At 38.6% G+C, this 144,179-nt stretch overlaps 1 protein-coding gene across 8 annotated transcripts; it reads right to left on the bottom strand.

The window, feature by feature from the left end:
• Positions 1-55,010: 55,010 nt before the first annotated feature.
• NUBPL (nucleotide binding protein like) lies at positions 55,011-131,742 on the bottom strand. 8 transcript variants are annotated; one of them, XM_030948669.1, is made up of 11 exons: positions 131,600-131,742; positions 130,604-130,751; positions 128,299-128,333; positions 117,508-117,598; positions 105,886-105,925; positions 105,705-105,795; positions 84,463-84,556; positions 74,137-74,222; positions 68,565-68,685; positions 64,610-64,692; positions 55,011-55,924 (listed from the first exon to the last, which is right to left on the bottom strand). In XM_030948669.1, the coding sequence occupies exons 1-11, from the start codon at positions 131,732-131,734 to the stop codon at positions 55,862-55,864; spliced, it is 987 nt and encodes a 328-aa protein (XP_030804529.1). In that variant the 5' UTR covers positions 131,735-131,742; the 3' UTR covers positions 55,011-55,861. The 8 variants fall into 8 exon arrangements, with proteins under 8 accessions (XP_030804529.1, XP_030804537.1, XP_030804530.1 ...); XM_030948677.1 differs by lacking the exons at positions 130,604-130,751; positions 131,600-131,742 and adding an exon at positions 129,768-130,575; XM_030948670.1 differs by lacking the exons at positions 128,299-128,333; positions 131,600-131,742 and having other exon boundaries at positions 130,604-130,698.
• Between the last annotated feature and the right edge of the window lie 12,437 nt (positions 131,743-144,179).

Raw genomic sequence — 144,179 nt, 5'->3', positions numbered from 1 at the left:
GCAAATCAAGCAAAGGTTTTAAGCACTAAAATATTGGATACAGGCATCTGAATTCCACCTAAAGTACCTAGAAGTCCTTTCTTGGATCTGGCTCCAAATTTCTTTAATCATATGAACAGGAAGGAAGAAAATCAAAACTTCAGGTGCAAATGTGTCTGGAAATAGATTTAATCCATCACATTCACATTATGTCATGCTGAAACAATATAAGAAGCCTTCTCTTACTTTGAAGAAATCCCAGCTGCAATATTTTAGCTCTACTTTGCAGGCTTTTATCACAGCTTTAATGAAGTATAGTTGGTTTTGAAGTAAAAGTCTATTGGTTTTCATTAAAAGAATTAGATTCTTGTCTTGCACTGCCTGATCAGCTTTAAAATAGGACTTAGTTCTCATTATCCTCTGAACAATATATTTTAGGGAAATTAATTGTAGTGATACATTTTAACCTGATGTCATGACAGGCTCATTATCAAGAGCAGTATGCTAGCAGGCAAAGATGGATTATCTAAAAAACAGGCTCATGGGAAGGAAGTTTAGAAGATTAGGCTGTCTGCTGGGTAAAGGGTCTTTTCACCAAAGTCAAGAGCTTTGGAAATGCTCTGCATTCACTTTTTAATAGAAAATACACCTTTAAGTTCTACAGAAGAAGCTGTAAATACCACAAGTGTAACTTAGACCATTATTTATTAGTAGGAGGAAGCAAATATCTAAATAGAAGGCAACCCAGAAGGTAACTGTCTGCCTTCTGTGGCCCCAGTGCTCTAGTAAGCACTGTGCTCTCAGAGTGGGAAGAGGTCAGTATTTCCCTTGAAAATTTCCCATTTTGAGGAGATAGATGGAACACATTAGGAGAAATTAAAGAGAAAAGAATAGGTTTCTGCCCCTGCTTAGAGTTCTACCACCTCCAGATGTCAGCCTACTGAATTCCTAACCATTCAATTTCCACCAAATCCCATCCTTCTACATTTGGCAATTGTGTTGTTGGCTATTGCATCCTGCTTCTTGCCTTTGGCACTTTGTGGCAGGGCTCTTACCTGGAACTTCTCCTGCAATGGAGATGATCCCTGGGGATTCTGCCCCATCCCTCAGGCAGGAGAATGCCTGCCCACCCTGTGCCCATCTGCCAAAGTGGTAAAGAGTGCCCAAGAAAGACTTGAGAAGGTCGTTCCTTACAGAGAAAGGCTGCGCTCCCCACTGTCATCAGCGTCTGTGCACCAAGACACAAGTTTTGGACAGGTCCACCATCCTCAGCCAACCTTCATCTGACAACTCATAATCAGATTGAAGGCTGTGAATGGGGCTGCTCATGGCTGGTGAGGAAAAATTGATACCTCACAATACTGTGCAGCCAGCCCTGCAGCCACCATTAGCAGTGCTTCTCTAGAGGGAAATAGGGAGATATTTTAATAGGAAAATATGGTATTTGCTTTAAACAATCTTAACTGAGGAAGAATTATTGGTGCAGCCTAGTGGCTTGACTAAGTTGGAAAAGAAACAGGCTTGAGAAAAATCTGTCTCAGGCATTTTTTCAGAGAGAGAAAAGAGCATGTCAGGATTTTTGCAATCTCTCCAGCACTGTGAACCATTAGGAACCAGAAGATTGTTCTTACAAAGATGAAACTGCATGGAAATCTAATAATTAAACCTTAATAACACAGAGACTGTAAAATTAAAAAAAAAATAAAGCCTTGAAGGAGACAAAAAATAACCAAAGAAAGAATATTAAAAATATTTTAAAGTATTGTTGAATATGTATAGTTACCATAGGGGAAAAAAAATTAAAAAGCAGGCCCCAGGAGAAGAAAGGGACTTTTCAGGAAGAATCTGGAGAATCCAAAATGTCTTATGAGAGAGAGACATGAAATGTCTTCTCTACACAAGATTTATATAACAGGGGAAACTCCCAGCAGGAGACCACCTCTATGATTAAAACCAGAAAAAACAGTATCAACAAATTCCACTAGTTGCCAAATGTTTTTCATTACTTCCGCAGTGGAGGCTTCTGCCTTGAACTACAAAAAATGCTTTGACAAATAGCTTCCAAAAACTCAGCTTGAGGAAGCTACAAAGTTGTTTCATTTATAAGCAGAGACTACAAATTACTGGCAAAAAATGTGGCTTCCCAGCTGCAAGACAAAACACCCCAAAATAGCGCACTCAATTAGGTGGGATTTTTGAAGGAGTGGTTGCTGCCCGGCAAAAATGAGGGAGCTGATTAACATAATATATCAGGCAAAGCACACTGAAGAACCAGCTGCAGATTTTGTAACAGAAAGAGGCAACAAATTTGAAAGGATCTCACTCTTCGAGATTATAAACCATTGAAATATTTCATTGATGGTGGTGGTTAAACCTCTCTACAAGCTCAATGAACACTAGCGATTTCTGTAGAAAATATTTTATCAGCAATCAAAGCAGAGATTTCTCAACTTTCTGTCTCCCGTTTCTCCTTCTCTTTTCTTTTGCCTTTCCCTGTATACACATGAAGTGGAAAAAGGAATAAAAAAATCTCGATATGTAGGTAAATGCCCAAGCATGCGTGTGAATACCTTGTATTAACTTTGAAGAGCACTGCTCAAAAATAAACAGTTTTATGGAAATTGATTTTCTGAATGGATAATTTTCCATTGGAATTTGTAATCGAACCTTGATTTTAAATGAAAATGCATTAGGGTGAATCTTTAACTGTAACTTTTAGCTTCTTTCAGAAAGAGTAACAAAAAGAACTATAATTCTCACAGATATTGAAATAAAATTACAATGAACATAAATCCTTGTGTTGTACAGTTAATATACTCAGTTACCTTTTAATATGATGTTCATTTAAACAGAGTAAAACTTAACCATAAACTGTCTGTGAAATTAGGCAAAAAATATCTTGAATAGCGTGACAAAATGTGGAATATTTATTCTACATGAACGTGAAAGGAGAATTTCTATGTTTGTGCTTTGAATTTTCTTCAATTTTATTTCCAGGCACCAACTTTGCACCCTTTCAGTAGAAATTTTGAGAATACAAAATAAATAAAGAAATAACAAACCAAATTTCATAAATAAAGCATGAATTGCTTAAGATACTATTTTTAATCAGATTTTCATTAAGGGATGTCTGTAGAGAGTGCATAGGAACAAGAATGTGGTTTATTCTGCGACCTTGAGAGAATTCTCCCTGGCTTTCTGTCTTACATTTCAACTCTGAAATACTTAAGAGCACATCCCTGAAATGCCTCTTTACTACGACTCAGTAACAATTATTCCTCACTTGCCTGCAGATGCTGCTACAGCCAGTATCTCTGTCAGATACACAGAAAAAGGCTGCAAAGACTTGTTGCCAGTTAGGAGGATACAAAAGGATATTTACTCATTAGGGTCAGGGTTGATGCTGCACAAAGATAATGGTAGGACACCAAACTGCAGCAGAAAGTCCATCAAAGAAATTTCCATCTATTGTTTTCTTTTGGATCTGGAACAAGTGATGTAACCTCCACCACAGGAGAAATGACGATATATAAGAGCAAACATATCCAATTATTCAGACGGTAGAAAAAACAGCAGCCCAAACAGAGACTACTGCTAAGGAACAAGTGACGAAGTGAGATCTAGTCAAAACCACTTTTCCTCTGACCAAGAATTATTTGGAGGAAAATCTGTGTACATAAAGAGAAATTTGTGGCTTTGGAAGGAGACAGATTGTAAGTGACATTAGCTTTCCAAGCAAAAAAAGATTGAGGGAAATGCCACTCCACACGCACAATAATTCAGAGGCTTGCTATTCCCTGGTACAATAACCAATTGATATTTTTACCAAATCACTGTTAAAGCAACTGGACAGAATTCTATTTTAAGCTTGGTTTTGTTATTAGTGAAGACATTCATAAAATAATTTGGTCACAGGAACCATGAACTGAATGGTGTGAAGCTGATGCCATTTAAATGGAATGGAAGAACAAACAAGAAGCAAGGGCTGTAACTCAGTAAACTGGGGCATAAGCAGAGGTTTAAGTAATAAACTGGGGCGTTAGTGGAGGTTGAAATAAAGCACCCTAGAGCTCAGGGCAGGGTGCAAAATCTACCTAAGAAATTGAGTAAGTTAGTCTAAGCAAAACTAGCTGCTGCAGTTAGAGCAGTGCAAGAGTAACTTAAAAAAAGCTGCCACGGATGTTTACACTACACTATTGTTTCTGCAAGAGTTGCAATACTCATAAGAGTGAAAGCTCCAGGCTCAGAAGGACAAACTTTAAGGAAGTGAGGGGACTAGTGAAGTCAGCCAGGCAAAACAGCTCACCTCTGTCTTCAGGAAGGTGAGAGTGTCATTAAGTCAAAGGTGACAATCTTATCTGGAATTTATACACTAAGGCAGAGGTTTGTATGAAAAGTCTCAAAAACATTACTGAAGATAAGGAAATTACAAAAAAAAAAAAACAGCCAAGAAACAAATATTTTGCTGGTCAGGAGGTGTAAGAATAAAGTAAAGATATTCAATATTCAAAGGAAATTAAAACAATGCCCTCTAGTCATAAAACTGAAAAATGGTGAAAGAGAAAATTAAGCTGATTATACATGAAGGGACAGTTATTAAAGGACACATGCATACTAGGACATGCATGTGACACTAAAGGACACTAAAATTAAGCAAGTACAGGTCAGAAAAAGGATATGGAATTTGTCTTGGAAGTCGATGTCCACGTCTGAAGGGCTCAGTTATCTCTTTAACTGAATTTCAGAAGGAGGGACACAGAAAATTCCAGATCTGATACCAAACATTAGGAATAAATTTATTCAGTTGAATGCTACTGATTAACCAGAAAATCATTTATGTGATAGATGTATGTGAAGTAGCAGGGAAGGAGAAAAAGGAGTGGCTGGGACCATGACAGGCCCATTAGACTGATCCAAACAAAATGCAAATCTGTAGAAAGAGTTTTGAAGGGGAAAAGAGTAAGACCTGAAGGTGCAATGAAAATGGAATGGAATATAACATGAGCTTGATCAATAGTTAAATACTAACAAAATCTTATCTTCCTTTTCCAAGGCAGCCAACTCTAGCCAAAGGTAGTGCAGTACACCTATGCTGATTAGAGGTCAGTAAAACATTTGATTCCAAAAAATCAAATGAGAAATGGCTAGTGGTACTAGAGAAAATGCTTTGGTTTTGTTTTTTTAAATGAAACTAGTAATCTTGATAATAATGCATAGAAATGTCATGTATGCCATAGCTATTACCCTGGCAAGGACTAAGGAAAGACTGAGAGTTTATTTTCTCTGCACAATAATAATAAGAATTTCATTGATATTGTTTAATGTTTTCAATATGCTTACCAATCTTGGAGCAATGTTTTGTCCATTAGATGAGAAAGACACTGAGAAAATGGAAGATCAGCTCATAATTCATGGCAAAGTAGAAAATTCTTTTGAAAGCAATGCTCAGCCTGAATTTTCACCATCTTGCTACCTGAATTCCCAGACAGAGAGCAGTTGTCTTTAGTGAGGCAGTATTTGTTGCTGTTTGCATACTTGTATATGACCACATAAGACACAAGAGGAGAAATCAGACTATTGTGCCAATTATAACAGAGGTATTGTTTATTTGGCTTCTCCTTCCTCTTCCCATTGTTACCAGAATGCTATTGAGGAAATTCGAATTTACTGCCAGTTTCTCCAGCTGTTTCTTTTCTGTCAAACACTTCAGGGGAAATACTTAGCCTTTGTCAACACACTTGTTTGATGGTCTACCCAGATGTACACGATGGCCCAGCCTGGCAAAGGTGGTTAACACTGTCCAGGATTTCTCCAGCTGAGGAAGCTGGCTCTCTGCCCTGCCTTTAGCTCACCTGGGGCTACCAGGCAATGAGAGGAGCAAAGAGTAACTCGAGCTGTCATCCACACTTAGCAGAACACAGACCTGTCTCTCATTGAACTCCCTTTCTAAATGTCATTTTTTTACAGTTTTGTAGGACTAATGAAGTGAACTATGAGAAAACCCTTCTAGGGACCGGCAAAATATCTCACTCACCCTTGTATATGTCTCTGTTTGACTTAACTTCTGTGTGAGAGCCACACATAATGCCCAATCCACCAGTCTGGACACCTTAACAGATTACCAGGCAGAGGGCTTGATGTGCATCCAGCTGCCATGGAGTGGCATATCCCTTCCAGAGAGCTTTATGACATCACATGACTCACTGGCATTTTTAATATGGAAAATCAGGTAGGATTTTTTCCCTGAGAGAGAAGAAAATAGCCATTCTGCAAAGAAAATAATGTATAAATGCTTTGCTAGGTTTTGCTTACAGAGTTTAGCCTTTGTTGTACCGTGGCTCTTACCAAGTACATACTTTTGCAGTTACACAAAGTTACAATAGCATTCACAAGGGGGCCGTGCAAACTGACGTTGAGGTAATGCAGCCATTGCTGGCATGAACAAGCCAAGTAAGTAAAAGAAATTGCAGATACTAACAAAAATGTCTTCCCCCACCCCACCCCCCCCCCAAAGAAAATGAGAACATAAAATAATACTGGGATAACCTGGAAGCAGAACATCTCTAATAAAGGAAAATCCTCCTGAAAGCCAGCTTCCCATGCGAGCTAACCCTAAATTCAGAAATAAACCCCCAAAAGCGGGGGAATTTAAATTAAAGCCAGTGTAAGATAGAAAGCCTCTGGGATATATTGTCAAAGTGACTCATGAGATTTAAAGTCAATAGAAGTTGACGAGTGAGACCGAAATTCTGTGTAGTACTTTAAAAATATACCCTAAGGTACTAAGCAAAGAAATCAAGAGCTAATCCCTGCATACAAATACCATGCTGCAAACATTACTTCTGCTTTTTTTAAGAAAAGGTCACAAGGATTAGATTTTTCTGCCTGTCCTGGAGGGCAGAAAATATTTGGAAAGAAGCCTGCCCTGCAGAGAGAGGCAGCCCAAATCTAATGGTTTAAGTGAAGTTTTGGTGGTGTCCAGCTCTCCTTTTATTCCTCTTCAGTTGAGATTATGACAACCATTACCACCGATAAGGTTATCTGTAAAATACATGCACACCTGCTGTGTGAGCACTTTCAAACTCTCAATCCACATACAAATCTAAAATGCCTTTTCTTCTCACTTCTCCTTTCCCCTTTTATCTTAAAACAAGGACACGTAATAAAATGATCTGTGGCTGAAATCCTTCTGCAATCAGTACACTTGATTGTTAAACATATGCAAAAAATTATTTTGTTTACAACTGATTTTTTTAAGTACTTAGTTTTTGGATTGTGGTAAAATCAGAGAACCAAATGAAATTTCAAGTAATAAAAACCCCAGAATGCATGCAAGCATCTGACAAAACCTATTGAATTGTTTGCTCTTCTGAGTCATGCTGCAGTTGGGAATGAGGCAGAGACAGAAAGATGACCTTTCTATTTACTGAACTCAGTGCTGCTGGTGCTTAATGGAATTTGTATCCTTTTAGTAACCATTTCACTTTAGTATCATTTTCTATGCCTAATTTCTCACACCTTTTATTTAACATGGACAGCAAAAACGACACTTCCTTGTGGACACTTCACCTGCCTCAGCTGAAGTTTCTGATGTGGACTGGGAGGACGCTGATTTTGGCACAGGGATGGCTTTCTGGGCTGTGCTTAGCCCAGGCTGAGATCCCTGTGAGATAGCTGAGCCCAGCCCCGAACAATGGCTGGCTGCCTCTGCTGGGTGGGACACACAAGTGGGCTCCTCTTCCCTGCTGGGAGATCCTGACTGGTTTCTCTCCAAGAATGTACTGTGTGTTTATAGAGCAATTGTTGCAGTGGATAAATAAATAACCACATGCTGTAGAGACTTTTGGGCAGCAACAGCATGAATGGTCACTTCCTCAGTTACTTCCTATGAGCATGGCCATATTATCCTCATCATGAAGACTACAGGCACTAATAAACTATACTGCTCTTCCAAAAAGTAAGAAAACTTCATTCATCTTCCTAAAATTCATGTCTTTAAACTTTGCCTGGCTATTTTTGCCGCAAATTATTGCTTAAGAAATTATTCCAGCATGAGGAATCTCTAGTGACAGTCTGGTTTTGAAAAGCAACATTTGAAGGACAAAGCCAACCAAATTACAGCAGGACAGCATTCCTCTAATGGCAACATTTCCATCTCTCTACCTGCAAAAGCACTTCTTGAACTGGCCAGGCACTGAGAGGTTTTCCAAAGAAGTATTTCTAGACAGTATTTCTAGCAGTGCTTTAGGATAATGTTTTCTCATAAAGGAAAAGTTTCAGTTATTGCCTTTATCCAAATTCCGCTCAGATGAGCTGCAGATGAAGCTATTAAGACAATGTCCCTGATTTAAGCTTATAAGACTGTGGCATTAAAGTCACAAAGGAGCTTCTCTGACATCTACACTGGCATAAAAGCCCTTAGGAGTGGGAAATTAGTGAAAAGTAACAGTGTGTGCAGTTCTGCCCCAGCTCCTGTTGGATGTACTGGTGTATGGACACCCAGCCTCTCTGCCCTGTCATTCCCCAGGGGTCCCTGGCACAGGTGCTGCCTCCACAGAGGGAATGGCTCCTGCCTAACACCTTGAACACAGTCCATCCACTTGGTCCCTCTGGAGAGCCCCTAAGAGCTGCAGTGGGCACTCGTGCAGCATGGAGCACGTTCACTGGAGTTGTGAGGAGCAGCCATGGGAATAAGCACGTGCCAGTCAGGGCAGAACTGTGCAGCTCAGCTCCCAGGGGATGGGCTAATTGAGGACTAGCAGATGGCAAGTGACACCAAGCAGGAGTTGCCACAGTTAATGGAGTCCAAGCAGGCTTTAACAAACAAGTACTCTTAAGACTATTTTTATGCATGGCTCTCTTACTGGCATGAATTTGTTTTATCCATGAGCAACGCTAAGTGTTGCACAGGAAATTCTACATAATGCCTCCAAAAACAAGTAAGTTAAAACATTTTTCTACTACTAATCCAATTGACAAAATACCATTCCTTCCAGAAATGAAGGGTGTCTGTAAATGGATTTCACCACATATATTGCTCCTTCTTCAACCTCGCTGAAGCTGCTCTGCTCTCCCTGGCAAGCCCTGTGTCGAGTCTCACTGGAACTTGCGTAGCAAACACAGTAAGGGGAATCAGAGGTTGTTACCTGGACAGTAAAAGCTCTGCCCAGGCTGACAGACCAATGCCATGGAGTTCAGGCCTGGATGCGAGCCCTGCAAGGCTCTGGGGGAGCAGACTGACAGAGCCAGGGTCCCAGACTCTCTGCTAGACTGGAGTGCAGAGGCTGTTCCCTGTGTAAAGCAAAGCCAAGCCTTTAACATCTAGAAAGTCTTCTTGTTGCATCACTGATTAAATGGTGATTGCAGCAGACATGAACTTACAGGAAACCTGAACTGACACAGTGAATATTGTTGCCTGGAATTAATAGTGAGATTTCTGATTAAAAAAAAATCTTTTTTAATCCATTTTCTAATCCATTATTTCATTTCAAGTACTTTATCTTTCTACTTCATTGCCTATTATTAGTGACTCTTTTTCCTTATGCCCCATTCAAAATGAAAAAATGTTTACACTGATTAAATTCTGCCAGCAAAAATTTTGCATACAGGGAGTACTTGAGACCAGATTTTACTTATCACTTTAGCAGAGCTGTTTCTCCTACATCCAGGTAGATGTTCAGCCTTTCCATACCACCATTATGAACACTGTAATCAGAAATATATATGTCTACACACACATACATAACTTTTGTTTTACATGTAAAATGACTGAATGGAATTTTATTTTTAAACAGCAATGTTAGCTTTCATTTGCAGTAAGGCCTTCTGCCACACCAGATAACATCTGAAAGGGAAAGAAAAGGAGACTTATAGAACAATCTGCAAGACCTGAAAAGCTACAATAGATGACTCCATGTTAATGGATGTGCTGTGAATATAGAGCTATATATATTTATAGGCTCATATAATGTATGTGTATTAGAATATATAAATATATTAGAATAAATAAGTTTATGAATGCTAAATAGTCTCCCAGTTTTTACTTAGATATGCATGATTATTATTAGAATATTTAAATAACATTTATGACAATTAACAGCCTAATTATATAAATTAATGTCTCTCTTTTCTCATCTATAAGTGAATAGCAGCTTTGTTTTCAGCTATCTTACGCTTAAATTACACATTTCAAAAGTAGTTTTGTACACCTTTGTATTTATTTACCTAATGCATTTAAGAGTAGACTATAGTTGTTCCCCTGCATTTGAAATGCAAATACTTTAGTGGCAGTCAAATATTATTGTGATTTTGTGATTAAAAATTGACATCAATTTCCCCACAGACCATTCACCTCTAGGAAAAAAGTTCATAGTCGGTTTTTCCTTCCCTGCACAGTAATGCTCTTATTTTATCTGACATTCGCTAAAAATAAGCGTGAGTGAATGAAGGATTTAGGTCACCTAGTGACATTACCGGTGCTAGAAGAATATTCAAGAAAAAAAGTTAGTGCCGGTGCACAGTGAGCAGTGCAGTTTGACGCGGCACAATGTCAGGCTGGGCACAGCAATTGGCGGCCGGGCTGGGGCAGAGCAGCGTGCCCAGGCTCGGTCCCTGCTCCACAAGGCTCCCACGGCTGCTGGGGGATACACAGCCCCCCTTACAGCCTTGGGGCCTATCAGAGCTCGGAATCCCCTCCATGCTGCCCCAGGTGCTTTACCTGGCGAGAGGAACGAGCCAAACTGCGAGCAGGCACCGAGACAGCGGTAGCAGTGCGCTCGCTTCTGTTGCCTCACTTCACTCCCCAGGTTTTCAGCCAGCTCCATTCTCAGTTTTAGAGCTTCCTGCAGAGTCAGGAGCTGCACAAACCTGCACATCTTTTTTTAACAGACAAACCTGATATGGACAGTTTTATTTATTTGGGGAAGCAAAGACTTCATCATAAAGAACAAACTGTTAGCTACGACAGTGAGTCCAGATGGAGGAATACTGATGAGCCTTGACCTTTGTATCTGTGATGACTGAGCAGTGTGTAAAGAAGAGGAGGCTTGCTCCCTGAGTGTAATATATTCTTTTGAATAATCCTTGCCTCCTCACTCAACTGGTCTTTTATCATGACAACACACCCTGTGTTTGAGAAGAATTGTTGTTTAATGTTCCTTGTTTTGTTCCGACTCCAAAAGCGCAGTATTCTTGCTAAAAGACCAATGTGCTCTTGTGTAAAACTCACACAAGCTCTTCTGAATTAGGGAACAAGTTCAGGATCCAAATCTAGTTTCCTGTACCTACACCCCTGCCAGTGCCTCCCCAGTTGTAATGCTTGCAATGCTTTTATAGACATCTCAGGATTTACACCACCACATCATCAAATCTGCTGCACACTGAGTTTGTAGGTCTGGTGGTAAAACAGCATACGCTAATATCTCACATTGCTGGAGCTGTCACACCAGCCACAATCAGCCCAGCTCATATGAAGCATTATACTGCCACAAAACAATCAGAGTGACCCAGAAAAACTGCACGTACAGAAATCTTTATATAGCCATTTCACCAGATCTGAATTCAGCCCCGTGCCTGTTTGATAAATGATGAGCTTTATATTACAGTGTTTGATTCACTGGGATGAGAGTCATGTGCTGAAAAACGCTGAGGGTCAAGAATCTTCCAGCACAGTGAGGAAATGCATGAATAATGAGAGAGCAAGGACAGGTCACTTGTGGCAGCAATGTGGGACTTCACAAACTGCAGTCTGGATGCAGTGCCTTTGCCATGGTATAGAAGGGGCAGGGATCATATGTGTGCTGTTTCCTGCTGGTTCAGCAGTGGGAGAGCCCACATTTTCTTTAGGTATGGAACAAAACTGACTCGTGAAAAACTGGGAAAGACAGACATTCCGCAAGGAGTTTTCTGTTTTCTACCTTCACACTGTAGAAACCCAAGAAGGAATTAAATCCACTCACCAAGGTGAAGAAGCCTCCTCATATCAAGGCTTTCCAGGACCCTTCCTCTTGAAAGCAACAAATTTCACTGAATACACACCAACAGGTTTGGTCCTCCAACACCTTTCTCAGGAATTTTACCAATGGAATGCAAAAGCAACCCCAGAGAGTGCCTCAAGGACAACTTAAATCCACCTAAGTCTTTCCCCCTTGTTCCTGTTTGTGTGTTCCTAGCCTTGACCAGCTTGACCAGAAAGCTGATCTAACCATGAACTAATGACTTTTCCTGTAGGATAGGTTTTCATCACTTCTCTGTAACAATTTGATCTGCAGCCACATGAACACCAGGGCAAACACAGGGTCAGAAGTGAGGACAGGGCCTCAGCAGGTTCAGTCTGTGGCCTGAGATGTTCTGGATGGGCTTATTCTGTATCTTCAGTTTCCTAACACTTTCTAAGGCAAAGTCATAACCCATCTCAAAGACATTCTTCTCAGTTGTTGCAATACACAGATCACCAGATAACTGATCAGTGCTCATACACGTTAATTGTTCTGAGAGTATTCGCAAAAAGTGAGTCTATTTATGAGCTGGTTGTCTAATGAAGCTCGCATGAAATTAATAAAAATGCAAAACTCATTACGAAGTTGACTTCTTTTGCAGAAGAATCTAATCTCTTTGGCCATAGCAAACTTACCATGTCTCCTGGCCAGCTTTATTTTTGTCTGAGCTCTGTGCACAGTGATCTTTTCAAGCACAGCAGCTGCCCTGCTGACACGTGCAGTACCCTCATCACCAAAATGACCGTCTGTCTGTCCCGCTCTCACTGCCCCTGAACGCTTCATTGAGTTTTGATGACACAAGATTCTATTGTGATCCTGATGGACTGTGTTGATTGTTTGTTCTTCACAGAGGTGAAATCTAAAACAGAAATTCTATTCTGAACCTCAGAGAGATAATAGCAAAAGATCTGTATTAAGACGTTATATTTCACAAAACTGAAGGCTGTAAAAATGAGGCTTTAGAATCCTCCTCGCAGGCAATACAAATTCCTGCTTGCAGTTTTGTTTTCGTTTTAGTAATCCAAACAGTTTCCAAAATAAGGAAAGCTGAAAACAGAGTGCTTCTGTTTAATACTGTAGGACTTTTTTTTAGGCAGCTGCTAAAACAATGGCAAATATCATCTCTGTACATGAAGATAAAAGTTTTTAGACCGAACACTTCTTTAACTACCAATACTTTAACCATGAAAGTATTTGGTATGAGTGGAGAAAAGAGGAGAGACAGAGGGCATGAGGCCTTTCAGAGAAGAGGCATTACACATTTTAATGCAACCTGGCTAAGGAGAGGGAAAGCTTCCATGAGTGACAAAAATTTTTACGAAGTTCAACCTTTTGGAAATAAATTACTACAGTGCTTCACTTTAAATGACTGTATAAAGTTTACAAGGATGTTTAAAGGTACCTTGTTCTTTATTTCCTGTGGCTGTAAATGCCACTTCAAGAACCGGAAAGTTAAAAAAAGAAAACAAACTTGGTAATTTTGCCTAAGTAAACACTGTTTTTTATCTAGCACACCACTAGAGAAGAGCTTAGTCTTTTCTACTGAATTTTAATAGCACATAGGCAGGAATACATCCGTGAGGGTTTTTTTAAACCAGTTTATACATTTAGAACTAGATTTGCTAAAAGTCTTCAAATGCAGATATGTAAATTGAAACACCCAATGTCACATAGATATGCAGATCCTTGACTGGTCCAGCTAAAAGGACATACCCTTCTCACTGTTCAGCACTGCTCTGCAAAACAAAGCCAAAACCCAGGGCCTAACAAAGCACCTACCTTGTGCTAGGAATCCACAGCACCACGTCCCACAGCCCCTCAGTGTGTTGGTGTGTAGCACAAGCTGCTGATCACTTCCATAGTCAGTGCATTTCTGAAACTGCCCTGTTAAAATAGCACCCATTTCTCTGTCCAGGGTAAGAATTTGTGCTGCATGTAACCCATATAACTCTCTTCTTCTGTGTAAGTGTCTGAAGCAAGGCCAGGCAAGTGGAAAGAACATATATGCTTTTCCTTACTGACTCTATTTACAGCACTGAAAGAAGCAGAAAGCAGTTTAGCATCTAAGCTATTTTTAAGACCCTGAAAAAGGATTTCTGTGGTAGAGGCCCTGTTTGCTTTCCTCTGTTCTCAGACTGCCATAGCTGCAACAGCAGCATTAGTACAGCAGAGCAGATATCTCATGTACAACATAAACAGAGCACACACATAGAGCAACTAACTGCACTGAAAGGAGGCAGCCTGAGAGGTATCCATTAGGTCTAGATAGCTCCCAGAATTATTAATTATATTCAATAACAATATTCATAGAGTTCATCAAGGCCTGTGTAGGAAAGCATTCCTGGAAACTCAGAAACCTGAATGTCTAAAATCAGGTGTGTGTGGATATATTTATCTACAGGTTTCTTTGATTTCTTGCAAGTTTGGAGGGCCTGCAAGGACAAGGCTGCAGCCTTGCCCAAGTGTCTAAGCAGCCTGCAGAGCAGAGGAGGGCAGAACCTGCCCATGCAGACCACAAAGCCACAAGACAGCTCCTGCACCCTGCCCTGACCTGCCTTTCCTCCCCTCCTCAGCACGGGAGGAGCTCTGCAGCTGTGCACAGGGAAGGAGCTGCTTCCCAGAAGCAGAGGGTCTGGGCAGCGTGGCCAAGCCCTGCCACGAGGGGCCAGAGGGCACAAGGGGAGTTTGTGTCGCTGCTCGGGTGCAGGGTGCTGTGTCTGAGCTGCTCCCCCGCTCAGATACACATGCATGGCTTTCATCTGATTTGTCTTTTATGAGATGGGCTGAATACAGCTGAAAAATGTGTGGTTTGGGGTTTGCTAATATAGATTTCAGCTTCTGAGAAGTCAAGGTGAGGAGATTTAATCTGTACCCACACAATTCATACACAAGCACATACAGATATGATATAGCATGCTGACACCAAATGTCAACATTTAGCTATTCCATTCATAAAGAAAACCTCTTTCAAACACACAAAAGATCTTCTTTACAAGCTTTTATTTTTTTTATTTTTATGTTCAGTCAAAGAAATTATCAAATATATTTTCTTTCCTTGCTCTCTTCCTTCTCAAGTACTGTTCTTATTACCAGTGTTCCTCATTATCAGAGCAGATATGAAGGAAGCACTGTGAATAAACAGAAGGGAATTTGGACTTCAGGACACACTTTACTGCAGGCTTTTATCATCCAATATAGTTTGCTAGAACGCATCTTTTATGCCACTGTTCCTTCCCCAAAGACATTCCTCATTACTGAATGCTACATGTTGCCCTGTTGGTCTGGAAGAAACATTTCATTAGCTACAATATCACTATAGATTGCATCTAGTTGCCATAGAAACTTTACAGAAGAAGCTTGGGTTTAACCCTTGGAATAGACTGGATTTGTCATCCTTATAGCATTATAACTTTAAAAGATACCATGTCTTTTATTGACCTATATTTTTCAGTATAAAAGCTGACAGCTGCTGATAATTCATATAGGGTTGATGGCTCTGAAATATTTTTATTACAATATCTACTATTTAACTGGGACAATACATTGAGGGACAAAATTGCTGTTGACTTCTCTGCAGCTGTGATTTCAACTTCAACCACTCAAGGTTGAAGGCAGCTGTAAAAGTCACACAGAAAACTCCTTTTACTGCTGTGTTTTGGGGTCAGAGAGAGCCAGCCAGCACAAGTGGGTGCCAGGCATAGCTTTACCACTTATATTGGGTCACAATTTGTTTTTCAATTGGGTGTAAGAATATTGCCTATTTCTGAGGTGCTTAGAGATCCTCAGGTAGAAGGTGACTGTTTATGGATACTAGTTTGTTTTCTTCATAAGGATAGAGGATGCTTAAAGAGATTTTTTTTTCTTCTGCAAGTAGAAACAGCCCTTCAGCCCAAAGCTACAGATTAATCCATACATCAGGCTTTGCAGCTTGCTAAGCAGCAGCACTGCTACTAAAGTGGGGCTTTTTTTTAACCAAGACTCCGTCCCAGTGTGCATAGAGACACTAAACTTCATAGTATTTTCACACTGGAGCAATGCACTGCTGGGCTCCAGATCACACCACTTGATCTGATAGCTAAATAGCCTGCTCAGTGGAGAAACATCAGCTCTCTCTAAAGCTGGAGCCACAATCCCATATCGGTCTGCACTTCAGACCTGAGCAACAAAGCATTTTTTCTTTACTGATTTCACTCCTGTAAAATGAAAAGCCTGAATGAAGATTATGGCACTACCCCACTCACAGAAGTGTTCGGGTAAATTGTGCAGTGGATGCTATTATCACTCAATAAAGAGTTTCTTCTGCCCTACCAGGCTACATAAAAATGTGAAAAGCCTAGTCTCCAAAAGGTCTCAAGTTCTCCATCTCCCTTTTTCTTGTGTTCTTGTTTCCTCTCTTATTAGAAATACCAACATCAACAAATGATAGTTTAAGGTTACAGCAGTGGAAGGGCCTGGCTTCCTCTCCTGCCAACATTCTTTGCAGGGTGGCTTCTGCACACTAGCACTTTTGTTCTTTTTGCTACAAGCTCCTTTCAATTTGCAAAACTCAGACTCTAGTTACAGCTGGTTTTGTTCCGAAAGAAAAACTGGAGGGGGATGTGTGTGCCTGTGTGGGGATGGGGGAGCCCAGGCAGTTTTGTGACTGTTCTATGGCAGGGTTGTGGTGGGGGTTATATTTAGCTTGATAACAGAGGTTTTGTTATTAAGATCCTTTTAACTACATTGCACAGCCCTTACTCATGTTGGAGGACCAAGTAGTATCACTGAAGTCAATGGGCCTGTGGAGCTTTATTATTTCAAATCACATAAAGATCACTGAAATAGGAATGATCATAATGAAACACTTTCATCGTGAAGTCAATGGGTCTATTTGTACAAATGTTCACAAGCATGAATGAGAATTGCACAATTTAGGCCAATACATACTATTTTCTGACAAGTTCAGTATCTTTTCTTGATAAAAACTCCATGAATAGCACTGTCTCACATGTGCAAACTACACAATGAACCTGCTTCTGCTTGGAATATCTAATTTGTCTCAGTAGCATTTCTCCAGAGGAATGCATTTAACTCTTTGGAGACACTATTGGACTAGGACAAATCTGATGCTTTTAGCTGATTGACTAGGGATGGTTCAAAATAAAGGATCTTCTGTCCTTGGGAAACACTGGCTTTAAGTAGTACTATGTCATTTGCAATGTCTTGCAGCTGAAGTAGTGCCTTAAAATGGTGCACCTATGGAAATTCACATGGAGGAAACAAGATCCAGTATGAGAATTCCTATTAGAGGACAATTATATAGCTTGAAATAATGAGGTACCACAGTGAAAGCCAGCCAATGAATACAGAACCCATTTGCAAGTAGCTTTATATGTAATTAGCATTCAGTGCTTTGAGGCAGGAAGACAGCTTTCTACCCAGTTGTACATTCAAATTCAGTATTACAAACACCAGCAAACTTAGTAAGCACAGGAATTCTGTAAGAGCTATCCCACTGAAGGTAGTCCCAGCATCATGAATAGCTAATTTGGCTGTGACAGCAAAACTGTAAACAGAGAGCTGCTTATCAAACATCCTGCTCTGGATGAGGCAGATTCTTAGGTTGTGACAGACGTGCACCTTATTTTCCAACAGCATTTCCCATTACACACTGGATAATTCAATATACTTCCTTTCTCCTTTTCTACTGGCAGCTAGATTTCTTCCATCTTTTCTATTTTGTCCTAAAATGACACAGCTTGAACAGAAACTCGTAGTTGCAAAAGGGAAGGGCAAATGATTGCAACAGGCTTCATGTTTTGAGCAAATAACCATCTGAAAGGGACTGAGGCAGCCTCACACCTGGCCTAGCTGGAATGGGAGTGCATGACCAAAAGACTGAGACTACAGAGGAGCAAGGCCTTCCACAGTAGTCAAGGAGATTCCTTCTGCTGGAATGTGGGATACAGTGCCCTCGTTTGCTTTGGAAGGGTATCAGCATCAGTCCATGCAGAAAAACATGGCATTATTTCTCATCTCTGACTGCAGGAAGCTCATCTAAAGAGGTCCAAAAAGCATGAGGAAACCACATTGTTTCTTTCAAGAGTGAGCCACAGTCTATTTCTTTGCCTGGCTGCAGTATGTCTGAGTTACTCTGGACATGTTTGGATGTAAGAGGAGGACTTAGGCTATTTTTCTGGACATCTGGTATCCTGGTTGAAGCAGATAAGAACCAAACATGATCAGATTGACTCTAACATCTAAATGTATGCACAGTAAATCTGAGATATCCGAAAGTTGGATTTATGGCACATGAATAACATAGTGTACACACACAAATATTTTCCTTGTTGAAATCCTGGACAGAAACACAAAAGCTCCACATTTTGGAAAGAGTCATATTCTGTAGGATGAAACTTGTAATATCTGGAAAAGTGAAAATACTCCAATGGTCTGCAGATGCCAAAGATAAACAGATCAGTATTTGTGATACTCTAACTCAAACACAAAATCGTTCTCTGAACCAAAAGGAGTTCATCCCATTATCTCACTGTGTCATCCTAGTAGAACAGAGCCGTGAGGACAAGCACTTTCCCATGCTCATCCATCCCTACAAAATCACCAACAACCCTGGAGTGAGCAGTCATAGCCAGGCAATTGTAAATACCTCTAATACTGCTCCCTCTGGCTCAGGAGTTCTCCATTTTGTCTTTGACTTGAGTCTCCTAGAAAACGGTTCAGATTCTCAAGAACTAAATGTTATATAAATGATTGGGTTGATCTGTCCTTGTACTTTCAAGATGGAGCAGAAACACCTAAGAGAAAAATCTGACCTGAAAAATTCTTACATTCTCACACTCAGTAGGATGTACATTTAATGCCAGACAGGATTTGTGAGTTTATAAATCTGTTGTCTGCCACAACTCTAAAACTTAGTGTACCTAAATTATCTAGCAGATGCATTTCTACAGCAATTCTACCTGCAGACATCCTGCCACAGAGAGACCAGATGTCAGTTCAACATCAGAAGGAACATCTCTGTGCCCCAGAAGTGCAAATAGCTCTAATACAAAAAAGGAAGAACATCTGTCTAAACAATCTTATAAAAACACTACAGCATTCTAGAAAAAATAGCCCAAAAGCATGTAGCAATTACAGAATTCTGCTACAGAATACTATAGGCTATTATTTTCAAGTTACTACTGTTTGAGTTTTCTAAAACCTGCACCTTTTGAAATATACTGAAGCATCTTTTCACAGTCCATTAAAGCCTGGTATCCCAAACTGTTATCAACCAAAATCAAGCCATTTGTGAAAATCAATTGCTTCTGGAGTTTCTTTTTCTTCAGGATAAAATTATTTTTACGTACATGTGTATTTAAACTAATTTTAATAACAAATTGGTAGTTACCTCTAAGATACAACAGAAGAGCTTGTATATGGATGATGTTTGCATTGAATTTCAGTTAAGAACAATATATGCACCAGTAACACTGAGCAGTATAGTCCAGGATCAGTTAGATGGTGAGGTCCTGACTTTGTATAGATTTGCAGGTGTGCTGCTGTACAGCAGAAGGCACTCAGATCTGTGCTCGCAGGGTGAGGTTTAACTAGGCATGCCCACTAAGGTGCATGAATGAGTGTGTACAGCTGAAAACCTTCCATAGAAATGAAGTGCTTTAGAACTAGAATTGTATTACTGCTGCTAGATTGAAATAATGAAGTTTTTTCACTCAAGATATCCCCAGGTGTGGAACAGGTATTTTTGTCTCACCCCACCTTTAGACTTGGACTTCGACAGCTACACAGAGCAAGTACCTCAAAAAGGAAAATTAAGAACTTGGTGATAAAAATTCTAAGGTATGTAAATGCCACAAAAATGGGTATCTATGTGTATTTTCTTAGAAACTGAAAAACAAGTAGTTAAAATTGAATCCTCTTTCTTTGCCTTTTCTAAAGTTCTCCTCTTACTGACTAATCTGCACAGCATAGACACCCAACTGTTGTTTGTAAATAAATGGTTAAGGGATTAGAAACATACAGCAGTCACCCTGCCAGATTTATTGATGAGTCCTCAAACACGCAAGCCCTTGTAGAAGGATTTCAGTAAACAAAAAGCATTATGTATCTATAGAGACTGAGACAAGAGCTAATTGCACTTGCCAGATTGCAAACAGCACCGTACAGAGGAAATAAATACGTGTTTAATTTCTAAAGGTGAATTGGGTTCAACATCTTAACCATCCTGTTGCCTAGTGACTCCTTGTCCTAAGCCCACTGCTGCATGTTTCATAGAGAGAAACAGGAGCTAAAGAAAAGGGTTCGCAGACATCAGCTGACAGTCCAAGCAACAACCTCAGCTTTCCAGCAAAAAACTGCAACTTGCAAAGGCTGGAGCTTGAGTGCTCATGAGCTTTCTAAGCTGGCATAAAGACTCACATTTAGATCTTCCTCCAGACATCAGCATCCATGTCACATTACTGTCTTGCACATCATAAAAACACATCATGAAACTGGTCAGGCCTTCTGATATTTCAGTGTGGCTGAGCTCGGGTGAGCAGTCAGCAATCCAGAAGAGCAACCACAGCAAGGGCAAGGCTTTTCACTCTTCCCTCCACCACACACCATTCATATCAAGCTCTACCCAAACAATAGACTGAGAAGGGAACAAAGAGCAGATGGAAAAAAAACCAGAAAGTAGGAGTAGCTCCCACCTACTTTTTGCTACCACCTACACTAACTACCATCTTCCTTCTCAAAGCCTTCTCTGGCTGTTTAGCAAAACTGTTTCCTGCTGCTAGAAGAGATTGAATGAAATAGTCTGAATAAAGCACTTAAATGTTCAGTGGGACAGAGAGCTTAAAAAACCAGTCTAATAGCCTTAGTAAAGACACATCCTGGGAAAAAATAAGCTTCAGTTTCTCTTCTACTAGGGATATTTGTGTGTAGAAAAGCAATGCTCAGAGCAAAGTTCAACAGGTCTGTCTTGGACTACAGATGTACGGACAAGTTACATTCACTCCATGCCTCTTCACAAGCCAAAAGAAACCACAAAAATTAATGAACAGATTAAGCAACATCTTCAAGTTTTCTCCATGGTGAAAGATTGCACTGAAACACTGTCAGAGATGTACAATAGCCATTAACAATCCCTTTGGAGCTTTTCCCTGCAGTGAGAACAACTCACCCCGACCAAACCTGCAGGCTGTTGTGTCGTGACAGAGGTTCTTTTCCAAGGACATCCTTGTTGTCCCACAGTCCTTGCAGCACAGAGCCTTGCTCAAACAGCTAGCAGGGGACTGTCATACCCTGAGTGCTGGTGAGCAGCATCCTGCAGGAGAGTCAGTGAGAGCCCACAGTGCTCACCAGATAAGCAGCCATTTCTTGGGGGAGAGGACAAAAAAGGCTTCTTTGTTCCTCCTTCCTTATGACTGGGTTGAAATTATCCAGTAAAATACCTACAAAGGTGAATCTTATTCACCGGAGGGGCAAAGATTTATTCACAGTGTTAGATTTTGTTTCATGCTTCTTCCTTCGTTGTAGGGCAAAGAAGCACTACCACTCTTGCTAAATGATGGAATTTCCTGTTCTGGTTAGTGCCACAGCTAAGGCTTTAAATTAACCCTCAGCTGAATGTTTTCCTGGTTTAATTGCCAGGCTTTGGAAAGAGGCCTAGCACCCAGGCCCTGACAGGAGCACAGCTATGCAATATCCAGCTGGCTGCAGTTCCAAAGCAGTTAGAGCAGCCTCTGAGGAGAGAGATTTACACTCCTGTGGGATGGAATACTTGGAACTTCCCTCGCAGAGCTCCACCATCCCCTGCTACTGTAACCCACACTTTCCAAGTGACCGGGTTTTTTGTAAGCCTTGCCAAGCCTTGGGAGAGCTGGATGGGCAGCTGGCTGCTCTGTCAGTCTGCAAATGCTGCTGGAGGGCTGCAGGGTGCTGGGATCTGCCCTACATGCAGCCTTGCCTCATGCTGGCTGAAAAATCTTTGCAGCTGAGTTTCTCCATGAGGAAAGGCACTACCCCTTCCTCAACAGAAACAACAGTTTCTGATTTTCTGTGGTTTAGACAAAGTATTTCCACTACTACTAATGCCTAGAGTTCACTTGTTAATCTACATCCAGAAAAAAAAATTCACTTCTTATTAACATCAATGTGATGGCTAAGGTGCATTCATTCAACTTGATTATGATGATGGTATAAAGCCCCTGTTACTCTTTTCAGACTGTTGCTTTTTAGGCACAGTGCTTAATTCTGTCCCCAGCTCATTTGATTACTGTTATTTTACTCCTAAGCTGAGACTGAGGTAATAATTAGCTACCATCTTTTATTTTTGAAAAATGCTCAGTAATATTAGTCTCCTTTGGCCTTTTTTGCTTCTCCTGGGTTACAAGGGGTGACAAAGAGAATCAATTATTCACATGGAAAGGCTGTAGCAGACTCAGTTATTCCTCTGTAGTGCATCCAGGGCTGTTGTGCCAACATCACCCACGTCCTCTTGGCCATCACTGTACAGCCCCATTTCCTGAGCACTCTCCTGAGGAGTTTTCAGGGAGCTACTGGCAAAAATCTCCTGTGCAAACTGTGCTGAGTACAGACGCCAGGTATAAAACTCAGTTCCTAGTGATGTACACCCCCTCCCAACAACCCCATTGGTTTGTGAGCAGACCCATAGAAGGATGGCAGCAATCCATCAGGTACAGCAACAGCCACAGGTGTTCTGGGGCCAGTTCCATAATTTTTCTGGTGCTTGCACAGGCTGTGACTATTTCCCAGAGCTGGTTTTACCAAAGAAGCTGCTTGGATTTTATCACAGTGATAGGGAAAGAAGAGTCAACATCAATGACTTAAGCCAGAAGAAACTCTGGCCTGCACATCAGTATTTAGGACCTGGGACTGCGACCAGATCCTCAAAACACTACACCTGCTGTTCAGCCATGCAGCTGAGCCAGGATGCCTTTTCTCCAATTGGCAAAAAGGAAGTCTCTCAGCCCTCAGAGGACTAGAGGCCCTTCGAAGAGAATCTGACCTTCTCCTCAAAGGCAGTATGAATGGAAAAGTATAGGGGTGTCAGTGCCAAGCTCCTCAGTTTGCTTGGGAAACAGCTGTAGCAGTTCAAGAAGAAAATATGTCACAGCTGCTCCAGACAGTAAATTCCTAGTGTTTCAAAGTGATGAGAAGCAGAAGATGAATGCAGGAAAACACTTTCATACATTTCACTACAAAGTTTAACCATTACCAAAAGGACTTAACCTAATCTGTCTGACTTGGCATTGGAGGAGGCCAGGAGGACTAATCCAGTCAATCCCACATGCTCCTCAGTTGAAGGCCAGGAACCAGTAGCTGAGAGTTCAAGGACACAGCTATGAGGCAACTGCAGTCCATACAGTATGCCCTGAAGACTTTAAAACAGAAACACAGCCCTGCCTTGGATTGTTCTTTTAACCATATGTTGCTCAGACAATTTCAAAGGATGATGGAAATGGATGCAGGGCATTCAAAAGCTCACTTTTCCCCAGCCCTAATCCCAGACCTACAGACATTATAATGTCTTTAGGGGTTACAGATTTATCTCTTTTAAAGGCTCTTATCCAAGTGATTAATTAGCCTACAAGGTTAAAATATATTACAGCTGAAGGTTAGGCTTTTAAAATAAACATTTTGGGTTTCAGCATTTAAATTGCATTGAAGTTTACATCCTGGGCTTTATTAAACTGGTTATCTGACATCCAGGCAAAATATGGACATGACTGAAGTAGGCTTATGGCTATCTGCTGTTTGCTGCATTTGTCTTTTCTTATGAAAAGAGACAACCAGAGATTTCTTCAAAGAACATGGGGTGTGAATAAAATAGAGGAGATGTTGTTCACCTCAAGTTGCCTTAATTGCTGAAGACACTTCTGGTGAATGTTGCCAAAGAAAATGGCACAGAAGATTACATTGAGACACAAGATGTCCCAGAGAAAATACTGACAGATGGGAACTCAAAGTTTTAGATGCGGAGCAGAAGCAAGGCAGAGGAGCGTGACTTGCTATTTGTGCATTACTGATTTTGAAAAGCAACTTACTGACTTTTTTTTTGCAGGCCACATTGTTGCAGGCTGTTACCCTGACCCTTGGAAAGCCGAGTAACTCAATGAAACGCCACTGCAAATTATATTTTTGTCAGCTCTCAAGAACATTGCATTCTTAAAAGAGGAACTGGCAGAGTTCAAGATGCAGTTCATGTGGGGGAGGGCAGAAGCAGTGACCAGAAGGGAAGCATCTTGAGGCACTGGGTCCAGGGAAGAGTCTGAAAGCAAAGTGCACCAGAAGAGTAAAGCTCTAGGCAGTGCCTGCCAGGAGACAGACCTCTATTGCTGAAATACAGGCTCTTTGCACCACTGAAGGAAGATGCTCTTCATTTTATCCCCTGGCTGCTCTCTCAGAGAAATAGCAATATATAGAACAACATACATGCATAGGAAGGAAAAACTTGGATTCCACCTTGGAATTTTCCTCTTTCAGCTTTGAAGCAAACTCTTATATTTGGCAGCAACATAACTGTGGTGCAGTATTTGAATCCCTTGAGAAAAGGAAAACAAAGCACCAATATCAGAGAAATTTTACCCCTGTTGGCTGAGTTTACTGTTCCTCAACAACACATTAGAGGAACAAACAATGTTCTACATTTTGTTTAGGTGGATTTAGAACATGCATAGAGTAAATATACTCTGTATGTTCATTCCTGCTTCAGTATTACCACAGCGTGCAGCTGTGGGTCAAATAACTATTAGCTGAATTACTTAGGCTGCATCAGGAAAACAAGGGAAGAATAGAAGGTGAAGCTTGGAAAGAGAGAGGTCTGTGCCTGATGAAGTAGTGACCAAGACCCAACTGCATACAGAAAACACACTGAGGAAAATTTAAAGATCTACAGCTTTGGGAAAGGATGGGACGGGAGAAATGGGATGGTACAGGGAGTGGGGATCCTTTTCTGATAGTGTTTGGCTTTCATGGAAAACAATGACCAAAGATGTATAGTCATGGAATCCTGTGCCTCTCCAGCTAAACAAGGTGATTAAGTATAATTAATACAGCCATTAAGAACAAATACAGCTGGCTATACTGAGAAGTTATGAAAAGCAGGAGTGAATCAGGCAGCAACTAGAAGGCCATTAATCTCATGCTTGCACAAGCCAAAATACATGACAAATGAGCCTCCATGAAAGGGAAGCAGCTGAGCAGTGTGTAGTGCAGTATAGACTCTAATGTTTAGTGATAAGAAAGCACAAGCATGCAGCATATACACAACTCATGGGGAATGTCTGTGATATGATAATAAGTTTGGCAGCTCTGCACATCACTGAAAAAAGAAGTTTTTCTTGTTTCTGTTACAGTTTGTGCAGCTAACACATTCCAGGACTGACAGTGGGCAATCCATTAGGGAAATGGATATTATTTGCATGCAGCCTTTGTGCCTCATCACTTTTGTTATTTATTTAACTCTGATCACTTCTGAAGTAGATGGCCAAAATTCCCCGAAAGGCAGTGCCCAGTGACCCTACTGATTTGTGTGCTCACATACTCCTTCCCTTATACTGACAAATGTTTCTTACTGTGACTTTTTGCTCTCCTTGTTACATCCAATGCAAATGAGGCCCAGAAGCTTGTACTATTAATGCAGCTCATCAAATCAGATCAATCAAGCTAACATAACCTTGCTGTCACGTGTAGAGTCAATGCTTTGGCACCAAGACTGTTGCATCCCTCTTATAATTGAAATATGACCAGACACGGACCATGTGCACACATTTACCAGTCACAGGCTGTAATATTTCACCTTGTTCTTTCCCTTGCCTGCTATAAGCAGCACAAGCATGCAAAAAGAAAAAGGGGCATGTAAAGCATTGTTCCAGAGGTAATCTGGATTAGAGATATGGCTTTGACTTCTGCCCTTAACTTAAAGACAAGGTTTCATCTAGGAGATGGTTCTGAAGAAGATTAAGGAAAGTCTCTGTTAGGTCTGTGTCTACATTATTGTATACCAGTCTTTCATTGCATATTATTATAAAACATGAAGTTTAAACCAGAATGTAAATATTTGTTTACCTGCAAAAAAAAAATCATTTGAGTCTTTTCTATTCAGTAGCATCTACAATCACTGTCTGCAGGAAAACGATCTTGTGTTTATTTCACAAATCATTTCACATTTATACAAGTTACACCTGCTTCAAGTTAGAAAAACAATTATGAGAATATATATTGGGCAAATACATTGACCTTTAAAAAAGTATTTATACTACGTATTTCTAATCTTTAGTCAAAGTATATCTGTGTGAGTTTCTCCTGAATTAAAAGGTTTTAGTAGTTTTTTATTCAAAGTCTATGAAAAAAAATTTTGTTTATTACTTTTTATTGTGTATAACAACGGAGAACATCTCTGCTCAGCTTTCTCAGATATCAAATGGTTGACAATTATGTTCTTGCAATGAACATAAAGTCTGCCAGTTCTGATGCTGCCATCACTGTGGGCAGGATAACATGTCTGAGCCTGCTTCCATGAGACACCAGAGAATACTTCCCTGAATTTTCATGGCAAACAATGAAGACTTTTGAGGATGATCCACACTGCGTGGGTGTTAGATCTTTATTCAGAAGTCTCTGAGAGTTTGAAATGGGCTGATTTGGTTGGCTTGAATCAATTCATTAGCACATTTTCAAGTCAGAAGTACATACCCATAAGGTTTTTTAGGATAGGATATCCTTTAGGATAATGTGACATCTTGAAGAATGCCACCTTTTTCCAGTGACCATGTAATGGTTAACACTGCAAATATAATTCTTTAAAAAGCACATGATGCAAACATCTCATTAAGAGCACGCTTTCTCATTTAGATCTTCTAATAGCAGCACATTATGGGGTTGTTTCCTTTGGGGTTTGTGTTTGTTTTCTGATTGCTGATACAGGTACTAGGTCCTGCTATTGGGCCAGTGTTTGAAGAATTGATATGTTCAAGGGGAGACAAAATTGCAGATGAGAGAATAACAGATAAAGGGCACTTGGATCCATGCTGCATTATTTTAGAGAATTCCAGTATTAAAACACAGGTGACATCACCTAATGACTGAAGGTGGAAAGAAGATAGGGAGCTTAAGTGCAATTACTACAGGCAACATTTGTAAAAGTACAAACATTAATGTCACTTGTGGAATTTAACCCATGCTGTATTTATCTGTTATCAGCACTCATCCCTCTTGAGACGAGAAAGGAAAAATCTCTTATTAAAATAATGAAAGCAAAAGTGAAAACTTGACATTGCCCACAGTCTGTGGCTCAGAAGGGAATTTTTCTGCTTATTTGGCAAAGAAACAATCAAAATTATTTTTATTGATAAAAGCAAAGATGGTAGTAAAGTGGAAGTAGTGTAACTGTGCTAGAGAAACAACCCCTGTCACATACTAGCTCCTGCATTATGCAAAAAACAAGAATAAGTGAAATCCACTTATAGGCACCTTAAAACATCTGCTCATAGACAGCTAATTAAAAGCAGATAGTTTAAGTAATCACAGCAACCAGCCTAAAGAAATACAAGATACAAGGGAAGCTGTAAGAACATACAAGAGTTGTGAGCCTTGGCAAAGTTGGTAAAATCAGCTATTTACAGCAATTAATGATAAGGTAAAGAAAGCATCAATTCCCATGAGGAAGAAAAGCTCTGTATTCCCTACTGGCTCTCAGCTTGCTGGTTATGGGTTGGCAGATCCTTTCAGACAGGCCAGGAGAAGCAAGTACAGATGACAACTTTCAATGGAGTAGTTGTTTAGGCTATTGTATGTCTCTCTAAATGCAATCCAGTGGGTTTTTTCATCAAGTGAACTTCTCACTATCATCTCAACAGATTTATAACTTGTCTAGTATATAAAAAGTGCTGTCATAAAAATCACAGTAAAGCAATTTTAATCCATATTCATTCCTAGAATCTCAGCTTGTGCAAATTTTCACTGAATTTAATAGGACTTTCTTCTAGGTAAAGGTGAAGGCACAAAGAGATCATATATCTGCTTAATACCAAGCCATTTTTCTTCTGGCTTTAACTGAATGCCCATACACCTGCAGGAGCTGGATAAAGAAATGTGTTTGACACACCACAGACACAAAACTCCTGAATTGTTCCTTGGGGTTCAGGTGCCTGCAGCTAAAACCTCCCATCACACACCTCACAACACCTCAGGGCAGAGCTGGGCCCAGGGGCAGAGGCTGCAGGACTGCTGTGAAATTGGGCCATTGTCTTCTGCTGTTCTGTGGTACCTTCTGAGGTGCTCTGGCCGCAGCTGCACAAACAGATCCCCAGCAGTGACGTGGAGGACCATGCCCTGACTCTAGTGAAAAACCTTCTTCTCTTTGCAAACATTATTGTCTGCCCTCTCTACAGAGGGGAAACCAAGGAGATTTCCTGCACAGAACTACCATCTTCTTCAGGCAACAAGACTTTGAGTGGGAACGTGGAATTTCAGTGTAACTGCTAGCCAGGGTGGTAGCACTCCTATTCTGCCAGGAGGAAAAAAGAAGAAAGGTTTTTCCTGGCTCCTGCCAGAAGTCATGTTTGAATCAGTAATTATATCAGCACTGTACTTTTCTGTGCTGCTCCTCATTGACTTCCAAGGTGGTTCTTTTTTTCCCCCATTCCTGGTATTACTGAAATTTTGTAGTACTCAAATAGGGTTCACAAGGGTTTTTTTTTCCTTTGTGCACTCAATAATGTTCTGTTTGGGAGACTTGCTAACCTTTTCAGAAGTCCTAGAGGTTCTCCTGAGCTTTCGCATCTCAGATGTCAGCTCTCAGCCCTGTGTCCTGGGCTCTTCTGGCAGAACAAAATACGTTGATGGTTCTTTAGGAGGTGCAGAACTGAGCATCAGTCACTAGGAACAGCCACTCTTGAGCAGAGAAGGGCTCCATAGAAGAGCAACATTGAGTTTTCACAGTTGTTGCAAACTTCCCACGTTGGTGATACTGCCTAACATCATGCACTACGTTTCCATTTACTGATGGCCAGGTGCAGCTTTGGGTGAACCAAGGGGGGTTGCACCATTCCTGCTGCACTGGGAATGGCTGGAAATAGTCCCTTGCTCTCATCCTGGCTCCTTTATGTTTTCACCTTACATCAGAATGAAATCTACAGACATGACAGTGGAAACACAATAGTAGTGAAGAGAAACCTATCCAGTCAGGGGGTTTGCACATATTAGCTTTAATGCAGAAGCCTAGAGCTGTGAGAACACATTGCATTGCCTCCTTCCTCTCTCAGTTTGTTCTTGGTTTGTTATTTTTCCTGACTGTTGCTGCATCAAAGCACTCACAGTGAAAAGGGCCTGGCATGACATGTCAGGCACAAGATTATGCTTAGGCACAAGGCTTTGATCTTGATGATTCTTCAGCTGTGTACAGTGCACAAGGGTGCAGCCTTGGTACACACTAGCAGAGGGAAAAAATTCCAGGGGAGAGTTTTGTTTGGTGAGTGAAGAGTTAGTGCAGGTCAGTAGTAAAGGCTGTGTGTGCAGTTTTTTTGTTGCTGATGCAGTTTTAAAACACTGAGCATATGCAGAGGAAGTCCTCACACGGTGGTAAGTTGCTGCATGCAGACTTTTTTCTTTATCTTCCTATGTATTTTTAGATATGGACAAAAAATTAAATCTTCAACCAGTAGGATGTGTAAAAGAACTTTCATTGCAATATGTGTTTGTAAACCAAATATGTAGAGAAAAATAAATAGATAAGAGGTAAAGAAAAATGTTCATATTTTTTGCAGGCTCTTCCACATGTATTAATATCCAACTCACACTGAGGACATTTTCTCTGCTCACTGTTTCAGTATGCTGCACTTTCAGTACTTCTTTGATCTCTTGATTTACAGCCATGGGGATGAAAACCAAACAAATACTTTTCCTTTGTTTTCTAGAACTCCTTGTTTTGTTCCATTATAAAAACTAACCTGACAGACTTTTGTATCACAGAGATAAAAAAAGAGATAGAAAATGTACTGTGTGAACTGTGAACTTCTGTAAGGATAGGTGATACCTTTGTGAAGTAAACAGGCACGTGTCCCCCAGGGAGGTGCAGTATACTTAGGAAAGGCTGGAACCTCACAGAGAATTTTTCAGTAGCATGAGTGTGATGCTGTCTGTGAGCAAAATCTGGCATATATAATCCTTTTTTTCTTCTGCTTTTTATCTTGTGGTCAAGAATGGACAGAACCTCAACAGGTGTTTTTAGATCATCATCAAGAAACCAAACAAACAATAGCTACAAATGTCACTGTGCACATCACTTCAGTATTCTTGTCAAAAGCAGATGTGTACAAAGAACAACAGAAGTTAAGCTTACAGGATGAGAAATTTGGACCTGTACACTTAACTCCATAAAGGCAGCTACATGTATCTTAAGACTCAGAATTAGATTTTAAAAGGTAAGGCATCACTCTACTTTTGCATTAGACAACTTCCACCTTTACAGCTACAGCTATATGGTGACATTTTTTCTAGATTAGAAAACATTTTACAAGTTTGAAAAAAGAGCCTATAGCTGCTAGCAGTGACAGTGTGTTAATGTCAACATCTGATGAATACAAAATGCAGGGGGAATAGTTTGTTGCTGAAATACATTAGATCACAGCAGCAGCAAAATGTAGCAGTCAGACACCACCATCACCATTTCAAAGTCTGTTCCATTTAATTGCAGAGTGACTGCGAGCTAGCAGGGAAAGCTATCTGTCTTTGGGAGTCTTGTAAATGACATGCTATTTAAAACAAAACATCAAGACTCTGAAAAAAACATTCAGAGGCTCTTCAACATCTATTGAATTGTGTATAGTCTTCATGGAACATCATAAATGCAGTTCTCAGAGGAAGTAAATGGTTGTCTGAAGACACTTTGCTACCAATGCCATTAGCACAACTCATCAGCTAACAAGAGCATACACGTCTGTCTAGACACAAATGATATTAGAAGAGTAATCACTATAGATCATACTCATGTCCCAGTCCTGGAGGAGCTTTGTGTGGCTTCAGTCTGTCCCTGCCCTGGCCCACAGTCTGAACATCCTCACTCACAGGTAGTGTCAGCTACACGAGCTCTGCATAAGCAGCAGAGCCCCTGCTGTCCAGACCTGATGAGATATCTGTCTGGTGCAGATAGAGAGCTCATTGCAAACCAAGCTTATAAATGCTAAGGAAATAGCTCCTTGTCTCTCCTTCTCCCATGACACTACACACAATGTTTAAAAGATTAGCTTAGATTAAACACACAGCTTTTTGAGAGGCAAAGAAAAAGGACATGATTTTCATTCAAGCTGTTAAAAGTCCTGTCAAATACAGGAGCACAAATATTTGGTTTTATATATAATGTTCTGTTACCATAATGCTCCATCAGTCAACATCATCAAGCAATGCATTCTGCTTGAAATTCATGTATATTTTTAATCCCCTTCTTAAAATTTTCTGCCTTCTGCAAAACTTCCACATTTTCATGGAGAGTCCCAAAATTACATGCACCTTGGTGAAGAAGTATTTGATTTCATCTGTTATTTCGCCACTTTTTTCCCTTTCATCTGTGCTCTATTGTGAATGTGATCTCTATTTAGTGATCATGAATATAATTTTTGGCCAGTTTTCTTAATTTTGTCATGCAAGGGATATCATCCATACAGAGTACCCTTGTCCTGCCTTGCCATATAATGTAGCCGATTCAGAAGTGAAAGAGTCCAAATCTCCTCTTGAAATTGAACCTCTAATATGGGCAGTAGGGGACTACCTTTTTTTCTATCAAATACACATTATAGAAACACTAAAGACTCAGAAAAATTCAAATTTATTGAGGGCCAGATTCATTGCCAATTTTTTTATGACTGTGAGCTTAGGCTATGGACAGGACCCTTGGAGGATTTAAAAGCAAAAACCTAGAGATAGAAATTACGGTACTTAAGCAACTTTATGTAACCAGCAAGTGGAATGAAGACTTAAATTTCTTTTGCTCAAAAAAGAGAAACATTTGTCTCAGTATCTGAGACACTGTAATGGTTTTGGGATACTCAGTCTGTGAAATGTCTGTGACAAGGCTGGTAAGACACACGTTCATCCCACTACAGCTTAGAAAAATACATTATATCATGTCTGTACACCTTCAAACACTGTGCCAAATATGTTAAAATTTAATAATGGTTCTAGTGATTATTTGTTTGAGGATGTGACAGCAGAATGAGGTAATGCCATGTGAATATGAAACATGAATCGTGCACAAGTACTGCCTTTTCCATTGCCAAGTCTTAATGCTGTCCATGAATATCTATGGTCAGAGTACATTTCATTATAGTCTCCTGTCAGTTTTGGTTTGAAAAGAATAAATACCATCTTATATACATGGAATTCATTTAGCCTTTCCTTTTTTTTTTTTTTAGACCTCACCTTTTTTTCCCCCCAGAAGTTTTTTCAGTAGTATTTTGAGAAGTAAAATATTTACAGTTGAAAGACTTATTTACAAAGTTATATGATTTAAGTGAAAATAAGTATGACACAATTTAGTAACATTTCCATAACAGGGCTGGAGCACAAGCAGATGATTTTGATACCTATCTTTTTAACATCCACAGGGTGAATATTTTGAGTTACAATAGAGAACAGTAGAGGGTAATAGAAGTTTCTAAACAAATTATGCTTGTTTATTCCAACTGTGGAAAGATAACTGAACAGTTCAAACACACTACAGTGCTTGGGGTGATTTTGTGTCTACTGAGTCACTGCAACAGAAGAAAAATAAGAAAATGTTTGGAAAACAGACTGGTTCCTCAGAAAACTTCTTCATGCACAGCTGCTGATAGGTAACTGTATTTTGCTTTCAACTGAGACTCACAAAGATGGATGGAAAAAATTTGCTCTTACAATCTACATTTTATAAAAGAGAGGAAAACAAGGTTACTATAGGTGACTAAATAAAACCAAAATAAATTAAAATGTGTTAAATAACTTTTTTTTTTGCATAATTCAAGAACAATTTTCAAAACACACCATTGCTGTGTTATCCAGATCACAGCACCCCATTCAGAAGGGGATAAGCCAAGGTATCCAGTCCCATATGGAAGTCTGAGATCTGGGAGCAGAACTCATAAAAGCTGGAAGTACAGAGTCTACCCTCAGTGTATCTGCCATCACAGGAACCAGTCTGTGATGTTACATGGCCCTGGGACATTTGTCACATGGCCAAATGACTCTGCCTTTAGGTAGGGAAGGAGAACCAAGAGCCAGGAGCCCTTCAGCTCAGCAGCAGTGCAGGGTCAATAGGACACTGCACAGCTCTAGTTAAGAGCTCAGTAAAGTCCCAGTGCTATGACTCAGCCACGATGCTCTCTCCAGCTCCATTCAGAACAGGTAAAAGCAACAGAGCTCTTGTGAGGACAGGAAGTTTAAAGAAATCAAACCTTGACTGCCACCAATACATTTCATATACTCCTGAAAAGTGAACTCCACCTGTTCAAACTGTCAGCTGCTAAACTTCTGTCATTTTAGGATATTATTCTTTTAATATCCTCATTACTACCTCAGAAAGAGGCTGCACCTGTTCCCAGATCTGAACTTAACATATCCCACAGATTTCTCCCTCTCGTGCATTTAACAGTCTAGACAACTATGCATATACTCACCACCCAGAACAGTATCCTCTTAAATCACTAGGATCCATAACAGGAGAGAAATTAACAATAATTAAAAAAAAAAATGTTCCAGGCGGACAGACTTTGAATACTGCAGTAATCTTTTATTGGCAGACAGCACAAAACATCATGCACTAAACTTGAGAGTGAGCATTGAGTCTGCCCCCAATGGCACTGATCTCATTATCAAACACACAAAGCTGCTTCTGGATCAGAGCCAGCACAAGCTGCACAACATGTTCCCAAAGTTATTTAGTACATCACAGACCAGAGAGTAGACAAAGATGGACAATGCTGCATTCGCCTTCACATCAAATATCAGATTTCAGGCACCCCAGGTGAAAACAGCTTCATTACAGATCATTTATTTCTAAGCAGCATAAGTATATCCAGAGGAAAGAAACGGATTCTTTTTGCAGTGTTGGTAAAGAGCTCACGGGTTTGTCACCTTCGGAAATTTCAAGTAAACAGAAGCAACTGAGCTGCCAAAGATCCTCTCCTCATTTGCGTCCCTAAAATTAGTGCAGGCATACAAAATTCTGGTGCTACATAATAGTCCTGCTGTGCTCCTGATATCACACAAAATGCCAAGGAGGACTTCACAGCAGACACCACTAGTGCAGCTTCCAGCCCTCTAGTAACTAGAATCCCAGCTCCACAAACAACTCCAGTGCCACCACAATAACCTCAAAGGCAGTGGCTCACTCTCAGCCTACTAAAAGACACCACAGCTGAGGACACCTGCTGACATCCTGACACTTTCTACCTTTGCCTGGACATGCTGGGCTTTCCCTGTTTCCACGTGGATTTTCAGTTTTCTGACATCCCAAGATAGAAAAGAAAAGGGAAATGGGAGAATGATGACAGAAAACTGAGGACTGATACAAACAATCTGGAAGATAAAAGATGCCTCCAGGTTTATCCTGCAGCTTTCCTGCACAGTGAGAGAGTCTTCTGTTCCATACTGTTGCTGCCTAATCTCATTTCCTAGGAATCTCCTTTGAAATGATAAATCACATCATCAGTCCCAAGTTACAACGTGCAGCAAAGCTGGACCTTAACCACTGCACACAAAAGACCGCTCCACTACAGAGATCACACATAGCTCAGTAACTCTGAGTTCTGGTTCAGAACTGTAACTCTGGTTCTGCCAAACCCATGTCTGCTTGTGCATTTGAATTCCTGTGAATATTGTATATTTACACATCTCACACACCTGTCATCTCATGTATCTATTCAGAATACTTCAATAAAAAGTGGTGCTGATCTCCTCATCTCTCTGTATCATAAGCTCTTCACTTGTTCCTTCTTGTTCTCAAGACAAGAAGGAAACATACTGAAAAGTGTAAAGTTAGGGCAGAGAAGAATGATCTAAAATAAAGGTGGAGCAAAATCAGAAAAGGGCTGGGTGAGACACAATTAGGAAGAAACATCTCATGCAAGAAGAGTGTATTTCTATAAAGAGGTTATTAGTAAAAAGAAGACCAAGATAAGAGTTGGTTTGCTGGTCACAGGGGAGAAAGCTGCCAGTAGATATGTAAGAGGCCAAAGAATTGAATTCATGTCATGAGTTTGCTACCACTAGTAGTACCAACAACAGATGGGTAAATAGAGCTGCCTGGAAGAGTAAAAAAGACAGCAGAGAGTGGCTGGATGTTTTCAGTTCAGCTGGTCAGGCTAATTTCATCATGGGATACTCAAAGGAATAGGTGATACAGTGTCATGAGCATTAGCAGTTCTCTCTCAGAGCTCATGAATATCAAATGAGGTCTAGGACAAGGGAAAAACAGTGATATCATCAAAGAGGTGAAGGGAGGGGCTAGAGAATTTCAGACCAATCAGTGGAAGTACTGTAGCAGCAGCAGGGTTTTGTATCTCAGACACTGTAGAGATACACACCAGAAAGGGTTGATGGGGAGACACAATGAATTTTATAAAGATAAAGGATGCAATATATAAAAAAAATCTCAGAGATGGTTTCAGGAAGAAAACCTTTTTAAAGCAGTCAGGAAAAGCAGCAAATAAACAAACTACTTCAAAGATGTTAGAAGAGGAAGCAGGAGAGAGAGGGAGATGAGTAAAAGCCAATAATGGATTTGTGAAGAACAAGTCATGCCAAGGTATTGCAATTTCCTTCTTTGTCAAAGAAGCAGGCATGGCAATAGAAAAGAATAAGAGCACATCATCTTGACTTGTTAAGGCTTTTGACACTGTCTCTTGTGATATTCCCTAGCACAAATAGGCTAGGGAAATACAGCCTAGATTATACTATTGGAAGGTGGGTACAGAACTAGTTGGGAAAAACCCTATACATTGAAACCTAGCAGAATGTCACTGTCAGAGTGAAGGACGCAAAGATTGGCTAGTGAGATCTGCAACAATCTGGTTCACCTCAGGTCTCCTCCTGCTGAATAATTTTCTGGGCAGCCTGAACATGGGAATGTGAGTTTATTGCACCCACAGGTAACAGAACTCTAACAGGGCACAGACTGTTAGGGGAACAGAATGAATCAGGCCCAAACCATACCCAGCCCACCTGGCTAGTTTGTTTTAGCCATCACTGCAAACACCAGTGTCTTCCAGGTCCTCCTTGAAGGGCTTAGCAAGGCCCTCTGTGCAAAAAGTGGGGAGAAATAGGGGGGACAACAGAGCCGATATATGTGTATGAGGTTACTCTACATTCAAGGAAACCTGTAAAACATATGGAATGCATTTCAGAAAGGTAGACATTGAGGAAAAAAAGATAGGAAAAGAAAATTAAAATGGAAAAATCAACCAAACTATTGAAATGACCACTACTTATAGTGGTCATTTTTCCTGTCCTATCCCAGCCAAGAGGTATGATGGAGCTCTTCATTAGAAACTGAAAAGCAAAGAATAGACTGCAGAAAAACACAGTTTATTTATTCTTATCTATGCAAAATCATAGAGATACTATTTTAAAAATATTTTTATTTGTCTGATAAAAGATAAAACCTAGCCTCTGTTTATTAAGCAAGCAAGCTTTGCTCACCAGTAGTTCAGCTAAATTTTAAAAGTGAAACAACACAGAAGGAATTTACTTCCACTTAAACTTGGGCAGGGATGCTTCTCTTTAAAGTACACATTATTTTATCATGATTATTGAACTGGTGCTTTACCTGCAGCATTCGCTGCCCAGAAGCCACTGCCTCCCACAAATGAACAGTAAACATCAGTAATACAGACATGCACATTTTGCACTGGATTTGGTGAAGCAAATGAAGGAAACTAATCAAGTCTCCTGCCTCAAGGTTGCTTTTACTGTTCACATCCAGCTGAGTTCACAGCACAGCAGCAAGCAAAGGGTGTAACAAAAGACTTGTACACAGGCAATTTGAAAATGTAATTGGTTGAAGTCATTGTCAGTGCCAACAGGGGCACAAGTTTATGGGACAATTGGTAACAGAACACAAATACTACTTGTGTGAAAACTACTGAGCATTTAACTACATGGAAATTAGCGTGTAGTGGCAGGCTGACAACACAGTGAGCACCATATCATTACAAGATTATAGCCTTCTGAACCACAAGGCAAGAATATAGGTTATATGCTAATTAGTTTTGGATCCTCTAAAGGTAATTACATGGTAATCTCCACGTAGTTACATGGTGTTTAATAGGAACCCCTATTAACTAATCGTATAATTAAAGAGTAATTGCAAGACACTCCTTCCTTGTGACATCCATGGTGGCCAGATAAATTAAAAGTAATAGAACTTCACAGCATAACCTGTTCCTGTTACCAGACTTCAGGGCCTCTCAAGACACTGAAACACATGGGAAAATGTTCCAAAAGTCAGGGTGTTTATCATTCACTCAATACACAGAAACTAGCACCCAGAACCACTGTTTGTTTGTTCCACAAAATTACTAGGAAGGGAACCTCACCATGTTCTTGGTTTTTTCCTCACATGATTTTCTTCTTTCCTTTTTCTCCCTATTTTTGTCAATAATTTCAGTTTCTGTAGCTTCTCAGCTTCTGTAGCTTCTCACCCTGTCTTTTCTCTCAGCATGTTTAAGACACATGGAGTCAACTCTTTGCTCCATTACCTTCACTTTTTTTTCCCTCCTCTTCCTCTAACAAAATTTTCAATGCTTTTGCTACATTTTTTTAATGTGAAAACTCCATCAACTTTTTACTTCTTTTTTCTTTCCCCTCTTCTGCTTTCTTTTCCTAGGACTCCCATTGTTTCCACTCCTTTTTGCAGAGGACACTGCCATGCAAATGATAAATAAAGTTATTGAAACTCTCTCCTCAGACTTTCTGAAGCCAGGACTGCAGCCAGCCAGGCTCCTCCATCTTTGCTCCATTATCCAGGCACCTTTTCTGCCTGGCTTCAGCAGAAGGTGCTCACTGCTGCCGCAGTCTTTTCCCCAGACTGATACTTAGACAACCTTTGTAGTGCTTCCTGACAGGTCTCACCACTGACCACAGCCAAAGCTGCACAGCACAGCCAGCTGGAAAGGGATGGACAAGCAGTGCAGAGCAGCACACAGGGCTGCCCAATTCCAAAATGCCCCTAATGCGAACTACTTCAGTTGCAAAAAGGGCTTCATTCCAGAGTGGATTGAAAACTTGGAATTTCCCACAAAAGAGCATTAAAAATCCAGTAAATCAAAACATTTCATTCTTGTTTTCACTTTTTCTTGTTATTCTGCCTTTTATCTTGTACCAACTAAAATTAGAATTATATCATACCATAATCTAAAATTAGAGTTATATCATACCATAATCTAAAGCAGTGGATGCTGTTCCATGCTCAGAGCAGGGAACTAAGTAAAGATGGGTATGAATTCCAAAGGGAAGGGAAGGTAAGCTCCTGCAAGCTTCACAATGGTAGAATGCCCCACTAAGGTAAGAAAGCTACGGGCGAGTACAATGTTACAGGAACACTGAGAGACAGGATTAAATCCTATCCACAAAATCAGATAAGGCAAAAGAGAGCAAAATTGATCATGGGTGGTGTGAGCCAATACAACAAATGCTCTACTTTCACCTTTCATTTTTTAATGCCACTTTTGTTCACTGCTTTTTATTCAGGTCTAAAGCTGGATTTATGCAACAATAACCAAGGATCCCAGGGTGTCTGCCGCTAGCCTAGAACTGCCCACTGCAGCCATAAGAGTGAGCTGTGCTGAGAGGGAGGAGAGACCAGGTAAGGTCATAGAAAATACATCAATTTGGTCTTTTTACTTTGCTGAGCTTCTCTGACACCTTGGTGGGAAGGTACATCTGCTTCTGTCCTCCCACCTGAGGGGGCTTGAAGAAACTTGACGGACTGGATCAAGTCCATTGCACCAGTGAACCAGTGATGCTGGAAAGTGCCATTCCTTTCAGTAAACTTGGCCCACAACCTCTAACTGTGCAGCTCCTAGCAGGGAAAATGCAGCGCCTGAAAAGTTTGAAGAGAGAGGTAACACCTCTAGTTAGACCAACTGGTAGAGCTGGAAAGGCTGGGCAAGCTTTTGGGTTTCCTCAGTTCTACAGCAACATCAGAATGGTGACTTTACACTTGAGTCTCTGTTTCTTGGCTGTTCCTTGATCAGTTTTTCCCAGATGACACCCTGAGACACTCCCTCCACCTGCAAACTTCCCCTTGCTTGTATTGCTGGTCTACCCCAAGAGCAGTAGTCTCCAGCAGAGGCAGCCCCACGTTGCAGTGCCATCACCCACAGCCTGAGACAGCCCCGTGTGCAGGCTGGCACCCAGTCAGGCCCAGGGGAACCCCTTGGTACACCCCACTGTGAGTCACAGTCACAGGCAAGGGGCTGGATGTTGTGTGAGGGTATCACACTTATGGCACTGCACTGTTAGCATGACTAATTATATCATCTGCCCTAAATAAAGAATCTGGGGGGCTTGCATGTCTTTTTCAACTAAGTTTATCTATATTTCAGTCCTACATCTCCTAGTATAATCCTTCAAAATGCCAGTTTAGAGGACATTGTGAAGCTAAGGAGAAGGGGAGGAAAGTGGGAAAATAACTGCTTTCATGGCCACTGCTACCCTGGCATTGGAGGGGAAGGAGGGCAAACCTTACAGAGCCCTCCCAAGTCTCAGGCAGGTTTTTCTTCCCAGTCTCTGAGCACCTCATGGTTGTTCAGAAAGCAGAAAACAACAGCCTGTGTCAGGAGAGTTCCCTGAAAGGGAATGTGACACTGAAAAATTATGTCTGATTGTGAGGCATTCTGGCAGTGAAACAAGTCTGCTGGGCCAGCACTTTCACAGCACAGCCCTCCCCACACGCTCAGCATTGCATGGGCAGCCTGCTAACCAATGGTCCCCCCAGAGCAGGGAACCTTTTAGCATCTGGACTTGGCTTCCAGGTTAGTCACTGCTGACTCAAATGTCTGCACAATTAAGTAAAGCTAAGCAGGAAGCACGAGTAGCTCACAGTATTACTTCAATTTGGAGATAACAAAGACTTATTAATGAAGAACAGCAATTACTCGAGTAAAAGAGGTTATGAACTCCTTTTTTCACTATAAAAGTCTGTGTACAAGTCTGCATGCTGTGCTGACATTGACACTTTCCAGAAAGGCAATTCTATTTTATTAGCATTCAGAAATAAGCTTCCAAAGCAGATTGTGGCTCAGTAAAAGACATTGGAGTGCAGAGATTATTCTCTCCATCACTGCTTCTCTTTCCATGAGCACCGGGAGCATTATGACCAAGTCTCACAACACCCAAAGTTGCAACATTGGTGCCTTCTTTCTCCTCACCCTGTGTACTCTGGGTCACTGCTTTAGCTCCCAAAACAACTTCTACTCACTGATCTGATTAACTTCAAATACCCATTATCTCATCATTTATTAAATAAATAAAATCCCAAGAAACCCTGGGGATACTGTGACTAAGGAGGAGCCAGCAGCTGGTGAAATGGGACAAGTAAGGTCAGAACCAGGTGCACGAATGTCAAATGGAAACCTGCTGGAGGTTAGGAGAACTGGTGCTTTTCTAGTCTGTGTGAGCACTCAGTCACCCTGGGATCTCAGGCTGGAAGGGCATACATACGAAGGCTACAAGAACCTGAGGATGAACTTTAAGATCTGTACTGAACTTAAGATCACTGTGAGTCAATATTAGCTCTTTATTTTTTGCTTTCATTTTCATTTGCCTAGAGAGGTAGCCACATTAAGAAATATGTGGTTTAAAATATTCACCTTTTTGAGACACATATCTGCTGCATTTTAGCCACTCTGACCTCTTTTTTCCCCCTAGGAAAAAAGCCAGAAAAGGCCAGTGATTACTGAATTCTCTCTTTATAGCATCAGTTTGTGCCAGATGAAGTCTGTGAGAGCTGTTTGAAAGGTGTCACAGGAGAGGAACCTTATGGTGTCTGAAGTCATCTGTTTTCAAGCTGCATAAGTGTTTTGCTCTTCACAGTAATTTCTCAATTCTTGCTTAGCTTTAATTATCCTGAATTGTGCAAATACTCAGATGGTCAGTTCCTTTGTCACCCACTCAGATTCCTGTTTAGATAATGCTCCCTCTGCAATGCTGTGTAAATCAGCGGGTTAGAGAAGATACTTCAGGATTTAGAACTTTTCATTAATTCACACTGTGCAGAAGAACCAATACTCAGCAAATGTCCAGGTGCCCTGACAGGCCATATGCAGACTGCACCAACCTGGTAATTATAATTTCTTTAGTAGATATGGCATGCATATAAGGAGGTATATCATGGAAACAACATACTGGAAACAAAGAGACTGTAACTTCCCCATCAAAGCTCCAAGTAACCAGGAAGTTACCTTGAAACACAAACCCAGGAAGTGAAAATGTAAACTCTATGAAATCTAAGAAACCACATATCAGCATGGAAAATAAAAAAGTATTGCTAACAGACATCAGAAAAATCTGGATGACAGGACTGCAAGCTAAGGCCATCATTCGAATGCAAAATTATAAAGCAAATCTAGGTACTGCTTTTGACTCTTTAAATTATTCACAGGATTGGGTTCCCTGGTCAGCATTTCACTGTCTCATTGTATTGAACAGATATTTTCCCTGACCTTTTCAAAGTTTTGTCCACTACCTGGTTTCTTGACAGAAAATAGAGGTATCTACAGAAGATACAAAGGGAAAAAATAAAACTCAAGAATATTGTCTCACTTCTCTGAAAAGAAAAAAGTATGTGCTTATTAATAAAGCTACAAGGCAAACAGATCCAGAAGTCACTTTCAATGTGATGTTGAAGGTGTTTATATCAATGAGACAAGCAGAAGAATTTTTAGATTCCTGTTTGCATGAGATAAATACTAAAATAAGGCATACTAAGCAACTTTGGAATAGAAGTGATGGATTGTTCCCTATTGTTCTGAAAAAACATCTGGCAGTATTTGTTCATACACACTTAAGGTGACCTTTCCTTGCTAGAAGTGATTTCCACTCCCAGCTTCCAAACCAACTGTTTGACAGCCCCTTACTCTATAAAAATTAGATGAGTCACACCTAGATAGCCAAATTGATGTAAACAACATCATTTTAATAGAAGGAGTATCCTAATTGTTCAATGAAAACAATCTTAAATCACAAACTTATTTCTTCTTTTACTATCTCTTGCATATGAGAAAGAGTAACTGAGCATTCAACCCACAGGAGCCTAGTATGGTAATGGTGGTGAGAAGAAAAGAAGCCAAAGAAAAATAGAACTCTTAAAAAGTGGCGAGTTTTGGCCTTGATTTACTTATTTCAGCTGAAGAAGGTATCTCTGATCTTACAGCCCTTTTGGAAGTACATTTTGTTCCCCAAGACAAACTCATGGTTGCCGGGGGGAGTGTGAGGGACAGCAGAAACTTGTGCCACACGCGGGGCAGGCAGTGACACCGGCAATGCCCAAGGGCTGGATGCACAGTCAGGCCTGTATGCAGAGTAAATGTGACAGCACAGAGGCTTCAGGTGGAGCACTCCTAGGCACATACATAAATAAATGCACCAAGTACTGTGTCCTTGTACAAAAGCAGCTCCACAAACACCTTGCTACTGGAATTACAGGCACAGAGTGATCCGGGCTGAAAAATCTTCCCATTTTGGTAGCATGGTTTGCATTCCTTCTTACAGACAGCTTTACATCCCTTCACAGGCATTCAGTTAGTTCAGACCTGTTCTTTCCCTGGAGCAGAGATCCTTTTGTATGCCAAATTTGAGTACGTGGGTATTTTCAGTAGAAACATTATACCTTCACGATATGCAGGCACCAAGCATTCAGGATGCAAATGAAGATTACATCTTTGTACAAACTGTATTCAAGGCAATCATACTTGAGAGCAAGATAAAAAAATACACAAAAGGGCTGGAATTAACATTATAAAGTTGGGCTAAAGCCCAATTCTCCTCTTCTGAATGCCAACTACCTGAGCCAAGCCCTGATCTGTGCCATCTCCTTGTATTTCATTTTAGCAATATAACAGAGCGGATTTCTCAGCCAGAAGTTTCCTTGCCTCTGCTGCTAACGTTTGTGACAAAATTATTTGGTTTGTAGATCTCAGAGGAAGACCCCAGGGGCATCTAATCAAGCCACCTCCAAACTGGACAAAAAGAGCAGAGGTTGCAAGGCAGATCTCTTATTCAGTGTCTTACCGTGCCACACCAGGTGTGCTTTACAAAGTGAGAGGAGGATTACTCTCCTATCTTTTCCTTTTCAAAATCACACTATTAATATAAAGTGGGTCAAAATAATGTTATAAATGTACATTGTAGTGCTTCCTGAAATGTAAATTGCAAGCTTGTAGAAGAGAATGTTACATAGCCATAATCAATCAGTTGGATTTCGAAGCAACTATACATGGTATATATATCCTATTACTAGACACTTAGAAAAAGATCTGAGGTAACTGCACATCTATTTATTTTTGTCACAGGATTTTAAATTAACGCACATAATTTTAACAATAGCCTGGTACACAATATACCAAAATTTAGAATAAGAATCCTTAAGAAATAAGATGCAATTCATTCCAGTTTGAAAATCAAAGCCTTCATATTACCAATCCTGTTTTGAAAATGTAAAGAAAATGTATATATATTTTAAAAGAACACATAAATGTCTTGAAAAAAAGCTTATTTTAACATATTGTAGAGGTAGGCATATAAATATGAAATTAACAAGGAACATAAGTTTCTTGGCATCTGTCATGCAGATAAAGCCAAGAAAAATAAGGGTATTTTCTGGTGAAGAACTAAATTAATGGAATCGACCTCAAATGACTATACTGCTTGGGTTGGTACATTCTGAAAGTCTCCACCCAAATGCTGCCAGTTCCAAAACCTTCTGCTATTTAGAACTTAAGACCTAGCTCAATGTTCTCTGTTGAGTAACTGAGGCATTTAAAGAAAACAGAAAAAGTAAGAACCAGGGAGGTTTTTTGGTTGTTTTTGTTTTGTTTGGGTTTTTCTTTTTTAATGAAAGGCAGAAGTCAAGGAAAAGGAAGTAACTGACCTTTCATGGGGAAAATTTTTTCTGAACAAAGTGCTCATGTCTCATGTACCTGCCTCTGTGAATGCAGCTTAAATGTTTTGTGTGGTTAGCTACAAAAAAGCACTCCAGCAAATTTCTGAGAAATATAATCTGTTTTTTAAAATCCTATTCCTATCAAAGATTATCAAGAGATAAACTGCTATGTGTTACTTTGTTTCTTTAAGTGGCTGTAACAGAATGGTCTCCTTGATGGAGCAGAAGAGGCAGGCAATAGCAGTCACCCCCCCACAAAACTGCTTGTGCTGAAGAGTTCAGCACTGTGAATTTACTCTGATGTTAAGAACGTGACTCTACATGACGCAACAGCCCAGCAGCATAACTCTGATTTCTAGGGTGCTTGCAATGCAGAATGAACCTTACAGGTAAAATCCCTGCCCCAAGTCACTTCCTTTTATATTATTAAAGGCTGTTCTTTCATCCCCTAATGGAATAGTGATATTAAAGTTATGAAAAGAACATCTCATTTTGGGAAGTTGTGTCAAGAAGGGTGATTCTCACAATCATTGTGAGAAAAAAGAGTCGCATTCCTCTTTGAAAGGGAATAACTAGGTCAGATCCCTAGATTAGAGAATTACTGCATTAGTTACATGTGTGAGAGCTTCCTTGTACAACCACAACTTTGCACTTTTGCTCTCCCTCTTCCTTGCCTCCTAATGAAAACCATGCAGCTATTGGGACATTTTTCTTTTTAAAACCCCCGCAGTTAGTTTGCAAACACACACACACAGACTTCTGTGTATCTCTGCATTTCTGCATGCTCCCAGTACTCAGCTTTGCATGCAGAACTTCACTCCCTGTTGAAACTGTCACTACATTCCCCTCTGATCCAGTGTAGCACCTGGACAGACCATATCTGACACACCAGTTCCAAGGAAGGGACAGGAAGTGCTGGTCAGGACACAAAAGGGATCTGTAACACCTGGATTGGATTTACAACCTCCAGAGCATTAAACAGTGAAACCCATATGGAGGCAGCAGGGCTGGGCCATGCCCTCACCAAGGGCTCTGGGAGACGAGCCTTGCCCAGCCTGTCACTGAGCCCCAGTGCTGTGGCCCACTCCCACAATCTAATGTCTCCCAGAGGGATCACTTGGTTAGGAAAATTTCTCATACCAAGAAAACCTAGGAAAAGCATCTCCATTTTATAGCTCTTTCTCAGTGAATTAAGGAGGCTGATTTTTCCCGTTCAAGAGGAGGTTTTGTGGTTTGAGCCCCTGTGGCACAAGGAAAGGGGCTGCTCAAGGTGTACACAACAAACACCAAGATGCCCACAATGTCTTGCAGTCCATATGAGCAACACTTTAGCAGAGCCATCCCAATCCCTGTCCCAGGTGTGAGGAGCCAGCAGGGCCCAGGGCAGAGCAGCACTGCCCACACACACTTTGTGTGGAGCCAGAAACACATTTCAACTGCATCTGACCCTCTGAAGGCAGTATGATCTTCTGTTGTCAGATCACTTGACATTGCAGAAGAAAACAAAATGACAAACACTGGTAATGAGCAGTTAATAGAAGCTGCTGGATGAAGGCTTTGACAGCATTTCTGCTCTTGTGGAATCTCTGCTTCACAAAACTACCTTCCAATGTAGCTCATTAAAAGAGCAAAAATGCTCAAAACTCCCTTCAAGGAAGCAAGGCTTAAAGTAGCCAGGCAGAGGTTTCCTGGGCGAGAGGATGAATCAGTACAACCGCAATGCATGCCTCCCCCATGCACACACAGAGCTGTGCACCTCAGGCTGCAGGACAGTCAATGACTTTTGGACCATGTGCCAAAATAAACTCCCAGATGTCTTGTGGGAAAAAACCCCTGGAGGTTAAAATTCAGGAGTTTCAAGAGCTGAACCAGATAGTTTGTGTACAGCCATAACAAAAAATTGATCTCAATCAAAATGAAACAATCCCCTTGAAGAGTTTGGCATTTATTGCTAGGAAACTTCACTGCTGCTGTCTTGTCAAGCTGTTGACTGGCCCTCTACAGAAACAGAGTGATCCAGTTCTCCCAAACCCTTCACAGGAGTGAAATGAATTCTTTTTTACAACTAGGGATTAGTAACAACTGTATTTCTAATTTGCAGAGACATCACTACTAAAAGCTTGGCTCTGAGATACAGGAAACTTACCTTCTCTATGCTACTATGCAACCAACAAAGCTACCTCTCTGCAATTCTTTCATTCAACCCCTTCTGCTCCCTGGATGTCAGGTTCTATTATTTTATATTTTACTGGCACTAAGAGCAGAGGCTGTAGAAAACATGCATTTCATATGGCCCATAAGAAACTATGAAACCATATCTTAAACAGTTTTCTGAGTTTTCCTTCTTAGTTGAACGTATTAAACACTGCTATTTCTAAAAGAAAACAGTTCTTTTAAAGAATATTAATTCACTTTCAAAATAATTTGAAGATCAACAGAAGCATTAGAAACATCTTCACATTTTGCTCCAAACCAGGCTTGAGAAGTGCACATTAGAATAGTAAAGGTCTATTCAAAACCTAAGAGTTACTTAAACAGAAACCAAACAAATATGTACTCCTTCCGTTTTTGCAGTTGAATCCCAGAGGAAATCAGAAGCGTCACAGCATATGTCACAGTTTAGACAGACAAAATACAGAGTATCACCACACAATTTCAGAAGGCTTTTAGCATTCAGCCATACACAGTAACACCTTACCTCATCAGAAGGCTTCAGGCAGCTGCCCATACAAACATCACCTCTCTTCAGAAGGCTGCAAGCATCTACCCTTGCTCTTTAGCCCAGCCTTTTATACCCCTGCTGTTGATGCATCGCACCTGTGTGCCCTCTGTTCCCTTTGGTGGTTGGTCAGTGCCCCTGGGCACTCCATGGCTCATTGCTGTCAATGCTGCTCACCTGCTGCTCACAGCTGTGCCCATTGGGGATGAGGCTGGGCCCAGCCCCACTCCCAATTACCACAAACTGTGTGCCTATAGAGAGGTTCTCATTCCAAGACAAACCTGCTTCTGGTCATTGCCAAGCTGGCAGCAACAGTGGTAGCACCTCTGGGATGGTGTATTTAAGAAAGGGAAAAAAAGTTATTGGGCAGAAGCAAATTGCAGCCAGAGAACAGAGGAGAGTATGTGAGAGGAACAACTCTGCAGACACCAAGGCCAGCGAAGGAGGGGCAGGAGATGCTCCAGACTCCAATGCAGAGATTCCCCTGCAGCCCGTGAGGAAGACCATGGTGAGGCATCTGTGACTCTGCAGCCCATGGACATCCAGGGTGGAGCAGAGATCCACCTGCAACCTGTGGAGGAGCCCATCCATGCAGGAGCAGGTGACCATGTGGGAAGCCCATGCTGGAGGAGGTTCCTGGCAGGACCTGTGGTGCCATGGAGGACCCACTCTGGAACAGTCTGCTCCTGATGGGTTACACCACGTGGCAGGGACTCCCACTGGAGCTGTTCATGAAAAGTTGCAGTCAGTGGGAAGGACTCACTTTGGAGGAGTTTGTGGATTACTGACTGTCTCCTGCTGGAGCAGGTGAAGAGTGTGTGGAGTCCTCTCCCTTATAAGGAAAGAGCAACAGAGACAATGTGAGGAACTGACTGGAGCTCCCATTCCCAGTCATCCTCTGCAGCTGCTGGGGACAAGGTAGAGAATTCAGGAGTGAAGTTGAAGAGGGGAAGGATGAATGAAAAATGCTTTAGGATTTGGGTGTATTTCTTACCATCTTATGCTGATTTGATTGGTAATAAATTGAACTAATTTTGACGAGTTGAGTCTGTTCTGCCCATGACTGTAACCACTGAGTGAGCTCTCCCTTTTCAATCTCCCCCATTTCATGTTCAAGAATAGCATGGCAGGCAATTTCCTCATACCATTTTGTTGACCCTTACCTGTCTCTGTGTCCCAAGAGATAAGCCCTTAATGAGAGTGGACAGCGTTCCCAGTGCCCATGCAGAGCTCTTTCCAAAGCAGCAGAGTCACAAGGGTAAGTTGTCATTTCCAGAGGTCATTCTCAGTGCAGGATTTTATCTTGGGAACATTTGAGAATTAGAGGGTCAGGCGTCGCCTAGAAATAATGCAGCACTACTGAAATGCAAAGCAAGTCAAAGCAGAGATCAGAGCCTGTAACAACTGCAAGGTCTGCTCCAGGTGCAGAACACGAACACAGGTCCTGAGTATTACACACAGCACCAGTCCTACCAACAGCACAGCAACAACAACCAAACAATGCCCAGCACCAGCCCTGGCAGGGACACTGTACAGTCTGATAAGGAGCACCAACACACTACAGAGTAAATAGATCCCTGTTTTCCCACGGAGAGAAGGTAACAACGTGAAGAACAAACATTTCAGTGAGTCACTTCCTGTGTTGGCAAAACTACAGTCCAAAGGTTCAATGCTGACACAGTTCAGGGTGTGACTTTTCTGAACTGCAAATCACAGAATGAGCTTGGAGTTCACTTAAGAGGCAAAAACTGCTCTTTGAATGCTGCTGGCTCCTCCAGAGCCAAGAACAGCAAGAACATGCTGCATCTAAAACCTGGGTTCAGCAGGTATATTTTCATGATCCTTAACCATGACCATTAACCCATGTGGTTTTCAAGTCTAAGGATTGCATTTTATCTGCCGCAGTTCTTTATTTTTTCCATGCCAATGACAGTAAGGTTAAATAAAGAAATGCATATCCTCAAAGAAAAAGAGCTTCATGTTGCTTGTGGGTTTGTATTCTCAAGGTATGATTAACAACTGGTTACAAGAGCTCCAATCTGACTACCTAAAATTATGTCCAATTGGTATCTTTCCTTTTGGTGATTGTAGTTCTTAAAAACTAAACAGAAAATGAAGAACAACCCTATCATTGACCATTTTGTTTTAAAGAAGATTATATAATCTCATATCAAAGCATGAAATTCCCTCTAGGAGCCCCTGTACATAAATCTTTTTATCTTTATCTGAGGAACCAACAATAGTGAAGTGCTGGCAATGGAAACGTGAAATCTTTCTCACAGGAAAAAAATCACTGGAATAGAATAAAACCTCAAGTTACTGCCTATTAAGCTCAGGTACAATAATTCAGCAAGGTACTCAAAATTTTCCTGACACTTGGTATCACCTATGTGTAGGGTGGAGTGCTTTGCAGAGATTATAGATCTTGTTATTGCATTCAACTTCAGCTCCTGTGGTATAGACAGCTAAAATGCTAACTTGAATAAACCATCACCCTGGGATGGCACATTATCTGATGTGGAACAGACTGACCAAGAACTGAGACATCCTATTCCTCAAGGAACATTCTGTATCAACTGTTTTCAACTATTCACTTTTGAATACATTTTTCAGTTGCTTCCCTAAATTACAGAAATAGTGTCCTGATGCTCTGCTGAGTCCTGTCACCTCTCTGAAGCACCAGGACCAACACAACCCCAGGGTGCCAGGCATCCCAGATGATATGGCTGTACTTTTCTGGCAGAAGTGGGAAAGATACATTCCCTATTTTATTTCTGATCATATAACATTTTATTTCCTTTCATATGCCAGTCACATTTACCAGCTAACAAAACTTCCCCTGCTTTGCCCTGACCCATCTGCCTTTCCTAGAAATGCAACCCTGATTATATTTTTTGCTGTGCCAAACAAATTCCTATTGCTTCCTGTCATGAGATCATCCCAGGCAAATACTGGTATGTCATCTCTCTTCCCTACTGTCACCTGCTGCTGCAGATTCATACTGAGGATTCTGTAGACAGGCACTGATGGGGAATAATACAAAACTTCTCTGAGTCATATTCCTTGTGAAAATGGCAGACCTTTTCAGGCAGTGGAAAGCAATCCATTTCAACAGCAAAGACCTTGTCCAAACATCTTAAATACCATTACTTTCTTAGAAAAATATATTTTAAAAAATCTATAAATGGAAGTATTTTAAATAAATTTTCCTCTAGAGTGTGATGTTTTCAATGTTCACAAGCTGCAAGCTCTAAATCATTAACAGGAATTTTATCAGCAGTTTCATTTTGTTTTAATGAAGATGTATATCTCATCAGGGTAACAAAACCAACAATTCACTAAGATGGTGACTATAATTTTCTATATTAACCCTACAAGGAAGAAAGTATTCAGCATCAAACAGTTCTGTTGTTTCTTTCTCTAGAGAAGTAACTTTTTGGATGCATTACCAATAGGCAAGGAAAACTGACAAACAGAGGTTTATTTACACTGTCAAGAAATAAGGCAGGAAGTAGCACTGTCTGTTAATAAGAAATGCATTTTTTAAAAAGTGCTAACAAGCTACAACTCACAGGTTTTCTAAAAGCTTACGATACTAATGCATTACAGAAGAGATGCCAGTAGAGCTGGCACTCATGAACAAATATGGGGTTGGTTTTCAAAGCCGAGGTGTATTTTCCCAGCCTTTTAACACTTGTTTTAGAAACTAACTCTCCAAAATAGCCATTGGGCCCCATTATCCTGCAGAGGGAAGTGTGCAGTGCAAACCCAAAACCTCCTGACTTCATCTGAAATGTAATTAATTAGAGGCCTCAAGGTACCACAGACAAAAGCCCATTTATATGGAAATTCCTCCTCTAAGAACAGGCATGTAGAAACTTCCCAATTCAGCAAATAAGTCAATGTGGAAACTCATCCTTGCCTGTCTGACCAGCTACAGACTCATCTCACATCATCCTCAAATGCCTACTGCTGAGCAGAAGAGTGTTCCAGGTCCTGAACTTAGCACTTTAATGAGATAATGAATATTTGCAACAGTGGACAAACATCCCAAAATTACATCTACTGAATGTGGGTTTGGATAGTTTCTCACCCTGTTTACTCTTCCTAAATGTGCAGGAAAACTGGGCTTTAAAAATATATTATAGCATTTCATCCATGATTATTTGGAGGAAAAAAGTTGTCCCTAAAAGAAAAAAAATGATAAGAATCATTAGAAAGTCATAAGCTAACTTTTCAGAAAAAGTGACCAGAAGTTTGTATTTTGAAAACAGACCTTGTTTAGTAACAGGATACATACATGGGGTAGGCAAGTGTGGGGAGTCTCCTGCCTTTCTCCCAAAGAAAAGAGAAAACCTCTGGATCACAGGAAATAACACAGATTTTAGAAAATCCCAGTGGTATGAGGGAAAACACTTCAAATAAATCTGTAAGTCCTGAAAACAATGTTAAAGGGCAGCAGATGTTCTTCCCCCCAATCAGCTTGTTCAGAGACTCACACCCTCCCTAGGAGAAGTCCTTTATTTGCATTGATTAAAGTGGGTATTCAGATCCAGACTCATACAAAAGGAGAAACCGAGACAAATAGGTGTATAAGGAAGGACAGGCTGTGCCCATCCTCTCTGAATACACAAAGATAATGGAAAAATACAGATCTTTGAATATACTTTTTCTTCAGATTTCAATATCTTTATAATGTAAAACAGAGCCAAAAAGAAAATAAAAAGGCATGTCTTAAATTTAGGCTGAAAACTACTTTGGGAATTCATTTTTTCTTTTGCGGCTTTGTGATATGTGGCTGACAAACCAATGCCTTGGCTGAAATGCTGCCAAAATAAAATGTAATCATCACTGTAACTCCTGCCATTATAAGTCAATTCTGAAATTAAATCAGCAATTCAGATTCATCTTATGGTAAACTGTTCTTAAGTAGTAGGCTTTCCCCCAGCCATCTCCACCAGGAAGCATTTCTGTTAAATAAAAATGACAACAACAATATAGGTCCAGGCGTGGCCATGAGAAAAAACCTGATATGTGGGTATCAAAATCCAAATGCACAACACCAGAGCTTTATCTCAAATTTGTAAGCATCTAAAATGCCAGGCACTAAATTAAAAATTTATAATTTTATTCATAGCCTCATTAGGTAAAAGCAATCAATAAGGCTGGAAACAAGCACCAAAGAAAGTCCAGCCCAAGCCATTAAGCCTCCCCAAAAAAAATCAGCTGTGATTAGCACTTCTTTATTTCCTCCACAAGGAATATAGCTTTATCAGGAGTGATGAACATTCCCTGATGGTCCTGAGCAAAGACTAAGCCAGGTGACTGAAGACATCTCCTAAGTTTAGGAGCTATAGATTTGAATCTTCTTCAGCAAAGCTGGGTGAACAAGTTTCTTGTGTCTTGGACAACTACTGCAAACCATGTAGGAAAACAAGCATGGAGATCCTCTCCCCACCAGTATCTGGAAGGACAAAAGCAGCTCCTTGGGCAGTTGGGTACTGAGCTCATGTGTCAGTGTCAGGACTGGGGACACTCTGAAAGAAGCTTTGCATGTAAGTACCAAAATCCCAAAATGTAAATTGTCACACAGCAGTCACAGTGAAACCCACAATTCTTATGGGAAAGATGTTAAAGGGGGTTTCACTTGCTAAACTGGATCTAAGTGAGTCCAACTGTACAAAATAAATTCAGAATTACAGGAAGTGTTTTGTTAATACACTGAAATGACCTGCTTCTGCCACTTCTCCTCTGCATTAATATTAGTTCATAACCACGATCAGAGCAACTAAACAGGTGGCAGTTTGAACTCTAATTGAATTAGCAGACAAAAAGTAACCGGCAAACAACTTTTTTCTCATAACTTCAAATAACAGGGTTTTTTTGTTGTGAGGATCTAGCACCAAATATTACACAAACCATAGTCTCAAAGGCTGAACAATTTGTTAGCTGAACATAGCAGTAAAAAATTTATACCAAAATACTTCACTAGCACAAACAATGCTATACCTTCTTTCATTTTCATTAAAACCAAAAACTTCTGAAAGCCAAGAATTGCACTGTACTAAGACACAGCCCATAGGTTCCTCACCCAAGAAACTGCAGGGATTATCTGCAAACACAAGAATTGTGGTCACAGGGTCGTGTTGTGAACACAAAACTACATCTGACAGCAATGCAGAAGGATCTTGGGAATCTTGCTGCTAAAGCTACACAGGAGATAAACTGGGACTGACAGTTACCCCTGTGCCCATTCCTGTCTGTTTGGTCCTGTGCCTCCCTAGCCTTCCTCTTTCCTCCTCTGTGGGACTTTCCAGTGTGCAACTGAACTCACAGTGCTACAAACTTCAGTAATTCTGTGCTGCCAGGAGCACAGTAACTCCCCCTTGCTGGTGAGCAAAGACCATCTACCCATAGAGCTTGGAAAAGCCAAAGCCTCCTGCTAGGATTAGCATTTTTAGAACAAAAACATATCAGCACGCTAGGGAATATCAATTAGAATAAAGTGAAATACTGGAGCTGAAAAGAGCAAACAGCACTGTGTGTCAAGTCTATAATTTATATTTATAAACTACAGTTAAATACCACCTTGTCCTGCTAAATCGCCAACTGATCCAACCAACTCCCCCATTCAACAAGTTACATCAATGATTTTATTAATGCAACTTCAAATGTTGTATATTGACTGGAATTCATTACTATGTATTTAATAGTGTACTACATAATAAAAAAATACAAATATGTATTTCCATAACATTAAGAAGCAATAACACTTTACCAGTGCCCTTCATTTACTTTGCAGGAGAAGGTCTAAGAAACAGTTTTTCACTCATGAGAATGAGGAAAATCAAGCAAATATGATCTCAATTTAAATTGAGGTTGACTGTTGGAATCCTTAAACACAGAAATGTCCTACCAATTCTGTACAATTACATATATATATATATGTATCAATAAGTCAACTACATTGTGTAATCCTTCCACAAAACTGTTAACTAAAATGAATTTTCAGCCTGGCATAGAAACTACTCTTAACCATTATAACACAGTTTCTTGACAAAGGCATTCAAAATAATTCTGCAGCTGAAAGATTCAACAGAGCAAAACAACAGTACTTAATTAAAAGGGGGAAAAAGGTAAAAAGAAGTAAAATAAAAGAAAACTTGAAAGCAAATTTCATCCTTCAACTAACCCAAGAAATAATAAGAAACAAAAGGGGAGCTGAACAACCTTTTGAACAATCTGTATACTGCTTGTTCATCCAGGCTCAACATGAACTGGGTGTCAGACATTCAAAAACTTTTTAACAGAATGATAATTATAAATATTAACATTCAGATTCTATCACTGTATTTTGCTAAAAAACAGTCAGAAGTCCCAGTTGTTCCACTGAAATATAAGATTATACTAGCCAAAACCACCACAGGATTATTTACAGACATGTGTATCAACAATTATGCTATGTAAAGCTAATAAAGATGCAGAGACAAAACTTAATTTTAAAAAAATGTTATCAATAAAGCATGAACACTAAGCAGTGTTCATAGGCAGAACACTAAGCCAGCTTTAAATTTCGTAAAATATATCAGAGAACTGAAAGGAACTGAGTATTCAATTCTAGAGACACAATAATATGCTACTGAAAAAGTAGACCACTGATATGAGATTTCACGGGGGAAGGTGCAGGGAAGGAGGTTCAGAAATTGACTTGATGCAAAAAATCAACGGTTTTGGACTATGTAATTTACATATTTAGAAAATCACCTAAGTGTGAAATTCAACTCATCACTTGTGTCTAGATTTTTCATCTAAACTCTGGGTAAGGATATTACTTAAATATTCTTAATGTAAATGTACACCATTTTTTTATGTTGTATCACTTCAATAAGAAAAAACTACATCAAAAATCCTGACCAAGTACTTGGAATACAGGGAAAAACCTGATCCCTCAGAGGTCAATAGCAGAACTCCCCAGCATGGTTAACTTCACTCTCTGGTAGGGTTACGATGTACGTTTAAGATACTGATACTTGACTGTGTAGATGGAAAAGCCTAAATGTCAACTCCAAGATCTAATTGTAAATGAAAACTCATTCCCTGAAGGCATAATCTTTCACTTCCACACACCAACACAAAGATCACAGGCAATGAAAAAATAAACCAGAAGGCCACGCAGTTTGAAGACCAAATATTTCTTTACTTCAAAAATACATCTTTATATTCAAATTCCAAGTTGCTGCGCTGTAGGAGGAATATGCAATCATAAATTTAATTTATCTTGATCATTTGCATTCCGTGGCAAACTGAGCTCAGGAAAAACATCTGGTTTTCAGTGAAGACCTCTGTTACCTTGTCTTCTGTCTGGGTTCATTATAATGTAAAACAGTAGAGAAATAAGCCTCAGGGTCACGTAATCCATTCTCCACTGAACTTGAAATGCCTCACTATCGAACTTTATCCAATAATGAATGAATTTGTTCATCATCCATTACAAGAACTCTTCAGAGTATATGTGGTTTTGTTTAATCTTCTTTTAAGATGAACACAGAAAAGTACAGCAGTTACAGAACTGATTTTAAAATCTTGCAGAACTTAAGGTCAGTTTGATAGCCAACCATGTAAAAATCTGAACAAAAACTGAAGGAAATTAGAGTATTGAAATCCTGCTTAAAAATTAAATTTATGTCTTGGCATACCATCATTCTCCTTGCATGGAGAGGCTGTTTTACATTCTTGACTTCAAAATAGGGCACACAGAAAAAAATACACTTCTTCCCTTCTTGCTTGATGATGTTACAATTCAGCAGTTAAGTATTGTCTATCATCATTTGCATACTTGAATCCTTTTGGACATGGCCAACGATGTGAAAAACAGTAATTATCACAATCATAATTTAACCTCTGGTAAATTAATTCCTAAAGAAGTTCTTAGAACTAACATATGGCCTCCATGTATTTAAGTAACAGGACTCTTCTGCACTGCGGCCTCAAAAATCACTTTTTTGCTGAATTTTAGTGGCAAATGCTTCAAGCAGGAGGTACTGGTAGTCTTCTTAATATTTCCATAGCTATCTCATGATAGGCTTTAGCCTGCAAAAACAGAAACACACATTGAGCACTCCATTTTCTATAGAAAGGAATATTTCCCAACTAATTAGGTATTTGTTCTTTTACACACAAAGAGAAAATCAAACATGTTTAAATAAATGGGTTAAATTTAGCCTGTGTTCAGGAAAAACAATGCATTAAGAGACAGATTAAGCACAAGCATTATAGAAAAATATTGGTGGGGGAATTTAAATTTAACTGAACAATTTGTCTGTAACAAGCAAACTCTTCTGAAAGAGAAGCGATGAGGAAGATACAGACTCTTTACTCCCACTATTAATTATAAACTTCCCTCATCCTGACAACCAAGATGCACAGGACAGAGAATTAGAGAAAACAACAGCATTCAAAAATTTGTTTTGAAACTACTCATTACAGACCTGACTATCACTATGCAATTTCCTATTCAGACATTTAAAGTATTTTTAAAAAAAGACACCTTTCCAAAAGACTGAAGTAGGTATTGGAAAGAACTAATTCTGCAACACTAAAATCTGCACAATTAAAGCTCTCTTTCACACCAGCCTGTGGCATTTGGTCAGACACCTTGACTACGGAGAGCAACCCAAGTAAGCATACTTATGTTAACATCTCCAAAAACCATGACACAGCTAGGGCCATGATCAGTCCACCATCAATTATTAACAAATCTAATGTCAAGGGACTTATATAAAAACACTGTATGAAGTCCAACACAGAACAAATCCCAGAATTAAATCAAATTATTCCTGTACCAAGCTCAACAACTTGTAGTCAAAAGGGAACATCTTTTAAAAATCTCAACCATTTATATAAGAATGCTTAATTAAAATAGTAATTTTGTGTGTATGTATATACACACTGCACATTGTTCCAGAAGCTGATTACTTCCATTGTTAAAATGTACCCCTTTTCTATAATTTGAATTTGTCGTACTTCAGATTCCAGCTGATGCATCACATTCTCTCTCAAGTACACAGCAAATTCCCCTAACTGAGCTTGCTCTTCTGCAAGACAGTGACCAACCTTCTCCATCTTCTCCACTAAGTCTGCATACACAGACCCCATTGACAACCTTTCCTGCTTTCCTTGGACAAATCTCCATGCTGATTTCTCCTGTCTCCTGCAGGATGGCTCTAACCATGAATTAGTCCTTGTACCCCTGATGAGCCTTTAAAGCAGCAAACAAACTGACACATGCCAGAGGCCAGAGCTTGGGGGGCAGGAAGAGACTGACTGACTGACTGACTGTCACATCAGGGCCACCAGCACTCACTGTCACTGCTCTGAACAAGGTGTCAGCCTTTTGCAGGGCCATGCACTACTCATGTCTGTCTCCTCTTTTTTAGGGATTGCTCCTGGCTTGCAGGATTTTCTTCTCTGGCACTCACCCTCTACACCTCATAGTCTCAGTGCTCACACCTCCTTAAAACTAAAGCCATAACATTCTCTGAGTTTGTAAGGAATGCAGACAGCAAGACAGAATTGCTTTCTCTCACGTACATGACTCCATGGCAAGAACGACAGAATTATTTAGAACTTAATTCACAATCAGGAATTTCAAACTTCTGTGGCTACAGTTGCAGTGCAGTTGGGTAACAGCCTGTGTGCAACACCCACCTCACTCAGCTATTAATGCCCTGGGTGCTCCAGCTGCCCCCCAACTAACTACTCGCCTAGACAAGATAATGGACCCACCTGAAGTGTGGTGACTGACTGAAGTCAAGCTGCCTTTGCAGTTCAGTATTTGACTAATTGGTGCAGGAGCACTCCAGGTGGGAATTTCAAACTACCTGGAACAGCCCCGCAGGCAGCTCCCACTTTGCGCAGATCAATTCATGCATTTTAATGAGCCAATTAACAACCTGCATACAGTACCTGGCCCCTTCTAGAGACTGCCCAGCCTGTTTGTCTGCTCGAGAGTTGACCAAATTGTACACAGAACTATAAATTCACCATAAGCAGACTCAACTGCTTGTATAAATGTTACCTTATGTCAACAGCCCAATAGATTTTAGATACTTTTCCCACAAAAAGCTGTTAATGAGTGTCTGAGCAACACTTTCCCGAAGTACACTGACCCTCATTTGCCAAGCAGCTGATCACCACTTTGCAACAGGAGGGTCCCAATGCAGCTCTTTGTAGCAAACATTCCAGCATTACTAGACACTCTCTAGCGTCTTGCCTGCTGACCTTTGGGTTTTTTGTTTTCCTGGATCATTACTTTTTCTGTTGAACAGACCAGTATCTCATGTGTGCCCTTACAGAACTCTACCAGTCACCTGGCTTTGGCAAAAATCAACTGTTTTGAGCCTTGGTTTCTATCTTTGAACAAGTCATTTAGCCATGAGTGAGGACCTGACTATCAGTCAATACACCTGAAAGGTCTAAATGGAATCTTGGTGACTCTGAATATGCACTATATAAAAATAACCCTATGTAAATTGAAAAGTTTTTCCTACTCATGATCTTTTCAATGTGCACAGCTCAGTTCAGCTGTTTAATCCATCATTACTACGCAAAAGAAGTTGGGTTGCAAATGAAACCAGAAAGGATTTACTATTTCCTTTCCAGGTAGAAAAACAGCAGATAAAGAGTAAAGAATGAGAAAGAATAAAGGATGAGTTCCTATTCATCACCCATAACCTCATTTTAACAGGATAAAAGCAAACTTCTCAGGTCAGTTACTCCCTTCATATTCGAAAGCTCTAAATGAATGGTTTATAGATTTTCTGAAAACCATTTTTTTGCTGACAGACAACTTTATATTTAAAAACAACATACCAGCTATCATTCCTCCCACTTCATGAGGATGAAGAAGCACACAGGAAGACAGAATGCCCTAAACCCAGACCAGACTTGTTTATTATGAACAGCGCCTCAATGGGGTTTGAGAGCAGCACTAGGGCAGGCAGAGGTAGAGGTGGAAGGTGATGCTTCAAAGGGAAGGTGATGAGTCAACAAAAAAAGCTGGGAAACAGCCACGTGAGAGACTGCTCACCTCTCAAACAGGGGCACAGTGCCAGAAGGGCACAGTTCTTAAGACCTCAAGGGCACAGCTGATAATGAAGTGACTGATGACAGCATAGATGGTGGAGCAGGAAACAGAGAACCTGTGAAGTTCACCAGGAAATGGAGTGAGAAGTCCTACCTAGCATAAATAATCAGAACATCCTGATTCATCACTCTGTAGCAGATCTGTATTATCATGGACTAATACATGCTGGGTAGATTTAAACTGGAAGACCTTTTACCAGCTCATCTAATTGAGCCCTACAGTAATCCTAGGGAAATACTGCCTTTCAGTTATGGCATTTCATTCTCCCTAAAAATCTTACCCATGAGGGAAGTAGGCATTGTTGCTAAGATTACTGCAGACTGTACAGGTCATGGCTGACTCTGCCCTGTTGTCATGGACTGGACTGGCATGGCCTGACCTGCTGGTTTGCTTCCACTGGAGTGCAGATCTCAGCCTGCCAACAGCTCACTACAGTGCCTGCCAGTACCTGGTGACTCTGTCACACAAACACAGAACTCAACTTATAATCAACAAAGTAAAAGCAGGTAGGAGCTGATATCCCGTTTCCTTCACCCAAACCACTGCATACAAACAACTTCAGACCAGCAACTCGGAAACACACACTGATCCCAACACTGATCCCATCACTAGGTTACAGGCCTCATACACAACAGGATATAAATCCCAGTACTGGCACAGTTTCTAATGTCTATTGCTGATTACAAGACTCCAAGACTATTAAGGCTGCTTTATCCAGCCCAGCAATCCAAAAGAGAATCTGTGCAAGTCTGACTGTCTGGAACATCAAATGCTGTGGATCCTAATATACCTGTAAAGAAGGAAAAGGAATTTAAATCTGCTCAACTGACCTGTTAGGGCTTACATTTTATTAATTGCTGAAGGAAACTAGCCACCATGAGCAACTAATCCAATAGGGACTATCACAAGGGCAAATACTAGTCTTAGCTACCATCTACATGAAAATAAGCATAGCCAGCCTGTCATTGATAACTTTGGTTCTTAGCACTCCCTGCACAATCATGTTCCATTTGTCAGTTCAATCAGATTTTTAAATAGATTTAATTTGGAAACACGGAAATTGCTTTGTTACTTTGACACAACTCCAGCCTTCAGTGCATGACTGGAGATGCCTTCCAATGTCTGTATTTTACTGTGGTCAACTCAGAAGGCACTAAAAACCTGATGACAAATGCAGCTTTAAATAAGTCTATTTCAGATACAAGCTTCATGTCACCCAGAGAAATTCTTGGTTGCTACAAGAGGTCCAGAGACTATCCCACTCCCTACCAGTCCTTCCTCTGGGCAGCTCCACCATAAGATTCTTCTTTGCATGTACTGGCAACTCTTGCCAAATATACAATGAAGTCTCAAGTCAGAAAGGCAAACTTACTGAGACAGTAAAAGTCAATCCATACATTGTAACATGAAATGGAGGAGACTAGTAAATAAGCTGGATTTATTAAACTAAAATCTCAAAGAAAAATCCTCAGTGCTCATGGGAAACTTCCTATTAATCCTAATCAGCAGTAGTAACAGCCAAACTATTCCTAGGGGCAGCCCCAGCAGGGTAATACTGCTAACCCGAGGTGCCCTTACAGACATCTAAATACACATCCTGCCCAAAAAACATGGATAAAGAGAACAGTGCAAATCAAATGCAGTACAGTAACATCCTTCAAACAGACTATCCTACACTCACAGCCTTTTCTTCAGCAGACAGAACCATAAATGAGGGTCTGATGATGCATTGTACTGTCTACACCCTGAATGAAGGATTTGAACCTACACGTACCAAATGCTACTGTGATGATTCAAAGGAAGCCTTGATGATAAAGGCATATTACAAATCATACCATGCAGCCTTCTTTAAGGTTTTCTTTTCTTTTAAAATATCACACTCTGCATTGATCACTCATTAAATGGAATTATTGATGACAACTAAACCACAAAACAGGATTCTATGACTTTTTGCTACCAGTACTTAAATTTTTCTCCAACTACTTATTGCAATCTTTAAAAGGCTGTATGTTTTTACCCTACGTATATATCACCCTTTCATAAGCATGCTAGAGACAAAGTGTTTCTGAATACAAATTTGAGTTGTCTGTTTGGATGACACCACAGCAAGGTTTCTAACATTCTGATTTAATTGAAAAGGGATGATTAATCAGACTTCTTTTGCTCTGTTCCATTAGACTGCTGATACCTTGTGCCCCTGCTTTCCACCTGACTGGGCTTTTTCTATTCCCTTATAAATCAGTGTGCAATTTATTGGACTCAAAACTCTTCACCTGTATATGTAGGATGTGAATGGACATACTGGTACACCAAACGTATTTTGTACTTGTTTGAGGTGGGAGGTGACAGGTGGGAGTTTGGTGCTCAACAATCACAGACAACCTGTCTGTTCTGCCAAGGTATTGATACTGTGATACACCCAAAGTTTCTAGCAGGAATTCCTCACAAGATAACCACCAACTGCTCCATGAGTCTCCGGGCTTTATGCTCACAGAAAGAAGAGCTCTCAGAAACCTCTATTTATTGTTCTCCCAGAGTGATGGAGAGTTCACTGGGTATTTAAGCAGCTCCTTTGTTGGAAGAATAATTCTACTGCAATTAATCATGTTCTCTATCTCTTGCTGTGCCTCTGGTCTGCTTACGTGCAAGCTTCAGGATGCCTTTCCAAACACCTGTTTAGCTGCTGGCTCCTTTCCCATGGTCCATGGGAAGATCCAGTACATCTGAGCATGATCAATTTCACCTGGTTTCAGTGATTCCTCATTAGTTGTCCCTATTCTACCTTTTCCCCTGCCTTTTTTTCCCCGATTCTACCATTTTAGCAGCATTCCTGATTTTTGTTTACCAGCTTTTGCTGTCCAGTGACTCTTGCATCTGTTTGAGGGAGCAACAAAATGGAGCCTGGGCCAGCTAATCCACTTCCACAGTGTGATGGAGGAGAAAAATGTTCAACTAATCTCCAGAAGTGTCTCACTCCAGAAGGTAAGCCCTCACTGTTGATTAAAGAAATTATAAGCTTCTTGTAGAGGATCTTGGGTCACTCTCAGCTGCTGCGTTAGGCTGACCATGCAAGTACAGCAATATTCCATTTCTACATCACAAAGTTTTATCAATGAAGAGTATTAAGAAAAAGCCACAAATAACCCCACAATTTAAACAACTAAGCTGACAGAAACACTAACACAGACAATGTTATACCAAGAGCAAAATCATTTTATAGCAGCACTGTTATTTCTCCCGGGGGACTGCCTCAAGCTTCACCAAAAGAGAACTCCAGTCATCAAACCTTCCTATCCTTTAGCTATAATGTCAATACTTTCCATAAGCAGATTAGTCTTGTGTATTCTGTGCCTTCCCTGAGGAAAAACTTTTTAAGTTCACACATGTTCCATTCTACAAGTAATTTCCTTTCTTAGTTCTTAGTAATTTCCTTGTCATTTGTGAAAAGGAAACCCCTTTTCCACCAAATACATCTAAGCTTTAAAATAATAAATTTAGACAAGTTTGCTTAGACATTTTGAAATTCTAGTGTAAAGTCAGAGGTATACTTTTATATATCTGCAAGGCAAGATGAACTCCATGGCAGATGTGTAAGCAAAAATGTATTAACTGACATATTTTAGAAACCATTTTATTCTAGGCTTGAAAGAGCTCAAAAGGTGTGACAACATGCTGGGTTTCTAAGAAGTCAATCACCATCCCTATTCCCTACTGTTTGAATCTGCTAAGTATTATTTCAGGTCTATGATTCTGTATTTGATTTGTAAGTGTGTTCTAACAAAATCAGCATAGAATTTTGTATGAAAATCCCCTGCACATTTAAGCGACAAGAGCATTCACCAGACATTGTTCTCTATCCGAAAAGTTGCTAATGCATGAATAGCCACAATTTCAGTTTATTTGAGAAACATGGTGATGACTGTCATGTATTAAAGATTAGAATCTGACCTTATATGCCCTCTCCCACTATCAGTTATGTGCTAAGAATTTAATATTTATTTGAAAATATAAGAGAATGATATTTTTTCTATCTTTAAAATGAGAAGAAAAGCAGGGATGAAGGAAAATTCTTTTTCGTTCTACAGAGATTTGTGACATTTTTAAAAATACACATTCGCTGAGGAGAACTATTATCTCACAGACACAAAGGCAGAGAAGGATATTAAGAGTTTTCCCCAGAGTCACACATATTTGTCAATCTTTATTCCTCTGCATATTTAACTTAATTGCCACAAATGGTGATTATAACCCACCATTTTGTTATCAAGAACATAGTTAAAGGAGGAACAGATGGCAACACTACAGACTTTCTTGCCTTTTTATTTTCAGAATGCTATCCCATACACGTCTGAATTCTTCAGTCCATAGTCCAGCAGGCTACAGACTCTTGGTTATTACAGATTTCAGATACTGTGAGCCCTCCACCTTAGTTTCCCAGCTGTTTTACTTCGGCTTTGACCAAAGCCATATACATTCATTCAAAACGTCACATTGCTGATCAAACTTCCCAGAGAGAAGCTGCCATATGGATTATAGGGATTCCTTTTCAGATAGACCTAGACTCCAGATCACTACATGATTCCACAGCATGGACCTTGCCCAAACCTAGCAAAAACATGGTATTTAATTAGAAGTCAACACGCCACTTCTCTTTCAGAACAAAACTACAATTTTAAGACCATCACTTGTCTTCCAGAATCCTGTTCAGTATGTTAATAATACTGGATTAACAATGTTAATGTTCTCCTCCCTTTTTTTTTCCTTCTAAAATACTGTGAAGGAAAAAACACATTTCAATCATAATATTGAAAAAGCTACTGAAATTCAAATGTTCCATAGGTACAATCTACCTTACTATGAATTGATTCTACTATCTGTGATCAGCATTAATAATTTTTTGCACTATATATCTTTAAGCAGCAATCAAGAGTGGGGCTGCATTATGCCATATTCTGTGTACAGCACCCTGCCCCACAGAGCCTGTCAGACAAACTCTAGCAGAGAAAGAAAATAGCAGACAGGGAAATCTTACTCTATCAGCAATAATGAAATTCCATATGTGCAACTACTTTTCTTTACAGATTTGCATATTTGACTCCCACCACCTCACCAACTTGCATTTTCCAGCGACAATAGAATGTTATGGTAAATACACTGAAAAAATCCATTTCCTCTTGTGCGTAAATTGCTCCACTTCCTGATGAAAACAACCCAGGTACTGACAATATGAAGTTTTGTTCCAAACATCTTTGGGTAAGACCCTTTGACAGTTTCCAGGCTCAGCTACCAAGGGCTTAACTGACAGCTTTAGAGGACCTACAATAGCTGCAAGGTCTCATGAGGCTTGACATTGACCTTCCTCCTCTTAGCGTGCCAGGACCTGGATCAAATCTTCTCTATTCTGAATGATTCAGCCTAATTAAACAAAACCAAACTCACAGAAGCAGAACAGATGACCAGCATTCAAAAATCAAGGGCCTGAGTTACTTACTGGTACTACCTTCTTTTACTTTATTTCCTTACTTCACTCAAAAACCCATTTCTTTCCAAAGAGCAATAAGAAGCAGTACTCTCCATCCACTTTTAGAGGCGAGCTCTCTGTTGTTCTAAGTGCAGTGCACCAAACTTACAGCATCACTTTGAGGCTGAGAGATCACAACAGGCTGTCCTGAATCACATGTCTCCCGTATATTGATGTGCAGTGGAACGTCACCTGCATCAAAAATACCAAGACATACATATGTGAAGACCTAGTATTTCTTAAATGTTTCTTTAACCCTAAAGCAACTTGAAATCCAATTCCCATTCAGTATACTCTTTGAATTGCTTTAGCTCCAAAAATTCCCATTTAAAATGAAAATTTGCTGCAGTATATTTTCCTTACATCCATAATGAATAATTCCAAACATATTTTCGATTTCTCATTCTCTGAATAGAAAGGACCATGCTTCAGTCATTTATTAGAGAAGGAAGGGCTTTTTGTCTCAAACATAGAAAAATACAGGCTGAGATAGAAATTATTTTGTTTACGTGAAATAAATTGCCTGAGTGTAGGCAACTGTTCATCATGCAACTTACTGTTCAGCCTATCTCCTCATTGTAAGTTCTTTTCAGTGCTGTTTTAAGATTGTAATCCCTGTTCAAAGACTTATCTGAATACTTAATTTCCAAATAATAGCATTTGTTATTGTCCTTATTAGGCCTTGGATCCAATTATAAGGTGGACAACTATTCAGTTCATTCTTCTTTCCAACAGAAATCTTCTTTATATTCTGCTTTTATAACGAGCAGGGAACTGCTAGAGAGGAAAGGAACGTTCTAAATGAGACTCAATTAGCAGCCCTGCTCCATTCTGAGACATACTTTCTGCAACACAGATTTCACCACTACAAAAAACCTGACGATTCCTGTGTTTACTGCTACATAAATAATTTTGAAGTGAACTGAAGACCAACTTTCTTTTACTGGAAGACACAGGTACATATTACATTATGGATAGACGAAGACAGAACAGCCTACCTTAGTTCAATCCTGACACATCAGAAATCATGCAAGTTTAATTCATACAATTTAGCAACCTGATTTAACTCAAATCAAGGCCATTGTAAATTACTGAGATTCAATGTATTCAGAAAATGAAACAGTTTAAAAAACTGTATGAAAATTGAAAAAGTTTAAGAAATAAAAAACACAAACCCAAAGCAAGTAGGAATACAAACAAAAACAAGCAAATAGTAAACACAAAAGCACTGGCTCTGTGATTAGTGTGCTGAATCTTTGAACAACCTTATTATTTAGGATAATTACAGTCCATTTCCTTCAATTTGTTTTTCTTATTTATTTCAGTCATTAATAAATTTAGGTATAATAGTCTGTTCATGTACTCATTTATTTAAAAATTCAGGGAGTCCTCTGAAAATTTTCTAACCATAAACATTCTTAATTGAATAACAGTAAATTGTAAATCTCCCTGACATTCACTTCCTACTCTTATTTTACATGGAGACTAATCTTTTTTTCCTAAGGATGTTTTGTTAATGAAAAAATACTTTTTCAATATGAGCTTAATAATAATCTCCAATAATTACAAAATGGCAGCCTCTCTCTTTTCTTCCTCAGACTTGCAAACATGTGCTGGTACTACAGGAGCATTCGGGACTTGTAAGAACAGTCAGAAGATAAAGAAAAATGCATTATAATTTTAAAAAACTGAAAATTTATAATTTAACCAAAAGACATCAAAACCATCTGCATAGCTGTTTGGGTGGTAAGGGTTTGAGTAAGATAAAACTTTTGCACTATTCTTCAGTACCCAAGGTGATGGAAAGTTAACATCATAACTTTTTCTGATATTAACAACTAACTGCTGATTGCAAAGAAAGAATAATTTAAATTTACTGTAGGAAGAAAAAACAAAGAATTTTAAAAATCTGGCAGTCATTGCTGATGGTCAGGAACCAGACAGTGCTAAAAAAGTCAGGAATTGCAAAGGTCAGGATGGAACACACAGAAATTATTAACTCATACCAATGGCATAGCTTTCTGGTCATGGTTACAGCCCTCAAACTTCAGGAAAAAAATTTCAGAGACAGGGAGAGAAAAATTAGCAGCACAAAGTCTCTCTCCCAAACCTTGTCACACATTCCTTTAAAGAACAGTAAAAATAAAAAGACAATCATAAGTATATGAAATAATGGATTTTACTTGAAAGACTCATGGCAACTGCTAATTGTCTTCTGTAAACAAAAATAAGATACTCAGTAATACTAATGACAGCCAACTCTGAGCAAGTGGAAGGATGATACTTTTCAATCCTGCACACTGTTAGCTTGCAGAATTTGTCAGATGTTGGGTGACAAACATGTTGTTGGGTTTCCAAGAAGGACTAGGTGCTTATCTAAACAAACAGAACAGCCACAGGTGTCAGAAAACATATGCAAAATAAACTTAGAATTACTAATTTTAAATATATGCATTTTACAGATATATATGTAAAAATATGTTCTCAAGGTTTTGGGGCAGAATTCAAGTAATACTGAGATAAAACTTCCATTTGGGATGGATTACCGTAAAATCCATAAGCAGTAATTCTTACAATGCCATATGGTATTATTATGTAATGGTGATCCCTGGAAGGAGGAGCATACTAATCAGATCAAGTACTATAATTCAAAATTTAGCCCTTGGGGCATTATTCTTAATCTTAGTCTGCTTTTGCATTGACAGTTTGAAGTTAAACTTCACTCTGCTTTGTTTTGTACATCTCATCTATCCCCTGCTAAATCTGTTCATCTCTCACATCACTCCTAATTAAATCCAATCACAATCAGTTCTGCACTCTTAGGAAATAACAAAAACCACCTATGGGACCAATGCCATGGTACATCATTTGTGCCTGCGTATCTAAATGCACGTTTGATTTAACTGCTTGCAGAGCATTTGCATCCATCCACATAACCCAGGGCTGTAGAAGTCCCCTTGGGCTCTGATCACAACTCATTACATATTCAGAAAACTAAAAGATAGCCCAAAAGCATGTCTTTAATTATGTGTTGCCTTGCTATCTCAAGTCTATGTCAGACCTTGATGTTTCTGTGTTGATCTTTCTAAGTGAGCTTCCTGGTTCTTTTTAATGAATTAGCTATGGAAAATCATTGAGATAATTAGAGTAATACATGGAAACACATCATTAGCACATGCAATTACCCCATTTACCAACTTAATTACGCTGTGTTATATTCTTTACTTACAGCGCAGGTTGAACCATGCCTTTTTAAATCAGTAATGTATATTTTAAAGATCCATGTATATTTTAGCCTAGAGGCATGACAGATAGCTTAATCATAGCTAATCACAGAATGATTTAAGTTGGAAGGGACCTTAAAAATCATTTAGTTCCAAGCCCCCTTCTGTGGACAGGGACACTTCAAGTAGAGCAGGTATCTCAGAGCCCCATCCAACCTGCCTTTGAACATTTTCAGGAATGCAGCACCCTTAAATCTAGACAACCTGTGCCAGTCTCTCACAGTAAAGAATTTCTTCCTGATATCTAATCTAAATCTACCCTCCTTCAGTTTAAAGTAATTCTCCATTGCCCTATCACTGCCTGCCTTTGTAAAAAGTCTCCAGCTTTCAGACCTGTTTACATACCAGAACGTTGCTATAAAGCCTCCACTGAGTAAATATTTAAACAAAAATAAATTAAAGAAAATAAATGAGAAAACATTTATTGATATTACTAGACAGAGTTTAGGTCTGTCTTAAGACTAAATAGAATTCCTGGTTATTTCTAAAAATTGCTGTATAGTCAAGCACATAATGAATTTCAGGTAATATAGCATATTGATATCAAAACAATTCATGTTCTGGATTGTTTGTAAATAAAGAGATTTAAGATGCAATTCAAGAATTTTATTATGCAGTCAACATCACCATTACAAGACTGATAAGGAACAGAGCATGACTACTTATTAGTTCCATTACATCTGAAAACAGTCTGAATCCAAAGTCATCTAGGATTATGCAGTTTCATCATTCAGTTAACACTTCATGCACACACAAATAAAACCATTTCCATATTCTTACCCAAAACATCCAATCCAAGGGTTTTTGCCAGATCTTTTACACCATCAGTTCCAAAAATATGCGTCTCATGCTTACATTTGGGGCATTGGAAAACACTCATATTTTGAACTAGTCCTAAAACCTGTCGAAGGAAAGGAAAGGAAAGATTACTCAAACGAAGCACTGGTATTTCCATGTTAATCTCTGATAATATAGGATAGATTATCCACTAAGAACCAACACAGAGTGGTTATTTAAAATAGGAATCAGACTCATTAATATCATTATCAGCTCTTATTAGTCATCTCAGTGGCCCCATCATGTGGCATTATTTCAATTTCTTCACATTTATACCTCTTGAAGACTACCAGCCTTATTTGCAGCAAAAAGTACTTCTTGCACAAACCTAACTTGCCAAGAACTCTCCCTGCTAGTATTTCATTTTCAAACTCTGAATACTGGAAGAATTTTCATGCTGCGTTTTACAGTTTTGTCCTTTGCAGTTTCAGGAAAGGGTAAATAAAAACATACCATTACAAGAAATTACACAATCAGACGTGCTTTTAAGGCATTTTTATAAGTTATCCTGTAGGGAAATATTTTCAAAAAGATCAGATTTGTTATTCTTCTGCAGAGCAGAAACATATTTTAAAGAAGAAACAATAGAAATAATTATGTGAAACTAAGTGGCAAAACCCATAGCATAAAAATCTAATACACACATCCTGGGTACCCTTCCACTGATGCCAGGTTTTCAACGTCATCCTTATAAAATACGTCAAATAAAAATTTGCCAAGTCATTCACACAGAAAAGTCTTCCTTCACAATGTGAAATAATGCTAATAATCTCATTCTATTCACATAGTAAACAAAACTCTACATTGAGACAGATCAGAATTTCCAGAAGTGACAAAAACAGCGTTCAAACGCTACAGGGTGGAAGTTTCTCTCGACCTGCTAAGGAACAGAACATCTGCTTTAAGAGATGCAATGTTACAACCTTTCACTTTCAGATTTGTATAGTACCTAGATGTGTCACATACACTATAGCTGAGTTTTAGAAAACACCATTTATTTTGCTATTTACTTTGTAGCATTTTGTACTTCTACATTTTCCTGAACCTTCTAGTTTTGTGCTTGAACAAGGTGGTCTCTAGTTATTAGAGAAGAAATCTATCCACTATGCTAATGAAGCATATCTAGGAGGAAACAGCAGTGTTCAGTGCGACCAACAAATATATTTAATTAAAGGTGAATGTACAACTCCTGGCACTGAACTTAAAATAAAAAAGTATGTTACTTACAATACCATAATAAGTTTCCTTAGCTATAAGCTGAAATTTATCAAAAGGTGGTCAGCTGTTTTTTCTATACCACCATAGAGTATATTTGCTACATCTTCCTTTACTTATGTAAAACTCTCAGATGGTTTAAAGCAAGGAACATTTTAAGAAATAATATGCTTGAAACAAAAATTACCTACTTCCAATTTAACACCTCAAAATGACTTTCCCCCTTTTCTACTCTTTCCCAGGGACTGTCAGAGAAGCAAGTGGAACAAGATTCTATTTACTGGCACATTATTACAGGTAATTTTATCATCCAGTTCTTACATTAGTAGAGACATTAAATACTGCATATCCAAGGGTATAAAGTGCAGGGACAGTAAAAAGGGAGCTGTACAGCCACAGCCTTCTACAGATGACCTCTAAGCAGGCATTCATCCTGCTCTCCCCTGAAGTCAAGTCATGGAGTTTTTTACTCTGTTAGTAACTGAAGAACACTGGAAGATGTATTTTTGACAAAAGAAAAATATTATTTTCACCAGGATATATGAAGGCCATTTTTGAAAGTACATGGGGAAAAAAGAAGTAATTTGAAATTTACACTCTAATTCATTTTCAGGTATCTTGGGGTTTGAACTTTCTGTTCTCTTCAAAGCACTCATACAACATTTATGATTCAGCAAATTTATCATCAAAGAAAATCTTATGTAGTCTACTATTGTTTTGTGACTAGTTAAGCATTATTACAGCTGTTTTGTTCATTCATGCTAGACCAGTTTTAGAGGCCTTAAACACTGTCTTTTTTTATTTCCATTTAAACGAAACTTACTAAAAGGAAATGACATTTCAGCATTACACAATAATTTTAATTTTTCTGTGTTGGTCCTGTTTGTCAGCCAATAAATAGTGCATATTTAATAATATATAATTTATCCATCTGGAATATGAAGATGCCACTTAAAAATACTAAGTATAATAAGGAATATTTCCAAAAAGACAACTTTACTGCTGAAGTGTATTTTTACCACGCATTTTTCTGCACATATATTTACAGAAGGGAGCTCCTTATGACCTTCAGAGCTTTTAAATCTACAAAGTAATAGGTCTGGCTAATGAAGTCAGTAATAACCTTCATTTTCCTGCTCAAATAATAGACTTGTAATAGCTCCAAAGCAGCTGTTACTGTCTACACAAACTATTTCGTAAGTGTGGGTGAATTCTATTCTAGTTCTTCTTGAGCTTGGCAAATTTGGCTCAGCAATGACATGAAAACTTTCATGAACCACAATACACAAACTAACCTATGGCAGCAGCACGGAGCTGCGTTCCATTTAGACTAATCGTTATTTTAAATGGTGAAGAGGCATCTGGCAAGAAATAACAGGAAATGAAAAACCCTTTCATCAGGAGTTATCTGCACACAGTTTCTGAATGTTTACATACTTCTTGTGCTCAGCAAACCTTTTGGTTACACAATAAATCACGCTTAAAGCCAAATACAGGACCTTCTAAGTTAAAGAAAATACAGTGATGAAATGAAAGTTCTCTGTATTTACATTATGAGACAATTCCTGAGAAACCCACTGCAGTCATTCACTGTGCTTAAGGACAGATAGCTGGTGCTGAGGTCTGACTGCAGTCTGATGGGGACTGAAGTGACCAGGGTTACAGTTCCTCTGCCATCAACCTCCTGTGTCAGTCAGCCACATTGCATTGAAGTGCTTCAAGTGAACATGCACAATATTTCTGTCTTCCTACCTTTCACCCTGTAATGAGCAATTTCTGTCTCTAATATCTGCTCCCAACGTGAAGCCATAATTGTGGCTGGTTACTCTGGATGCTTCAGAAACACCAGTAAGAATATAGCCAAATAAGCCATTTTAGTACAGCTCAGAAGGAAATACATAGCTGAGTTTATCTAAGCAGTTTTTTTGAAACCTGCAAAATCCATAACCTTCCAATTCAAGGAAACTTCAAGAAAAATTGCAGACTTAACTAAAACCCTATCTTTTCTTTCAGGGATATGATTGATAAGATAAACATAATGAACTGAACTCAGCCTCAGCAAGTGGAAATATGCAGTTTTTCTCCTAAATGCTCAAAATTATTCACTTTGAGTCACCCTCGGGAAGGCAAGAAAACTGGCCAAATTCGCATAACAGACAAGAATCTTGAAACTTGTGATAGGAGTCAGCAACACTTTGCAAATTCCTTCTCCACTGTAAGTGTAGGTGTGCTCCACTGCACAAGAGATGTGCAGTGATGTACAGTGGAGAAGGAATTTGCACCCCTTTTAGCAATTATGTCCTAAGAGTGAAAATATTCATTTGGCCAGTAAACCTGGTTTTAATGTTGACTCTCCTTGCCAGATTTCCATCAGTTCCTTCAGTCATTCTACTTCAATTTCAATAAACAACATGAAAAACTGTGACTTTACTGTGGTAATACTACACATGTCATCTGAGCCTTCAATAACTAATAAGAGAGGGTGTGAGGGGAAGGTGGAATATATATATATAGGCCTGTATGTACATGGGAGAGACCACAGTTCATTAAATACAGGAAAGCATACTCAGAGTTCAGCAACCTATAGCCTCTCTGCTTCTTTGAAAAGTCAGCTCTTTGCAAGCACTTGCAAAGACATGAAAGATTGAAGATCAGTTAATTATGTAATCAGGATATGTAATTTTAGCACAGACCTTCAGATTCCAGATCTTTGACATAAACCTCAGGTCTGAAGTTGTCCATGAAAAATTACATCACTTCACTTTCTTTAGATCCTTATATTTTGTTGACATTTAGAAATGTAGTACATCGGCAGAAACTGCCTAAAACTCAACCAATTTTTATACATATTTTGATACATGTACATACAGGGCAGAATAAAATGAAGCAGGGTGATGAAAAAGGTAAGGCCCGATAACTGGTTCAAGCGCATTCAAACACAACATGTGGTGTAACAGTTTTATTGTGACTTCTCACTTGATTTGACATCATCTGATAATTCCAATGAACCAAAACAGATCATACTTAATATCTTATCTTCCACTAGTCAAATCAGTATTAGCCAAGCCCATCCTAGAACACACGATTTTCTTGGATGCCATTCTCTCCAAAGGACATTGAACCAAACAGTTTTAGAAAGAAATCTTGGTAATTTCTCATTATAACAAAAGGAAAATTCAGTGACGCACTAACTTGAACACAATTTAAATTGAAAAAAAAACCATTTTACATCGTTTCAGCAAACCCAAACAAAATCAAAACAAAATGTTCTGTATGTTATTCCTCTTGTTTTCCTTCTGGCAGCAAATTATAAATGTTACAATGCTTCCATTTTGACGCGAATATGCTTAAATAATAGTTAGTAATAAGGAATTCATCAAAGTATTTCTTTTGTTAAGCCATCCTGTAAATTAAAAAAGGGAAAAGCATTCACTTCAACTTGCTGTTGCATTTTTTTAATTAGGAAAGCACGAACTATGAAAAAAACTTCCTTTCTTAAGAAAGAGTAGAAGTGACCTTCACACAGGTAAACAAGAAAACATCTTTTTTTCCTTACAGCTTATGATAAGGAAGCATTTCAAACCATATTCTTTCATCAACTGCCCATTTAAAAATGAATCTCTACATAAATATATTCTAGAGTACTACATTCAGTTACTTAGCAACTTGTAGTACCCAGAGAAAATATCAAGTCAAGGATGTTAGCCTGTTTAATATTTTCTCCTAATTGGGGATATTCTTAGATTTCTCATTTCTCAAACAAGTAAGCTAAGATATAAGCTATAAACCTCATGAAAAACAATGATGGGACAGCCTTCTACTTGTCACAATAGTTACAGAGCCCTTCAAATGGCCAAGCAACTAGATAGAAGCATATTTCCACCAAAATTTGAGTTTGCTTCTTAAAAAAAAATCAATAAATTATTTTTCTACATTGCGTGAAATTTGAAGCCCCAACAGAGACAGTGCTGAAGAGGACATGTAATGAGGACACATAGTATAACTGAGAGGCATGCATTACTTCCTAAGATATTCTGTTCAGCAATCTGATCTATTCCATATGATTAAACAAACAGATTTAAACAAATCATCTATTATTATGGCTTCAGCCTAAGAAAATTCTCCCCTTTCTGTATAACCAAGTTCCTGACACAGATATAAGAGGGAATCTACGCCTTTTAACAAGAATTTATTAAATTCAAGTGATTTCTGAATGGTCACCTACTGCTGCATATGGAATTATTTTTTTTACATTTTGGAAAAAGAAAAATCTACTGGTATTTTTCATGTAGAGACTCACAGGTACATGGACTTTTCTGAACATTTCAGCTCCTTTGCGTGCATCCAATAAAGCCACGTCTTGTGGAGTGGAGACAATCACAGCTCCTGGGAAAATAAAACATGAAATCCCATTAAAATGTATTTTATTAATTATTCTGCTAAATATTTTAAATATTTAGTACATGCTACTAAATTCATAGTAGTCACACAGTTATATGCTTTTAAGGAAGAAAATTATGCCAGGTTTTTTATTTCACAATGATCAAAATAACTGAGATATGATATGAAGTGATAGTATTTTAGATACTTTCATCATAACTTTTTCCATGTAGAAACCATTTATACTTTCTAAATGAGAAAAATTATCTAGTATCATACAACCATCCACATGCTAACAGATTGCAGAGGTGGTACTCTGGGAATATCTAAACAGTAACAATCCCATGCCATAATTATATTTTAAGTTTTTAATTTAACAATAAGCCTTGTTCTAAAACCGGGAGGCAGGTGCTTGTAATCAGACTGTTGTTTTCCAGACCTGCTACACTTTCTTGAACCATGTCACACCAGACACCAGTGCATTTGTATAAGTGATACCACAAAGGAAGAGGCTAACTGATGCACACTTGCACTAGGTTTGAATAAAGTGTTGCTCACTGTTCAAACGTGGCTCCAGGTTACCTGATAATTAGTACTCCTGAGAGTTATTAAGCACACAAAACAGCCAGAGCCCCTTGTCTAAGTTACATTCTAAAGTAAAGTAAGCCTACAGGTTACTATCCCATACTGTTATTACTTCTTGATTAATACAGCATGAAAAACCAACACACACATCAGAATATTCTACATGACTTCACAAAGAGCATCTTTTTCCAATTGCTATGGGGTTTCAAATGTTATTTCCTCAAAACTTGCAACAAAAAACTGTTCACGCTTAACCCTATTTTATAAAAATGTAATGTACAAGGGAGCATTACTGGTTAATTGATTAGCTTTGGTTTCACATTGACCATCTGGTGTCAGAAGTCTCTAATACAAGATTTCTGTAGTGTCACGTTATGCCAACCATGTGCAAGAAATTTATGTCAAACTTCACACTAACAGCAATTACAACAGAGAATTCAAGATGGTTGGAACAGCTTCCTACTGGGCCTGCAGCTCCCAATCCTCTGTGTACATGGCAAAGGAAGAGGTGGGTAGATTTCCAGAGATATGCAATCCTGGCATTGCAGCCAGGGACCAGAGCACCAGAAGCCCTGGCACTGTGAGAGCACTCGTGGCTCTGGCAGCACTGGGACAGGAGCCCTGCCCCTACAGCATCCTCCTGCTGCCGGGTGGGATCCTGCCTGCTGACAGCCAGCCGTTTCCAAACACTGCCTGACAGCGTGTTTGAATGTTTTCAGCCAGCATTCTTAACCTCTAATTTGTGAAAGAAAAATACAATCTGGCACCCCACTCCTGAAAAGCTGCCAATCTCTGCCTTACACAGTATTATACACAAGTCCAAAAACTGAATGGCACATGTCATGTATCAAGCAAATGCAATTTCCCTATTTGCTCAAACTCTGGCATCCAAATAATTTGCTGATAGTCCCAAACCAGCCTGTGTCCAATGGCATCACAAAGAATAATGTGCAAGCTTTTCAGTTACACTGAAATCACCTTAGCTCCTCATTTCGCGAACACAGGGTTACTTTACAAGCAGCACTGAAATGTAGGGTCAATTCCACAAAATGAATGCACCTTTCCCTAAAAGCACAGGCCACAAGTAAATAACTGAGACTCAGTGTCCTTGAGATTTTTGCATATTTATCACAAATCTTTCAATACTTGAAAAAAATACTCATTACTGCTTTCTTTCCAAGCAAAATTAGAAATATGTGTCTTGTGTGTATACACACTTTTATTCACAGTCTTCTCTGAAGATGCTGGCTCAGCATTCCCTGGATCTTCACAGAACCTAATATGCACTCAAGGAGACTGGAGTCGACATTTGCTGGTTCATTATTAATTGTTCTAAGAATCTAATAATTGGCATGGCATGAAGGACAGACTATGCACAACAAAAACACCCACTAGAACCGCAAGCAGCTTAACAGAGAGATATATTTTACTAACAAATTCTCATCCAAAGGGAAAAAAATAAAAAATGGCAAAACAACCCAATGGCACAGTTTGGGCCGCCACAAGCACCAACTGTCTGTACAAAAAACCTCTGGCTCCTGAAATGCATGAATTAAAATTATGCTTGGGGACAATTTCCATGGCTTCTCCCATAGAAAGAAAGCTGACATGCTCAAGAAGCTGCTGTTGAGGGTGTAATAGTTGTTCTCTCCTATTTTCCTTCTTACTCTGAGCTAGTTACAGGCAAAATTTATTCCCAGCCAGCTTGTACTGACTTACACCAACACCCCATAAAACAAGTGTCTTCTGTCTTTCTTTGGTACATCTGCTAGTCCAACAAACCCAACCTGAAGTTCAAGAATTCAAATTATTTGCAGCATTATTTCCTTTACTAGCAACCAAATATGGCAAATGAGACTTTTCACAGTGCTCCCCTCCCTGAATAGGTTTGCATATGTTTAATTCAGAAAATTATTCAAAAGATAAGCAAGAAATGACGCAGCCTACACTTTCCTTGCTATCTTGGCTCTACACAGTTAACAGGAATATCAAGCAGTAAAGAGTTATTTTGATCAATAAAGTAACAAAATATGATGGAATTCATGCACACAGTATGTCTCTTGAAGCAATACGTGCAATGTTTACAAAAGTGTCTGAATGAGACAAACTGAGGCTGACAAATTGAATGGAGAAGCTGCAGAAACTGTAATACCAATCACAATGCACACTGGAACATACTAAAAATTCTGTGTTTGCAGTTGTGTGCAGAAAAATAATTTCTGTGCCTTGAGCATACTAAGGATATCTAAGTAGAGCACATTTATGTTTAACTGACTTACCTATTTACTCATGTGTTCCATTTTTTTTTTAATTTTGATGTATTATCTTTGACAAAAAGCTGATGCATGTTCACCAAATCACACAGAACCTGTGAATGGGTCAGGCTGGAAGGCATCACTGCAGATCACCCAGTCCAATCTCCCTGCTCAAGCAGGGTCCTTTAGAGTATGTTACTAAGGATTCTGTCCAGATGACTTTTGAGTACTTCCTGTGATGGAGGCTCCACAAGCTCTCTGGGCAGCCTGTTCCAGGGTTTAATCACCTGCACATTAAAGAAGTTCCTACTTAAGTTCAGGTGGAATTTCCTGTACATCAGTTTCTGCCCACTGTCTCTCTTCCTACTACTCAGTACCAGCAAGAAGAGCCCAGATCCTTGACACTCTCCCTTCAGATATCTATATACATTGATATAGTTTCTCAGTTTTCTCAGTTCTCTCAATTTTCTCCAGGCTAAACAGCCCCTGATTCTTTAGAAGTGGTATGCTGCCATCTCCTACTCTTTGCCCTTTGCTGGTCTACCTACAGGAGCTCCATGACTCTTCTGTACTGAGGGATCCAGAACTGGACTCAGAACTCCAGAGGAGACTGTATTAGTAAAAACTATGTTAACTGTACTTTTAATCCTTGAGACACATTAGACACAGAACTAACAATACCCTGTAACACTGATGTTTGCCATTCTGATTCAACCCCAGGTCCTTAATCCTCAGTAAAAGATGTGCCTACACAGCACATTGGTGCCCTTCTGGTGGACTGGTGCTCAGCAAATTACAAGCACTCAAACAGCCTATAATTTCTGGGTATAGAAAATATCACCTATCCAAAGCATAAGGTGAAATGTCACCAAACCTTAGCTATAGTCAATTTGTACCCAAGCAAAAAACACGGAGCTCTAAAAAGCAGCTCATCAGCAGCAGTGTAGAAGGTCTACCTTAGGAGGAAAAGGATGCCCCCAATATATTTTTTTCCCCTCCAGTGTCTTCAAAGATAGATTTCAGAATGAGGCTACGTGTCTCTCATCCAAGATCAAGGATCCCACCACACGCAACTATTAGACCATGTCTTATATCAGCCTCTTAGCAAACAGTGCCACCTCAAAAGCTGTGAAGTATAACCGACCAGAGAGCCTGACAGAGTTCTGGAGGATAAAGACACAGAATAATCGTATCTGCTGACTGACAGCCACTGAACACTCTTAGCAAGGAACCACATTCATGCCTCAGTAAAGCTGTAGATGGCCTGATCTGACCACACCACTCATGCACTTCTTTGCAGTTTTTGCTACCTTTTCCAGGGCATTAAATTCAAACTTTTAGATTATGTCTTCCAGTCATAAATAGCCTGGTTAACCTGACTCTTCTCTACCGTGGATCTCTTCAGAGCCCCTCTGACCTTCTGTTAAATTTGTCCCTTCAAAGATAAAATTTGCCTGCAATTACAGATGCATCTTTGCACTTGAAGATGCAGGAAAAAATCTTACAAGAACAAAGACTTCTGTCTTTGCTGTAATTTCAACTGGCAACAATTAGAGATAAACTAACATTAGGAAATGGTTCATCCTCTAGGATAAACCTTATAAAGACGTTCCCTCAGCTTTTACGTGCGGCATCTTATTACGAACAGCAACTTAAAAGAGCTACAAGTGTGATTTTGCATTACAGGATGCTCACTTCAACCTCGTAATATAGCTCAGAACTGTCCCAAAGGCTAGATCCTGGCTGCATCACAGGCCTAAAACAAAAAGCTAATTCCTCATAAGACACTGCCACTTTGCGCTCTTTCTTGGCTATCTGAATTAGCATTTTTCTGGTCAACTCCATTCCACCTCCTGCTTTCAAGGGCATTTGCCAATCATGTCTAGATTATTATGAGAATTGTACTAAGCAAGAGCAAAGTCCAAATAGTCTCCTGATAAATGAATATGATTTTTTTCTTTAAATAAGAGGTCCCAATCCAAAGAGGAGAACTGGGTAAAAGAGCGATTTTATTGTAGAAAAATGACAACAAATGACAACAAAATCAGCTCCCCAAACTATTCTGTTGTTTACTTTTTATTCCCTGGAGGTGGGGATGGTAAAGAGCAGATTTGAACATTTAGTTTTTCAGAAGAAATAGCTAGAGGAAAAAATACAGTACAATTATTCGTATGGATTTCTCTCATCTTTAGCAATTGTCAGCTGAACACTAGGCTAGTTCACTCTTCCCATTCAGAATAATTGGTCTAAAAACTAACAAGGCAATTGCAGTTGATCTAGTACTTAGCATACACTTAGTCCACTGTTGCCAGACCTCAGAAAGCTCAGTTTGCAAAGCCTCTATTCTTCACAATTTTTTTCCTGAATACCTGGAAACTATTCTTCAGAAACAATAAAATTTAAAGAACTTGTACTGAATACACTATCAATTCAGCTTCAACAGGCAATGTGTGTTAAATCAAACTCCATGAGCCAAGAACGAAATTTAAATTTATATTGGAAGAGTGTGAGGTTTAATGTGTAAACTCATACTATATTTTGGCCTCTAAATTAAGTTTACAGAGTCTACTGAGTCTGACAGTTCATAATGAAGCACCAGGAGTGTCCAAAGCTAAGATAACCCTGACAATAATTTGCATTTGTCAATTACATTTATTTTGACAACAGAAGCAGACTATTTCAACATGCAAACTGTATTTGGATAAATACAAAGAACTATTTGAAAATCCCCACTGGTGCAACTCAGGGGTTTTTTCTGTTTTTCAATCTATCCTAAACCCACTTGCCTTTCTTTTCCTACAGCAATCTAAAACATCAAAATACAGCATGAAATGAAGAGTAAACCTACATCAAAATCTGATATTAAAAATATTTGCCATTCAGAATTAGATCAAGTAAAATTTACTATTATCCAAGAGGCTCCCATAAAACAGCTTCCAAAATTTACTGCAGAAACTAATTATGTACCTTCACCACAGAAGAAGAAAGCAAGCTCAGAAACGGAGGAAAACATTGTATATTACTGTTAAAGCAAAAGGAAAGATCAGATGCCTCACATCGTGCTGTGCATCAAAGTAAGAGATGTGCAACAAGGGGTAAACAAACACCCAAAGAGCAATGACAGAATGCAGATACACTTCTTAAACTGTATGCTACTCACAATTTATACAGCAGCACTGGGCTTTTTTTGATCATTTCTCTTTAGAAAAGACAAGAGAACAGCACCATGCCTACTCAGAGCTTTCAATTTCACATAACTTCAAAAGTCACTGTTATACAAGTCACAATTCTTTTCCATGCTAAATCATGCACAGTTTTATAAAACATCACAGTATTTTTAAAGCTGATTTTAAATTCTCCATTTATTTTTTTTAATGTTCATTTGTGAAAAGACAGTCTGCTCATCACCTGCAACTCCCTGTTCTTATATGTTATTATATATTGAGCCAAGATCTGGTTCTGTTCAGTCCCACACACTGCTATAAAATAGTTGTGCACAAGACTACACCCCGGTCTGTGTGACGCTGCCACAAATATGAGTAAATAATTTGGTTTGCAAGTATGGTGTGTCACATGACAAAGAAGTTAAAAGTGCCAAATGTCTTCAAGTTGGTGGCATCCTTTTACTTTCTTCTATTCAATGTACACTGAATAGAAATAGGATTTTTAATGTTTAACCAGTAGAGATAAAAATATGCTTTTTGGTTTTATTTAAAATAATCTATCAATAACCTGCCAAAAGAAATCCTATTAATTACAGTTCTTTGAAAATTCATATCTGAAGTAATAAAACTTCCTTTAATAAATATTTCGGCACTACCTGATAAAGGCATTCAGGAGATAAGTAAGACATACATAATGCTGAAAGATGCAAACATTCAGAAAAATTACACTATTTCTAGGATAAGGCAGTTAAAAAATGGTACAAACTCTGTGTAATGTTGATTTTAAATATGAGAGGTGACAAAAGTAATTTCCTGTATGATTAGCAATGACAATGCTTCTGCTTTTATAGAACTTGAGAAACAAAATAGTATTCACATTGTTTTTTCCTTTGCTTATCTTAACTAATTGTCTTTCTGATTCCTATTAACAACCTTTTCAGAGGTTATTATTACAATGATTATAATATATGCTTTGTATGGGGAAAAAGTTATTTTCAGAAGGTGGGAAAATTAAGAGCACTGAAATAAAACCTAAAGCCTTTTACCTTTCTGTCTCCTTTACAGCCAGTTGAATACTCATTACTGTAATTATTAAAAGATTGCTCAGTAAGATGTGAAATTATTTGTTAGTCTCAGTCAGCTTCCACTGGGCAGATGTATACTTCTAATGGTTTTCACTACTATGGCACCTCAATACCCTTAGAAAAGGGTGATATGACAAACCTTTAGCAAATGGAACAATTCCAGCATTGACCTGGAGCTGGTTCTGCCAGCTGAGACAGGATCAGTCTCTAGAGCTGTCAAGCTGTCACACTTCACTAACACTGACTTCACTTAAACGTTAACAAGGAGAGGGCAGCAGACAGCCTAATTTAATGGTCAGCCCCCACAATGCAGCTTCTCCACGAGGCACAAGTGCTTGTGCAGGGCTCTGAGACTGCCTCTTGAACAGATATGTTCCCACTGATTCCCACACAGCCCTCCCACTCTGAAGGGAGAGAATAATAAACTGCTCTCCCAGTCTTTATAGAGGCTAATTATCCATCTTCAATAATATTTATTACATTTATGCCTCCTTTAGCTAAATGATCAAATAAATCCACTGAGTTAGATTTCTCAATTTAGCAACTAGGTAAAGCAAAGGAATAACAAGCCTTATCTTTCATAATATCATTAGTTCACACTATGTCTCGACAGTAAACATCATAACATCAACTAAATCCTCTGTTTCTGAAATGTTCAAAAAGCTGGAAAACATGTAAGGATGTTTCTAATTTTGCCAAGCATGCATGCTCAATACATGCTAAAGAACCCATTTCTGAAAGTTTTGTTCATGCAAAAGATGGAAGAAAAAAATAAAGAAGTAAGGAAGCAGAACTCAATACAGATTAAGTAACAATGGACAAGAACAAAGCCATTTTCTCCAGACTGACCCTGGATTTCTATTTGGAAAGCAAACTTGCATCTGAAGAAAGCAGTGGTGCTTATGCAGAAATGGGTACCACATTTTCAAGCTATTATAACATTCCTCATCTACGAGTTTGTTGAAGAATGACTGCAACATGAGCAAAGTTACAGATGATTAAAGCATAATACACTAAATAAGATGTGTTTCCTTGTAAAGTGACTAAGACTAATAAAACCAAAAGTCACAGTAGTTTCCTTTTCCACCTTCTTTCAAAGGAAAAGCACCCACACAAAACTGCTGCCTCAGTCAAGGTTGCCTGAGGCTGACAGTCTCTTTAAGAGACTGACTACTGGAATTATAAAACATATCTTGTTGTACTGTTAAGTATTACACCTGTTAAGTATTCCCCCAGTCTCCTTTTGACTCAAGAAAGCTATGGGACCTGTGATGCAGGAAAAGAAACCAGTCCTGTAAAATTAAAACCCAATATCATTTCACATATCCTAGCAGTGTCTCTCTTATGCTCAGATGTTGCAAAGCTACAGCTTTTCATGCCCCATCTGGGCAAACCTGCCACAAACAAAACACCTTCACCAGGGCTCTTTCTCTCACTCACAGAAAATTCTGTAAGTGGCTGGCAATAATATATGTGTGCAGGTTTTGTAAATTTATTTAGAGGCAAAATTAAAATATTCTACACTGTCTATCCCGAGGAAGCCACAGATTAATAATGAAAGAATCGTAATGCAAATACAGTATCTCACATATGCATGAATGCAAATCAAAGAACAACTTTCATGCAAATTAGATAATGCACTTTAAATTTACTAAACTAAGATACATGTGTTGTCTCTGAGGAAAAACAGAGAATTTTTTCCACTAACACCATGACTGTTCAAGGCATCTTCAAAGGATAAAGAATAAGAAAACCAGAAAGGAAACAGAGTTGCACACCACCAAATACTTTCTGTACCAAAGTAAAAGACAGAGTGCTTAGAAAATACGAATTGCAAAACCAACACAATTCTGCACACTGCTCCAAAGATATGATCATCAAGATCTGTAACAGTCTCTCCCACACCTTTGAAAGGAACCAAGCTGAAGAAAATAAAAGCCTGCTAAACAATATGATGGATTCTTTGAAAGAAGAGACAGAAAGCAAGTAACGAGCAAAATAAGAAAGAAGAATAAAGAAGAAGTTATTCAAGCTGTAATACACAAAAACACATCCTTCCAGTGAGGGTGAAAAATAGCCACAAAAAACAGGAGAGAAAACTCTTCCTAAATCACAAATTCATCAAGCCAGTAAGAACACAGGAATTACATATCTTATCACTCCTTGTCTGCTGTGTTTGTCTTCATCAAAAGCAGACTGCATTGTTTTTTTAAACTGCAAGAGTCAACTTCAGCACAGTCAACAAAACCAACTAATGGGAAATGTAAAGTGATGCTATCACTCCTAATTTTATGAAGCTAGGATTGATGAGAAAATAAGCTGAACTGAACAACTGTAGGAACAAAGTGAAGCCATTTCAGAATTCAAACAAAAATCAGACATTAGCAAAATTTAGAAGACATACAGGATTAAAGTCATTTCCATCACCTCTCTGTCCCAGAGGACCCAGTGCACATTCCTGAAAGCAGGGCAGAGTTCTGTGGGGAAAGGGCACAACAATCCCTTGAAAATCAAGAGTCTAATGACCATTTCTATGTTAAATCAGGACACTTAGGTGTACTGTAGTAAACAGAAATTATCAACAGCCACTGTACTTTAAAAAGCCCCTAATAAAACCACAACTCTTTAACTGCATAATTTTACTGCCCTTATGTACATTATTCAATTAAATTCTACCTCAGCAAAAACCTCTGTGCCACAGTCATGTTTCACCTCATTGCTTAAAACCCTGGGAGTTAAAGGCTTTCCTGCTTTGCTATTGACACATGCAACCTACTAGGTACTGTATCTAAGAAAATGGGTATTAATCACTCTTTTATTTTATTCTCTTTACTACATAGTAGGTACAGAGAAGGAAATTTTCTAGTACAAAACTCAGCAGGTTTTGGCAAGACTGTCTTTCCTTCAAGAGTTACAGCTGACTTCTCCGTCTTTTCAAAACTTAGCCTAAAAGAAACCAACACAACTGTAATGCTAACATGTTAAAAATCACTGATAATGTTTCCAACACCACACAACTGATAAAATATTTTCTCAGCACGCTGGAAAGAAAAATAAAAGTAATTTTTGACTGGTTTTATTTTTAAAATAAGTTTTTTCTAAAGCTATTGAACCTAATGAACTACAAATCTCTGAAGCAGTCAAGTAATATACATACCTGCAATTGGAATATTCTGTGATACTGACAGTTGTACATCTCCAGTCCCAGGTGGCATGTCAATCACTAAATAGTCCAGCTGACCCCAGTCAACCTAGAAGACAACAAAATAAACATATGCGGAGATTTACATGTTTTTATTTTTGCCTCTTGTAATGTAAACAAGTGAACCAAGGACCTCTAAAAGAATAATACTGAGATGCCCTCTTAGTCACACTTTCAGCACAGGATCAAGACCTTATTTTCCTGAGACAATCTTTGCTGATCACTCAAAACCATGAGTGCAACTTTATAATGAACTTCATTGACATAATCATTATTTAATTATTTTTAAAAAAATAGCAACAACTTAAGATATTTACTTTAAGCTGCTTAATCATAGGTTAGAAGCAAATGTTAGGTAAAATTCAGGCTAAAGCTAAGGGTGTTTATGCAACAAATATCACTTAGAAGTTATTTCCATTAATATAAGACTACTTTCCTTCCTTCTTATCACTTGTTGAAACTATGTAGTTTATTTACTACATACATAGTTAGCCTTTTTTTTCTGTTTTGTTGTTGTGAACTTAGAGCTATCAGTACTGGATTTTTTCCCCTAGGAAAAAGAAGTGTTGGGAGAAAAGAAAAATAAAGAAACAGAACATCCCAGATTTGTTAAATTAAAATCACCAGCTATAATTATACAGAGTGACAACATTCTTAACATTCCAAAATTAAAAAAGTTTAATGGTTGCTAGACATCAAATGAGAGCATCCATTAAAGATAATATTAGACTCCATTATGAGAATGCTGTGATTACTTACATTTTTTTACTAGGACAGATTTTCCAGGAGAGCCAAAAAAATCTCCCTAGAGCATAGTGCACCAAGATAAACATTCTCTTAAAGAGAACAAAAATTATCCTAGGCCTACTCTATATAATGGAGCATATAATATAAATATAGTATATATATAGTAGTATATATAATGGAGCTCTCTATACTTTATCTAAACATTTCCCAACAGATATAATGGAATTATATGGTATGTTTCTGAATCATAAAACATATGCAAGATACAACTGTATGAGCTGCTTTAAAACAGGAAAATGCCAAACTAGAGCATTGTATTTTACACATTCCCTCAAGTATCATTTTAACAGCAAAAAATAATCAACACTTCACCAGTCCCCAAGTTATTGCATGGAATACTAGACCCCAAGCTATTGCATGGAATTGTCAGGGCAATGCTCATTCATTTTCATTCAGTTCTTGTATGGATGATGATCTTCTAGGGAAGCACATCCTACATGAAATCCAGATCACTAACTCACTAAGCACTCCAGTGAGAAATGGAATTTTTCAAGGCAGACTAAGGAAGAAGGAAGATTTCAGAGCATTTATGAGAGAACAGGAATGGAAAAGCTTAGCTGAAAATTCTGACTTTAGGTGTCTAAATTAGGGACTCTCAGGCACAACTCCCTTTTCTCATTTTCTATACAAAGGCTGCAGGAACACTAAACCATGCCTAAGCCAGTCTAGCTAAACAGGAAATGCCACTTCTGTTAACCGCAGCAAATGCTGCATTTTTTCACATTTGATACTGATCTATGTCATTTATAGTATCTACATTTTGTCAAAAAAAATGACATACATCTAGCAGACTAAAATCAATTACCATTCACAATCATATTGAGACTACATATCTCCAAAGAAAAACTACATATATGTGCAAAAATATACATACTGAAACAATTATGGGTAGAGAAGCCATTTTATCTGAAAAAAGAGTCTGGTTTCCACTCTGGTCTTCTTAACTAATCTTGCTTAGTTATTCACTAGATAAATGCTGGTGTCGATTAATGCCTCCTTGTCCAGTAAAAACTACTTTGCTCACATGAAGGTATGAATTTCAAATTTCTATGTTTCTTAATTAAAAATCAACCATTATAAAGGCGACAATTTGAAATTATATAGATGTAGTAGTTTACAAAATGAACAAAATCACATTCCTTGAAGATTTGCAACTAAATACACAGATCTCCTGTAAGTAACATGCAAAAATCTCAATATGCAAAATCTGGATCTTTCATAATAATCAGAACCATTTTGAAATGCTAGGTAGGTATAAGCAGTTTTAGTTTTTAAAAAGCATTAATGGATTAATTCAAAACACCTCCTCCTCCCTACCATCTTCATGAAGCTTGATTCTGGCATCTTTTGTTAAGTCCATATATACTTATACAATATATAATAAAATTCCAGTAATCATATTCTCTTTCCTTAAACGCTTCTACAAAATAGAATCATTAAACTGGTTTTTTGCTTTCTGCCTTGCAGCAAGATGCAGTCTGGAAACACACCTATGAGTGGCACAGCACCACTATCATTCTAACACAGTTTCTAATCACTTTGTCTGCCAAAAATACTTGGTTCTTGGGTATATTCTTGGAAAAAAAAATTGGATATTTAGTAGTTTTCAGCCATTTTCTCCAGGAGCTCACATTCAAGTCCTTTTAGGTACAGCACTGCCTCATGAAGTCATACAAAACAATCCAAATCCCACCCTTATCAGAGGTAACTGGAAAGGAAAATGCATTCTCCTGAAGCTAAATAAAAGCTGTCTGGTTTTGCATATACTTGCAGGCCCTAAATTTAAGCCAGCTCCTCCTGTATAAAAAAGTGGCTTTCTGGGCTTGACCTAGAGCTTTTTTTGTCAGCATTTCCAAATGTTTTGTTCCTCCTCCAACCTCTTCAAGCACTAGTCTCCTTCATCAAGTTCCGTGTGATTGCCCAAGGTACCAAGCATTACAGTTGTGCAACACTACTGGAGGTGACAGCAAACACCAACAGCTCAAAGCCTTTCCTAGACATTCAGATTTGTGGGGACACACAAAGTTTTGCTCAAGAAGTTACTTTCAGAATTTACCCCATACTGTAGTAGGGGAGAAAAGGTACAGAATTCAGAGGGCACCAGAGCTTTCTGCCTCAAACTTTCTTAGTAAGCAACCCCAAAACAGCCAACGTGCACCTTCTGGATTGTCCTACAAATAATGATTTTTAATAAAGTTATAAACCTTTGAAAACTGAAATTAATAAAGGAGTCTTAAGCACATGGTGAATCTCATGGTAAATCTCATTGCTAGGCAACAAGAAAAATACCCTGTTAACACATAGTGTAATTAAATTATAACGCTTTATTTAACTTATAGCAGTGTAAACCTCTTATTTCAGATATTTTCTTCAAATTCATGGATTGAAAAGAAAAATAAATGAGCTGCCTATCAAATTAAGTGTTGTCTGTTTTATTGCTTACAAATTTTATCACAGAAAAATGGAGAAGTTACACCATTCCAGCAGAAGTGGAGAGGACATCTTCCCACTGAGCAGAGTAGGTGGCAGACAGGATTTTGTCACACAAGTTCAGAAAAAGCCATAGTAAAGATGCCAAGGTCCCTAAGTACTAAATATATAAGAGCACTACCCTCCACAAACCTCTCTGAGCCATGCCACTGCTGGTGTTGCTGAACTGGTGAAAATCAGGTGGCTAACTAGATTGGAAAACCATTTCTAATCAAAACTAACCATGTTCTTTATTTTGAATGCATTCAAGTAATTATCCTCAAAGTTTCCTTTTCCTCTTTTTCATTTGTAATTCAGGGCAAGAAGGGAGAACTGCACCAAAATTACATAGCCAAAACTTCTGGAAAGAACTGATCTAGGGAATGCTGCATGTAGCTCCATTTCTCACTGTGGACTTCCTCTTATTTGCTTCTATTCTGCAAGGACGGGATGTCATTCAGTTGCTCCTCCATTACCCTCCCACAGGAATACAGCAGTATGAAAATCTTTTTATTAAACACATTATTGAATGTAATTTGGACAATTTGTTATAGAAGTGTACACTTTATTTAACGGAAGAAGAAATTATGGGTATGTTACTAAACTGCAGCATAGTAGAAAGAAAGGGGGGAAAGACATTTTTAATTTAGAACTGGAACATAAAAGCAGGAGTGGCTTTTTGAAATCTACTTTTGCCATTAATTCAACATTATTGAAATGGAACAAATAATTGGGCTGTGCTATAAAACACTACTTTGAATGCAAATCCTGTTGAGATGTAAAAATTTACCAATTTGGGACCACTGTCCTCATGCTCTCAATGAGTTCCAAGAAGTGTGTGTGTATGCAAATGCGGTTTCACACAGGAAAATGAGCTCAGATTAACAGCACATTACAGTAGATGAGTTCCCTTTGCAAGCAATAGGCAGACAGGGCTACAAAAGCCTGCCTTGTAGCATCTGAAATCTGTCAGCACCTTTGCATGTACAGAGGTGTTAATGTCTTTGCCCCTCTAATGTATACAGTGTGTAAAACATTTCAGAGCATAGAAATGTAATTGCGTTTTCCTTAAGCACAGCATTCATCTTTTTTTAAAAAGGTTTGACTTGACATTTATTGTTAAGCAAAGTAATTAAGTGCCACGTGCTTCTGTGTATTTTCCCTTGCTCAGAAACCCCAGGAATGCTTCTATGTAAATTACTTTAATCAATCATTCTGTTTATGTGACAATCCATAATCAAAATACCAGATATGCATTTTGAGTAGGAGTTCTAAATAGCAAGTTAAACCCAAGGTAGAGCACAGAGATACAGATGACATTTCTGCTGAGGAACGAAGCCCGAGCATCCTCTGTGCATGAGGCAGAAATGATAAAGCATTAGAACAGAAGAGGGATTGCTTACTTATGACTTTGAAGTAATCCTCATGTTTGGTTGTTTGGTAAATAAGAGAAGATATTATTTATTTGTTCTTATTAAGAGGAATACATGCAGAGTTACAATCAAGCGTTATGCAGGTGCAGACTTGGCAGCAGCCAGCCAAACTGAACACCAGCATCAGAAAAAGAGCAAGAGCTACACTGCAGGCAGCTTAAGTTCTATTCCTGCCAGATCCATCCTCCTTTCCTAACTACTTTGTGTGTATGTTAATGATTTAATACAGGCAAACAGTTGAACAAAGTAAAGGTGAGAAATTGTGTTCCTACATGAAGATTTATATACCTATTCACATGTACTTGTGTTAAGATAAAACATGCATTTAAAATAAAAACCATGTATTTTAACATAAAACAATTCCTTGAAATTAATATGGTAACATGATAATATTATAAAATAATTCCTTGAAAAATTACTTACAGAATGCCACTTAGACACACACAAACATTAGGAACAAGTAAATAGTTTCACAGTGTAAGCAAACAGATAATCTAGGAACAGCATAATGAAACATGGCATTTTAATCTAATTTTTTAATGTACTTTCTGAAGTACTTGATAAAGAAAGGAGACATTCCCCAGACATAATCCAGAAGATTTTTAGCCCCTACGGAAGCTTTCTCTTTGGTAGTATCACAACAGGATATGCCACTGTGCTTAACACAACTCGACACTTTCTGAACAAACAAAACTGCCCCTTTGACTTGTCCTCTGATGCTCAACCAATCTCAAAGCCTTGCAATGTGACACCATGAAAAACAGATGCACTGCAACAGTTCAAATTCCCTCTAAGGTATTTATGAGCAGTCTGCTGTGCCAAGTTCAGAGAGAAACTGAGGTGAACCGTAAGAACAGTTTGCTACAAAGACATCCACAAGGAAAAGGAAATTCTCCTAGTCTTTCTCTATATAGGTTAAGAGTAACTTTTAGAAGTAAGTATCTAGGAAGAATGCCTGAGTGTTGTTCAATTCTACAACCAGAACAGAAACTGGCCTGCTCCTCTTCCTCTCTGTTGGCTTTTAATAATGTTATGAGTTGAAGGCAAACACAGTAACCTGAAGTTTTCTGTCACCTTCATTTGTATAAACAACAATACGAAACACCTGCCAGAAAGCAACAATAAAGAGGTTATTCTCTGTGTGGTGTTCCAGGAGACAGGAAGGCACTAAACACCAACTTTCTTCTGGAAGTCCAGTCAACAGTATATCAACTTGAAGGGAAGATGGAACCCAGCTGTGGGGCAGTCCGGAAAGCCCACAAGAGCCTGGGGATAATCTGAGGGTGACTGACAAGGAATAATTCTGATGAAGACTGTCTCAGCCCTACCACATATAAAAGGCTCTTCCTCCAGGTCCAAGCTGTTACTACAAAGAGCTTTTGTGAGCTGTGATTCCCATTTCCCAGAGTCTGCTCTCTAAAAGATGACAGTTTGGAAAGCAAACTTGTATTACGCAGTTTTGAGATTGATCACTGGTCTGTTGCTCTCTCTACCCTTGAACAATACATAATTTGCAGAAACTTTTCTTCAGAAACACAACATGGGGTTTTTCCCCCAAGTTCTACAATACAGAATTGCCTGTGGCTCAGCTGTTGAATAATGACAACAGGAAAAGAAATACAGAATAAGCAAGTGTCTATTCCTACATCTTTTTGCAATAAAACTAAGCACAAAAGTTAGGTAAAAGTCAACAAATCAGAAGAAACTGGGCTAGCATCACATCTTCTAATTGAACTAATCACCAGGTTGATACAGCTATGTTAAAAACATCATCTAAACCACAAATTCTCTTTGAGTTCTCCTTACTAATACACAAAGGTAAAATCATTGTTTAGCTATCAAACCCAAAGCCAAGTAACACATTTTTAAGGCAGTATTATCAGGACCTAACTTAAGCTCATAAAATTTATATAAGGTGTCTGAATCAGATTTTCCCTAAAACAACAACAGAAGGAAATATTTTAAGTATTGGCAACAAATATCAAAAGGGAGAAGCTTAATAAGCCCACTCCCCATATGTATTTCAGCCTATACTTCTGTAATGATGTTAAAAGCTGATATATAATTTAAGACTGAATACTTAAACTATGCAATGGAAATGCATAAATTTAGGAAATGTTCCTAAATTGCTTCATATGTTATTTAACTTCCTTAAGTTGCTTGAGAAGTAAATAGAATTTTCTTCTTAAGTTTCAGTTCATTTTCTGGCATAAGAAAAAAAATTATAAATTCCTTACTGGGGTACCAACAGACTACTGTAGGTACCATTTAATGACCATCACTGAAACAATGATTTTAAATCAACACTTAAACTAAAAATCATTAGATTAAAAATGTCAGAAAAATGTTTCTCAACTACAATGTAAAATGCTTTTCTTGTACAGAAAAGGGAACTTCTACAGAGGCCAGTCTAAAGCCTTCTGAAAAAAGATTACTGAAGAAAGTAACATGATAGGTGTTATTCAAGTAATTAAAATGCTGCTGAAGAAAGCCCTCCAGTATTACCATAAATAGTGCTACATAAAAACTAAAATAGAATCAATTAGATGTAGACCACTGAACAGAGGCCAAAAGACAGTAAATCTCAATATAGAACTTAATTTTCTGCCTGGTGAGAAGTTACCAGGTTTTAAAGTGAACTAGTCTTGAGTTAAAACATGAATTTTAAATAATAAAATGCTGTTTTCCTTTTTTTTAAAACAACCTGTTTTTCAAAATATGGATTAAAATTTTCCTCCAAAATTTTTGTACTTAAATTCACAAGTATAACTTCAGCAGTCACTGAATTCAAAAAAGTCATCCCTTGCAAATGAAGCCAGTGTTGGAGAGTCTGCTTGAATTATGTTAAAGCACAAAAATCAATACTTCCAGCAAGAATTAACAACAAGGCTGCACAAAATATAGAACCTTTCAACTCTACAGGAAGATTGAAGAAGATGGAAGAATGTGAGAAAAGAATGTAAGCAGGAGTATGTATGAGAGTGAACAGAGCAGACTCATGACCATGGGACTGTAACTCTGAAGTTGGTGTATGTTCTCTGTCAAAGAAACTGCCTTTAGGTCAGAAAGGTGCAAGAAAAACTGCATATACACTGTCCTTACAAATAGCAGAACACAGAATGGGCATTAATGACACAGAGAAGATGTAAAAACAAAAACAAATTTTAAAACCATACACATTTTGCAGTCACACACATACCATAGCCACAATTTAAAGATGTGCTGAATGTCATATTCCTGGAGTAGTAAGAGCATTTACTATGAATTAGACAACAGATAATCTATTAAAGTGTGAAATTATAGACTAGCAAAACAATTGCTATGCACACAGAACAATGATTTTGCATTCACTAGTGTCTTCAGTTATGAATCTGCAACAATAAAAGTGTTACTTGTATTCCAAACCTAATTAAAATCATTTGCTGCAGGTGCTGATACCATGAGTCTCAGGGACATCCAGAGATTAGTGCCAAGCAATGGAAAGCCTTCCTATTTTTATTCACTTCCTAGCTTTTTCTTTAGCTCCAGTTCTTATTTAATGCAGAATAAAAAAATCTAAAAAAAGAAAGCAAAAAAAGAATTTTAAATGGGTGTCCACTTTAGCTCTTACTTTGCCTAGTAAGACCTGAATTCCAAAGGCAGTATTCTGCTAGGAGAACATAATCTTTATTTTAAAAGACACTATTGATGGAGCAAAACACAGTAAGAAGTGAAACATCTTCTACAGCTTCATGAATAGTACAGAAAAGCAGTTTTTCCTTTGTTAGGGAGGGGGAGGGGGAAAAAAGCCCCATGACACTAATCTCTGGTACCTTAAGCACAATTACTTTACGTTTGTGTCAATCACTTGGGATGTGAGAAATAATCACTTTCTACAAAGAATACTGGTACAAAACCTGCTGCTATTCTTGGATATCGGCAGTTATTTTCCAGGAGCAAAAGAGATATGGGAGGATGGTTTGAGTGAAGGATCAATCTGTCAGCTTCCAACAGACAGAATGCAAGCTGAATTATTAAAAATAGAAGAAACAACTCTGTGCAATCAGTTTAACATATATTAATTCAATAATAATTTTAAAAATCTGCTTATACAGTTACACTCATAGTTATTTAATAAGTAAAATTAACGTGTAATGTTAAACATGTGTCAAAGTTCAGTCAATATTCCAAGGTAGCGAGGTTCCACTTCTATTTTGATCAAAAAGATGAAAAAGAATGGCTGAAAAATGTGAAAAAAACATGCTCAAAAAGCAGCTTTGGTAAGCTCCACCTACACATTCTCCCAAACATCCTGACTGCTCAGGAAAGGAAATAGAAAATCTCCATTGAGCATAAAATTTCAACATGAAGCCAATTTGGGATCCATTAATTATACACACATTCATGGGAAAGGAGAAAGTCTTACAAGCCCAATGTAGCAGGCAATCTCTAAATGCATCTGCCACTGGCAACACTGAACCCAACACAAAGCTGAGCACATGTGGCCATTAAAAAATAGAAGAATCAAACCAAAAACAAAATCACAAAGCCTGTCACTCTACTGTTATAATAGCAACTGCTTAATATCACAATTAGTCATATGAGAGAACCTACCTATGAATGGGAAGATGTCACTTTTTATTTCCCAGACAGGTGGTATTTAGCTGGATAAAACTGTGTAAGCAAAAATGCAAAAGCCACAGAAGCCACCATGATCCTATATAAGGCTGGCAGCTAAGGTATTCACCAAGAAAGCTAAAGCTTCAGCTGAAATTAATCTCCTGCACAGATCTGGTCATGCTCCCCCTGCACACACCTAGTCCTGCCCTCAGGAATCTTGCATCTCTAGCTGTAGTGCAGAGGGTTATGACTGCTGCATGGGATTGCAGGGCATTCTCCAGGGTAGCAGGTAATACAGCCCTAAATGCTAAACTGCTAACATAACCAAACTTGCACCTCTCACCTCCAGACTCCCAAGGCTGTTACTATGAACAGAGAATAAGCCTGTAAAGTTCACCTGAAAGAAGGATCGTGGCACAGAGGATGCTCAGTTTTGGCTTTAAATCTTCACTCCACACAGCTGTCCAATAAGGTTACGTTTAGGTGCTGAAATCCAGGACAGAGACAGAAAGTGAGCCCACAGGCCTTTCCTTACAGTCCTCTCATTCAACATCTTCAGCACTGCTTCATTCCACTTGGCAAACCTACTCCCACTGACTTACACCATCAATTTCCACTTATTCCACACCAAGCTCTAAACTTCAGCACTCCAAGATACAGCGCCTATTCTACTACGGCACTGCCAAAGAGTCTGAAGGTACCTCCAGGTGGGCAAAGTAATCCCTCAGTACCACTGAGAATGATAAGTGATGTATTCTCACCACTCCAAGTATGCAGCAACTCCAGGATAAGCTTTGGTTTAACTTTTCACTCCTGCAGGCAGGGCACCAGCCTCTTAGGCACAGCACAGCCACGCCCACATCCCTTTGCATCTAACCTAGATGCAGCTAGAAACAAAGAACAAACCCTCTTATTAGTGGAGAAGAACAGAGAAAGTAGAAGAGCAGCATTAGGCGTCTCCTATTTTTTAAAAAAAGTTTGCATAAATAATGGAAGTTTTACTTAGAAAAGAAAACAAGCAGTTGCTTCTCTTTCCTTTGCTCCTCTACCACCACTATTCCTGTTCAGCAAACACTTTGTTTAGGCACAAAGTTCTAAACTTTGTTCCAGAGAAACCTTATGCTACTTTGTTTTAAAACCCTGAGGGAAAAAATAAAAAATCTAACCCCAGCACAGCCATTTTGAGACATTATGAGCTCTCAGCCATTTCTTCCTGTCTGGTCAACAAACCCAGCAAAACAGTTGCATGTTTTGCATTTGTTTTATGCAAAGGAGAGCAGACACATGCATACCTGCGTAATATGTGTGAAAGATGAGACTACTGGAAGCAGAGCAAAGAAAACACTCTCCCAGCCTGTTCCCACAGCAGCAGTAACTGCACAGTCATAACCATGACAGCTGAGGAACCAGGCCAAGAAATGTTTGCTGTAAATACATTCTCACTCTGCTGTTAGGCTTTTTTTTTGCCTTTTTTTTAATCCTCAAAGACATTTAAAGTACATTTACTGCAAATGCTTCCAGTTCAGCAGTAAGATGTTGGCTACTGTGTTTGGGTTTTTATGGTTTTCTTAACACTTCTGTCTATGACTGTCAATTCCTTTCAGCAACTATAATCCTTTTTCATATCAGCTGCTAATGCAAGCCAATAAAGCAACAGGGAGTTGTATGGATCCTGCTTCATTAAAAAAAGAAAGGCAAGAGAACAGGTTCTGTAGCTTCAGCTGGAAACAAAAAGAATCAAGCCCATATTCGCTCAGTCACACCCACCCCAAAACACACAGGAACACACAAGTCAAAGGGTGACAACAGAAGTATTCTAACTGGGGGACAGAGGAGTGGAAAGAAAGGGCTTTCTGTCATCTCCCACATTTCTGGCTACAGTACATCTCTGCATCAACGTTCAGCTTCTGATCTCCAGAAGTACCATCATTTTCTTTAAGTATGTACATATTGATTGGGACTGGTTAAGGCAGTTCTGTCTGGACAGACAGGACCTTTCAAGGTGATTATTAACATATGAGCAAATTAGTGATGATTATACAAATTCCAGTAGGAAGCTTTTCTAAACATCAACATCACAGCTGAACCATGGCATAGAAATTAGTGTAGAGATTTCCATTTATTTAGGTCAGTTCAGAAGGAGAAGAAACTAGTTTATTTGTCCTTTAGTCTCAGGAAAATAAACATAACAAAAAATGAGTATAAGAATTTTTAAAACACTTTTTGTAAGGTATGAATGGGTCATCTTCTCTTGCCCTTGGAACAGTTTCCTTAATTTCAGTGATAAAACAAGAGAACGAAACTTGACCTTCCTTGATTTAAAGGAAGGCTTATTAAAGACATACGAAAAATCTCAGAAGCATTTGGAGTTATTGTTTACCATCTTTCAGCTGTAGATGCAGTCTTAGTGGCATATCCTAGTGCAGTTTTAGCACTGGCAGTTCAGTCACTATTTATTACTGAATGTTGTTCTTTTCAAAGTACCTCCAATAGCAAAGGACCTTTCTAAATAGAACAAATACATAATACCAATGATTTTGTTTAGGGATGAAATGTCCAGATCTCTTCATTCTCATACTCTAGATCACAAAAATAAAAATAGAAAAGTTTTCCAACTCCCTAAAGATGCAACTACTCCTATTGCTTTGATTAACTTTTTCCTTTTGCCAAAACTGTAAGGTAACAGACTTTAGCCTGATCTAACCATCTCCACGTCCACCTTAGGTTGAGGCATCTCAAAACAGAAGAACTAAAGACAATAAATATTTTTGTAATCGTGGAAAAGCTGGCAAATCTTCCACTGTAGTGACACTGTAAGTACTGTATTTTAGAATTATGCACTGCAAAGATGCAAAAAACTACAGTATTTGTTGTTCATAATATAAGCATATACATATAGCAGCTTTGTTTAGTTCTATGAAATGTAAACTGTAAATATCTGCTACAGACTATCTGCCTCAATTACTTGGAGATAAATTGGATAAACACATGAATATTGTGAAACACATGTCAGTTTTGAAATTAGCAAGTATCGTAAGATGGATGGATATTTGCCAAAGCACAAAACATAGAAAGAGGAATACTGTATTGATCTGCACTAAGCATATACATTTCTGCTACGTATCTTCTGTTGATACACAAACAAATATGCATAGACTCTTACATTTGTACTAGAACATGAAAAGACTACAAAAGTTTGCAAAACAAAGAGCTATTTATGCTTCTTACCCCTTTTGCTAAAATTTCCCATTGCACCATCTCACTCTTTTCCTGTCTTGAAAATTTAGTACCATAATACAAGTTAAATGCCTTCAATGCTCATCTCTTGATAGAGTTCCCTTCCTAAACCACAAAGTGTTAAAAATAAAATCCACACAAAAAAAATCATCCGGCTTCACAGCAGTGCTCCTTCTTCATTTGCTCTTTACATTCACAATAAGAATAATTTTCAGCATTGATTCACTATTACTATTCTAGGCATCCTTTCAATTCGCTGAAAATACAGCTACAAAAAAATCAGAGCCATAAAATTGTTATTGTCTTCCTCCTGACCCAATATGTACCATTCTAATTCCCATTTCATTACTCCCTCCCATCCACCAATACTGTCTCACTAATTTTGTACTGATAAGACAGTTTTTGCCCACACTATAATAATTTCATCTCTGACATTTACCATGTAAGTGATGAAACACAGCAAAAGGGGTATTTTCTGCCGATTTGTTTAAGAAACGTATCTAAAGGATGACAAGGTCTTGCTACCCTAAAAATCCAAATCTGCACCTATTATCTTAAGATACTGCCAAAGAGTGTGGAGATAAATCCAGGAGGGGAAAATAATCCCTCAAATAGTACCACTGGGAATGACAAGTGAAGTATTCCCACCACCCCAGGTATGCAATAGCTCCAGGCCAGGCTTTGGTTTAAATTTCCATTCCTGCAGGCAGGGCACCAACCACTGAGGCACTCCAATATTCAGTGCAGCAATACCAACATCCCTTTTTGCATCTAACCTATAGCAGCTAGAAAAAATAGTAGATCCCTTTGTCAGTGAAAGAAAAAAAAATTAAGAGTGGTATTAGGTTTCTCCTGTAGTCCATATTTTGAAACTTTCCATATAAATAAATACCACCAGTATTCCTCTTTAGAAAACACTTAAAAACATGGCAGCCTTCACTTCATGTCTCCAGGGTCCACTCCTGTGCTCATTCCTGCTTGCCTTTCATCTAAAAAAATCTGAGATAAAAGATTTATTCTACTTGCTTTTTTAAGATGACTTTTGCTACCATCTTTGAATTTTTCTTTGTCAAATTGGAATTTAAATTACTCAGGGCTGACACTGATGGCAAGATTCAACAAAGAAAGAAACAAAATCAATGTATGGTTTTCCAGGCACTATAGAGAATAGCCAGATCTCTTAGTCTGAGTTTCATACAGGCCTGCGTACTAGACAGGACACTACTAAAGCTAATGAAAAAAAATTCAGCAGTCTTCAGCAAAACTTCTTTATGACATCCCTACTCAATTCTTAGTGCCTGAGAGCACATCATTGCATGCTTCAAACCTCTCCTAGATCAAGGTACTTCTATAAAAACAAGAGGTATGATAGGAAAACAAAATATGTATTCCTTCTATTTTTTTCATAGTTCATAGTAAGGCTCATTCAAGAAATAAGACCTATTTGAGTTTGACCTTTCTGTCCCCACCTCAGCACCTCAACAGTCTAAAGAGACAAATGCTACTGAGGAAAGGATGGTCTCAGTTATTATGTTGAAACATGCTCATTTGACTGCAACACTTAATGGTATGACTCCCTCACTGAGTGATTAAGGCAGTTCTATCAGAGAGACACCTACATTCAGTTCAGGTTTTGACTGACTGCTCTAACCAATGATTTCTGTGATAGGCAGAACCATTTTCATCTCTCTGAGCTTTAATGGAGTTACAGACCGACAGTCAAATAGGCACTGGAATGCCTATTTTAGAACTAATCCCAGAATCACAGAACAACTTAGGTTTGAAAGACCTCAGGGACCACTGTCTGCACAAAGCAGAAACAACTTAGAGCAGGTTACTCAGATTCTTGCCCAGCTGAGTTCTTAATATCTCTCAAAAGAGAGCTTTGAGATCTCTCCTGGCAACCTGTTCTGACAAGCAATTGCTTCAACTGTAAAAAACCAAACCACCAACACCCCCGCACATTTCTTACTATATATTGCAACATACAGTCATTACATCTTGTGCTATTAATGTGCATGTCCACAAAAAATTTACTTTCATCTTCTATGTATCCACTAGGTAGTTCAAGACAGCAGTTCATATCTCCCTTGAACTGTCTCAAAACAAAATAAACCCAGTTCCTCAGTGTCTCTTTGCACATTACATGCTCCACGCCCCAGTATCACCTTGATGGCTGGAGAATACACAGGCAAGGTAGCATGTACAATCAAACGCTAAGCAATTGCATATGTATCTGCAAAACAGATTTATGTCCTGAAGAACACCAGTTATGGTGAATGCCAGTGATACATTTACACTGACCTCAGGCATTCTTAACAGATATATGTCATTCATATGAACAGACAGTGAGAACCAGGAACACAAAATGTACTGTGCTCAAAAGAGAAAAGGTCTTATAAATTTATTGTACAAATATAACAAAGTATCAAAGAAAAATGTTTATATTTATTTGGAAGTTGTAAATACTAGTCTTTGTATGTCTCTGCATCTCTCACAAAAAATGATAACTCACCACAGTGCTGAACAGTGCATAAACACAGAACAAAATTTCCGTGGTCCCAAAAACATAAGGCAAAAGACAATACATGGTCACAAACAGAAGCCAAAGGACAACTCCTAGGAAACCATACTAACCAATCAGACAGATGGCTCAGCATGTAGCACTTAACTACTTCAGTGACTATGCTCTCGTTGTTTACTGCTTTGAATCAAATCCACATTGCTCCTCCTAATGCAGAAAGCTTTCCCCTAGTTTTTCCATTGTTCTGTTTATAAGAAATGCATTTATATACACAGACACAAGGCAGTGCAAAGCTGAAAATTTACAGGCTGAAGAATTTCTGAGCAATAAGACAAGAGTGTTATGCACACACATGCCAAACAAGACTGGACTGATGTCTACAGACACCATATACAGAACATTCTGCTGCCTAGAACGTGCACAGTAAAACAGCCAATGGCAGTTTGGTAGCTATTTTACCAGGTATAAATACATTTGCTCTCAATACCTTACCTGTTTTTGTCTTCTCAAGTGCAGCATTAACATATAGCTAAATAAATGACACCTAAAGAAATTCTGGCCCCAGTCTGTACCTGCAACCTCTCCAATGTAAATGGTGCAAAGGATACCAGTAACTACATGCACACTTCTCAGCTAGTAGCAACTGCATGTAAGAATTTACTAAGTAAAGCCACTCAAACAAAAACAGTATTGAGTATCTATAATCTCCTCTATAGAGATGAGTCACTTCAGACTGATCAGAAAACCAAAACAATATAGCCTCCATAGTATATGCTTTCCAAAAATTAAATACTACTTTTATTTCCAAGTTACCTTAATCCCAAATCTTTAAACATGAATTTTTACTGTCCTATTCATACAATACTTGCTTTTATGGCAGCTTTCTCATATGGGCTCTTGAAATAAGCCAGACTTCACAACCCATAGTCTGCTCAACATTTTAAAGACTATTTGCCCATTTGTCTGTATCTTCCCTATTCCCTACAATATGTGTGCAAGTTCTGGCTGAAGTAGAGTTAATTTTCTTCACAGTGACAACATTATATACTCTGCAACTACCTATGTATGATAGCTGAGCATCAGAGAATTATGCTACAAAAAAGGTCCAAGTACATATACATACCTTCACACACTCCACTATATAATAATTGCTACCATCACTATCTCTGGCAGGTGCTGGCTTTGAAAGAAAGAAGCACACACAGTCCTCACTGCTACCCAAATTTTCAAAATTATGTACAGCTTAAATAATCACAAACTGATTTCAATTTGTTTTAAGTGTAAGGCTGAATCTTTAGTCTACAATCCTATTAAGTCCTGGGTTAGCTAATAGAATAACATTGATCCTTCTTTTGGTTAATTTATGGTTTTCAACATGAATTTACAAGGGATAAAGCTTGTCCAAGCATCAAAGTGCAAGGCTCCACCTCCTTTTGCTGATAATGGCTCTTCATTGGAAGTTTTATTTAATTTGCTTTCTGCTAACTTCCCTGTATTCTTCCTTTCTAATTATATCCATCCTAGTGAAACTTGGTTTTATTTTAATTTTCTTTCAACACCTACCTTGACTAAAACAGAACCTGAAGTGGTGCTAAAATAAGCAGGAAGAAAGAGTTTGAGGAATTACAATTTGATGACAATAAGAGCATTTTAGGGACTCATTAGAATTAAGCCATTGCAGGAAAAATTTCATCTTTCTGGGAACATGGCTTCATCCTTATCAAATACATCAAAGGAACCTTTAGGATTCACAAATACTTAGCAGCACTGAGGCTCTGCTTTATAGCCATAATATACCAATGATGCCAAAAAATATTCTGGATACTCTTGAAAACTATGATAAGGAAGAAATACAAGAGTCCTGCCTCTTAAGATCTGACTAGCCTGCAAAAACATAGGTTAAAATGTCATGTCAGAGTAAGAAATCCTATTAAGGGTGTTCATCAACCTGAGATCCATGCCTTGAAAACAGAGCACACTTCTAGGCTAGTTTCAAGGGCACTGTTTACACAAAAGAAAATTGCTGGTATCTATAATCCATGTTATGTAGGCAACGCTTGCTTCCAGTAGTGATATAACTTTATCTACCTTTATCTACTGATAGGACAAAGATACAAGGAGAATATTACATAATAAAATGTGCACTTGCATTTTATCTGTAGTCCCATTTTTATTTGATTTTTTTAAAAAGAGAAGCAGACTTGTGTGCAGAATATTGATTTTTTTTTCCTTCTCTGCTGATAGTTCAAGTAGGTAACACACATAGAATAAGATAGTGAATCCAAGATCAGAGAAAACAGCACTTGCTATCTTTTAATATTAAAAGCTTTACTGATTACTCCCTAAACAGGAAACTCCTTCCATTCGTATTGCTTCTATGACTATAGCAATAAATTGGCAGTCAGCACAGTGACTTCTCCTTTCGCAGAGCCTTTGGCAGAATAATTGCCATAACACATTCCAAGACATACAGCAGGTTTGTATCTGCACGTTTCTAATTGCTTCTTTGCCATCAACTGTTAAGATGCCCTAAGACAGAAAAGCAGAATGAAACTTTGCTAGAAACACTAGAGGACTTGCCATACGGAGTGTACAGGATAGTGGTAACGGTATTTGAAATCCCTGCTGAAAAAGCAATTCAAATCAGAGAGCAAGTTCTGCTTGCCTTGTCTTTGTTTTAAATAATCTTTTTATTTCTAAGGTTCTTAGCTACCTACTTGATACTTATTTCAACAGCTTTTCAGACACATTACTGTTCGAGTGCAGGCTTTAGGCAACTCTCAAAAATATCATATCTTTACTGTGCTTAGCCTAAAGGTTAATCATAAGTCAGTCCCACAGCAAGACAATTAGTTTTGAGGTAGGTTGTTTAATATGAACCAAATACCATCACACTGAGTCAAGATACACAGAGTAAAGGAACAAAGTAAATGGGACCAGAAAAAGAGTAGGCAGCCTCTCAAGTGAAGTGAAAACCTCAGAGAAAAAGCCCAGTGCCATGGTAGGCACTGGAGAGCTATGAAAGCTTCCTTACCTGGACTGTAATTACATCTTCAGAGAAAAGAGAGATCTTTTAAAACTTGAACTAAAAAAAAATACGCTCTTCTATCTCACCTACAGGCAAGCAAGATTCAAAAGAAGTGTTAACAGAGGTGAAAGACTTTTTACATTAAGATGAAGATAATTGTGACAGAGAAATAAGAGTCAAAACTCAGATAAGTGATAGACCATCCTGAAGTGTAAATAGACCTAGAGTATATCTTATGTTAACAAAGAAGTCACTTCTCAGCCACAACAAAATTTTGGGCAATTTCAAGACATATAAACTAGAGACATATTAACTAGAGACATATTTAACAGAAAGTTATGCATATGTTTGTAAAGATCAAATGTTCCATTACTGTTTGCAATTCACTTTCACTACTCATGAAATATAATTTCCTTCTGCATTTCTTCTTGTTCTTTCAATAGCTTAAGCTCATCTCTTTCCTATTGACCAATTATTCTGTTATAAAATCAATATGCTCTATATTTTCATTTATATATTAATTTGATACACATACATCAATATATAGGTAATGTAAGTAATGTAACATCCTAAACTGTTTAGTTTGTTTGGTATTATAAGGCACATTTCCTCCAAATTCTGCTAAAGGAGAATAATATGTGTTGCAGAAAACCACTTTGCGCATGAGATACGCATTACCACAGAAACACCAAGCACTCACCACTCACCACTTCACTACTATTGCCTGCTATCTACCAGTCTGGCACTATTCAATAAACCTGTATTACAAAGAGGGAGATCACATGCAGTAAGTACATACAAAAAGCATTATGTATATATTTAACAAATATATTTAACGAAGTAAGGATTCCAGAATTTTTTTTAACTTCCAAGTGTAAGACAAGCATTGAAACACTCATAACAGGCACTCATATTTATGAGTTAACAAGTCCCCATTACAGAATTTGGAAACTAAGCAATTTGAATGCTTTACTGCAGTATCAGAAGCATGATAAACTCTGGAAAACTGATTTGTTCATATGGAAAAAAAGAAAACGCATCTAAAATTATTCAGAGTGAATGCACGGTCTTGATGCTATCAAACAATTAGAAAACCTCTCCATCATCTAACAGTAAACACAAATATGAAATACCACCAGTGGTTTTAGGGAAGAGGTCTGGGAACATCTATGTTTTCTATCAGGCTGAATTAACTATTTTAAGAACTTTGTATTTTAGCAGGTTGTCTGAATGCACAGGAACTTTGTACACTTACATTATACTACAAATCTAGATTAGGGAGCTAATTTAAATGGTTTCTGTGCAGCTAATGAGATAAGCTATTTCTTAAGAATATAGTTTTAGAAAGTTAAATACCAGCAGAAGTATTTTATTCTTGGAAGCAACTTTATCCTGTTAAACAGGAGGTAATAGCTAAGACCAACCAGAACAGATAAAGAGAAAACAAAAATTTTTGAAGATCACAATCAACAGATCACAAAACTATTTCTAATCTAAAATAGAACAATAGTATTTTTAAAAGGATCATCACACGCTGCAGTTCTCTCTTGTTTAGGTGTCCAAAGTTATTAAACTAATGGTCCTGCAGTTAACCATTCTTGAGAATGGCTGGTTACTGCAGAAGGGAGATTACAGTTTTTACAAGCAAAATAGCACATTTCAGTCTGGAATATGCATTCTTTTCCTTTCTGGCCATCAGACAGACCTGCTCATTTTCCCTGCGATCTGTGAGCTTCTCTTCAAAGGAAGAGATGCAAACTTTTCCAGCTCAGATTTAAGACTAACCTGGTAATCATGCAGAAGCAAAATGCATGCGGGCAGGAGAAATTTAGCCATAAAGCCTTCCTCCTTCACAGCTTAGGTTTCACTGCCAGGAAAATCAGTGATGCCCTGAGCATTAATGGACTTGTCTCATTCCCACAGCATGGTTGGCCAGCATGTAACTGCACTGGTTGCTAGGGAGCAGCGAGCTCATTACACAGCATCACCAGCACCCTGCACAAGGATGCTGGCACACGCTCCCCAGCTGGGACACTACGGACTGAGGAACAGCACTGCAGTGCCTGCCAGCCTCCACTCTCCCAGGGCAGAACATGCCAATACAGCAGGTGCTAACTTCAGTTCTACCTTTAAGGTTTTACATTCTTGTTTCCTGAGCCAGCCAGCGCAACACAACACACAGAGTGGTCAGAATGGTCTCCAAAGCTATTGGCATGGATACCCCTTACTTTTAAAGGTCAATTCTAGACAAAGATGTTCTTCCTGAAGTTTTGGCAGACATATGGTTTCTGTCACCAGAGCAGTAAGTGCCGCTATTCTAAAATCCATGCTAAAGGAGAATTTAGTAAAAATCATAAAAGGCTGAAAAAATTATTCTTTTCAGTCGTTAAAGAAGCACAGTATTTGGAAGCGTTTAAATAAGATAAACACAAACCTTGTGATCTCCAGGCTGTACACAGTAGATTCCTAGAATGGACATCGCCTGTGAACAATGTGGGTCACTTCAAAGTCTAAACATGCAACCCTAATGCATTTTTTCACCTATTTGTCTCATTAGCATTTCACAGATCTCTTCAAAATAAAAGAAAAAAAATCTGCCACAGAATAAAGAAGTCATCCCACTTCTACATGCCAGAAGATTTATTAACTAACAATCTATCTGCATTACACAGAGATTGTAGCTAATGATTTTCCTGTACCTGTCACTTCAAATGCCATCCAAGAATTCTTAGTGCTGGTGAATTAACAAGCACATAAGGGAATACAGCTGTAGATATGCATAGATATCTATACATTCAAATCCTTAGGCAACTTCAAAATGCCTTTTTTTAACAACTGCATAAAGAAACATAAAAAGGAATGAGATGGAAGGCAAACTGGGGTAATTTACTCATCAAAGGCACAGAACAACAGCTCTGTTTGAGGGGGATAGGTGAACACAGAAGTATCAACTTTCCCCCCTACCTGAATTTAAGAAGACCAAGACACAAAAATGCTCACTAACAACATATAAAATAATGTCATGAACACTCATGTATCAGTAAAATGCATTTCAAAATAAGTGATTACTTTGAAGCAGTAATACATAACTAAGCCTTACCTGTCTCAACAATTTTTCAACAGCTGACATTACCATGAGCCCTCTCCACACAACTGGGGCAGTCTCTTCTATCAAGAAACCCATAGACATGCTGAAACAACAAACCAGAAACTTGAGCTTTACAGCACAATACCAAGTACATCTGAAAAGAAGCTTGATTTAAATAAAAACATATGCTCACCATGCGATTCCATAGTTCTTAAGGGGCCTCATTAGATTTTCTAAAACAAAAGCAAACAAGGGGGTTTTTTTTGGAGGGGAGATGGTTTTAGGGTATTTTGGATTTTTTTAAAGAAATAAGCTTACACTTTTTTTTATCTTCTAAGAGCAATTTTCCCTCTCTATTTAAATAGTTATTTCCCCCCCCATCCCTTCATTAAACGTATGGACTTATCTATTCTGCCCAAGAATCTGACTCCACTTTTTGTTAGGTTGTTACATTTTACTAATACCATTCATCTTTTGCCAGAATAACAATGTATTTGCCCATAAAATAATGTCACTTTGTGCTGCCAAAATCAATCTATTTTTATGAAATCTCTGTGCTGGAAGGCATAGATTCCCTATCAGGAATCACTAAAAGCTGAGTCATTTATATTGGAACAAAACCAAAGTCATACAACATGGTGAGATTTTAATTCTTATTTTTTAAATCTATCCTATTCACTAATCTCATGAATCAGAAGAGCATTCCCACTAACATACCAGAGATTTGGGGAATTTGTCTCCTTCTGTTAAATCTGCTACAGAAACCCCAGAGTAGAGAAACCAAATAAAACCATCCCTAAACTATACATTCCCAACAGCTCCAGGTAATTAGTCCCAGATTTCTTCAGGCTGATAGAAATCTGCAGGACTTCTAAAGTTTCTGTAGGAACAAAAGATTCTTATTTGAATGTTGCAGATGTATTGTCCTTGTCATACATCTTATTCCTATGCCTCCAGTGTCAAGAACAAAAAGCAGGGAGGGAATATTGTAATTGTTCTACTGGCAAAGGGGCGTGCAAGCAGAAAGCAAACAAAACAATTAAAAAGAAGACATTCAAAACAAAATCTCACAAAAGCCGAAACTCTTCCTTGTGGTTTCTACCATCTAAATCCACACCTTATCTCAAAATGGCACACACACTCACAAAAGAGAACAAATGGCATTTTATTTGGTCTAGCTGATATCTTGGAAGAGCATGCACAGGCAGGGACTAGCAGAAAATAGGAAGAATACTTTAAACAACAGAAAATATACTATAATGCAGATTTTGACAGAAATCCTTGATGCACCCAAAGTAAAATACATAAAGAGAGTAAAACAAAAACAACATGAGTAAAATAAAAACAATGCGAGTAAAATAAAAACAGTACATTCAAAGCTGAACTCCAAATTCAGACAAAATAACAACCAAGAGCATACAAATTCAACAGCTAAACTCTACAGATGAAAGCTTTCAAGCAATCAAGTAAGTGAGCATTCAAGCCATGTAATTTTGTAGAAATATGGTGGAGAATAAATTGGATGTTTTGGTTTACAAATCAAAAAGAACAAAACAGGAAGATAAACAAATCACTTGTATGACTATTGCATTCAGGAATGAGTTGGGAGCTATTGCTGAAAAAGAGATTGGCTTGGACTGATACACTGCACTAGTGCATACAGCTCTTCTTGACTTATGCAGCTCTTCAGTGTTGACTCAGGACTTACTTTGGCGACACTATACTGTCTAACCACATTTCTAGCAACCACAGTCTTATTTCACCCCCTGCAGTAAGACAGTTTAGTTATGAAGAGAGTTATAACATTGGAACATCAGCCTAGAGCCACATCTAGGCACTGTTTTGGTGGCTTGGTAAACAGGATATACACCCCCACAAGTTAAAATAGAAGTATTAAAAGTATCGAGAGAAATTACTACACATTTACCTAAGAGAGTGGTTAAAAAAAGAAGTAGTAGGAAAAATGTACTTGCAACAGCGTATGCCACTGCAGACTCAAGGTTTCCTTCATTTCTTAACACGAAATAGGGACAATTTTAAGACAAAACAAAACAAAAGGGGAGGCCAAGCTTTGACTGCCAATTATGAGGCTCAGGAACTGGAGAGTAAGATGAACGGAAAAGATGCATTATTCTGGGAAGTTCACCAAAATACTAAGCCACTTCTCAGTTCAGTCCAGCTGCTCTATGCTATGTGAGTCAAACATACAGAGACATCTCAACATCCACTACCTGCATGGACAATTTCTTCCGCACAGAGATCAGGTGCACAGGCTGAGCTCACACACCTTCCAACATCTCTCTCTCTACTTCACAAAACAGGAGAGTGGCTGTGAGTAGATAAACATTGACCTACAGAGCAGCAAAAGGGGCTTTTGCTTTTAAAAATATATGCATGGTTTATTTCTCAATAGCAGAGTTTCCTTTTATTAAAACTGCATCTTATTTTCTTTGGTTAACAACAAGGATTATAAAATGCTCTGAGCAGCAAGATTTAATCAAATTTATACAATGCAGAGGAACAATTCACAACTTGCTGTATATTCTGGCTATAATGTTCTGCATATTTTCAAAGGAATACAAAATACTGCAGAGCTCCCCACTGTTTGCCTACTGCTAAAAATCATTCTTAAGACTAATCTCAAATCTGAAGTGCTTCAGTGGGCATTGGTAATCACCCTTGTCTCATCAGAAGCAACAGGCCTTCCTCCTTTTTCACTGCAGGTCTCATAAAGATTTCCTAAAACATAACATGTAAAGAAGATTTAGCTTAATGAGATCTCAGTAACATCTCTAATTCCCATTGCTTTTAGAGTATACTTTTCTGTTATCAGAAGCCTACCATATAGCTCCAAAAATTTAACACAAAACAAAACAGATCTCCTAAACTCACAACACACAGCAATACCATACCACCTATGCCAAGGATAAATAAAATTGCCTAGTTTGCAATTTTCCAGTAGGCTTGATGGCCCTAAGTAAAAGAGACTGCTGTGTTTTCTCTGAACATACAAAATCAGATCAGTAAGATCAACATAGCACCAATGACATTTCAGTAAATGCCTTTTCTGATAGAATACAAGTAGGGCACTAGAAAAGGCAGATGTGCAAATTCATGAAAGCATTATAGCAGATTGCTGATTAAAATAGTTCTGGGACTGGTCTGAAGATTGAATTGTTACTCACATGGGGAAGAGCAGCATTGATGTAATGAAGATGGATGTTCATTACATCAATGAAGATTCATTTTGTAATTATTTTTTACTAAGCTTTTTTTCCCCAAACAAATCCAGCCTTGAAAACAGATTATCCTAACAAGATAACTGAGTTACTCCACGTTTTCTGTAAGAAGACTGACATAGCTGTTCAACAATGGCCCAGGTCACAGGGTCAGTAGAGCACAGAAGGTGTGTACAGAACTACATTATATATATCTATATATCTGTATGTATGTGTTTTTGGCTGGAGTACAGTGACATTTCTTCACAGTAGCTTGCATGGTGATATGTTTTGGATTTGTAATGAAAACAGTGTCAAAAACTGTTCTGCTTCTCATGCCACCCCACCAGCAAGCAGGCTGGGAGTACACAAGAAACTGGGAGGGGACACAGCCTGAACATATGACCACAACTGACCAAAGGGATATCCCACACCATATGGCCTCATGCTCAGCATATAAGCTGGGGAGACAAAAAAGAAATGGGAGTACATTCAACATTATGGTGTCTGTCTCCCCAAATAACAGTCACATGTGATGGAGCCCAGGGCTAAGCCACAAGGAGCCATTCCAACTCTTGGCTTAGTTTTTGGAAGTGGTCTGTTGAGCAATAGCACAAGCAGAAGCTTACATTCATTCCCACCCCATCAGGTAAGTAAAGAGTGTTATTCCACAAGATTGTGATGTCGGGCTACCCCTCCTTAGAAGGCATAATACTGCTTACAAAAAGCAAGGCAGCTTATTAAATATCAATGTAGTGGATCATGCAATACCCTAGCAAATGTATTTTAAGCTCACTGGCTCAGCAACCACAAATGCCGAAAAGCTGCTCTGAGTTTTCAAGAATGTAACTGAACTAAGGAGAAAATTGGGGTTTTGGGAGACAGACAGACAGACGGAAGGAAGACATTGGACAGGAAGAGTAAAAAAATGATTGGGCTTTACTTGCGTCTCCTGCCACTCTGGATGCCTTGGCGAGCGGGGATTTGTACATGGCTAGCAGATTTGACAGAGGGCATAGGGAGAGACATTTTCTGAAGGGACAGCCAGAAGCCTGACACCACACTCCAGGCATCTTTAAAGTAGCAGTGGTTTCCTAAGCAAAGGCAAGTGAATTCCACCCACAGAATGGTAAAGAGGAAAGAAATGCCACAGAGGGGAGAGGAATGAATAGCAACAGGGCCCCAAGGTACCTTGAAACAAAACAGTGACACCAATCTATGAAAGAGGGCAAAGGATGCTGTCACCAAAAGGTTAGACAAAGTCATAAATTCTAAATCCTTGCTTTAACTATAATCATTGTTTTAACTGCTTATGCCACAAGCCTAGAATATTCTATGGCAAGTGACAGACTAATTGAGACTTCAGGCTTGATTTCACACTGTGTTGTAAGTTTATTTGCAGGATTGCCCCAGAAATACAACAATTTGTATTTTAAGCTTGAAAAGCTCCACACAAGGAAAGCTGTGATTGCCCATTACACCCTGCACTAATAGTGTTATCTAACTACAGAGACATCCCAAATACTTAACCAAAGCAAAAACTAGTAATGAGACTTAAAAAGCATAATTCCATGCTCACCGTTCAATTTCTTGAAATATGTGCATAATGAAATGCAACTTTTCCCAGGAGATTTGATTCTCATATTTAGAGGGTCTACCAGTCCCATTACCTGAGAAGGCATTACAGTTTTTTTCCTCCCAACAGACTGCAGAGGAAACAAGGCTCTGTAAAAGCTTTTTCATTAACAGAACAGTTTTGCAGATATGACTTCAGCAGTCCTACCTAAAAGCAAAAGAACTAATTGCTTGCTGGAAGACTGTACTTCAAAAGCAAATCTGGCACAAGTAAAGAGCACAGTGATTTAGAAACATCTTTGTTACATTTTAAGGCAGCACTGACTTGTTAGGTTTAAAACACAGGGTTAGTTTTAAGCATCATGCCATTACTTTCCATCACAAATGTCTTCCTTACAATTGCTAAAACAACCCACATTTTGAAATGCCCTCAGATCCCCAAGGAGACAAAAATTCTATTTATAGTGGATCAAAAGACTTATTAGACTAATTTAGGCGGTTCCCTTTAGTTCATTACATCCTCAAGGAATGAAATAGACTAACCCAATGTTCAGTTTAACAGGACAGACATGTGTCCTGACACACAAAAACCTCTGGGAAAGCTCATGTCATTTGAAGCAATGACTTGCTGTTGTGACAGGGGGACTTGCCCTGGTCAGTCACGTAACAGGGTGCCAGACAGCAGAGCAGAACAGGGAGCAACAGGAACCCCAGGGGCAGAGATGCATCAGCTTTAATTTAAGACCCAACTTCAAAAAAAAACATTCCAGTTAACTAGGGATTTCATTGCTTTCAAAGCAAAACTAGAGAACTCAATGCAATTGTGTCAATTCAGCCTTTTTAGGTTCAATACTGTAAAATACTATAATCAACATCCCTGCCCCACCCCCCCCCAAAAAAGGAAATTTAGGTGAAAAAACATGGGAGGAAAAAAAAACTGTTCGAAGGATTATGTGTAATTGTGCTTTCGGCTAAGATAGAGTTATTCTTTTTCTTAGTAGCTGGTATGGTTCTGTGTTTTGGATTTCTGATAGAAACAGTGTTAACAGAGGGATGTTTTTGTACTGCTAAGCAGTGCTTACACACTCCATGTCTTTGCTGCTTGTCACCCCACCCACCACCAAAGCAGAATGGGGGTGCACAAGGAACTAGGAGGGGACACAACCAGAACAGCTGATCTCAAGTTACAAAAGGGATATCCCACACCATATGGCATCACACTCAATATATAAATGATTATGACCATCAGCTAAAGCAAATGGAAAGAGATGCTAGCTTTTCAACTCTTATTGTCACTTTTGGCCTCTGGGCTCTACAGGGAAAGGATTAAACCACATTTTTTCCTGTTTTTGATCTATTCTGCTTCATTTCTCTATTACGAAAAGCCACTATATTGTACTGCAGAGAAGGAGACTACAGCAAGAAGACCACGGAGGGAGAAAAAGCACAGAAGTGAAATTGCAAGTTAAAAATATTGAGAAAATTCAGAATTAGTTGCATTCCTTCAATTTTTCTTCTAGCAGAGAAATGGAAATTTATTCCTCTGAAACAAGCAAAAAGGTAAATATGTTCAGTCTACAAAACAATGATTTATTTCTTTTGTTTATGCATGTATAATGAAGAGTACCTATCATGTTCCTATAACAAAGCCATTTTGCAATTTAATTCCAGTTTTTATACCAGTTGAACCAAAAAAACGTTTGTATCTCTAAGAGTATAATATAGTAAGTATCTGCTAGCCACACTTCAAATAATTTGGAATTACTGCACCACAGGATTAACAACATAAAGAGTAATACAAATCTGCCTTCAAGTACTTCAAATGTATTATTTCAGGTTATAGTGTTTCAGTAATTTATACTGGAATGGCATTTGGTAAAATTTCATTTGGCCTTCATCCAAAAAGACTGGTCTCAGTAAGAAGCTTTAATTACTACACTGCATTTCTCATCTTACACTTTTTTTAATTGTATGAATTTATTTATAATGAATAATAAAATTTTATTAAATTAATTCCCTAGAGGTTTTTTCCTTTTAAACAGCAGCTAACAGCTGTATGCCTATAAATAATTACTCACAGAATTGTGTATCTGCCATCTCCTTTCCCTTCCAAGGTCTTTGATTTTCTCCACAAGTGAACTCAACAATAGCTGGACTAATCCACCTTGAGGTTTATTGTTACAGGTTTGAGGGCAATAGTCAAGGTCCAGAATAGAATATTAAACATTCAAGTAGTATTCTCATTTTCAACTACTTGATCACATTTGAAAAAGCCTCAAAAATACAAACCACAATTAATTACAACACTCTCATTAATTATTTTGTCACATGTAAGACATGTGGGACTATTGTACTTCCACCATCCAGACAAACTGGGGTAAGACATCATCAAAAGTAAAACAAAGGGTTTCAGTTCAGGCTCCTTTCAAAACAGAATCAATAAAACATATCATTAGACTATAGAAAATCTAAAAATCACTTGCTTACCAATCAAGAGCTGGTATCAGTCACAAATACTTTTTTTTTAAAGAATCAAATGTAGGGTTTTTTTAAAAATTTATCATGATGCCATTCCACGGATAAAGCATGACAAATACAACTTCAAGATTTGCTTGTAAAGTTAAATCCTTAGCAAACATCAAGAAATTTCTTCAAAATCATTATGCTATGCAATATTTTGTCTATTTCACTAGTCCACTCCCAATTTTCTATTTCTGACTTTCAAATGAATGCACCACAATCCCTTAATACTATTCCAGAAGACATCTTTAAACAGTCAAAACTATTTTAAATTTTCTCATTCTGTTATTAGAGTCTGCTATCATAGTCTTAAGATATGCAAATATACCCCAGTGAAAAAATTTAGGTGCCCATTTCTATAGTTCCTGCAATTTTATTCAATTCAATGGGGCAGCCACAAACACTGGTAGCTTTCTCTAAGAAATTACTTTTTTTCTAAATTGTGAGAACAGATGTCTACTACTGATCTTTTGAATATACTATTTTATTAAGAAATGAAAGCTATCATAAAATGGCAATAAAGTTTTGAAATACTAAGAGTAGTCACCTGTAAAAGATTTACGCACCAAAACCTTCGTAATCAAACTAAATAAAGAAACTTTATCTATCTGGCAAAATGGCAAATGTTTTTAGCAATATAATAGTTTTTACTCTCTGATATCTAGTTTAAATGGCAGATTTAAAAGGAAAAAAATGAAATCATGCGATTCACTAAGCCAGAAAACTGCTTTTAACTAAACTACTTAGGGAAAGAATAAAAGTAATACTTTTGGAACTTATACTATTAGCATTGCCCTGCATATATGTTGTAGCTGATGGTAATATTAATTCCATAGTTAGATAATCCTCCATTAGCTAATTAAATTCAATGGTGAACTTATTAACCAACATTTCCCTGACCATTTAAAGTATTTTGAATGACAGCCTATTAAATGTTAGCAGACTTTTCAATGTACTACAGTTTGCAAAATTAAATTAATGTAGTATCTTCCATTTATACAGACTCCTCACTAAGAACTCTCAATTCATTTTGAATGCTTAAATTATAGCATGACCATAATAACTTCTATTCAGAAGTAATAACTCCTGCATGGATTTATTTTGTATGGTACTGGGTATCCTTAATCCATTTTCATGTGAGAGAAAACAGAAATCAAAGATTGCAGAAGTGCTCAGAACCTCCCAGGATTACTCTACAGATTCATTTTCAAATCCATGCCTCACACTGAAGAAAGCATTAAGACTTCAAACTTTTCTTTTGACTACTATGTTATGAAAAATGTCTTTAACTGACTTATTGTTATGTAGACATAGTTTATGCATTTCTGCAACACAGAACTGCCTGGGCTCTCTCAGCTGGTGTGCAGTATTTCTTCAGAGTTTGTTTTACCCTTGAAAATATAGTAACAAACCAGATGATAACACTAAACCTCATTATAGCAAAATACAAGAGTCATACATGTTTTTATATCAATATATTTATATACGCCTATATACATACCATATATATATACACACACACCTATGATTGATCACTTCTTTGCAAGCTTATCCCATCTGTCACTCATTAAAGGAATCCTTGATTAAACTTTAATTAAAGTTTCCTATGTCATTCCTACTTTGCAATTAAACCATCTTTGACAGTACTTCTCTTGCTGCTACTCGTCAGTTTCATCCACTCAACAGTTAAAAATACACAGAGTAGTGAACAGAATCCCTGAAATACAAATTCCATCTTGTTATTCATACCAAATTACTGTCTTTCTCAGCAGACTTGTGTCATCTGTCAAGCTTTTGAAATATACAAATTCATTTTTCTGTCTGTTAAAAAAGGGTATGTTCTTTAAATCCTGATATTTACTTATGCATTCCACACAGAAGTAGAAAGAATATATTTCAGTGATCAAAATGTTAGTGTTTACAAGACAACAGCAGAAGTTTCGGTTCAGGGAAATCTTCCGATTTTTTTCTATTACATTCAGTTCTGCACTTCTAACAATGCCTGAAGCATGTTAAGACAAAGCTTACAGTGAATTCTATTCAGCTGTTTACCAGAAATATCCAGTCACTGAAACAAAACTGAGCTGCTCAATATCTGAGTGAACACAGTCTTAAGTTCTAGCATTCCTAGCAAGTTGATTTGTACAACCATAAGAAACAGACTGGGCAATTTGGGGCTCAAGAGATGGACTTAAATTAGGTATGGACTGATAAAATACATAGCAAAATGACCAAGGAATTCTAAATTATCTAATCCATTTTTCAGACAGTACGGAAAAATTGGGGAGACAAAAGTCAACGTCACATAACGAAAAGAAAGATTTGAACACCACAACATAGTCCCTTTTGTGTTCATATTGCATAACGCACTTCAAATACAAAATTCATAGCAAAAAAGTCTGTTACGGGAAAACACAGCCTGTATGACATTCATCCTCAATGGAGTTCAAAGTACCAGTGAATGCAAGAATACTTCCATTTGTATCAGGAATTCAAATCCTACTGATGATACATGAAAAGGCTCAGTTATTTGTTTATTTATCACTCAGCAGCCTTTTGACTTCCAAAGATGTAACAAAAATCCAATAAATAAAACTAAGTACTCGCCTCCTCTCTTAGGAATTTATCTAAATAAAACCTGCATTTGTAAGCTCGGTTCTTAAATATAGGAAGTACTCAATTTGATGGCTGTCTGTATAAGCACATGCAGTGCATCAGTACATGGAAATACATTACTTTTTCTTTATCCAGTGTACATGGCAAAATCATAAGGAGATAGAATTTTAATTATATAAGAAATCCTCAGTTTGTCACATTGAGTCTTCAGAGGCTGATACTGCAAGCTTAATAACAAACCTTTAAAGATACTGGCACTTTCATTCTGCATGCTTTATGCCATGTGAGAACATATAGATCAACAACTGTAATACCCATATACACACACAAATTAAGATGAGTTACAAATGAACATTCTACAACAACACTAGAGTAGATATAGAGGGATGGAACACATCTCCTGTGATGAAACACTAAAAGCACCACAGCTGTTCAGCCTAGACAAAGGAAGACTCCAGGGAGACCTCACTGAAGCCTTTCAGTACTTAGAGGGGACTTGTAAGAAAGATGGAGACAAGTATTTTAGCAGGGCCTGTTGCAGTAGGACAAGAAGTAGTAGTTTTAAATTAGAAGAGGGTAGGTTCAGACTAGATATAAGGAAGAAATTTTTTACAATGAAGATAGTGAAATGCTGAAACAGGTCGCCAAGAGTGGTAGTAGACATGAAACAATCAAGATCAGGATGTCTGAGAATGATCTAGTTGAAGATGTCCCTGCTCATTGCAGGAGGGTTGGACTAGACGACCTTCAAAGGCTCCTTTCAACCCAAACCTTTCTATGATAAAAAAAGAGAGATCATGGCATGAAAAGAAGCAAAAGGAATATTTAACTTTCCTTTTACCTAGCAATTGCTGCCCACAAACATTGCAGTTGATGACTTCACTGAAGCCCTTCTATGTCCTGTTTGAACTGGTAGATGTCCTTGATCCCTCCCTGACAACACATATGGCCAGTCTGCACTTTCTTCAGAACGACCTAAGTATCTTTTAATGCATCAACCAGCTGCTACAGTGTGTGATTAGTTTTGTATGTGGTTACATGTTTTTATTATTTTACCTACATGCCCTCTGTCACAGGATAATCAAAACAAGGTACATATCACCCTAGTGTCCTTACCACCCTAAAAAACCACACTGCCTTACACTCAAACATCATACAAACAGGGTATCAAGATAAAGCCATTCTTCACTTTCATCCTTGGTTGGCCTGGGTGAAAGTTAAACTTCTGAAAGGTAAAGAGACTTGATAGGATCTTTCTACTTTGGGTCATCTTATTTCTCTGAAGACTGCTCTACCTGAATTTATGTTTCCCCAGAATTCTTCCAAGCAGAAGGAAAATTAGGAGTTTTATCTACTGTCTTCACCTTCTGGTAGGGAAGTGACCACCACTGCATTCCTAAATGCACAACTTCAAATACAAATTAGTGAAGTGGCATGGCACATTGGCTTAAGAGAAACCAAACAATCATTTTAATGACATTTCAAACAAGCTACTGTAATGATCCTTCTCCTATCGGTTTTTTTTAGTGTCTCTTTCCCTAGATTAGTGGGTTTTGTTCTTTAACTGAAAGTTATCTGTTGTAGGATACTACATAACAATTTTAGAACTACTGATAAATAACCTTCCCTTCCCTAGAGTCTCTAGTAAAAATCCATGAGACTGCATGGACCAAGATTAACAAAAAATAGGACTCTGAATATCCTCCTAGTTGTACATAGCAGCTTTGAAAGTAGCCTCAATAAGAGAAACAAAAATAAATACATACATACACTCAGTCTTCACCTTCTGTTTGCATCCTTTCTGTGCCACACCAAGGAGGCACCCATGAGCGGACCATGCTCCTCCCTGTACAGAAAAGACAGCAAGAAAAATCCCTTCCACTTACTTGGTGTTAACTCTGGGTTTCCTTTTAAGTTCATCATCTTCGGAATTGAAGGTCCATATATGTCTGCATCAAGCAAACCAACTTCCTTCGCCTGTGAAAGTGAAAAAGAAAAGAAGTGAAAAGAAGTAATTGTCAAAATGTCCTCCTTTCTGTATTATTAGCTTGATTTGAGATATCAGTTATCAGTTTCCTTTCTCTCTAAATAGTAATTGAAGAATGAAATATAACGATGTCTACAAGTTGGGTCAGTTGCCTTGACAAGAGCTAGACTCTCCACACAGACAATCCTTACTTGTACAGTTTCTTACTTAAATTGCAGACCACAGACTTTATATTAATAAGCATTATAACCAACATTCTCTCTATTCCATGTACTTTTATACAAAACTAACACCTTAACATTTTAAACAAGATATCAAATTTTATTGTTAAAAAAACCCAAAAAAAAACAAAAAACCCACACACAAATAAAAAAAAGCAAAAAAGAAGAGGTTTGTAAGTATATGCAAATGAATGCAATTTAAATCATATTAGTGATTAGAAAGAATGTGAAAAACATAAAAAACATATTTTTATCTTCCATTTAAGTGGCCAGAGTACACTTTTGCAGACATCTTGAAGTTACTGAAATGCAAGTCTCTGAAGCTAGTTAAGCACGCATAACATTTTTATCAAATACATTTACACAAAAGTATGCTAAAAATGGCCTTATTCAACTACATATGGTACATTAGGCAATAAACTTTAAATAAAAATTATTTCAGCTATGTAGTCTAGACTTACAAAACTCCTTTCTATATTTTTTAAAATAGATACACATACATATTTTGTGGAAAATAAACTATTTTTCTACAGATGGCAAGACATAGTACCAATTACTAAGTTCTGCAAATTAAGTAGTAAAGAGCACGCCCTTTAAAGTGCTGAATGTCAAGTTTCTCTAATATAGAAAGCTAACTGTATTCAACATTCTGCAAAACTGCAAACAAGTATGTTTAAGAGCTTGTTTGAAAGGTTAAAGCAGCAAGAGGAGCTTTTCCAACAAAGCCAAATCAGACTTCCACTGTCAGTGGAAGTCTGTCTGAAGTTTCAAAGTGTGTACTTCATTTTTTGGGTGATGCTTTCCTAATTTGGTATCTTATATTAAGTCATTTTGCTATCACAATTTTGATGGGAAAGACAGAAAGATAAGTTTAAAAAAGCATTATCATATTTGACCTACTATGTACTTTAAAAAATAAGATTTTACTGCAAAAATCAACCAAATTTGGATTCAGTTATTCGATGTACTTTTTATTAACAAAACAGAGCAAAGCATATATAATTATACGGATTATTTAATGTAGATTTTTTTTAACACTTTTTCTTTATGATGTCTTGTGAAAACTATCAGACAAAAGTCCAGGAGTTACTGTAACAAATTCTTCTTGCCTTGCTGAAAGCTGCAATTTCAAAACCATTTAAAAGACCCATATTTAAGCTAGGCTCTAAAGACACAGAAAACAAACTATTCAAGCTTCTCTGTTCTTGTACAAAATGAAGATTTTAAAAGATTAGAAAGATTCATGACTCAGTCCCTTTATCTGTGTCGGCAGCTAATCAAACCCATCAAAACATCATCTACAGGCTGTTCCACCTAATTCCTTCCCAAATGAAAGCAAGTAATTACTAAAAAACCCACAAAGCATTTTAAACCTGATGACATACTTCCCCTGAATTTCTTCAGGATTTTCCCCCTCATGCAAGGATTCTGACTATTGATCAACTACAACGATCTCACAACTCACCAGATTTTCACTTTCAGAACAAATGGATCAAGATTGAAGTAACCTAAATTAATTAGAATGACTTCATGACCTTCTGAACACATAATCAGGTATTCACCACTACATTCCTAGGAGTCAGCAGCACTGCATCTACTGTATCTATATTATCCAACCTGAGTGTACAAAATTTCCTGAACTAAAGAATAAATAGATCCAGGCTGGAGAGGAACATCCCAGAGGACTTTACAAATTCAGCTACTACTTTAAATTACCAAGCTAATACAACAAACCTGACCATTTCTCTAAAAAACTTACACACTTCTTCAAAAGTAAGAAAAGTGCCTGTTTCTGACATGCACTGCTTTTCATGGATATGGTTCAATTAAATTCTTCTCATCGAACAGAAGAATAATTAACAGATTCTCAAGTTTCTATGATTCATGTTAACAAAAGCAGAAGTGTTCCTGTAAGCCTAGTGCTTTCTACAGGATTATAGGAAAAAGGTCTTTCAGAAATCTTTAAATCATTGACAAAACCTCATCTAAGATAACCTAAGGCAGGGTTTTTTTTCTTTGCCAAGCAATTCAACACGTTAGGTAAGTCGAGTTCACTATGCCTAGAAGCAGCAGCTTACACAGAAAGCATTGGCTCAATAAGCTGTGCTTTTCTTTCTCCCAAATATCCCTACTTTTGCAGTATGTAAACATCCCTAGAATGCCAATAACCCTTTACTCAAGGTTTAATTATCTCAGAAAAGTATTATGGCAGCTACCAAGGGATTTTTTAAGACTTGCACAGTACAGTCCAGATAATTTCTTCCAGCATTTACAATGTTTTAAATCCCCAAAAGAAATAATATGCACACACCTGGATGCTACCACATGAAACTGCTAATCAGAATTACCAGATACTTCTCATGCTGTGTGAAATATAATCCAGATGCATGAGTTCTGATAATTAAAAAATTAAATTAGATTTTAATAAATTGGTTTTCCCCCCGCCATACAACCTAACCTCATATAAAACAGTACATCTTTCAAAGCACTGTATTAGAACAAATCCTAAGAAAACAACATAACATCACACAAGGTAAAGAAAACCATCTGGGCAGAAGGAATAGATTATGGAGAATCAAAAGCACAACCAAAAAGGCAACTTAGGAAAAAAAGAGGAGGGAAAAAAGCCTCTAAGATTCCTCTTATGTCCTCTGACATATTTTGATATACATATACCTCTCATACCAATGGTACATTTTTTTTATTCTTAAATAATACTCATTACACAGACAGAAATGCAATAAGCATTTAAATTAATGCATAAATTAAAGCACACCCAAGTACACACAAGTCCCCCTGCTACTAAGTGTTTTTCAGAGCACAGCACACACCACTGCTAGAGCCTCCCTTGCCACTCTGGCAGGGAAAGGACTCAGAAAACACAACTCCATCACCTCCTCATGGCTGTATTTTCTACTTATAAACATATTTCTCTCCTGTGCTATTAAACAAACAGCATTCCATCTCTCCAGATGGCATAGCAATAACCAAGTTCAAAACAGCTGTTCTCAAGTTAACATTTGTCCTTTCCCCTTCACCTGCCCAGCTGTGAAAGAAAGTTTGAATCAATCTTCAAGTTTACTACACTTGGAAGATATTTTCTAGAGACCTTATTTTTGGTTGCCTTACTGCAAATTCTGCAGCTTAAGCACTAAAAATAGAAGTGACAATGTAACCATTCTCATATGATTTAATCATGGTCACTGGAAGCTACTTTGAAAAAATATACAAACACATCCCATATCATTGACTTCTTCATGCAGCATAAGATCCTTATCAAAATTCCATCAGGCAGAGACTGTGAAATCAGAAATAAATATATTGTCAGCACATGAAAATACGAAAGTACTCCTATGTCAGCAAAAGCTCTACTTAAAAACTCACAAATATTTACCCTCTTATCAATGCTTTTAAGGTTTTCCCACTGTAGGTAAACACTCTCTAGCACAGGTTAACTACTGCTAGGATTTCCTATTTCTGCAGTACTGGTACTATCATGGTCTCATCTCATCACTGGTGACCTCAAGAACATTAAAAAATTTTATAGAATAAAGAACTGTAACTCCTCTTTATCTTCTACTTTTACATCATTGACTAAGTAATTATTTCTACTTCAACTTCATCATTCTTCTCAGCAAAATTTTAATTTGCCCATTAGACCTCTGTAAAGATTTCTGACAAACATTCTTCATGAGGTACTGTAAGTTACATAATCACTGCAGCTCTTAACCCATTAAAAATACGGTGAAGTTTTCATTCTAATTTAGAAACTTCTCTCACCTACATGAAGAATCAAAAACTAGTTGTCACAGTCACCAAGTAGAGATTCTATATTTACAAGAAAACCAAATTCTACATCAATAGACAAAGAAGATATTCTTGCAGATATCCCTGAGAGATGAGAATTCTACAGCTTCATTTTGTGCAGTGTACAAATTACAGGCACAGATAACCTCACTAAAAAGATCTTCTCCTTTACCTTCTCTGGCAAGATTCTCTACCTAATTAAACTTCATCTTAGTCCTTGAACCTGGCCACTGCCCTGTGAGTAATAGAGATTTGGAAGAAAGCAGCATTCTAAATTAATGATTTTCAAGCTCTGAACTTAGTCGCAATTCTTTTGGGGAAAAGAACTAAAATGAAGTTGTTGAAAGCCAAAGTCCTGGCAGGCAGAGGTCATGTAAAAAACTAATAAATTTTGCCTCCTTTTATTTTCCTTATGCAGATTAGAAAGTACTGACTTGCTATTATGTTTGTTCTCTTAGGCAGGCAAATGTTACTGTACATAATCCTTGTTCACGTGGCATAAATTAATGCTAATGACAAAATGATCCATATCTTTCCTCCTCTTAGCTCTTGGAGCCTTAAGTTCCTTAAGAACTGTTGCGTCCCTCCCTACACTTCCTTTATGCACGTTCCCTTTCTGTTTTTCACAGAATATTGACTACAAAATCAATTAGATTTTCCAGTAACAGATTCTCAAATGCAACCAGTTTCATTCACATATCAAAAAGGACCCCTCCACACAATTCTGTGTGCAGTGGAGAATCTGGTGATACCACTTTTTTCCAAGTTGCCAATGTTTTATTGAGGAAAAGACCTGATTAAAGACTAATAGAAAGAATAGGTCACAAAAAGCTTCTATAAATAGCTGTTAATCAACACAGCCTGTGTTACTGCTAAACATCCAAAGACTCTTTGACAGCATTAATTTAATTTTTGCTCATATTTTCTGAGACTTTTTCCCATACTTGGTAGGGTATATGTATCCCCACTGGATGCTAGCAGATAGTATTTTCCTTTGAAGTCAACTCTGCCAAACCATCAGAGTTCCCTGGTGTTTAGCCTGGGAGGGATAAAGGCACAGGTTAATGAGCTGTTATTGTTCTATACAGCGAAGAATTTCCTACACAACACTAGAAGCGCTCTAGTCCATTCCAGAGACAGAAATTCCAGCTTTGCTAAGTGAAGGTGCCAGTTACTTTAAAGCTGGTTCCCTTAATCCACCACCAGGACTCTCAATTTACCCTTTTAACGTCATTATAGACTTAGAGCTAATCCCAAAGTGCAAGCAGCAACACATAGGACAAAAGGGAACTTTAAAATCAGGATAGGCTATGGATTCCTCATTTGACATACTGACACAATGAATAGCCATCTTTTAATCCTTAATTCTCTAACTCTTTCAGCTGCACACTATTTAAGTGCCTAGCTGTAAATTAAATTAAAGCCAAAAATGTACCACTGCAATTTCTTCACTCTATCCTAGAAATGCAAACTTGCTTTAAACACTCAGTCTGCTACTGGTTTAAAAGCACTTGTCCTTTATATGAAGTGTTTTCAATTTTCTGCCAGCCACAGGACTTCTACAGCACTTCTTTTCCACAACAGGCTGCACTAGCTCCTACTCAATGCTCTTAACAATTGCGTACCAGCACTTCAAGCTTGTTTGGCCTTTCTGCACGTTATCCATCCTGCTGAAGAAAAATAACTCAATATAGAACCATGTGAAAAATAAAATTACCAAAACAGAATCCCCAGCATTACCACATCTCTACAAGATGCCTCCCCACCTTCACTGCATGTAAAATTATTATAAAAAATTTCACATGAGTCTCTCTGGTGTCTTTCAATGACTTGAAGACTAAGGGTATTTAACTTCAAAACAGACCAAAAAAAGGGAAATTTTCTTCAAATTAAGCATATAGTTATCTGATTTAAGTAATATATTTTAGGAGGTCTATTTCAAAATATATTTTTAATTTTATTCATTTTTATTTGAAAAACAGCAAAATGTTTAAAGCTTTACAATCTCTTTTTTTTCCAATTGATCTAAAACTTAAGTTATCATTGCAAATAAATCAAATCAATTCTAACTGGCATCTACAGCATTAAGAAACAGGTATGAAGGCCTTAGCTACAGTGATTAAATTCTTCTGATTCTCTATGCAACAGAGTTAAACATGCTTAGAAATCAAACCCAAACAATTAGAAAAGCTGCACAGGAAGAGGACAAAACAAGTCAAAACTTGCCTTCATGCTACGATTACCCAGTGAAGGATCCCATTATTGCCTAAATTATTCAAGATCTGTTTTCCCACATGGAATTTCTTCCTTACCAGCAAGAAATGTATATGCATTGTAAAGCCATCTATGAATGCAGCAGTCAGGTATTAGCCTGGGGAGAAATGGTTTAATTACACAACCCAAATATTAAAAAAAAAAAAAATCTGGAAAGTAAAAAAAAGTAACTTGGGTGGTTTTTGAGTAGTTTCGAAGTGTGTGGGTTTTGATTAAATACTCAGTTTGAAGAAATTAAAATTAATTTTATGACCACAGTATTGAGCCGACACGAAGAGTCAGCTCCTACCTACACCATCACTATGCTGTAACTGACTATATAGGCATGAGAAATAGACCTCTTCCCCGCCTGTGCCGATACCGCTCAGATACCCAGGTGAGATGCGTGTCTCAAGAGAAGAGCAGGCGCGGTGCGCGGGGACAGCGCGGCAGCGGAGGGGACACGGCGGGGACAGCACGGCAGCGGCGGGGACCGCGCGGCAGCGGCGGGGACGCGGCGGGGACAGCACGGCCGCGGCGGGGACGCGGCGGGGACAGCACGGCCGCGGCGGGGACGCGGCACGACCCCCGCGCGGCTCCCGCGCCCCGCCCGCCCCGCCGCCGCGCCCGCGGCCCGCGCGCCCCCTGCCGGCCGCAGCCGCCACCCCCGCGCTGCGCAGCAACCGCGGTCTCGGCTGGGCGAAACGGGGAAGTCCGCTCCCCCGATGAAAATCAGCCTTCGTGCATTGCCCGTCTTGGCCCCGGTCTGCACCTCCACCCAGTAACCCCGTGGCGCTACGCCAGAATACAGAAAACTGCTGCTTTTCACCACGTGCCCCAGGACTGCAGGCAGAAGCCACTTGCTTATGCGTACATGCTAACTTGGTCCATATGGTTTTGCTTCCTCCTCTGTCCTTCACAACACAAAAAACATTTCATCCTATAGTGAAAATGTAAATCTTCCCTAACGAAAAGGCGAGCCAAAGGAAATCTGACTGGGAGCTTGCCTCATAGTGACAGCACAAGCATGCAGCCTCCCAACTGGATTTGTGCCATCCTTAGTCATGCACAGCTGGTGTTTGCTCACTAAAATACTCTGTTCATAAACAAGCAATCCCTACCCTATTATTGCTGCCATCTATTAATTCAACTTGTTTCTACTACAATAAATTGTCTCTGGCCAGGCAGCTTTCATAAATAGTCATTCTAGTCTGAATATGAATTGTCCTGGCACAAAACCCAAAAATTCTTCCCAAGTGCTCCTAGGGGAGCACAACTGACTGCTGGTACATCAAAAGAATGAAAAGAATCAGCTGTCAAACTAAGCAAGCAATTAACAATAGAACACAAGGGTAAAACTTTAAGTTACTTCTTAACACAAAAAGAACACTGTATAGATTTATAGGCCTTGGTACAGGCCCAAGAGCTTATATATTTCTTAACTAATCCATCTACAACAGGTAACCCAGGGAATCCAAAAAACTAATATTGCTAGGAAGGCATAAGAGGCTGCCCTGCTTGTCTTCCCTGGCTCTGAATCAAAAAAAAAAAAACAACCAAGCAACCAAAAAAAACCAAAACAAAACAAAAAATCCACCAAACTACTCTGTCTTGGACATGGTATCTAGGCATCTAAATGAACTTCTGTCTTGAATTATTTACTCTGTAACCATGAGGTAAAAATATGCAAAGCAGACTGAGCACCAGCATGCAAGACTTTGAACTCTCAAATTCTAATCCCAGCTCTGCCAACAACACTGTGTGACCATGACAATGTCCAAGGCTCTGCTGATGCCTTAGTATTTCAGGCCATCACTACAATAACTGAAAAAGCTGCCATGTTAAAAAAAAAATAAAATACATATATCAGTAGAAACAGTGGGGTTTTTGTTGTTTTTTCACTACAGAAAGTAGATTTTTAAAAGATGGAAGGATGTTTTCTTTTATCAAGAGGACAAAAAAATCCTTTACACTTTGACTGGTAATCTTCCAACTTATGATACGCCGAACAATAAGATGTCACAGCAATCACTGAAAGTAGCAAGAATCTAATCCCATCTCCTCTTAAAGGAGAGCATCTTTCACAGATCTTACTTACCAGAAAACAGATGTTTTTAATAGTCTTTAACCTGTTTTATCTTAGAAAAAGAACACCAGTGACAAGCATAGAACTTTTAACAGACTAATGAAGGAAGCACAGACCTTTATAGCCATGGTGACCTATTTTCCTCCACAAGTCCTTTCTTTCCTCCTTTAAGCAGTACATCAAGTTCAAGACCAGTTTCTATCAATTTGTATTTTGTTTATAAGAAACATAAGGGCAGTTAATGAGGTTGCAGGGGCCTCCTGAAGCTCTGATCTACTAACAATCATTATTGCTTCTTCTGAAAGAGACGAACTTACAACAGCAATGAAGGAAACAAAAACCATGACAAGGTGAGGCACCATCAATAGTCACTATATGTAAAATAAAGGCATCCATTTCTGCATACCTGAGGACAAAGAAATTCACTATAAAATACAGCAGGAGGCACCAATGGACTCTGAAAAACAACCTCCTTATTTACTTCATTCATCATTGCAAAACTGAACATTGCAGTGATTTATAGAATTCAGAGCACTGGACAGTTCCAGTCTGGAACAAGGTCACCAAGATTTTAATTTTAAAACCTTATCTCACAAAATTAATGAACTGAAATCAATGTGAGTACACAAATGAACAAACCAGCAACTTCAAATCCAAAGGTTAAACATAAATATAATGTATGCCATTAATTATCTTAAGGAAAATAAACCACAGAAGAAAAAATATATTAATGCATGAACCAACAAGACAGTTGTTTATTTAATTCACTTTAATTTCATACTTTCTAACTTGGAACTACATCAATGCACCATTTCACCACAGTAACAGCTTGCTAACCTGTGACCACCAGTTCACACAATTCACAGCTATTTCATCAATTCCAGCTGCTCTTCATTATTTAACATCCACCAGATGCCAGCCTCCAACTTCACACACCACCACATAATTGTAACATCAAAAGTCCTAAAACAGGGCATAATCCCAAAACTTGCGTACATCAGAATTACAAAGAGATACTTTATCTAAATATCTTTTTAAATGCATAAAACTGCATGTTTGAGAAGTATCAGACAGCATCTTAAAAGCCCATAAGCTGGTACAGAAAGTTATGCGCAACTGGTTGACACTGTTTCCATGGAGCTACTCAATGACCATCCCACAACACAGATCACATTGCAGAGTGGTTTTTGGGGTTTTTTTTGCAAAACTATTAGAGCAAATGCCATGTTTTAAACTTGATTAGAAGGAACCATTTAAACAGTTCTGCTTTTCAACATGACAGATTTTTCTCTGAGATCCAATTATTCCAACAGCCTATTTAAAACACAGAATTAAAGACTGTGAAATAACAAGATCAGATGCCATCACAAAGAGTACATATTTCATTTAACAGCTTTAAACACTCTTCTTATTAAATGTGACTGAGTTTATGGAAATATTTTTAAGTCTTTTACAAAATTCCTCCAGGAAGTTTGCAGATTGCATGTAGCCCTCACTCCTACCTGTTGTTTTTTGTTTTACTTGTCTTTTACAAGAAGATGCTACATTTGCCTGATTAAAGTACTTGAGTATACTTTGTATTTAATGTTTTACGAGTACAAAACCTGCATCATACACCCTCCCACTGCAAAGGAGACTTACTTCTGAGTTTATCTGTGTGGCAATAATGTGCACAATGGAACTACTCCCAGTCTACTGCAGCAGGTGGACATAAAGAACACCTGCGGTTTTTACTCTTGAATGGCTCCTACCATCTATTTATAGTCCAGGCAACAGTTTTAGTAATACTGAGCTGGGAAATCACTCCAGAAATTTTACTTCCAAGCTTTAGGGAAGATACATAGTTTTTGGGGTTTTTCACCTTAGCTGTTTATAAAGTATTTTGATACATAATTTCTCCAGAAACAGTAAATCTGTGACGCTATAAAAAAAATGGTTCGGACACTATTCAGCACAAACTCCTATTTTTTTCAAGTCAGTGATCTGGAGTGGTAGAATTATTTATTGTCTCTTATTGTCTCCAACCTGCAGAAGCATTCTCTATGACATCTATACATCCTTCCAGAATTGCAGTTCAACTCAGTGACACACCAGAGAAAGGACAGAGCCAAACTCAGAAGCAGGATGACATCTACTAAGTTATTCATAGTACTGATAAAATATAAATAAACTGACAGAAACTCAAAAGCCTACCAAAAACAAATTAGAAATTAACTACGTAAAAGCATTAATTACATTAAGTGCATGCGACTGCTCTCAGCAGTAACCATTTTATTTATGGCACACATTTCACATTAAGGCTGATAATTAAATGCTCACCTACCGAATCATTTGCTGCTAGGGCAAGGGCTATATTTACTGTAAGGAAGAAGAGGAAGAAAAACAAAAAGATTAAGTGCAGGAAAACTTAATTCCTAAATATTAAGAATGTTATCACTGCTAACAAGAGAAAACATTCAGTAATGATGCCATGTAATACTTTTGTTTATATTATTTATCTGAAATTCAGTTGTTCATCTGAACCATCAAATTTATCCTCATGGTAATAAACAAGAATATGGATTTCCTTCTCAATATTACTAATTAAAACATTAATTTTAAAAGGCCGTCCATTACAGGTACATGTAAATGCTTCATTTACATTTCCAATATCTTATTTAATGCTTGTTGAACCCTGATTTTTTATTTTTAAATGCACAGGAATGAACTCACAGCTCTAAGTATTATTTATACATGTGTTAAATTTTATATAGAAATTACACACGGATACCAGCTACAAGAATTTAAATTCAGGTATTTGTTTGCAGACACAAGGAGAGTAATCTGAATTTGCTTTTCAAATTATTTTCATTTTGTAAACTGTCAATTGATGAACAGGTATTTGGTATTTTTAGTAACCTACAACTACCAGTCTATGTATTATAATGATATACCTTTTGACGGTTAAGAAACACAAGTTTTAACTGTTTTGCATGTCTTTGTACAGATAGGTGTATCCTGTGCATAGGATAGACAATAGCTAAATAGAACAAAAAAACCTTTTTTTTAAGAACAGTTACTTTTAGTACAGATATATTAGTCTGTTCTAGAAATTATTAGACAATTATTCAGTTTCAAGCATGGCTGAACTACAAACCCCAAAATTATACATTAAGAGCTACATCCATGTGTTATTCACAACACATGGAGATGAACAGCAGACATCCTTCAACTAAAGAATAACTCCTCTCCAGTCTAGATGCTAAGAAAGAGATCTTTAAACACATTTCTAACACTTTACAGAGATCTTTTCCAAGAACTTTACTTTCCGTGTCATGGTATCATAGGATGGTTAGGGTTGGAAGTGACCCTAAGGATGACCCAGCTCCAAACCCCTGCCATGGACAGGGACACCTTCCACTGGACAAGGTTGTCCAAAATCCCATCTAACCTGGCCTTGAATACTTCCAGGGATGGGACAACCACCCCTTGTCTGGGCAATCTGTTCCAGTGTCTCACCACCCTCACAGTACAGAATTTCTTCCTAGCAGCTAATCTACATCTCTCCACTTCTGGTTTAGAACTATTCACCCTTGTCTTATCTGCCCACATAAAAAGTCATACTCCTTCCTTTTTGCAAGCCCCCTTTAATTACTAGAAAGTTCTCTAACAGTGTCCCTGAGGTCTTCTCCAGGCTAAACAATCGCAACTCTCTCAGCCTGTCTTCACAGCAGAGGTGCTCCAGCCCTCTGATCATATTTGGACTTGTTGGACACACTCTCACAGGTCCTTCTTATGCTGGGGGACCCAGACCTGGACACAGTGCAGTCATCCAGCCAATTCCTAATCCACCAAGTGGTCCACCCATCAGCTCCAAGTCTCTCCAGTTCAGAGACAAGGATGTCATGTAGGACAGTGCCAAATGTTTTGCAGACATCCAGGTTGATATCAGTCATTTTTCCCTCAACCACTGTAAGAAGGCACAATAAATGGTTTTTTGCACATGTTGGCACAACAAATATTTTTCCATTCTCTCATTTGTTTAAGTTCAAATCAATTTCTGTAGTACTGGTAGCCCACATACTATCTCATTCTACCACCTAGGAACAGGTGGTAGAGAAAAAATTAGAGAAAAATTAATTCAAAATCTAACAGTGGAGCTAAGAGAAGAGTTCAAGGTACTTCACAAAGCTCTGATCAATTTGTGTGGTTTATAAGTACTGCTTCACTTTTTCTTTATAAAACACCTACATATGTAGTTGAGAAAATTGAACAGAGTCCTGATCTGGAAACTTTCTAAATATTAGTATCTTTTACAGAGAAAGACACTGTATAGGCACACCTAAGCAGCGAGGGAAGGAGGAACAGTGTCACTGCACTAACATATGATCCCTTTCACCTCAGCCTACATCACCTCTGAAGATGCCTTGATGTCTCAGGACAGTGCTGCACTATCACAAAAATATGATTTCAAAGTTAAAGCCAACATTTCTGTATCCAAGTAAATTCTCAATGGCTACAACAGGACTTGTCAGAGGTGAAGTGTTATGGAACCCAATCACAAGGTAATGACACAAGCACCTAAATATTCCATACAAAATACTAGAAAATGCACAAAGGAAATTATTTAAAAAATAAAGAAATCTTACCTGCTGTTGTTGATTTTCCAACTCCCCCTTTCCCAGAAGCCACAACGACCACCTGCTTGACCCCTTCTATGGGCTTCTGCTTTGGCAGCCCTCGCGACAGGATCCGAGCACGTTTGTCCCTCAGAGCCTCATCCCCAGAGCTTGAGGACTAACAAAACCAAAAAGCAAGTGAATGCACGTGCACCAACCTGCAGTTCTCGCAGAGAAAGCCGACAGGAGGAAACCTACAGGCACACTGAGAAATTTTCACCACTTGTCTAGAAAAACATTCAGCACAAGGGCTCTCCCAAAGGGAGTCTGCTTCACAGGCAGGCAAGGACTGGGCCAACTTAAAATAACACCAGTTACATCTTTTTTTGACAAACACTTAAATATGCTTGATCTTAACAGTCAAAGAAAAAAAAATGCATTGAAATAAACCGAACAGCTGCTTAAAAGTCGGAAGCTTTGTGAAACAGACTGGACTTGGCGGTCCTTTCGGTACAGTTGTTTCAGGCACAACGAACACAGCAGCAGCGGAGGAGCAGGAACCCGAGGTGCTGAGGGCAGGCGGTGCCGGGCAGGCACTGCCCGAGGGCAGTCCCTGCCCTGAGCCGTGCCACAGGAGAACCACCCGTGGGGCCCCCACGGCTGGACGGCCGGAGCAGCCGAGCCAAGCATCCCGGTAGGCAGTGTCCACCTGCTCCCGGCTGGCACAGCGGTACCGCCACGGGCGCTTAGCGCCGCACACTGCTCCCACCGAGCTCACGCGAGTCCGGGTAAAAAGCGGGCAGAGCCCGTCCATCTTCCTCTCCCGGCCCGGCGCTGCCCCAGACCGGCCCCCGCCGCCCGCAGCGACCGCATCCCCTCCCGCAGGGACTCTGCTGCTGAACGCGCTGCCGTAGTACACCGGCGCACAGACAGACTGTCCCGCCTGCCGCCCCAGGGCAGCCCTGCGAGCACAGGGACAGCCCAGCCCGGCCCTCGCCCGCCCCGTTCCGCTCCCGCCTCACTCACCGCGAAGTCGGCGGACGGAGCGGCGCAAGCGGCAGGCGCACAGACCGAGCGGCCCCGCCGCGCCGCCGGAGCCCTCCCGCTGCCGGGCAGGAGGCGGGCGGCGCGCAGTGCCCAGCGCCAGGAAGCGCCTCCCATGCCCGCGGCCGCCCCGGGCGCGCTGAGATGGCGCCGGGCGGCTGCGCCTCGGCCCGCCCCCGCGCCGCGCTCCGCCCGCTGCCGCCAGCGGGGCTGGCGTTGGGCGGGCTCGGCTGCTCCGGGCCAGCGCGCTGCTTGCGGAGGTGCGGGTGCGGCGCTGAGAGGTACCGCGGCTCCGGAGCTGCGGGAAGCGACCCGCGCCCTCCCGCCGAGCAGCGGCACTGAGAAGCAGCAGCACGGAAAGCAGATCCCTGCCGCTGTGTGTAAGGAAACCGGGGGCGCGGGATCGGCACGGAGTGACCGCACGCATCGCAACCTGCCTCGGGCTAATTCCTCCTCATGCTGCAATTGTCCCCGCAGAGGCTCCTTCTGGCGCTCCCTGCAGTGCTCCTTCGGCTCGTCGGTGCCTTCTGAATTCTCATCTTGTCCCGCAAAATGGTTGGGCAAGAGCTCGGTCCCCTCTTGGTTTGTGCCCTCAACAAATACTATAAATACATCCCATTTCCTCCTTTGGACCATTACATAAAAGAACCAAGAGACCTGTAGCTGAGACAGATGCCACCTGTTCGGTGGTTTTTTTGCTTATTTTGATTTGGATTTTTTGGTTGGATTTTTTTTTTAATAATATTAAAGCACAGAATTAGTCAAGTTGGAAGGCCACCACTGTGGATCATCTGAGGCAACCTCCTTGCTCAAATAGGGTTATTCTAGAGCACATGGCACAAGATTGCCTCCAGATGGTTCTTAAATATTTCCAGTGAGGGAGACTCCATAGCCTCTCTTAGAAATCTGTTCCAGTGCTAGGTCACCTGCACAATAAAGTTGTTCTACCTCAAATTCACGTGGAACTTCCTGTGCATCAGTTTCTGCCCATTGCCTCTTGTCCTGTTGTCTGGCATTGATCATTGTTCTGGTGATAGTTTTGATCTTCCCTTCAGTTTACTCTCACTCAGTAAAAGTTCATCAAAAACCATTTCTGTTCCTTATTTCATGTGAGATTTGCTTAAAGCTTTAAGACCACATCATCTCCTGCTTCTCTCCCACCTGCAAGCCTTGTAACCACCTTGTGGAAGGAAATTAGATTGGCTTGACATGATTTGCTCTTAAAATTCCATGAATAGTACTTATTCAGCTAAGTGATATTATAGAAACAATTCAGATCTTAGCAATTTTGGGTCATTAGTTTGCAAATATAAAATACAGTGTAGACAGTGTCTTTCGTTGGTGTCAGTCGTAATATGTAATGGATCAGAGGATTTTACATCAGTTTAAAGTGTTATTATAATAAATATTTTCTCTCTTTCACAGTGAGCAGAATTGTCACCATTTTAAATGTTTCTTTTTGAATTATATTATTAAAAGTTCTAATCAAGCATTTTGCTAAACTCCACCACGTCCAAAGGCATGTTCCAGTGCTCAGCTACAACACATATTACAATGCTGAAAATAGGGGGGGTTTTTCTATCCTTGAAGTGATTCCCATTCAGCCTACATTTTTGATGTACCCACATGAGCATAGTTTGCTTATCTACAGACACCTGTATTTTGCATGTCCACAGACACCTGAAGAGGTCAAATCCTTTCCCAATAATTTACCCTACTGTCAAACCAAACTGAAAAAGAATCCTGAAAACTAACAAGCCGCTTTGTTTTGAAACTGTGATATAGAATCCGGGGCTTTTTTTTTCACTGCCTCTGGAAATCATGTTACCTTTTGCATTGCAGGAAATTTGCATAATTGTTTTTCCTGCCTGGAGCAATAGGAGGCAGTGTTAAAGCACAAGATACTGTGCACATCACATCAATGGAGTCAGTACTGCGGGATCACAGCTAGGCACACACCTGAGATACGGGTCACTCCAAGGTCTCCACAGAGAAAAGAACATGGAGAAAATGTACAATTCACTTCTTCATTTTGACAATAGCTCCAACTCCGACAACAAAAATACGCAAATATTTCTGTGGGGTTTTGCAAAGCTGATCTAGCACAAGCTAAAATTGAGCGAACAATCCTCAATAGTTTTAGTTTTAATAGTTTATTCTAGCACTAGTTTGTTAACTGCCCTGATAGCAGGGTAGCTAACATGGCGTAGGTTGTATTGAATACAAGGATGAAATGTTGTATTTGGCTGTTAGAAAGGGAATCAATTTGCTCAGCAATAGAGCAGGCATTTTCAAAATGCCTTGATTCTAGTGGAATACACTGCAGTTTTATTGGGTAGTGTTTCTGTCTCTACTAATTGTGAAGACAATTTTATGGATTGTACACTTCTCACAACTGCTCTTGGATTCCCATTTAAATTTTAACATTTGAAAATATTTTTCTATGTTGTTTAACTGGTATATTATTGCACAACACAATATACAGTGGTAAAATACGAGTCTAGGAAAATGCAACCAAAAATTAACAAAATTTTTACTGTCAGACATGAGTCTTGATGGAAACTACAGGTAATCTCAGCATCTTTCAGAAAATTCCACTTCAGACTTTTCAAAAGTGTAACAAAATCAGAGACACAATATTTAATTTTAATGCAAATTGATAATGTTTTCTCTAAGTAAATATAGGAAAATGTTTCACAGACTCAAAATTGCTATTCAACCTGAACAATAACATGATAAAAATAGAAGCAATTTTTGTGTGAAACTAGATTTTCTTGTGTTTAAATATATTCTTTCTCTATCCAAAATCAATTACAGGTATGCAGGTATAGCTAGGGAAGATTTCTTGCTGAAACAACTCCAAAACTTAAAAATGAAATAACATTTGAAAAATGACTTGGTAGATTATTGGGTTGGTTTTTGTGCAGCAGGATGTAAGTGACTTAAAAAAAAATAGTACCACATTAATAACAGCAACTGCAAGCTCATTCGCATATAAGCTATTTATTTCAGACACAATTTGAACTAGAAAATATATTAAAGAATGGCAAAAGAAAGATTCTTCAGAACCAAGGGGTCATTTTATCTTCATAACCAGGCCTGTAATCTTTGGCCACAGAGGTACACCACTGCATATTAGGATGAGTGTGTGTGGCATGGGAGTCTCAGATTCTGGGGTTTTTTCCCCCCTGGCTTGTTGGCCTTCCCTGATTACCTTTAAGATAAATAAGTTTAAAATTATGCTTTTTATCTCTTTTTGTCACATGGTGGTAATTACTTGGTTCAGGGCTCTGCCCTGGTTAATGAGCCTTGGGCTCTTAGCATTACCTCTTGGCTCAGCCAATATTGCCTCACAGTGTCTCAGGATAGCTGCCACCTCCTCCCTTTGGCAGCTCTGAGAGCATGCTCTTGCCAAAACAGCATTCTCCTGTGGGGCTAACAAACTGTATCAGGCTGCAGAATAATCCAAAGCCAAAATGCCTACTGGTGTGAGTTCTCTGTTTTACCTTTGCTTTGCTCCCCATGGAAGTTAAACCAACTTCCATATTGCTTTACTTAATGCTGAAACACTGGGGCATGGTGGCATACCTGGGGGTAACAGGCTCCAGATACATCAATAAGGCATATCTCAAAAAGTGTAAATAGGGAATTTCAGGCATTAGAGGAGAAAACAACTGCAGGCATATATGAGGAGAGTCCTCTGTCGTAATCTTACCCCTCTGTCATTCACTGGAATTTTTCTTCTAAAGTCTTTTTCCTGTTAGGCTTAGACCAAGGTCAACACCACTGATGTCACTGCATGGAGGCAGTTATGCCCACTTGTTGCAAAGTAAATTTGGCTCAAGGGATTTTAACAGATTTTGATTTCAAATACCCATTCAAAACAAGGCACATTAACCTGAGTTGTCATATAAAAGATGACCTAGTTTAAGAAGAAATTCCTGTTTATTATGTATGGCAGTACTTGAAAATGCAACACCTTTAACAAGCACAAAGAAAACACTCAAGAAACAGTAAAAAATTAATAATTTTTCTCTATCACGTGTAATAGTATTGCCAATAAATGCAAGACCACATAAATAGCTTCATCCTATAGAAAAGCTTTGCCAAATCTAAAACTGAAAAGAAATTGTTTGCTTTCATTCAGTTTCACTAAAGGAAGAAGGTCTTGAAGTGTTGTCATTATAGTGCAAGAGTTCTATTGTCATTACATTGCAAGGGCTCCATATTGCCAGAGTTTTGTACCTCCTTGATGTTTCTTGTAGGCAGCTCCTCTAGGCACTGACTCTTCCTTGTCCTCACAGCAGCCAACTGACTCCAGTTCCCCTCAACCAACCAATCCACTCTTTTATAACACGCTTCTTATTGGCTACAGGTGTGGCCTGTTAAAATCAGGCCTGCTCCTAATATTTTATAATTAACCCAGCTGCAACTCCTTAGGGGGAAAGTTTACTTTCTATACTACCTTTATTTACTTATATTCTATCCCCCTACATCGAAGAATTGATACTGATTTGGTTTATATATTGCTTTCCTGTGGAATTTTAAACAATGCAGTCTTTCACAGTCAAGAAGAGATGAAAACCTTATTTAAATTGTTACTAGACTCTTCTGAAGTCAGGCATCAAGTTCTTTAGGTTAACATTGCTTTCTATAGTAACAGTCACATCACAATGAAGATACAGCTTATATTACAGCAATTTTTCCAACCTTTAGGAAATGGTGCAGAAAATTAAAGGAATATGCCCTTCTGTAACAAAGCCACATCATTTTTCTTAGGTACCTTATATATATAGATGATCCCTGCATGAATGGAATTAACACAAATTAACAGTATTTCCACATCTGAAGATATTTAGAAACTATTCCTATATATTTTACCAACATGGAAGGAAGACTGGCATTTTCTCTCTTTTCTTCTTTCATATATTTTATTTTAGTAATGGAGATAAATTGCTATTATAAGTCTCAGGGGTAGAAGGAGTCCTGTTGCTTTAGACAGTGTACAAATACAGAATAAAAAAAGATGGTGACTTTTCTAAAAGCTTCAGTAAGCCATTTGACACTACAGATCTGTGTCAAAATGACATTCACAGTTTCAGTTTCTGAAATTACTTTAATTCTGCTCTTCATTCATTTTTCTCAGTAACAAGCTTGTTTTACAGGAAACATTTTTATTAACATCAGAACCCTGAGCCTAAACAAGTGTTATGTAGCAAATCAATCTTATTTGATCAATGATGCTGATTTAAACATATCCATTTTTTCTAGGTTTTGTGTAATTATTTTTAAAATCTGGTTAATGTTCTAAACCAGTTCAGTTTTGCTCCATAGCCATTCAATACTTTTCTCATAAATCCCTGCAGTAGCAGTGCAATTTCAGAAGGCACCAATAAACTTGGGATGTGTATGGACCACTTACACAATTCTGACAACCCTACACAATTATAGCAGCCTGCTCCAGAGGTTCATGTGCCAGGACCAATCTCAGCTGAAAATAAGTGTGACCCAAGAACACTCTTCGTTGTCAGTGCCCCCTGTATGAAGCATTGTCATGTGGAACTGCAGGGCGCTCTATCCTGCGAAGCCAGAGCACTGATTCTTGGAACACAATCCTCTGGTTCGTCCTCAGCCGTGAATGTAACTAACTCTTCAAGATTTTACACTGAGCCAGAGGTTCTTAACTGGTTCTTAACTGCTGAACTAGGAACAGAAGATTTTTCTCAGTGAGCCAGCCTGGGCCAAAACTATGTCAGGGAGTAAAGGTGAGTTGCAGTGGCCAAGAGTATTTCCTGCTGTTGATTCTTAGTACAGTTGTAGACTAGAGGTTCACCTGAAACTGAGCTGAATCATTCTCCAAGCTCCAGAGTGCATTATTTAGATCTGTGTTTTCTGTAACAGTACCTAAAATTTGTCATATTTGTGCTGGAATTTATCTGTGGGCACAAAAATGAAGGATTTTTTTAATCTGGATGTGGTCCTCACTGGAACTGTTACTATGAAGACATGATTATTTTTTGTCCTATGGGCAACAGAGTATCCAAGGAAAGATTAAACATCTGTAATTGATATTAAAATATCCTAAGTTACAGAGTAATTGTTTTATTCTGTTAATCATAAAAATGTAAGCCTCCAGCAGTTCCAAGAATTATCTGTGAAATAAAAAGCTCTGTAAGAAAATGTTATACCAAAAAGTATTTTTCTATTTTTTTATAACTTCAAATATTGAAGCTAAAGTGTTTCACTTCCATTCTGTAGCAGCAATTTAGCATCTTTTGTAAAAGAAAGAAACCGTGACTCTTTGGCAGCTTAAAAAAAAAACATAAACCAATCAAAGAATATGTGAAAAATCCTATCATTGCAATGCTTCTGAGCTATCTACTAATACATTAGTAGTATCATCCTAAATGAATTCAGAAACATGCATTAAAAAAATTGGTGCTTTGAGAAAGTGTGAAAATTAAAAATTAAAAAACATTTTTTGACACTACTCTTTGAAACATGTTAATCTACACTGGAAGTCATAGCAGGAAGCCACATCATTTCTTGACATGTTTATTATCTTATTTGACTCCATGAATATTCATTAGAATTTACAATCTTTTATTATTTAGCTCACTGTATTAAGCATTTGCTTTTTCCTCCCAAGATCACATTTTATGCATGTGGGTTAAAATAATGAAAGGTATGTGTGTGAATATATATAATATATATATATAAAATGAAGGGATTTTCGTTTAACTATTGTATTACTGAAACAAACCATCAGAAACCAAAGGCTGATGGTAAATGGAAGTCTTACAGTTGCCATTTGTTCTAAGGGAAATGAGTTCCCAAAATATAATTTTAAGAAAAGCCCATAGATCAACATCATTGTATCAGTATATGATGTTGCACTATGGCAAAGTGAGGTATCAATTTGTTTTGCAATGCAATATTTTTCATTGAAGGGAATAAAATTCCAAAATCTGTCAATCCCTGCTTGGCTCACTATGCTCTGGCAACCTTGCTGAAATATGCTGTGAAAGAGGTTGCTGTGTTCTGGAAACAACAGCTCCAACAACTCATAAATGGCAGACCAAGCATATAATTAGTGCCTCCTCAAACTCACAAATTTTATCGTGATGTATGGCAAATAGCACTTGGGCTGACTTCAGAGGTTTGCCATTCAGAGAATTTCCTAATGACCTATCATTTGTGTGCATGCTTCCCTGACTAGCTATGGATCAGTATGCCTGAGGGGAAAAAATTATAGGAGCTGTGACTCAAGGAGAAAGCTTTTGGCCTGAAGCTGTGGTGAGTTTTACTTTGAAAGTCATCCATATAAATGAAAAAAAATTGACATGCAGCCTTATTATGCCTGCATACTCAACAGTAACTGGAGGCAAGGAGTCCTCCAGGTACAGAGAGAATAATAAATGACTCTCATAGTGTTTGTGAAAGGAACAGAAAAAGCCACATCTCATTTCATGTCCATTTTTAATAACGTGAGGCTTTACGTCAATACTCTGATGTGACACATGGCATCTGCTGAAAACATGGAAGCTCAGCTTTCAGATCCTAGAAGATATTGAGGCATCTTTGTCTATAGCAACATCCTCATATTATCATCAAAATTTCTCACTGAAGATGAAAAAAATGGGATTAAATAACACAACCCCATTCTGTAGTACTAATTGCTATTGCAAAAGTGTTTATAAGGTGAAGAGAGCAGTGATGCAGAAACACATGGGTAGAACAGACTTTAATTCCTTTACATGGGAAGGGTAGAGGAGTATGATGCAGCAGACCAACCCTGATGGTAGGAAAACTAAGAATGTAGGAGGTGTGCTCTATTGTGCCTGTTCTTAATATCTCCTCCATCAGGAGGAACCCAGCTTGCAACACCATCTACATCAGCCAGGCATGGGTTAGCTCAGGGTCTTGAAGCAAACCAGACCCCCACCTGCCAGAGCAGTGCCAGACCCTGAACTCGTGTGGTCAGGGGTGGCCTGGGTGACCCTACTGAGCTTGCTCAGGGATGGCAAACAGCTTGTACAGCTGTTGACTGTCACTGAGCTCTATTATTCCCACCCTGTTTGCTCCAGGCCCTCTGACCATAAGGTTACCCTTTTCTAGCTCAGTGCTGGGTGCTGCTTCCCTCACCATTGAGTCAGTACTGTCCTACACCCAAGTTGTTTTCATGTGCTCCTGCTGTGTAGAACCCAGTTCCCAAACTCAAGAGATCATTTGTACATTTGGATACACCTGCAGGGATCAACCGTTAGGAATGTCAATGCCATTGCTAATGGTAAGGCAGAAAACTGATGACCTTTGAGGGGACTCCTCATGGAGTCAGCTTCATGACTTTGTTCAGCCTCCCTCTGAATTCCAGAATTAAGAGTGAGGTGTTGAAACTCAAAGTTGGCTCTGCACAAGAAAGAGCATATGGGCATATGGGATCAGCTCAATTCCATGAAAATAAAGAATAAACATATTGTTTCTAAGCAAACTGTAACACCACCATGTTACAGTGAGATCCCATGGCATGTACTGCAGGTAGGGCACCCCCACTGCTCTGTTGATTCCACTGGAGCACCATACAGAAGTCCTTTTAACATTAATGCCTGTCAATCATACAGATAAAGATTTTGTTCAGGAGACACCCAAGCAGGAAAAAACAGAGTAGCTAAATGTCACAGGCCCAATGAGAAAGAAACTGACTAACACTGTTCTTACTTGCTTTAGGCAATCACAGTAAGCAAGCAGATTGTGTGTCTTTTATCTGGCTACATTTTCCCCCTAATAGATGCAAATTTCTGCTTGTCACAATAAAAACCAGTAATTGTATCTGACACAGCTTTCACATTGAATCTGTTATTTTTTTCAGAAGTTTAATTAACTTTTGATTGCTATAACACATTTCAGTGTCTGTTTTGTAATTGTATAGAGGACTAAACAAAACACTAATTTATTTTTAATTGTGTATTAAATTTTTGTTGCTTTCTTTAAACACAACTAGCAGATAAAATCAACTGCTCAAATCACAGAACTGTACTTCCACAACAGGAATACTAGCCTTCACTGCAAACAATTCTGACATTTGTGGGGACACTAAATTGGCTCTGCTGGAAGAGTTAAAGAGGACCAATTCTGATGCTACGGAACTGGAGTTGAAGAAGCCATGACCTTCCTCAGAGGTATGGTACAAAGCACAAAGATAAAAACTACAGCACCATCTTCCTTTACCAACTTCCCCCAGAAGTCTGCAATGGTTCTTTCAAATGCTGAACAGACCTGGGGGACAGTTTGGAAGGCAAAGTGGATGATAGTCTTCACTCTGTCTCTTCTCTGGGAGAGCTGTTTCTGGTAGCTCTGCATAGGGATTGTGCTGTATTTGTGGTCTTTGACAGGACTGCTCATTTCTGCTGTCTGACTTGTACTAGGGAAATTCTTCAGGCCCTCTTTGCTTTTCTTATTTAAATACCTCTGGAGGAAGGAGGATGATGGGAGGCAGACATGCTCCTGACCTCTGGACAGTACTTTGAATAAGTCAGTACTAAATACAGTCATCATAACATGTCCTAGAAGTAAAATTATTGTGACACCACCAGCTAATCCTCTGTGCACCCACACTGCTGTTGAGCAGCACCTTGTCTCTTCCAGCTAATCAGCATTTCAGCTAACATTTCCAAGGCTGCAGTAGGCTTAATTGGGTCTTGAACTAGACTGAGAAATAGGCTACAAAAAATTATCACCAAATATAGGAGCCAGAGAACCTATTTGTGCTATTTTTGATAAGGCAAGTAGCTCAAAAAGAGAAACAAAATAAGCAAATTTGGAGAAAAAGAGAAGAAAAGGAGGTCACCCTCAAACAGAAAGTGAAGGACTTAGTTCAAAATGTATGATCATAAATATCACTTAGAAACAAATCACACTAACATTCTGTTCTGTGGCACTTTAAACACCTTGACTAAAGACGCAGAATATCTTTTTTATTTCCTTGATGATTGACCTATTGTTTCAACATAGCCAAATTAAAATTGTACTTTATTTCAACATGAATCCCATTTTACAAATTATTTTGTGGAAATATCTTTACCTTGTGATGGAAATTTGCAATTCATTGTTGCAAATTCTACTTTCCAGGCCATTCTCTGATGATTAGTCTTTTAACAGCTGGCACATTCTGTCTCACCCTTCACACCAGTAGTGGCTCCCACCCAGGATTCTTTACTAAATGATTCTAAGTGATTGAAATTTTTTAGTTTGTTGTGCAAGGAAAGAGTTCCAAATTTGGCAATGGAGAAAATGAAATGTTATCTAATTCTTCCCTTGACACTCTGGAGCCATTCAGCTCCATCTGTCCCAAAGGAGGTAGTTCTACCAAGATATAACCCTTGCCAGCAACCTACTTTGTATCTTTGCTATATAAGCATTGCTGCAGCTTTGTATAGTTTCTCTTCAAAACAGATAGGGGCAACTCTGTCGATGTGATAGCTCCATGAAAGACCACTGATCATGTTTCAGACACCACAGACAAAGAGAAAACATCCCAGATACATCTTGTCCCCTCAAAGGTGCAGTCAACTCCTGCCACCGCCAAATGGTATGCAACAACAAACTTAATAGTAACAACAAAACCCCCCAAAAAAACCCAAAAAAAAAACCCCAAAACAAACAAAAACCACAAAAATCAAACAAACACAAACAAACAAAAAACCCCCACAACCATCCCCAGGGAAGAATTCAACCACTTGAGATCATTTTGGTACTGAAAGACAAGGAGAAAGCTGAGTCCCCACATAGGTGGAGTTTCCTTCCAGCATCCACCCACTTCTTGACAAGAGGATTTGTTCCAAATATGCATAGAATCACAGTATATGCTGAGTTGGAAGGGAGCCATCAGGATCTTCAAGTCTAACTCCTGGCCCTGCACAGGACACAAGAATCACACCATGTGCCTGACAGTGTTGTCCAAACACTTCCTGAACTTAACCACTCCCACAAAGGGTATGGAAAAAACACGCCTCCACTGCAATTTGCCATCTGCCCCTCTGAAAGAGAAATGATCTGAAAATAACCAGAAATGTCTTCTGGGTGCCATTCTCAAAATATGTACTTTCAGATCTAGTGACAACAAGCAGAGAAGATAAAGGAAATATTCTGGGACAACTGTCAAATCCAAAACATGCAGAAAAAATGTCTTTACATAGTACCCGATAAAAATACCAATATATTTTATGCATGGATAGATGCTTTAGGTGTCAGGATGTGTTTTTTTTTGATATAAAACCCACAGTCAAATCCAAATCCATGCCTAAAATTTATCCAACAAATTTACTATCATTCGTTGGCCTAAAAAGAGAGGCTCTTAATCTAACAATAAGCCAGTAAGATTCAAGAAATTCAAGGTGCAACAGAATTACTTGGCTTCCCAAGGAAAATACAACATAATTCCACCAAGAATCCATACATAAACAATGATGTCATGCTCTTTTCTTCTATGCAATGTTTCACAGGCATTTGTATTGAAACTTGCACATGAATAAATGTTCTCCATCATACCCTGGTGTAAATAATGGCACAGCACCAAATAACAATCAATATCCTTATATACTAATAGCCCTTTATAATCTGCTTATTATAATTTGCTCAGACTGAAGCAAAATCCATTTTCCTTAACAATCAATTTATATCGCAAATATATTTGGAAAACCCTCTCATTTTAACTGGATCTCTACCTCATTAAACTCTTCTTAATGAGTCTGGGGATACAGTTTTCAAGTAAACGAACAGAAGGTACTTTAAATAAAATTAGCCGAGTTTGAATAAAAGCATCGCACAGTGAACAAAAAATGAGTTACTCATACACTACCTAGTGCAATTTCCCATTCTTCCAGGAAGGTTTGCTTTTGGAAGGACAACCTAATTGAACACACATCAAGAATCTCCTTTTAAAATGACAGACTGAAGTCGAATATATCCCTATGTGTAACACTGATTATTCATTAGTGTCTATTGGCCCTTGCTGTTCAATAGAGCTTTTTGGTAATCTCACTCTATGATAGATTCCAGGTACTAAAATTCAGCTTCTTACTCACACTGCTATACATTAACTTTTCTTTTATTTAAAAAATAAAATATTTTTAAACACAGTTGTAAAAATGAAACCTCCAGTAATAAAATGAATTTGGAGAGAGATACTGAATTCTATCATTCTATCCTGTTAATGAAGGTGGTATTGCTCAAAACTTGTCTCTGACAGAATTCATGTATGGGAGAAAGACACAACTCCTCCAGTTTTGGAGCTGTTCAAGGAGTATCAGGGTACGTAGCTAAAAACCTGGAAGATAATAAAAGAACCACTTGCAATATTTTAACCTTTCCCATTAGCAGTGGGAGCTCATTTCAAAACTATGCACTTCTTTTTCCCAGATGATTTGGATCACTAGATATTCAGATCCCTTTTAACTGCATCTTCTGTTCCCTCTGCTCCAATGCAGTATCATTGAAGAGAAGTATGCCAACTTGATATACTGATCTCAGCCAAGTGAAACAGTGAAACATAAACAAGTAATGA

This window comes from Camarhynchus parvulus, chromosome 5 (genome assembly GCF_901933205.1).
Source record: "Camarhynchus parvulus chromosome 5, STF_HiC, whole genome shotgun sequence".
Classification (NCBI taxonomy): Eukaryota; Metazoa; Chordata; class Aves; order Passeriformes; family Thraupidae; genus Camarhynchus; species Camarhynchus parvulus.
Note: the sequence above shows the minus strand (reverse complement) of the source record. Positions and strands in the feature narration are given on the sequence as shown.

Bases quoted from the DNA above. Each gene is read 5' to 3' on its own strand.
- NUBPL (XM_030948669.1), bottom strand. From the start codon at position 131,734: ATGGGAGGCGCTTCCTGGCGCTGGGCACTGCGCGCCGCCCGCCTCCTG. The intron at 105,926-117,507 runs GTAAGTGGAAGG...CTTTTGTTTTAG, and splicing joins AAACCCAGAGTTAACACCAA to AAAATCTAATGAGGCCCCTT. The intron at 105,796-105,885 runs GTGAGCATATGT...TTGTTGTTTCAG, and splicing joins AAGAACTATGGAATCGCATG to CATGTCTATGGGTTTCTTGA.